Source organism: Mercenaria mercenaria, chromosome 8 (genome assembly GCF_021730395.1).
Source record: "Mercenaria mercenaria strain notata chromosome 8, MADL_Memer_1, whole genome shotgun sequence".
Taxonomy (NCBI): Eukaryota; Metazoa; Mollusca; class Bivalvia; order Venerida; family Veneridae; genus Mercenaria; species Mercenaria mercenaria.
This window is the reverse complement of record NC_069368.1, coordinates 23840164-23984342: the sequence shown is the minus strand read 5'-3', so window position 1 is coordinate 23984342 and position 144179 is coordinate 23840164. Positions and strand designations below refer to the sequence as shown.

Sequence of the window (144179 nt, the reverse complement as noted above, 5' to 3'; positions counted from 1 at the left end):
AAAAAAAGCTCGGGAAACAGCAGGAAAAGAAAAAACGGCACTAGAATGTGGAACAAAAAAGGTGGGAATGGAAGTTTGGAAATTTAGCTGCTAATAAAATTGTTGAAAATTTAAAAAAGAAACTGCTCGGCAGTTGGTGATTTAATTGTTAAGGAATTACAGAAAAATAATAACAGTTAAAATAATAGGAGGAGGATATTATATAAGAATAAATAGAATATTGTCAGGATCGGGGATGCGTAAAACGTATTAATAGATTAATTTATAAAAAATAAATAATATATATATTCTATACATGTTTGAACAAAAAACAATATTGTAAAAGATACGAAAACTAACTCCTATTCAATTAGATACAGCTTTAATCTGTCTTGGGAAATAATATGTTAAGCAACAAAAAAAAACGGATATCACTTTACAATGTAATTGATTGAAGTCATATTTTTGATTGGTTTATGGTTATTTTGAAGTAAGTTTTAAAGTTAATAGCCTGCTGATGGTGCTTTATTTTGATGTGTGGAGATCAAAGTTGCTTTAATTATTAATGCAGCTTCATTAATGATCAGTCTAGTGGTCAAAAAAATGGGAAAATTGTATAATGATTGTAATAATTTTTTAAAGTAATAAATGTAAAAAATTTCGCTGAATTTATCTAATGATTATGTAGAATCAACTGGAACGATTGCAATTATCTATTTAGATACTACTGCTGTTGCTGAAAGTAGGGATGACACAAGATGGTAGAATAAGGTTTTGCTTCTAGAATGTTATCAATCCAGGGTGGTAATGAGGTAAATGCTAAAATTCCATTATATAATTATTCATTTTTTCACGGTTTAGAAACTTAATATTATCTCCAAGTCAAATTCAAATAACACTGCAGTTGAAGATGATGATGATGAATTAATTTTAGAGCTAATGCTGTGATCCAGGTTAGGGTAATTGTAACAAAAATTGATTCTATGGGTTCCACGTTTTAATTTTTAATGAATTTGGGACTTAATTCTAATTTCTGAAAAGATTTACAATAGCAAGATGGTCATTCCTTCGGGAATGGTTGACACAATCAACTGATACTACAACCAAAAATAATATAACCTTTAGTATAAAGCTGGTGTAACAAAACCACAAACATGTATTTGTTATTTACAACGACCTAACAAAAGTTATTCACAAGAACATAACCCACATTTATAGATACCATTTAAAATTAATGCAGCAATATAATTGCAACTTTTGAGCTCTGTCGTCTTGAAGTTGGTACATGGTGGTTTTTATCCAGAAACAGAATACACAAAAGGTTATTTCAAGAATATATGATGATGTAATGTATTTTATTATAAACAAAACATAAGACTACTGGAAGTCTCTTAAATAGATTTTTTCAAAGTGTGTTTGGATTTGTTCATTTTAAATCGGAATATTAAAAAGGAAGTGATAACAGAAGATCCTAAGCATATTACATTAACAGTTAAGGTTTAAATATTCCTACCAGCAGCTAATATTCATTGTTTATGCAAGGGTTTGTATGATGAAAACAGTTAAAGATAAATACTATTGGAACGAAACTTGTTGTTGTTTAAATTAAAATAAAATTAAAATTATAATAAATTAAAGTTATATAATGTCATAAATTATATTGAATTATAAAGTTTAACCTTACAGTGGACAAAAGAAAATTTAGCACACGTTATAATAATAAAAACTCCTATAATTTTAGATTATAAACATGAACAATTACGTGGGAAAACTTCCCTTTACTTTTAAAACAAAAACACAATTAATCAATTTAAAAAAGCTGATGTAAATAAGAAGGGGTTAGAAATTACAATTTCAAAAAAAACAAAATGTCCAGTCTAGGTCAAATGGTGGATTTTTAGGAGCTTTATGCTGGTTTGTTGGGAAAAACAATTCTTCCAATGGCAGCAAAATAGTTCCAAAAATATTACCCCTTGGGCATTGGCCCCTTTCTGGGCTGGCAGTACGGGTGTTAGTAAAATATTTGGAAATGGTATGTTTTTCATAGCAAATGATAAGGAAAATATTATACCATATATTACACCTAATAAAAAAAGGGCAACAAATTAGGCTATGGGGGTGATTAAATTTAACAAAAAAACCAAAAACAAGACGGCGGGTTTTTAGGCATTTTGGGCTGCTAGTTTGGAATACCTTAATACATCTTTGTTAAGTGGTAAGGGTAAGGTCAGGGAATACAGATTGATTCTCAACGGAGACCGTACAGACGAATTCCCGTATTAAAAAAAAAAAAATTATAAACAAACCAATTTCTAACTCTTGAAATAGAACAAGGGTAAAACAATTAAAAATTAAAAACTTTAGGGGTGTATTTAGTAGAATAATTTCCCAAGAGTGAAATCTCGGAGACCGCAGGTTTACTAAATCAAAGTTGAATAATGAATGGGGAAAATTATAAATTTGGACGACTCTGTTGGGCCGGAACACATTGGGTTTGTTATTAAATTACTTTGTATTTCGATCCATTTGGATTTCCTCCGCCGAAGGAGGTAACTGAATATATACCCGAGTTAAGTATAACAACATACAAATCAAGATAAAACAAGTACACTTGTGGATTTTATTGTTTATTTTTCATAAAGATGTTACAAAACAATGTATCATTGTACGACATATTGTATAAGGGTTTTTAAAATTTATTAAGAAGTAAATCAAAACGAACAAACAATTACGAACTATTTTAATAAATAATATAAAAATGTACCTAAAACGACTCCTAACTACTTTTAAATGTGTGGAAGTAGCGTAGTAACTAAATCTAAAAAACAAACGTGAACATTGTACACGGGAAATAATACTTTGGGAATTCTATTAATTCTAAAAATAGACGTGAACATTGTAACGGAAGTGCGTAGTAACTTAATCTAAAAATAAACGTGAACATTGTACACGGAAGTGGTAATTTAAAACATGGAATTCTATTAATTTTAAAAATAGACGTGAACATTGTACACGGAAGTGTGTAGTAACTAAATTTTAAAAATAAACGTGAACATTGTACACGGAAGTGGTAATATCTAAAAATAAACGTGAACATTGTACACGGAAGTGGTAATAATACATGGGAATTCTATTAATTCTAAAAATAGACGTGAACATTGTACACGGGAAGTGCGTAGTAACTAAAACTAAAAATAACGTGAACATTTTACACGGAAGTGATGTAGTAACTAAATCTAAAATAAACGTGAACATTGTACACGGAAGTGACGTAATACATAGAAATTTAAATTAAAAAGTTGTTTTTAAAAAAAATATAATTTATAAAAATTGTTGATTTTAAATTAAAAAGTTGTTTTTAAAAAAAATATATATAACTTTTAAAAAATTGTTGATTTTAAATTAAAAAGTTGTTTTTAAAAAAAAATATAATTTTTAAAAATTGTTGATTTTAAATTAAAAAGTTGTTGTTTAAAAAAAATATACGTTTTAATTAAATAATTTATAAAAATTGTTGATTTCTATAAATTATATGTTTTTTAATTAAATTTAAAAATTGCACCAGAACCATCCTTTTATATACTACTAGTAAAGCGTTGCAAATGTTTCAGAGTAAAACTTAGTAAAAACAACAAATTCTCATTTGTGTCCTTTTTTGTTTTTGGATTAAATGGTCTTTATATAGAATTGAAGTTTGGTCATATTACGAACATTAGAACATTAGAAAATGAGTATTGTTTCTACGCTCTCTTGAAATTTTAAAGTCAAGAAGAAAAGGTGCCTGAGTCGGAAATCGAACCTAGAGAGAGCCACGGCAATAAAAATTTGACGGCCGTTAAATGCTAAGGTAGTTTACCTCGAGTAAAGAAAAAAGCGTTGCAAAAGTCTTTTTAAGTAAAGATTAATAGTAAAACAATAAATTCTCACGTGTTTCCTTAATATATAGTCTATCATTCATTAAGTTTCAAAGCTGTGTTAAGAAATATAGCATTAGTTTTCTGATATCTTATTCTTTTCTTTTTGTTGGACCAGTGTCTTTAAATTGGCTTGGTGCTCCCTTTCGTTGTTATTTTGCTTATTCAAAATGTTGACATATCTGAACAAAAACGCACGTAGTTACGTATCATATAACATGTAATGAATCCTGAATTGAGTTATAATTTACCTGTCACACAAAAAGTTTATCGATCGGGCTAGGTAAAAAGGTATAATAGCATTACATGTATTACCTTATGGAAAGACATAGCGGTCTTCTGATATTGATTTAACACTTGAAGAATGAGTATTTACAGTGCCTCGCAAAACAATGCGCTGTATATGTGTTGCTTTTTTCAATATTTACGATGTTTTGAACTTGATAAGCAGTGCTTTCAGGTGTATATGCGATGCTTTCTGTATACGGGTAGCTATCATCTATATTTATACTAAATCAAACTTTATATGACATGCATCCTGTTGTATACGAGGTACTTGCGACTGTATGTCGACCGGTTTTCATACGGTGGGTTATAGATGCATATGCAGTCATCTCAGCTTAAATGTGGTGGTTTCTGTTGTATATATGTAGAGATGGTACCTCAAAAAATCAAATTCATATTTACCTATTTTTTCAGAGTGAAATGATAGCTAAGTGCACCATTTTTTAAAAATATATTTAGGGTTTTCCTCTTCTCCATGTAAAAATATAATGATTTGATTTTTAAAAAACGACTTTTTTAAAATATCTGAAGCAAAATGGACAACTCTTGTATTGACCGCTTTTCAATAATTTTAGGATTTCCCCAGTTATAGTCTATATCAAAAGTTTCCACAAGTAAATAAATTCAATAGAGTATAATGTAAGTTTAGTCTACTTTCAACACTTTGAAAGAGCCTATGCTGAACTTCCTTTTGTCTTTTAATAAAGTCAAAATCCAAGACTAGCCAAGAGTCTAAAACGCTTGAAAAACTTCTGAGTGAAAGAGAATGACATTCTCTTCAACCTTGCCAAAACCATACCAAAAATTTACCTGAAAGAAGTTAATAAAAATTTTATAATGTAAACAAACCCCTACACCATTTTACCATCCATAATTCCCATTCATAAAATAAATGCACTCAATTCAGGTGATAATTGCAGATATAATTGTAAATGAGGGGCTCTAACAATTCAATTCAATTCGTTTATTTGTCTCAATTCATGATAACATGACATTATGAGGTACAATACAATATTCATAATATATAACTATAACGAGGCATTTGCATTGAATTTGTCAAAACATCAGGTATAATACTAGCACTAAGTTCCATAATAATATTTTTGATGGTATGTTCTTGCGGGAGAGTAAAAATTTTGCAACAGTAAACAATACAAATATCACTTAATTGAGTTAACAAAAACCGTTTTTTTTTTTTCCTTTTTTTTCAAGTTGTGTAAACAGTTTAGGTTATAAATTAATGTTGATATCTGATGTTACTCGCTCATTTTGTTAAAAACAATAAATAAAACACCTTATAGCTTTTTTAAAGTACATGACCTGTTTCAAAATCATCAAATAAAGTAAACTCCATATGCTGTTTCAGCATTTATTCGTTTTTCAAATAAAGCAATGATCGTGATAGTTCCATCCAGAGAATGTTGAATTGCTTAAAATAAATTACATAGAGTCATTATCTATGAGCCACCTTCAAATGTTGTAATTACAACTACTACCTTAAAACATTGTAATTATATTCGACTACAATTAATTTTTGTGTTACATTATTTGAAGCAAAGTACTCCTGAACAGTAAGAGAAAGTCTTCAAAATGACTAAAGCATAAAACACACTTTCAAAATGATTCATTTAAGTGATAAATAGTAATCTAGTTTCTTTGTTACACAAAAGTGATACTAGTTTAACTTTTTTTGTTATTTCGCATTCTTGGATATAGAAATTTTACATTTAAATATATAAATTTTGTGTAAACCAATGTATCACCATTAAGAACAATAAATAACTTTGACTAAAAGATCAGAACTTAATAACGTTTCTTAATTTCGTAAATTTTCTTTAAAGGAATTTATGCATTATTTTACATTATCTTCATGCATTACTAAACTTTCTATCAGGGCCTTACTACAACTTATAAAACAACTGTCAGTGTAAGCCATGAGAAAAGTGTGCACATTGTATATTGAATACAATGAGATTTAAACAGATGTAGGTCATATTTTGTCTGCCTGATCAGTTGTTGGAAAAAGGACCTATCTGATTTTTCTTTCACTTTTATTCAATGTTTTATGTTAGCTTCAGTTTATTGGTCGATTCAGAATTGTTCCCCTTAGATTTACTTGGGTAGGTACCATCTCTAGTATATGTATTTAAAGGTACGTGTAAAGGGTTAAATAATGTGTGTTACAGACAACAGGAAAGGTACGTGCCATTAACTGAAAGACTACAAATGACCATGTTTTAGGTTCTGCTTTTGAGTAAGTTCAGATGAATGCACGACAATCGGTGAAAAATTGCCCTTTAATAATTTTGTTGTAGAAAATGGCATTTTCACTAATCTTTACGTGGGTAGGCCAATTCCATACAAACAACATATATATGTTGCAAAATGTTAAGAAGTTATTTGTTTGGTTTTATATTATAGTAGTTGAATTGGCATTGTACCAATACTATATCAAAATCTGACATAAAATGTTTGTGTCAGAGTCAACGAAATTCAGAAAGAAATAAATGCTGGTTTATTTTCAAAATTTGAACATTACTGAACTACATAGAATTTTTTTTCTCCAGAAAGGAAGTCTGAATTAATAAAGGGGAAAAAAAGTTTTTTTAACAAATTACGTTCATTTCAACTTTTTAATTGACTGAAAACTGTACAGATTTTTTTTCAATGTTTTTGCTATTGGAACGAACTTCCTTGCACCCTTATAATTTGTTTAAAAAGCATCGTCGTAGTGGTTCCCATTTTCATACTCAGTACTTTTAACTTATTTGGGTGATTTCAAGTGGTTCATACTTTATTATGGGAAAAAAAAACAATATGAAGCAAGTTTATTTTAAAAAATAAAAGGCATTGCCGAAAACATCGGCATAAAATTACAAGAGTATTTTTTTATATTTTACACCGGGGGAAAAAAAAGCACAGAGACTGTTTGGTTTTGGGATTGCATGCCTTTTGAATTATAGGGCTAAAAAAATGGCGTTGAAGAGGCAGAATGCCCCCAAATAATATCCATGTCGAGTGTTAACGGCAAACTCGTAAAATACTTTTTGTAAATTTCAAACTCAAAATGCGTTTGCCAAATTTTAAATGCATCACATATAAGTTAAAGCACCGGGTAGACATTACAATGGCCCACTTAAAATCAAAAGCACCCAGTGGTTTAAAATACGCGGAAATTTAAAAAATTCCTACCCCACTTATATGTGAAAGGCCCACAATACATAAAAATTATACGCCATAAATAAATAAAACAATGCAATAGGGGCCCGGTTGTGTTTAAAGGGGTATGGTTGTGATATCTTAACAGAAATTGATTTCCGGTCGATAACTGAAGAAGCTGGGCGTGGGACAAAATTTCCCTTTTAACAACCTGTTTGTTTTGAGTTTGGCTGCCTGAAGGCAGTCCCGCAGTTACTAAAAGGGGATTTTGGGTTTTCCCGATCAATAACTCAAAAAAGCTTCACTAAGATCCCTAAAATATCCAAGAGAATTTCGTGTTTGACAGACGCCCCCCTTCGATTTTAAGGCTGTTTGCTTCGGGGTTCGGGCGAAGTGACCTTGGCGAACTTTGGGTTTTTTCTTTAATAACTGAAAATACTCAGATTTGGTATATGTATTTTGATAGTTTGTGACCGGAAAACTGCGTATTATGGAATAAAAACCTTGTATACTGTTTGTGCGTAACTATTACTTTTTTTGTTTAGGTCCCAAATAAAAGTAAGGTGGGCACATAGACCCATTTAGAGAAAAAAAAAGTACAGACAATGGTAAGGCCGATTTGGATTGGGATATTTAAAAAGAAGGTTTAGCCCCTTTTTGTGACGACATCGCCAAACAACAGCATAAAGACATTTTAGATAACATTAAACAGACAAAAATTTACCGACTGGACATGTGGTCTTGCCTCTAAAAACTCTCAAACCAGACCATGCAAAATGGAAAGAATCAATGCCATTAGGTCAAGCTAATTGTAATGCTGCATACCATGGTAAAATTGCTTGTCCAAAACAACGTATTGGCCCCATCTATGACAAAAATAAAAACAACCATTCGTCCAACCACCACTCCTCCCCTGGAAAAACACCCAAACTCAGCATGGACTGGAGATCCATGAGAAAGAAAATGTTTCATAAAACCCCCCGGGGGAATAACAGAAGACATCAGCCCCCGACACTGACTGCACGGGTTTACTGCATGTATCATCAAACAAATTTTTTCAAACAGTTCAATGTACTTCGTTTGCTGCTAAGTTTTTTCAAAGGAAAGGTGTATTTTTAATTTTACCTAATTTTGTTAGCTTTGTCAGACGGCCGGGTTATCCCTTTAATATTAACATGGTTATAATCTTTTTTCCCCGCAAATACGGCCAATAGGCATGTACAACCCAGTAATGCTGATTGAAAGGAATATGTTCACTTATAACCTTTGTGTAACTGAAAATTGATCTGCTCCAAATCCGGATAACTCTTATCCTTAAAAGAAAATCATTCGAACTTTTTCAAGTTTTGGGGGCCTGCCCTTGAATAAAATGGCATGCTCCGCAGTAATACATTTTGGTTACAACAAAATTTATTTTTTCATCTGTTCACTCGTTAAAGTAAAATTTTTATCAGAGGCGACCTTGTAGTTGAATTTACTTCGCGAATTAAACATTTCAAAAAAGTCAAAATAACCGGGTAAAAGTAATTCTTTGAAAAAAAACTTTCGCTGTGAAATATTTTTTTGTTTTTTTTTTATGCCAAAAAAGGTTACCTAGATATATAATTAAAAAACCCTCAGGCTAAATATGTAATTTTATAGAAATTTTATAAAAATTATGCATTTGTTCCACCACAGGGTTTTTGAAATTTTTAAAAGATCAACGGATATATTAATGTTTTGAAACAAAGTAATGGTCCATTTTAGGAGTATATCGTTAAATTTTTGGATCATTGAGAAAATTTTCTCCCCATTTAGGAATATTTTGAGACATTTGGGTAATTTTAAACCCGTCAAATGAGACATTTTTTCAAATAACAGTTTTAAAAAAAACAAATTTTTTTAGTCGGCTAAAAAGTTTGACGGTCCTTGCTATCGATTTCTTATTTTCATTAAAAGGCCCCAAAACAGCGAATTGATGTAGTTTCCTTAGATTTCTTAATTTTAAAGATTTTATTGATCGGATGAAGTTCAGTTTTTCAATCCATTTTTCATGACCAATATACGATGAAAACTTCAAATTTAGGTGTAATTATTTTCTTTGGGGGAAAACCCCTTAAGCATAAACACGAAAAACGATTCTGCGGGATTTGGTAATACATTTGCGCATAATTAGGTGACTATTTTTTTGCCCTTTTGTCACAGAAAAGCAAAAATGAGTTCACAAATTCAAATAAAAGCTGCAATTAATTTAAAATTTGCCAAATATTTGTTTTCCCCCGTCCCTTTCAAAAATTTTAAACTTTAAAAACATTGCGCAAAAAAAAAAATATTGCGCGTGCATTTCATGAATTTCACACTTACCAAACTTTGGGAAAATCCAGCGAAAAGAAAAATATATTCCAGAACAACAAAAGTATTTTTTCAGTCGGGTACCCCGAAAGCATTGGAATGTCCTTATCAAGAGTTTTTTTCCCCATCAATGAAATTTAAATTTTTGACAGCTTTATTTTAAATGACCCATGAGATTGTGCAAAACGTTAACTAACTCTTCCGGAGACTTCGCGATGAATCCTAAATTCATTTTGGGCATTTTGGCGGACACACGTGATTGTTTATAACAATGCTTCCACAACTTTGCGTTTTAAATACGGACTTGGTTACCGAAAAAATACAAAGAAAATCGACCGGGTCAAAAGATCAAATAGCGAGTGCAAAAAAAAAACGTCCCCACTACAATTTTTTTTCTAAATCGTAACCCTTTGGAATTTTGACTGGTTCGGATAATTTGCTTTCGATTCAGGTCGCAAAAAAAAAAAACCGTCACCCTTCCCGCGTTTTTATGATCACCATGGGGGTTAATTTTGCAGTCATAAGCGGATAAAATTTTGGGAGGGAAAACGCTCTTTGGTTTGTTTTAATTACATGGTTTTAAAATTAATTTTTTTTTCTTATTTTTTCGAGTTTTTGAAAACAAACAAATCGGCGAACATTAAATTGTATTTTCTTGATTCTTTTAACGTCTATTTAGACTGCAAATGTTTAACAATTTTTTTTAATGAAATAATTTAAAAAAGCGGGAAATTTTTACCGTAAACTTCAAGTCAAAACTGCCCCTTGGCTAAACTGTCTTTTTTATCATCCAATTTTAAAACATATTGTTAAACTGGAGATTTTGCGGTAAAAGAAAAATGAATCGTATCCCGGGTAAATTTTGGATGATACGACTGTGTTTTAAAATTTTTAAATTTCAAATAAAAGACAATAGAATTATTGCAACGAAATGATTCAGAATTTATTTTTATAACACATAATAGAATCTATATCAGACTTATATTCATCCCGAGGGATGACCCGAAAAGCTTAAAAATGAAAGGGCGGCTTGTTTTTTGGGTATTTTATACAAAAAAAAATCTAGGTAAATTTTGAAAAAGAAACATTAATTTTTAGTTAGAAAACGCACCAAAGGGTGTATCAATTGTCTAAAATTTCAAAAAATTTTTTGTGAGGTACCCCCAAAACCCTTCTTTCAGGGGGGGTATCCCCCAATATAACGAACTAATATTTCTACAGACAGGTGTAATATAACAAACTAATATTTCTCCAGACATGTGTAATATAAGCAACTAATACTTCTCCAGAGAGGTGTAATATAACAAACTAATTTTCTCCTGATAGGTGTAATATAACCAACTAATATTTCTCCAGACTGGTGTAGTATAACCAACTAATATTTTTCCAGACAAGTGTAACATAACAAATTAATATTTCCCCAGACAGGTGTAATATAAGCAACTAATATTTCTCCGACAGGTGTTATATAAGCAACTAATATTTTTCCAGACAGGTGTAATATAACCTACAAATATTTCTCCAGACATGTGTAGTATAGCCAACTAATATTTCTCCAGACATGTGTAATATAACAAACTAATATTTCTCCAGACAGGTGTAGTATAACCAACTCATATTTCACGAGACAGGTGTAAGATAACAAACTAATATTTCTCCAGAAAGGTGTAATACAACCAACTAATATTTCTCTAGACAGGGGTAGTATAACACCTAAATAATCTCCGACTGTGTAATATAACAAACTCATATTTCCACATAGGTGTATATAAAAACTTATATTTCTCCATGAAGGTGTAATATAAGTTATTAATATTCTCCAGACAGGGTAGTATAACAACTAATATTTCTCAGACAGGTGTAATACAACGAACTAATAATTCTACAGACAGGTGTAATATAACGAACTAATATTTCTCCAGACAGGTGTAATATAAGCAACTAATACTTCTCCAGACAGATGTAATATAACAAATTAATATTTCTCCTGATAGATGTAATATAACCTACTAATATTTCTCCAGTCAGGTGTAGTAAACCAATAATATTTCTCCAGATAGGTGTATATAAAGAAATAATTTCTCCAGAAGTGTATATATAACAACTAATATTTCTTCGAGATAGGTGTAATATAACAAATATATTTCTCAGACAGGGATATATAACAAACTATATTTCTCCTGACAGGTGTAATATAACAACTAATATTTCTCCAGACAGGTGTAATATAAGCAACTAATATTTCTCCAGACTGTGTAATATAACAAACTAATATTTCTCCTGGTGTAGTATAACCAACTAATATTTCTCCAGACAGGTGTAATATAAGCAACTAATATTTCTCGACAGGTGTGATATAACAACTTAATATTTCTCCAGACAGGTGTAATAACAACTACATATTTCCGACAGGTGTAATAAACAAACTAATATTTCTCCAAAGTTGTAATATAACAACTAATTTTTCTCAGACAGTGTAGTATAACAAACTAATATTTCTCCCGACAGATGTAATATAACAAACTAATATTTCTCCAGACAGGTGTAATATACGCAGCTACTCCTTCTCCAGCAAGGTGTAATATAACAAACTAATATTTCTCCAGACAGGTATAATATAAGCAACCAATACTTCTCCAGACAGGTGTATTATAACCAACTAATATTTCTCCAGACTGTGTAATATAACCGGCTAATACTTCTCCAGATGGGTGTAATATAAGGAACTAATTCTTCTCCAGACAGGTGTATCAAAACAAACAAATATTTCTTCAGACAGGTGTAATATAAGCAACTAATATTTCTCCAGACAGGTGTTATATAACAAACTAATATTTCTCCAGACAGGGGTAATATAACCAACTAATATTTCTGCAGACAGGCGTAATATAAGCAACTAATATTCCTCCAGACAGGTGCAGTATAAGAAACTAATATTTACTCCAGACAGGTATAATATAAGCAACTAATAATTCTCAAAACAGGTGTAATATAACCAACTAATATTTCTCCAGACAGGTGTAGTATAACTATCTTATTTTTCTCCAGATAGGTGTAATATAAGCAACTAATACTTCTCCAGAAAGGTAAAATATAACGAACAAATATTTCTCCAGACAGGTGTAGTATAACCAACTAACATTTCTCCAGACAGGTGTAATATAACCAACTAATGTTTCACCTGATAGGTGTAATATAAGCAACTAATATTTCTCCTGACAAGTGTGGTATAACAAACTAATATTTCTCCAGACAGGTGTAATATAAGCAATTAATACTTCTCCAGACAGGTGTAGTATAAGCAACTAATATTTCTCCAGACAGGTGAAGTATAACCAACTGATATTTCTCCAGACAGGTGTAATATAAGCAACTAATATTTCTCCAGACAGGTGTAATATAACAAACTGATATTTCTCCAGAGATGTGTAGTATAGCCAACTAATATTTCTCCAGACAGGGGTAATTTAAGCAACTAATATTTCTCCAGACTGTGTAATATAACAAACTCATATTTCTCCTGATAGGTGTAGTATAACCAATTAATATTTCTCCAGACAGGTGTAATATAAGCAACTAATACTTCTCCAGACAGGTGTAGTATAAGCAACTAATATTTCTCCAGACAGGTGTAATATAAGCAACTAATATTTCTCAAGGCAGGTGCAATATAAGCAACTAATACGTCTCAAGACAGGTGTAATATAACTAACTAATATTTCTTCAGACAGGTGTAATATAAGCAATTAATACTTCTCTAGACAGGTGTAATATAAGCAACTAATATTTCTCCAGACAGGTGTAGTAAAACCAACTAATATTTCTCCAGACAGGTGTAGTATAACCAGCAAATATTTCTCCACATATGTATAATATAAACAACTAATATTTCTCGAGATAGGTGTAATATAACAAACTAGTATTTCTCCTAACAGGTGTAATATAACAAACTAATATTTCTCCTGACAGGTGTAATATAAGCAACTAATATTTCTCCAGACAGGTGTAATATAAGCAACAAAAATTTCACCAGATATTTGTAATATAACCAACTAATATTTCTCCAGACAGGTATAGTATAACCAACTAATATTTCTCCAGAGAGGTATAATATAAGCAACTAATATTTCTTCAGGCAGGTGTAGTATAAGCAACTAATATTTCTCCAGACAGGTGTAATATAATCAACTAATATTTCTCCAGACAGATGAAATAGAACAAACTAATATTTCTCCAGACAGGTGTAATATAAGCAACTAATATTTTTCAAGACAGATGTAGTATAAACAACTAATATTTCTCCAGACAGGTGTAGTATAAGCAACTTATATTTCTGCAGAGAGGTGTAATATAAGCAACTACTATTTCTCCAGATAGGTGTAATATAACAAACTAATATTTCTGAAGTCAGGTGTAATATAAGGAACTAATATTGCTGCAGACAGGTGTAATATAACCAATTAATATTTCTCCAGACAGGTGTAGTATAACCAACTAATATTTCTCCAGACAGGTGTAATATAAGCAACTAATACTTCTCCAGACAGGTGTAATATAACAAACTAATATTTCTCCAGACAGGTGTAATATAACCAACTAATATTTCTCCAGATAGATGTAGTATAAGCAACTCAAACGTCTCCAGACAGGTGTAATATAACAAACTAATATTTCTCCTGATAGGTGTAATATAACCAACTAATATTTCTCTAGATAGGTGTAGTATAACCAACTAATATTTCTCCAGACAGATGTAAAATAACAAACTAATATTTCTCCAGATAGGTGTAATATAATCAACTAATATTTCTCCAGAAAGGTGTAATATAACAAAGTAATATTTCTCCAGACAGGTGTAGTATAGCCAACTAATATTTCTCCAGACAGGTGTAGTATAAGCAACTCAAACGTCTCCAGACAGGTGTAATATAACAAACTAATATTTCTCCTGATAGGTGTAATATAACCAACTAATATTTCTCCAGATAGGGGTAGTATAACCAACTCATGCTTCTCCAGACAGGTGTAATAAAACAAACTAATATTTCTCCTGATAGGTGTAATTTAGCCAACTAATATTTCTCTAGACAGGTGTTGTATAACCAACTAATATTTTTCCACAAAGGTGTATTATAACAAACTAATATTTCTCCAGATAGGTGTAATATAAGTAACTAATATTTCTCCAGAAATGTGTAATATAACAAAGTATTATTTCTCCAGACAGGTGTAGTATAACCAACTAATATTTATCCAGACAGGTGGAATATAACAAAGTAATATTTTTCCAGACAGTTGTAATATATCCAGCTAATATTTCTCCAGACAGGTGTGATATAAGCAACAAATATTTCTTCAGACAGGTGTAATAAAAGCAACTAATACTTCTCCAGACATGTGTAATATAACAAACTAATATTTCTCCTGTCATGTGTAGTATAACCAACTAATATTTCTCCTGATAGGTGAAAAATAACCAAGTAATATTTCTCCAGACAGGTGTAGTATAACCAACTAATTTTTCTCAAGACAAGTGTAATATAACCAACTAAAAGTTGTATAGACAGGTGTAGTATAACCACCTAATATTTCTCCAGACAGGTGTAATATAACAAACTAATATTTCTCCAGATAGGTGTAATATAATCAACTAATATTTCTCCAGAATGGTGTAATATAACAAAGTAATATTTCTGCAGACAGGTGTAGTATAACCAACTAATATTTCTCCAGATAGGTGTAGTTTAACCATCTCATACTTCTCCAGACAGGTGTAATATAACAAACTAATATTTCTCCTGATAGGTGTAATATAACCAACTAATACTTCTCTATACAGGTGTTGTATAACCAACTAATATTTTTCAGACAGGTGTAATATAACAAACTAATATTTCTCCAGATAGGTGTAATATAAGCAACTAATATTTCTCCAGAAAGGTGTAATATAACAAAGTAATATTTCTCCAGACAGGTGTAGTATAACCAACTAATATTTCTCCCTATAGGTGTAGTACAACCAACTAATATTTCTCCTGACAGGTGGAATATAACAAAGTAATATTTTTCCAGACAGTTGTTATATATCCAACTAATATTTCTCCAGACAGTTGTAATATAAGCAACTAATATTTCTCCAGACAGGTGTAATATAAGCAACTAATACTTCTCCAGACAAGTGTAATATAACAAACTAATATTTCTCCGGACATTTGTAGTATAACCAACTAAAATTTCTCCTGACATGTGTAATATATGCTACTAATACTTCTCCAGACAGGTGTAATACAACAAAGTAATATTTCTCCTGATAGGTGTAATATATGCAATTAACATTTCTCCAGACAGGTGTAATATAACAAACTAATATTTCTTCAGACAGGTGTAATATAACGAACTAATATTTCTACAGACAGGTGTAATATAACAATCTAATATTTCTCCAGACAGGTGTAATATAAGCAACTAATACTTCTCCAGACAGGTGTAATATTACAAACTAATATTTTTCCTGATAGGTGTAATATAACCAACTAATATTTCTCCAGACAGGTGTAGTATAACCAACTAATATTTTTCCAGACAGGTGTAATATAATAAATTAATATTTCTCCAGACAGGTGTAATATAAGCAACTAATATTTCTTCAGATAGGTGTAATATAAGCAAGTAATATGTCTCCAGACAGGTGTAGTATAACCAACTAATATTTCTCCAGACAGGTGTAATATAAGCAACTAATACTTCTCCAGAGAGGTGTAATTTAACAAACTAATATTTCTCCAGACATGTGTAGTATAACTAACTAATATTTCTCCAGACAGGTGTAATATAAGCAACTAATATTTCTCCAGACAGGTGTAATATAACCAACTAATATTTCTCCAGATAGGTGTAGTATAACCAACGCATACTTCTCCAGACAGGTGTAATATAACAAACTAATATTTCTCCTGATAGGTGTAATATAACCAACTAATATTTCTCCAGACAGGTGTAATATAACAAAGTAATATTTCTCCAGACAGGTGTAGTATAACCAACTAATATTTCTCCAGACAGGTGTAATATAAGCAACTTATATTTCTCCAGACAGGTGTAGTATAACCAACTAATATTTCTCCAGACAGGTGTAGTACAACCAACTAATATTTTTCCAGACAGGTGTAATAAAAGGAACTAATATTTCTCTAGAGGGGTATAATAAAACAAACTAATATTTCTCCTGACAGGTGTAGTATAACCAACTAAAAGTTCTCCAGACAGGTGTAATATAAGCAACTAATATTTATCCAGCCATGTGTAATATAAGTAACTAATACTTCTCCAGACAAGAGTAATATAACAAACTAATATTTCTCCTGATAGGTGTAATATAACCAACTTATATTTCTCCAGACAGGTGTAGTATTACCAACTAATATTTTTCCAGACAGGTGTAATATAAGGAACTAATATTTCTCCTGACAGGTATAATATAAGCAACGAATATTTCTCCAGACAGGTGTAATATAACAAACTAATATTTCTCCAGAGAGGTGTTATGTAAGCAACTAATATTTCTCAAGACAGGTGTAAGATTACAAACTAATATTTCTCCAGACTGGTGTAATATAACAAGCTAATATTTCTCCAGATAGGTGTAATATAACACACTAATATTTCTCCAGACAGGTGTAATATAACAAACAAATATTTCTCCAGACAGGTGTTGTATAACCAACTGATATTTCTCCAGACAGGTGTAGTATAACCAACTTATATTTCTCCATACATGTGTAGTTTAACTAACTAATGTTTCTCCAGACTGACGTAATATAACCTGTTATTATATGACCCGTTAATTCTGCCTATCTCTGTGGTCAATAACTGGTCACATGGAGGTCCATAGAAAGCGATATTTACCACAAAACGTGATTTCCTTGCAAACAAATTAGAACCAGCAACCATACCTCAAAATAAATTGAAGTGCTATGCTAAGTATAGACCTTCCAAACACAAGTCAGTCATATCAGGTTTCCATAAACGCGCAATCCAGTCAGCAGCCTCGTTTTATTTAGATAAAATTGTATATTGGTTGTAAACATTAATAAAATCTAACTGAGATATTAACCATACTTGCTCTTTTTAAGTGTAGTCATAGAATTAAACGCTGTATGATATCTATGGATTTGACCGAGGTTATGTTCACCACGGCTTACCTGCCACGAAGAATATCACCTTGGTATCAGCCTCAGTGAGTATCACCTTGGTCAGGTTCACAGACTTGGATTTTCGCATCATCATACAATAACTTTATACTTGTGTTTCTGCAGATTGGTGTTACCTAAGCAACTAATATTTTTCCTGGCGGTGATCACATAACGTTACTGCATATTTTGTCAGAATATGGATATAGAAGATGAATATCATTTTATCATAGTGTGTCCATTGTACGAGAATATAAGAAAAAACATATTTCAAATCAAATTATTACAGAAGGCCAAATGTAATGAAATTTATTGAACTTTTCAATAGTGATAAACAAGTTGTTATTAGAAATTCATCTAAATTAATTTATCATGCATTCATACTGAGAACATCTTTATTGTAAATAGTGGTATACTTTAAGCTCTACGTACGCAAATGATACTTCCGTGTATAGTTGTTAAATGTATAAGTCTCATCCTTCATAACAATCTACGTTTCATGAGAAAACAATCATTCATTCAAAAATGCTTACTCTTTATGTTACTGGTATAAAATCACATGGCAATATCTAAATACATATGTTTATATTGTATTTATGGCAATAAACTGTACAGTTTACGTCAATAAAAATTCTGTCTGTCTGCTTGTCTGTCTGTCAGTCTGTCTGCCATAACTTGTCTTTTTTACAGAAAGTTATTGAATGAGTTGAAAACGTCGTTACTAATTATACTTCTCTATTTATTTTAGCAGTATTACTGTCATGTGATTATTAGCAATTTCAATGACTTAAGCCTGCGAACAATTTAATCTAAGTAATCAAATCCTACATGTTACCCTCAATGATTCACCAAGCGTATAAGTAGTAATGTTGGCACAGTTGGGGTGTCTGCCTACGAGGCTGCGAGGCTATCAGGTGACCCTATGACGTCATTAATGACCGCGCACGAACAATGGGGAGGGTATCCTATGACCGCGCGGGAACAATGGGGCGGTATCCTATGACCGCGCACGAACAATAGGAGCCTCGGAGGCGAGGTTATCACGTTACGCGGAAAAACCCATGACGTCACAATCGCGGACAGGTCAATGCCCTAGAACAATGGGGAGCCGAACCCAACATTTCAAAGAACAAAAGAGAGTAGGTGAGTCAATAGGAAATTACCATGACGTCACAGCCGCACCCAACATTCCATAGGAAATTACCATGACGTCATGACCGCACCCAACATTCAAAAATAACAATAGAGACTAGGTGAGTCAATCAGAATTTCCCATGACGTCATGTACCAACCCAACATACCAGACTGTAATGAGGTGAGTCAATCTGAAATTTCCATGACGTCATTCGCCCAACCCTAATATTGAAGAAAAGGAGCAGCCTGATCTTCGGATGACTCATCGGGTCAAGGTCACCTCGGTCAATGCCCTACAACAGAGCCCAACCCAACATTCCTGACTTATTATCATTTTTTAATCTATTTTCTATTGTCCTATCATAATGAAATTCTTAATCGTATACAGTCATACTTTATATAAAACGAAATATGAAATGTAAACAAATATCTAACCCAAAAATTGTTATATCAATACCCGTGGATCAAATAACAAAGTGGTAACGGAATGTTAACGATCTTTAAATATAATAGACTGATACGTCACATTATGTTACAAGCCTTTAAAGGGATAACTTAAGCTATATTTCTTTATTTTAACGTAAGTCATCAGGAGAGCAACATGAACGAGTGGCAGAATGTCATCAAGATTTTTCGAGAAGGGATGTTATGTTAAGGCATCAAAGAAGCAAACATAAATCAATGGCACCGTCACTTATGCGCAGTGGAGCGTATCCGCCGCCGCCGGGCCATACAGACAGGTTCATGAAAAGCTTTGAAAAGGCAACTAAACATCAATACGGCTATCTGTTTGTGGATCTTAAGCCTTTCACAAAAGAAGATGATCGATTGAGACACGATGTTACGTGGCTAGACCGAGTTTCAACAAAACCTGAATTAGCCAATCACGTGTCAGAGTCTTTACAGAAAACTATAAAAGAAGGAAAGGTACACGAATTAAACCATTCTTCATTAGAATCGCCACCCGTGCAGATTGTAAATAATTCGGAAGATATGGCGAATAAAGGACAAGCTTGCGACGATTGCGGACTGCTGTTTGACTCTGTACACGATCTTCAAAATTACGGAAACTGTCGAAAAATACCTCGAGCGAGAATTGGATCTAGAACGTGCCATTCGCCTGGCATTGAAGAGATTTAAACATTATTTTGAAGAATTCTTGGATGAACACCTTATAAACTATAACGAAAGGGCAGATAATAATGATGACGTTGAGAGTGAAATCAGTGAAAACAGTGAAAATGAAACTGACGAAGAAACTGACGACGAAATGGACTGAAATTACACAGTTATCGCAGTTGTCTTTGAAGTACTTTGTAAAGGGTTTTAGTCAATATCTGTCACAGAATTACCTATAAGATTGAGTATAAATACCGTTGAATAGTTGGTTTAGGTCAGTGATTACTTGGTGATCAAAGTGTACACACGTGGTTAGGAAAATATGGACATATACTACGGAATCCTGTTTCCGCCATCGACTTTTCGACTAGATAGATACGCGAAAACGTAAAATTAAGCATCTAATTTCAACTTTTCGTGCTATAAATTTAACGCGAAAAGTTGAAATCTTGAAGTTTTTGACCCGACAATTGTCGTGCAAACATCAACTTTTCGACCTATAATTAAGCGCGAAAAGTAGAAATTAAGAGAGCTAATTTCAACTTCTCGTGCTAAGATATTTCCTCGGAAAGTTGAAAAGTCGAAGTTTGTAACGCGACAATTGTCGTGCAAATGTCAACTTATCGACTGAATTTGTAGGGCGAAAAGTATAAATTTAAGTCTTAACTTCTACTTTTCGTGCCAGTTCTTTGGCCGATAATTTCGCGATATTATCGCTTAAATTTCGACTTTTCGTTCTAGGGTTAGGGTTAGGGTTAGAGTTACTTAGTTTAGGGTTAGGGTTAGGGTTAGTTAGTTAGTCCTAGAACGAAAAGTCGAAATTTAAGCGATAACATCGCGAGAATATCGGCCAAAAAACTGGCACGAAAAGTAGAAGATAGGGCACTTAATTTCAACATTTCGCGCTAGATTATGGGTCGAGAAGTTGATGTTTGCCCGACAATTCTCGGGTCAAAAACTTCAAGATTTCTACATTTCGCGGGACATCTTTGCGCGAGAAGTTGAAGTTTAGGCTTTTAAATTTCTACTTATCGCGCTTGATTCTAGATCGAGAAGTTGACGTTTGCACGACAATTGTCGTGTTAAAAACTTCAAGTTTTCGACTTTTCGCGGTAAATTTTTAGCGCGAAAAGTTGAAATTAGATGCTTAATTTCAAGTTTTCGCGTATCTGTCTAGTCGATGGCGGAAACAGGATTCCGTACATAACGCTTAAATTGTATATTTGATAATCATAATACCTTAAACAGCCGAAGCGAATGGATTGCATTCATTGATTGATTGATAAAGAAGCAGACGACAAAGGGGTTAATATTATACCAGGTATAATTCCTTTTGACGTTATTAAAGCAGATACTATTTTACAGTCTACTGAGCTTGCGGATTAAACATCAATATTATAGAACTTGTCGCGTGTTTTACCTTATAATCAATAGGTGTGAACCACATACTTTGTAATCCTATAAGACTAGTTAATGCATTTATTCTTTTATTTGTACCATTTATTCTTTAAATTGTACCATTTTATAGAACGGTGTCATTTTCTCGAAGGAGTCCCATTGGAAGGAAGTCAACATGATGAGTGACATTTACATCTATCTACAAAGTGACGAAAGCGATGCATATTTTGTAAAGGCTGATCACTACCAAATGGAAAGTAAAGCCCTCTACAGACGGTAGGTTTTTGTTGTACAACACTAATTATCTCAAAGATGTACAATTTTGAAATTGTACATTTTTCACATACAGACAGTATTCCATTCCCATATAAATCACAGAGATTTACCTAGTAAACATAGTGCATCAGGTACTGAAAAGAATGTAACTATTAATAATAAAAATAATATTCACCTTTTTATGTCCCATGAATTTGATTACGCATGACACAAATGAGCAACGCCATGAGAAAACCAACATAGTGGCTTTGCGACCAGTCAAGACTTAAGATTTACGAAATCAAGGAATAGCATCATACACACGATAATATTTGGCTGTACATCTTGAATTTAATTGATGTACAACAAAAACCTACCGTCTGTAGAGGGCTTAAGCCTCCGCAGGTCTAGTCACAAGTAGTCCAAATATAAATAGTACTAATCTTTTTTCCTTTCCTAGTGCATTTTCTCGACAGCAACGTGCTTACTTTTACCCTACCGTGTTTCAGTATGTATCACTCTGCATTCTATTGAAATCGGCATGTTCCTATCGCATGCTGGGTAAAAATGGCGGCGTAAGAATTTAATGTATCGAAAAGAGAAATTGAAAGAAGCGAAAAGGAGTAAATTCAGCGGGTTGTATTTACCGAACTGTAGTTTTCTTATATAAAAGTTAACACTCCCTTTTCTTTTTGTTTTTGTAAAGTAGAGATCTAGTTCTTTATGGGAATATAAGTCTCTGAAAATCTGGTATGCTAGAAAATGTCGAAAAACCGTTATGAAGTAAGCGGATTTTATATGAAATAAAGAAGAGCTGGATTTAGTGGTGTTCAGCCTATAAACAACGATACTAGCCATTTCAAAATACAATTGAATGAGCCTATATACTTAGAAGGTATATGGAAAGTGGCTTTAATGGAGTTTCACGCAGCGGAAAAAGTGAGATCGAAATCTAGTGACGGACTTTACGTGTATTCAGATATTTGTGGCGAAAGTATCGTGAAAGGAAAAGCTAGTCATTTGCTGCGACGACTTGAGAAAAACAAGAAACATGGGTGGGATTACAAACTTGACGCTCCTTACTACCTACCTGTGAGAAGAAAAGAAATTCGGGAATTGGAAATACATATAAAGCAGGAAGATGAAACAAACGCGTCGCATTTAGTGAAACCTGTGCGCCTGACACTTCACTTAAAACGATATCCGTTTTTCTGCTAAACTCGTGAAATTGTAGGCGTGACTTTGATCTAGATCAGCTATTAATATTGACAAAATTGTAAAGACAAAAGGAAATGAAAATAACAAACGCTATTATGTGTAACAGAAAACTTAAAAGTGAATTTTAATGTAAAATATGAAAAAATAAATTAGACAGCATGGAAAGCATTTATATTTGTACCACCGTGTTTTATGAATAGACTGAAACTTTGTCTTTAAATGTTTAAAAATAAAGTAATAAAATACAACAAGGTCGTTGACTTTTTTTCTTTGCTAGTTTATCAAGTTTTTTGATCACTCGATAACATGTTCCGCCATACCGCACACGGTATAATTGAAACCGATTGAATAGTCAATTGTGTAAAGCCTCAAATATTACAATACAACCGTTAAATTACCACTTTGCCAGGATACTAGTCGTATGAGTCGCGTGTCAAAATTGAAATTTACCTATAATTATCTGGTATTTCAGATATAATGAGAAATAAAAGTTACGTTAAACAAATTTAAAAACATTTTCTCAATGAGTTCAACCCGTTTTTTATAATTTATCCTTTTTACACTTCACTTGAAATAATTTTTAACAAGGTACTGCCTTAGTGGAAGCAAAACAAAAACTGAAAATGTGCCCTCATCCAAGCCCTGGTGATGGATGAGGGGCATTATTGGAGTAAAAGCCGGAGGCGACGATAGTTTAGTGAGACGCACTTTAAAAACTAAAACGGAAACGCTAACCACGTGACCGCTCCCTTCACCGGAAGTGTAAACCAGCTGATTGTCATAGTTCAAAGAAATACTTTGTTGACAAACCAAACACTCACAAAACAACAGGGTAGGGAACCCCAAAAGCTGTAGCTAATATAAAAAAGCAAGAGGAGGGTGTATACATGCTTTGCCTCCGGCTTTTACTCCAGTAATGCCCCTCATCCATCACCAGGGCTTGGATGAGGGCACATTATTTTCGTAAAAGCCTTCGGCTTTGCATGTATACTAGGATCTTTAAAGTTTGTCAACAAAGTTAAATAAAGAATGTAAAAACATTATATATAACATTATAAATTCATATTTTATTATTACTTATTTCAAAAACAGCTAACTGCTGTATCATTAACATTATATATTCAAAACACACAGTTCTTAATTTCACATACATTAATTTCCTTTTCAGAAATTCACAGTTCACCGTTCATCCAATAAAACCGCACGTGCAAACGATATATCAGAATTCTGCACTACCGATCTATGATAAAATTTATAAAAATTCTTATCTGATTTCCAGTCAGCTGTATCCAAAATGGACTTAAGTGAGCACTTTCCGTATGCTGCTGAAACTGATGCAGAACGAAAAGAGTGTGCCTTAAATATAGTAGTGTCTATACCCGAGAGCTCTAGTACTGTCTTCAACCATCTAGCGACAGTGCTAGTAGAAACTTTATCATATAAAACATACGATATAAATAGTTGACTAGATTTTCTAATCAACTTAGTAACGTTAATATAATGTAACAATGTATGCATAACGCATAAAGTTTCATCATCAAAATGTTCAAATTTCAGCAAAAAATCATTAGATCTACCTGATCTTGATGTTTTTAACAAACCTGGAAAATAAAAAGTCACCTCTGAATTCCCATAACGAACATTGTCTAAACCCAACGACACAATAGTCTGTGCTCTTGGTGCACAACACAAAGCTATTAAAGCTACCAACTTGAAAGTCAACATTTTCAAAGAAAGTATGCTCAAAGGAAACAAACTTTTCAAGAACTTTAAAACAACAGTAACATCCCAGGTGAACTTATATTTGGATCTAGGGGGGTTACAATGAAAGATACACTTCATAAATTTAGATAACAAAACCGCATTAGAACACCAGGTATTATCAAAAAAGGATAAAGTTTGTAATAACATATTTTTATGAATGTTGAGAACTGAATAAGATTTTTTACCTTTATGCAAGAAAAACAAATTATTCACTACTGAATTTTCAGTGGTACGAAATGGATCTTTACATTGTCTAATACACCAAAAATACCATCGTTTCCAGGCCAACCCATATTGTTTCCTAGTTCCTGGTCTCCATGACTGTAAAATGACTTCAGCAGCTCCTGGTGAAACTTTCCTGAAGTAGAGGGATTTCCGGAGAGCATCACACCAATCATGTTGATTGACTTTACCAAAGGATATGGAGTACCGTCGTGTGCCATCGTCAACAGATCCTTGTGTCGTGGTAACCTAACAGGAAAATCAGCCATATTAGGTAATAATAAAGGGAACCAAGGTTGAGATTTCCAATAAGGTAAAATCACAATAGCCTTTTCCACTTTATCTTCAACAATTTTGTTGATTACCTTACTCAGTAAATTAAATGGTGGAAAAATATAAGGTAGGAAACTTTGCCATGAACAAGAAAAGGCATCATTGAAGAAAGCTCCTGGTTCCGGAAACCAAGAAGCAAATCTGTCTATTTGCTTATTTAATCTTGAAGCAAACAAGTCTATATCTGGCACAAAGAAATATTTGCACAACCTTCGAAAATTTTCTGACTTAAGCATCCACTCTGTGGAATCAGAAAAATTTCTAGAATAGAAATCTGCTGTAACATTCTCTTTTCCCGCTATATGTTTAGCCGAAATAAAGATACCTCTTTTTAAGCACCACTGCCACAATTTAGCAGATAATGTGTCCAAAGACTTTGAAGTCATTCCTCCCATGTCATTTACATACTTTACTGCTGTAATGTTATCACACTGGAACTCTATATGAGTATCTGTACAATTACAATACAGAGATTGAAGAGCAAAATAAACTGCTAATAACGCTAAAAAATTTATGTGATGTTTAGATTCATCGATTGACCAACGTCCATTAGCTGACCTATCAGATACTAAATCTACACAACCCCAGCCTAAAAGGGACGAATCTGTTCTACAATGAAACTGTACTTTTCTAGGTCTAATAGCTTTGCCATTTTTCACAACTATATTGTCACACCACCAAGTCAATTCAAGTCTGTTGGCTTCAGACAACTGAAATTTGTTTTGAAAATTTAAATCAGGACCTAAACCATAAATCTTATCTCTTTCTAGCTGACGATAATGCAATGGGGCCTCCAAAACAGCGTAAAAAGCGTTTATGATTGAACCAATAAAAGAGGCCAAGTCCTTGACAATCACAGTAGACTGTTGTAACAAGTGTCTTGCTTTTGAAAGTATTTTCTGAATTTTTTCTTCAGTAAGAAAATCCATAAAAAGTACAGAGTCCAAAATTAACCCAAAAAATACTATTCTCTGAGTAGGGATACAAACAGATTTCTTTTCATTTATCGTGAAACCTAAAGAACTCAAGGTATTACAAATAAGCTTTGTATTTTGTGCACAGATATTCCTCATTTGGTTCATATTTAATGAATCATCGATATAATAAGCACAACGTACACCTTGATATCTTAGCCAAGCAAAAATTGGCTTCAGAATTTTAGTAAAAATCCTTGGTGCTAAACTAAGCCCAAATGGGAGGACTGAATATTTCCAGAGAGAACCATTCCAATAAAACTTGAGGTACTTTTGAAAGTCAGGATAATAGGAATTGAAAAATATGCATCAGTCAAATCTACTGAAGTAAAAGAATCATTCTGTTGAACAAGGTCTAACACAACTTTGAGATGTTCTTGCTTAAAATGTTCATATACAACAAATTTATTCAATTTTTTGAGATTTATTATTGGCCGAAATTTTCCATTTGGTTTTGGCACAATAAAGATATTTGAAATGAATTCTCCCAGTTCTGGGATCGATAAATCTATTGCCCCTTTTTCATATAACTGTTTTACTTCATTATCCACAACAGCTTTCTGTTCAGGAGAAAAGGGAATTTCAGAAGCAATACTATTTTGGTAAGGAATTTGTTCAAATTCTATTTTATAACCTTTGATGGTTTGTAAAATCCAAGGATCTTTACTAAAATTCTGCCAAACATTTTCAAAATATTGTAATTTCCCTACCTGAACTACTCGTTTGGGGCATTTGCACTGGCAGACGTCACTGTAGACGTTGGACGTCTCCGACCCCTGAACTGCACATGTCCACCTCTGTATGCAGGAGACTGGTAATACATGTTATTGTATTATGGGTTAAACTGTGAGTTACCCTGCTGATTGTAAGGATGTGGTCTACCCCCTTCTGTTAAAGGAATTTCTGTACACAGGTGGTCTTGCCCTGAAAGGTCTAGTGTCATATTTTTGGGAAATGCAAGAGAAATGCCAGTTTCACAATTTTTTATTTCTTCGAAATATCATCCCCAAACAACTGTGATACTTTCTTTTAAGATTTGGGCGTATAATATACCTTCTTCTAAGAGATAGTTGGTATTGTACCTGGCCAAACATAGTTATGACATCTGAAATATATTCTTTGGCTTTTGAGTCATGCCGTCCCCCATAATTTCAGCTAATTTAATAACAGGGACAATGCCTGTAGCAACTAAATTCTGGATTTCGACAAGCATACGGTCATAACTTCTGGACTTTTTGTCTAGAATTTTCCATACTTCTTGCTTTACCATAGGCGGACTTAAATTGTCACAGTTTTGAGGAATATTATATTTCTGCATTATATCCTCTGTACAACAGCTGAAGTACAGGTCATATCTATTAACTTTGCTAATGATGGGGAAATAGAATCTCCTCTTACAACACTTTTCAATTTTGGGGGTGCCCATTCATCTTTTGATTCTGGTAATTTTGATTTACTATTACTATCACTACCAAACATAGCCTGTAACATTCTGTTTGACATATTTTTGTTAACAGAAAAATTCTCGTGTTGTGCTCGAGACAAATCATATTCTGAGTCAGAAATATCATTGCTATCAATTTCAACTCTGAGATTTGGACGGTTATTTGGATCAAAATTTTCGTCTGAAAAATCTTCGTAATCTGGAATAAAATTTGATTCTTCTTCAAGATTCTCGCCCAAAACATTGGGAAAACCAAGCTTACGCTTCAAAATTTCAATATCTTGTTTAGACAAATCATTTATGTCCAACTTAGATTCTTTACTTTTTGAAGCAATACTATTTTGGTAAGGAATTTGTTCAAATTCTATTTTATAACCTTTGATGGTTTGTAAAATCCAAGGATCTTTACTAAAATTCTGCCAAACATTTTCAAAATATTGTAATTTCCCTACCTGAACTACTCGTTTGGGGCATTTGCACTGGCAGACGTCACTGTAGACGTTGGGCGTCTCCGACCCCTGAACTGCACATGTCCACCTCTGTATGCAGGAGACTGGTAATACATGTTATTGTATTATGGGTTAAACTGTGAGTTACCCTGCTGATTGTAAGGATGTGGTCTACCCCTTCTGTTAAAGGAATTTCTGTACACAGGTGGTCTTGCCCTGAAAGGTCTAGTGTCATATTTTGGAAATGCAAGAGAAATGCCAGTTTCACAATTTTTTATTTCTTTCGAAATATCATCCCCAAACAACTGTGATACTTTCTTTTAAGATTTGGGCGTATAATATACCTTCTTCTAAGAGATAGTTGGTATTGTACCTGGCCAAACATAGTTATGGCATCTGAAATATATTCTTTGGCTTTTTGAGTCATGCCGTCCCCCATAATTTCAGCTAATTTAATAACAGGGACAATGCCTGTAGCAACTAAATTCTGGATTTCGACAAGCATACGGTCATAACTTCTGGACTTTTTGTCTAGAATTTTCCATACTTCTTGCTTTACCATAGGCGGACTTAAATTGTCACAGTTTTAAGGAATATTATATTTCTGCATTATATCCTCTGTACAACAGCTGAAGTACAGGTCATATCTATTAACTTTGCTAATGATGGGGAAATAGAATCTCCTCTTACAACACTTTTCAATTTTGGGGGTGCCCATTCATCTTTTGATTCTGGTAATTTTGATTTACTATTACTATCACTACCAAACATAGCCTGTAACATTCTGTTTGACATATTTTTGTTAACAGAAAAATTCTCGTGTTGTGCTCGAGACAAATCATATTCTGAGTCAGAAATATCATTGCTATCAATTTCAACTCTGAGATTTGGACGGTTATTTGGATCAAAATTTTCGTCTGAAAAATCTTCGTAATCTGAATAAAATTTGATTCTTCTTCAAGATTCTCGCCCAAAACATTGGGAAAACCAAGCTTACGCTTCAAAATTTCAATATCTTGTTTAGACAAATCATTTATGTCCAACTTAGATTCTTTACTTTTTGAAGCAATACTATTTTGGTAAGGAATTTGTTTAAAATCTATTTTATAGCCTTTGATGGTTTGTAAAATCCAAGGATCTTTACTAAAATTCTGCCAAACATTTTCAAAATATTGTAATTTCCCTACCTGAACTACTCGTTTGGGGCATTTGCACTGGCAGACGTCACTGTAGACGTTGGGCGTCTCCGACCCCTGAACTGCACATGTCCACCTCTGTATGCAGGAGACTGGTAATACATGTTATTGTATTATGGGTTAAACTGTGAGTTACCCTGCTGATTGTAAGGATGTGGTCTACCCCTTCTGTTAAAGGAATTTCTGTACACAGGTGGTCTTGCCCTGAAAGGTCTAGTGTCATATTTTGGAAATGCAAGAGAAATGCCAGTTTCACAATTTTTTATTTCTTTCGAAATATCATCCCCAAACAACTGTGATACTTTCTTTTAAGATTTGGGCGTATAATATACCTTCTTCTAAGAGATAGTTGGTATTGTACCTGGCCAAACATAGTTATGGCATCTGAAATATATTCTTTGGCTTTTTGAGTCATGCCGTCCCCCATAATTTCAGCTAATTTAATAACAGGGACAATGCCTGTAGCAACTAAATTCTGGATTTCGACAAGCATACGGTCATAACTTCTGGACTTTTTGTCTAGAATTTTCCATACTTCTTGCTTTACCATAGGCGGACTTAAATTGTCACAGTTTTGAGGAATATTATATTTCTGCATTATATCCTCTGTACAACAGCTGAAGTACAGGTCATATCTATTAACTTTGCTAATGATGGGGAAATAGAATCTCCTCTTACAACACTTTTCAATTTTGGGGTGCCCATTCATCTTTTGATTCTGGTAATTTTGATTTACTATTACTATCACTACCAAACATAGCCTGTAACATTCTGTTTGACATATTTTTGTTAACAGAAAAATTCTCGTGTTGTGCTCGAGACAAATCATATTCTGAGTCAGAAATATCATTGCTATCAATTTCAACTCTGAGATTTGGACGGTTATTTGGATCAAAATGTTCGTCTGAAAAATCTTCGTAATCTGAAATAAAATTTGATTCTTCTTCAAGATTCTCGCCCAAAACATTGGGAAAACCAAGCTTACGCTTCAAAATTTCAATATCTTGTTTAGACAAATCATTTATGTCCAACTTAGATTCTTTACTTTTTGAAGTTTTCTTATTTGTACCCTTTTTATTAGCCTTCTGAGAAGCCTTGTTAGTTTTCTTTTCTTTTTGTTTACGAGTATTTTTTACTTTAATTTTTCCGGACTTACCTGTCTCGGAGCTTACATTTTGAGCAACAGATTCGACAACTGAAACTGTTTCATTAGCCCCTACAGCAGGGACATCATTTTCAAACCCCGAAATTTCGCCGTCAGAACTTGCGGGCAAATGTATCAAATCACCCTTTGTGTGGGGTTCTTCGCCCTCACCCGAGCTCATTGTGAAAGAAACATTCTCAAGACTGCGTCTATGAGATAGCTCGACAACTCACAACGGCACTTACCTTATTTAAAAAACTATTTAAAAAATATAAACTTAAAAAAAACAGCACGTTCTGTTTAACGAAAGAATTGTACGTCTTCACCTGTGGTACGCAAAAATCAATATGACAATCAGCTGGTTTACACTTCCGGTGAAGGGAGCGGTCACGTGGTTAGCGTTTCCGTTTTAGTTTTTAAAGTGCGTCTCACTAAACTATCGTCGCATTGTCATGCTAGTATACATGCAAAGCCGAAGGCTTTTGCGAAAATAATAAGAAGGCTGGCGCGTTAATTTAATTAATGTCATTAAAAATCAGAGGGGATAAAATTACGTTGTTAGCATTATATTGCATAAGGTGACGTGTCAGTTTATTATACTATAAGAAAGGGTTGCCGCACCCTAGATGACTAGGCCCTGGGTCATGTTTGAACTTGTTGGCCACACCTTTATCTACATTGAGTCATTATTGAAACGTGTATCTGCATGTATGGGTACTTGTTATGTGATATTAAGGTTCATGTAAAGTGTTTCGAGACCACCCCTCAGGTGAATTTTGATTTTGGAATTTATTCTTCGAATACCGTTTCTATTTATTATAAATACACTGAATTGTTTAGAGGAAGTAGGGAATACATTATACAAAGGTAAGCTTCTTTGAGAGTAAGTATTTTGTCTAAAATTACAGGTACTTCGACCATCACGGTTCTATTTTGTAGAAAATGTCAAACTTTTTTTTCAAAAGTATTTTTTCTTTAAATACGTTTTGTTTGTGTCTGTAACATATTTATTTAGGTACTCCTAGTATTGAAATACAGTTAACGTACATATTTTGTGAAATATAGGAGTATTTTGTCATTTTGACAGCTCTACTTTCACTTTCGTCTTGCAATTTTGGCAACTTTTTGAAATGTAGATTGTAGCAATTTTAACACTAGGAGTACCTGGAGAAATATGTTAGGCACACAATAAGTAAAGACCTAATGTCAAAATATTTTTGAAAAAGAAGTTTGATATTTTTTACAAAACAGAATATGGACAAGCAAAGTACATGTCATATAAGAGAAATATTATTATACCGAACAAAACAACCTCTCTTGAATGACACGTCTACTCTTTCTGAACCGTTTGGTATACAACGTATGAAAATCAAAGGCCTATAAAGGTCTCAAAACATGAAACAAAAATTCACTCGAGGGGCAGTCCCAAACACTTTACATGAACCTTAAATTCAATACCTCGTAATTAAACACTATCAATGTAATATCGCGTTACTGAAATGTATACCACATATGCGTACGAAATCTAATTCTATAATTATTCTTTTTAAGAAAAAGAAAATCATTGTTAGTACTTTTATTATGTAGAAAAAAAATCGTTTGAAATTAAATACATAATCATTCGTGTCCTAAATTGATATAAAATGATTAATTCTAATCATTTATCGGGTGTAAATAATTAAGAGAATTTTGATTGCAATATAGATATTGAGCTTTTTTTACAGGTCTCTTTTATTTACAAACCGTGAAACAGCAAAGTTGACCTGACTTCACAAATTAGTTTATCGTATCTTTGAGCCCTCAATAGCCACATAATAACCGGTGATTGAATAGAACACCAGGGCTCGTATTCATAAAGAATCTTAGAATCAACTCTAAGATATTTCTTATCTTATTTTTTTAGACTTAGCTAAGAGAAATTCTTAAGTTCTTATTCATAAAGCGACTTAGAAAAATATTAGCGAAAAAAGTATAAGAAAATGTTTTTCTTAGTTTCATTTCTATGTCTATATTTAATATGAAATTAGTGCTACCTATGACGCGGAAAGCCCGTCACAAGTTAAATTAAGCTTAATAAAGTCTATACAGTAAAGATGCAATTCATGAAAAGCTGTTAACTGCGGTCATTGGCGTCCATTTCATTTTTACTTTTCTAAGATAATTCTTTAAAGTTAAGATAAGTGGCCACCTGTCTTAAATTTTAAGAGAAAAATCACCTACTTAAGATAATTTCTAAGCCAGATTTCGTTCTTAGAACAATTCTTAGGCAAAAATGTTTCTAAGACACATTTTAAGTCAAAAATGAGAAAAACTTAGAAAATGATGGCTTCTAAGATATATTTCTATCTAAGATTCTTTATGAATACGGGCCCAGGTGTTTGTCAAAATTGAAATTTACCTATAATTATCTAATATTTCAGATATAATGAGAAATAAAAGTTACGTTAAACAAATTTAAAACATTTTCTCAATGAGTTCAATAATATCGTGGTTCTTACCTCTACTAAAATTGTTCAAATCATGACCCCGGGGTCAAAATTAACCCCGCCCCAGGGGTCACTTGATTTTACATAGGAAAATCTTCAAAAAATTTCTAAAAATAAACCAGAAGGCCTAGAGCTTAGATATTTCACATGTAGCATTGCCTAGTAGATCTCTACAACATTTGTTCAAATCATGGCCCCCGGGGTCAAAATTGACCCCGCCCCAAGGGTCACTTGATTTTACATAGGAAAATATTTAAAAAATCTTTTTCTCAAAAACCAGAAGCCCTAGAGCTTAGATATTTGACCTGTAGCATTGCCTAGTAGACCTCTACTAAATTTGTTCAAATTATGACCCGGGGGTCAAAATTGACCCCGCCCTAGGGGTCACTTGACTTTACATAGGAAAATCTTCAAAAGTTTTCTAAAAATAAACCAGAAGGCATAGAGCTTAGATATTTCACATGTAGCATTACCTAGTGGACCTCTACAAAATTTGTTCATATCATGACCCCCTGGGTCAAAATTGACCCCGCCCCAAGGGTCACTTGATTTTACATAGGAAAATATTTAAAACACCTTCTTCTCAAAAACCAGAAGCCCTAGAGCTTAGATATTTGACTTGTAGCATTGCCTAGTAGACCTCTACTAAAGTTGTTCAAATTATGTCCCGGGGGTCAAAATTGACCCCGCCCTAGGGGTCACTTGACTTTACATAGGGAAATCTTCAAAATTTTTCTAAAAATAAACTAGAAGGCCTAGAGACTAGATATTTGACGTGTAGCATTGCCTAGTGGACCTCTACAACATTTGTTCAAACCTTGTCCCCCGGGGTCAAAATTGACTCCGCCCTAGGGGTCACTTGATTTTACATAGGAAAATCTTAAAAAAAATTCTAAAAATAAACCAGAAGGCCTAGATCTTAGATATTTGACATGTAGCATTGCCTATTAGACTTTTACAAAGTTTATTCAAATCATGACCCCTGGGGTCAAATTGACCCTGCCCCATGGGGTTACTTGATTGTACATAGAAAAATCTTCAAAATTTTCTAAAAATAAACCAGAAGAGCTTAGATATTTGACATGTAGCATTGCCTAGTGGACCTCTACAAAAAGTTTTCAAATCTTGTTTTTAAAGTTACTTAAAGAAAATTTCAACTATATTTTCTCATAATTCTTTTGATTGATTTCTATTATGATCTTTTGACCTTGAAGACTTGTCCTTAAGTGCAATGATGACAGGTGAGCGATATAGGGCCATTATGGCCCTCTTGTTTATTTCGAGCTTTTTACTATTGTAACTTAATGTTTATATATTGACTGGTTTTTTATTTCGAGCTTTTTACTATTGTAACTTAATGTTTATATATACTAGAGAGGGCTTGATTTGCCTCATTGCTTACAATGTAATTGACACGGGCTGAAATTTCTTAAAAGGTCAATTACGGAAAAACGATAAGATCGTTAACATTCCGTTACCACTTTGTTATTTGATCCGCGGGTATTGATATAACAATTATTGGGTTAGATATTTGTTTACATTTCAAATTTCGTTTTATATAAAGTATGACTGTATACGATTAAGAATTTCATTATGATAGGACAACAGAAAATAGATTAAAAAATGATAATAAGTCTGGAATGTTGGGTTGGGCTCTGTTGTAGGGCATTGACCGAGGTGACCTTGACCCGATGAGTCATCCGAAGATCAGGCTGCTCCTTTTCTTCAATATTAGGGTTGGGCGAATGACGTCATGGAAATTTCAGATTGACTCACTCATTACAGTCTGGTATGTTGGGTTTGTACATGACGTCATGGGAAATTCTGATTGACTCACCTAGTCTCTATTGTTATTTTTGAATGTTGGGTGCGGTCATGACGTCATGGTAATTTCCTATGGAATGTTGGGTGCGGCTGTGACGCCATGGTAATTTCCTATTGACTCATCTACTCTCTTTTGTTCTTTGAAATGTTGGGCTTGGCTCCCCATTGTTCTAGGGCATTGACCTGTCCGCGATTGTGACGTCATGGGTTTTTCCGCGTAACGTGATAACCTCGCCTCCGAGGCTCCTATTGTTCGTGCGCGGTCATAGGATACCGCCCCATTGTTCCCGCGCGGTCATAGGATACCCTCCCCATTGTTCGTGCGCGGTCATTAATGACGTCATAGGGTCACGTAATAGCCTCGCAGCCTCGCAGGCAGGCACCCCAACTGTGCCAACATTACTACTCGTATATACAGTTGTCAGCGCCTATCTTATACTAAAATAAACCCAGCGCCGTAGCCATACTGAGGCAAACCAACCGAGGCAGTTGCCCCTTGACCCCCTAACATGGCAGGGTTCTCCCTACCGTACATTAACATTTAGACCAAACAATGCATCATAGGCCACCATTTCGTATCTGTATTTCAAAATTTTCAAGGAAGAGAGAGTCCCACTGGCCCCACTTAAATGAGGGGGAACCCATATCTTAAAATTAAGACAAAAATGCACCAGAGGCCACTATCCCATACCTGTATTTAAAATTTTTCCAGGGAGAAAGCTCACTGACCCCCTAAAATGAGGGGGTTCCCCCTACCGTGTTCAATATCAAGATGGATCTGGTTAACAATGGCAATGGTCATTAACTCGGTTTTCTTAAAATATTGTGTTCCTTTATATAAATATTCAGTTGTCAGATATGTTTTACACCAATGACACATCTTATTTAACATGTTTACGCTGTCTGTAATTGATATGATTAAACCACTTGACATGTTAATCTTGACATGCGCAGTGAGACCTCAACGCTTGCGTAAATAGTATCAAGACAAACATGGCCGAAGAGAGGAATAAGCATATAACGCGGTATATTTAGGTGAGTACAAATAACCTTAATTGTCTTATGATACAAATGTTCATGTGATATAAATAGGTATACAAATAACTTATAGAATGTTGAATATTTGACACATAAAACTGCTAAATTAATATTTCGGTATTTTCTGAAACCGAAACAAGGATCCTCCTTAACGGGAAAGGTAATTTTCTTAAATTTCGTCGATAGTGGTCCGATTTAGATAAATCTTTCGGAAGTGAGCGTGATTAGGTAACATGGCCGATACCTGTCAGAGTTATGAAGTTTTAATAAAGAAATACGATTTTTGTTATGGTTAAACACAAGTTCAAACTTTAATGCATAGTGTATGATCAGACATTTTTATTCTTGAACTCAGTTGTCTGTTAAAGTGACTTTGATTATTTTGATTTCATAAGTACTGTTTTATTCAGTTTCACGAACAAAGATCATTATAACATTTCATATACACTTATCCGTTTTAACACTTTGAATGTCACAATAAAGATATATTTCAGTGCACAAGGTATTTGATGGATCGATATTTTTAGCTTATCTTTAAAGGTTGAAATGAATACTTGAAACCAGCGGTAAAGAAATGAAATCTAAAATAGACATTGTCTATGGCGTACCATTTGGGTAAAATTTCCAGAAACCACAGGAAGTAATAAAATTATACCTGCGGGTATAATTTTATACCTGCAGGTATAATTTTTATACCCGCGGGTATATTTATATACCTGCGGGTATAAAATTATACCCGCAGGTACAAAATTATACCCACAAGTATAAAAATTGTACCTGCAGGTATAAAAATTATACCCGCGGGTATAATAATTGTACCTGCGGGTATAATTTTATACCTGCGGGTATAAAAATATACCCGCAGGTACAAATTATACCCACAGGTATACCCGCGGGTATAATAATTGTACCTGCGGGTATAATTTTATACCTGCAGGTATAATTTACACCCGCAGGTATTGTAACGTAACACAACACGAGTCTGAACGTTTTTGATGTTTATTTACACAGTAGAATATTTCGTACATAACTTTCATAATTCATTTTGTAACTTCTTAAGTCTTAAAAAGTGTCATATTTAAAACCTAACTTAATATCTACGAGACCTATTTCCTAGGTCTCACCTGATCTGTTCTAGACCCTTCTCTGAACTCCGAGATATCTAAAACAGCAATATATAGCAATTCTCTAACATGCACTGTCTGACGATTTGACGTATAAAACGTGTGGGTTTGATATAATAAACAATTACAAAAATGCATCATATATCAACTTGACAGGATGTACTTGTTATATGTCCGCTAATGTACTTCTGACCTTATTTGACAAGTTAAACAAATAAAATAATCTTTGATTATTTTACACTCGTAACCCTTAAGAAAAAAAATTGAATTGCAAATTTAATTTTTTCAGACTTGAAGTACTATCTCTCGTCTTACAAGATCACATGTAGAATGATATTTAATATGATCAAGAACATTAGAATACTATCTGAAGGAACGATATTAAAGAAAGAACAGTGTTAAAGAAAAATATCTTAAGTCATTTATGCAATTAATGTAAACAAGAACAAAGGAGAATAGAATTTTAAACTAAACAATTTTCACAATTCATAGAAAGTCTTTTTATTTTATATCGGCCTTTGTAGTGGCACTTCTCCTTTCTTCCTCCAAGACCTTTTCTTTAACCCGTGTTACATCCATATTTCACAAAACCAATAAAATTCTCCAGCTGGACCATCTTCTTCGCCAAACTCCACAGGCTCATAGCTTGTCAGTCCACTTCGCCATTGTCGCTTGGTTTCGTGGTTTCGCCATCCTTCTATACATTTGTCCTTTGCTTTCGGCATTCTTCTACAGCGTAACCGTTCAACGCATCACCATCGATCTCTGTAGCTAAGGATCTCCCGTCATCGGCCATGTTTTGTTATAACGTTGTATTGTACTCTCCCAGTTAATGATGTTCATCAATCTAACTTCATTTGCTAACTTCTGAAATGTAATAATATAATATTACTGTTTCATTAACGTAATTTCTAATATTTCAGATGACCACCGAAAATACTTTATGTTATTATATTGTTCCCATTTGTCATAAATGACAGATAAAATCAAGACTGCATGTTTACAAATTGTTATAATACTAGTACACAAATGCAAATGTCTTCATTTCGTTTTGACAGGTATTCCCAATATGTAACAGTTACATGTAATGAGTCTTCCTTTGGCTATTATATAATGACAGTCCACAATATGACAAGACTTATAAGTTGACTTAGAATACACTTTTTCCCAGGTTAATTTGACAGTTTGTCGGTATTTTATTTCAGACAGTTCGTTTTTCATTTCAAACAGTTCGTACTTTCTTTTCATAAGTGGTATCTGTACTTCGAATAAACCGTTATGTTACCGAGAACATTACTTCTTTGAACTTTTGACAAGCTATGTCCTTCGTTTTATATTATTCGAAGAATAAAGAAATCAGCCAAAATATGTTCCTAACAAAAAACAAAATATGTTCTTAACATAAAAAATGTAAAGATATGATATTTAAGAATACATATGAAAGCTACAAAAACTTTACAAAATAAAGCATTTAGTCATTTCCAAATACAAAAAGACATACATACAAAACCAACACCAATATATAAACAGAATAACTGATAAGGATTTCTTCCATGATTTTTTTTACACAATGTAACCTTTCTAGATGATTCAACAGAAATATTATGTCGTTCGCGAGAAAAATAAATTTTCCGACAAAATTCTCTGCATGAAAATCATGAAGGGTAACATGAAAAAGTAACAGCACGTTCGACTGTTTTTGCAACTCTTTGACAAAAATACTACATCAGGTCTCATAAAACAAAAAGCTGTTGTACTTAAGATATCCGGTACACACACGTACCTCATAATGCAATATATGCATCGATTCCACGCTAAGATAGTAAGACTCCGACTAAAGATTTCGGAAGACAGTATCTGTGTCTGTATAATAGTATACATCTTACAAAACAACTGGGATCTCAACTTCCAGTCTCACAAAGACAATATTAAGTAACTCTTAGTATCTCACAATATATATAAATTCAACCTTACTGGAATCCACATGTTCCAGCGACAATATCAAGTCATTTTTGCATAATAAACATATTCTTGTGCCATATGAGGCTTCAAAATATTTCCAGCACAACAGACCAGACCAGCCTTTTAATTTACTGAGACCTGAATAACCATATTTTAGTACGATAACCATGTACACATTTATTCAGCAATGACACTTTAACCCAACAATGCATTCTCATGCATAAAACATCTTAAACACGAATTCCACGTATTTAACTAGCTACTAGTAACTAGCTTTTTCAGCTGTTTCTTAAACATTCACATATATATTTTTGATAAAATGTTACCCATATACCATAACAGATAATTTACAACTCATTTTGCACATATCTATGACTATACACAAGTTTCATGGGACAATCCATCTTCCTTCATTTAAACAATTTGTCAATGCGGGAATGCTCAGAACTGTTTAAATGTGGCCATAAGGGAAACAAATATCATATGGAACAAGTAAAATAAACATAATATGACAAGTAAAATTTTCGAAAAACAAATCTTTTTACAATTGCATTTCTTAATTCAGTCTTCTAAGTATTTTCCTCAATGCATCGTTCCTTACATTTTTACGTTTTCTTTTTCTATTTATTTTACTCTTTTTTCAAGAGTTTTGTATATTATGAGTTAGGTTTTATCATTTTATAAATTTGAATTTCTTTTCGTGTCTAACAATTGATCAAAATAAATTTACCTTGAAATTTTGTTCAAAAATAGAAACAAAAATTTAATAAAAGACTAGCTTGCAAAATTGCACTAGAAGATAGGTAAAATGGCAACTCACAGTTTCTCTTCTTTCGGCTTGGCAGCGTGTCGTCGTTGGCAGTAGTACTTCGCTTGGTAATGTCGCACAACCCATTTTGATATTCGACATCCTGTCTGCGGCACCAAAAATTTATGAACTTGTGTAACGTAATACAACACGAGTCTGAACGTTTTTGATGTTTATTTACACAGTAGAATATTTCGTACATAACTTTCATAATTCATTTTGTAACTTCTTAAGTCTTAACAAGTGTCACATTTAAATCCTAACTTAATATCTACGAGACCCATTTCCTAGGTCTCACCTGATCTGTTCTAGACCCTTCTCTGAACTCCGAGATATCTAAAACAGCAGTATATAGCAATTCTCTAACATGCACTGTCTGACAATTTGACGTATAAAACGTGTGGGTTTGATATAATAAACAATTACAAAAATGCATCATATATCAACTTGACAGGATGTACTTGTTACATGTCCGCTAATGTACTTCTGACCTTATTTGACAAGTTAAACAAATAAAAATAATCTTTACAGTATAATTTTATACCCGCAGGTATAAAAAATGTTCCCGCGGGTATAATTTTATACCCACAGATATAATTTTACACCAACGGGTATATTTTTATACCCTCGGGTATATTTTTATACCTGTGGGTATAAAATTATACCCGCGGGTATAAAAATATACCCGCTGGTGTAAAATCCGCGGGTGTAAAATTATACCCGCAGGTACAATTTTTATACCTGCGGGTATAATTTTATACCTGCAGGTATAAAATTATACCCGCGGGTATAAAATTATGCCTGCGGGTATAAATTACACCAGCAGGTATAAAATTATACCCGCAGGTATAAAAATATACCCGCTGGTGTAAAATCCGCGGGTGTAAAATTATACCCGCAGGTACAATTTTTATACCTGCGGGTATAAAATTATGCCTGCGGGTATAAATTACACCTGCAGGTATAAAATTATACCCGCAGGTATAAATTATACCCGCAGGTACAATTATTATACCCGCGGGTGTAATTGTTATACCTGCAGGTACAATTTTTATACATATGGGTATAATTTTACCCGCAGTATACCTGCAGGTATAAAATTATATCCGGAGGTACAATTTTTATACCCGCAGGTACAAAATTATAACCGCAGGTACAACTTTTATACCCGCGGGTACATTTTCAATATATACCAACAGGTCTAATTTTATTACTACCTGTGGTATCTGGAAACTTTCGACCCAAATGGTACGCCATAATTGTCGCTTTCAATGAAGTGCCACTGCTCCAGGCTACTGAATTGTGTCATATGTCAAGAATTATACGGAAGTCGTACAAAACAGTATAAAATTCGAAGTTAAAACATACTTAGCACAAGAAATAACGATATTTGTATAAAATAAATTTATTGATCGCGCAAAGTACAAAGGTTTAGTGGCATAATTGCCTTATAAAACGATAAAGCTGTCTTCTCTACTTATCTATGCATTGCTTATGCATATATTTGATGCGCTTAACACTTTATATGTGGTGCTTTCATCAGTATATGTAGTGTTTATAACTTTATATACAGTCCTTTCAGATGTATATGCGATGCTTTCATCTGATTGTGAGGTATATGCTACTTTAATATGCGCTACCGTTAACTGTATGTACTGTGCTTTTACCTTGTAGGTACGGCGTGGTTATATGATATGCATTCTATTGTATAAGCGGTAACTTGCAAAATTAATGTATATGGACTGATTTTCATATGGTGGGCTTTATAGTTGCATATGCAATGATCTCAACTTATATGGGTGTTTTATTTATTGTGTATGCGGTGCATTAAACGGTATATGCGACTGTTTCAACTTCATTTAATAGTTATATTTTCATTGTGGTTCGATTTTCATATTCGGTACTTTCAACTGTATCTGCGGGTTATTTCAACTGTATCTGCAGGTTATTTCAAGTGTATCTGCGGTTATTTCAAGTGTATCTGCGATTCATACATCCTTATGGTTGAACAACAGTATGTACAATTATAAGAGCAACTTTATTTCAAAAGTAATGAGCATTGCCGAACACATGTGACCTAGTTTACAAGGGTGTTTTTCATAAGATAACACTGATAAATATCAGAAATGTGTATATGCATCTTGGAGAAAAATTGTAAAGTTTTTAAAATTTAAAAGAGAAAAAATAGCACAAATAGTGCGCATGTACTGCCATTGTGATCTCTATCTTTGGAATTGGAACAAAAACTTTTCACATTATGTCCTCATTTCCAAACATTCTCACGAAAAGAGACATAATTTCTCAGCCTAATGAAATTCTGTTCGGTTTAAAAATTTCACAGTCCAAGCTTTCAATTTGAAGCAGTTATCATTTGTGACTGGTTTCAATGATAATAATTTATGTAAAATTGCTGATGCAGTACATTTTGATATGAACAACAGAAATTATTCAAAATCGTTTTTCTCTTCCTCTTGGTGCAGATGTAAATCTATACCGAACTTTCTTTTGTTTAGAATATTTGTCGAGTTTTTACATGTCAAGATTTAATCTTAATGCAGTCTAAGGCATAACAAACTTATATTGCATTCAGAAACCATGAATTATCATTCATACAAATAATTGTAATAGATCTATTAGAAAATAAACTTCCTAAAACGGATCCATAATTCCAGATATTTGCAGCCACTGCAACAACACCACTCCTTTATTTTTTTATGGGGCATTGATGATTTTTCAAGGGAGTTCTGTCTTTTAGGTAGCACCTAATTTCATATTAAAGTTAATCGCACAATTACACAGTTGAAAGCACCGGATATATAAATACAAAAATACAACATATGCAATTAAAAGAACCATATAAAGAATAGTGCTCTACTATGTTACAGACATGGGACGTTGTGCCTGGCGCATGTCAAAGACGTAACGTCACTTCCGTTTTCTTGAATACACTGTTAAAAAATTGATTGACACCACACAATTTACGGCAAAGCGACTAGCAGTACAAAAAAGCGTGCATATGCTGCAACAAGTCCACTAATATAACCCAATAAGGTTAGATTCGATGCTGCTAAATATGCACACCCATATTGTACTACATATTCGTACAGTCCCCGTAAAATGACGTGTGAAACTTTTTTCATTTCGTTTTTACCAAACAAGGTTTTGTTTTTACGGAATAGGATTTCGTTTTTACGAATTACATTTCGTTTTTACGACATACATTTCGTTTTTACAAATTACATTTCGTTTTTACGAAAAACATTTCCTTCTAAAAAAATAAGATTTCGTTTTTACGAAGTAACATTTCGTTTTTAGAAAATAACAGTTCGTTTTAACGAATATAATTCGTTTTTTTTATGAAATATATTTCGTTTTCACGAAATAAGATGTCGTTTATACGAAATAAAATGTCGGTTCTACGAAATAAGATTTCGTTTTAACGAAATACATTTAGTTTTAACGAAATAAGGTTTCGTTTTTGTGACATAACATTTCGTTTTCACGAAATAAGATTTCATTTTCACGTAATAAGATTTCGTTTTCACGAAATAAGATTTCGTTTCTACGAAATACATTTCGCTTTTACGAAATAATATTTCGTTTTAATGAAATAACATTTCGTTTTTTACGAAATGAAATTTAGGTTTTATGAAATGACATTTCGTTTTTATGAAATAAAAATTCATTTTTACGAAATGTTATTTCTAAAAATCGAAATAATAAAAAGTCTCTCATGTCACTTTTCGGGCACCGTAGGCACCGTATAGTCGCACTGGTTCCACATTGGTATATATACTCAGATCTCTGTTATCATTTCTCATAAATCAGCAATGACATTTTAGTCTTTATAACTGACTGAGACCAGAAAAGCCATACTCTCTCTCTCTCTCTCTCTCTCTCCGAACGTTAACTAGATCACAAGGATACACTGAATTTATAGAGATAGTTTGCATTAAGGGATATGATAAAATTTAGAACAGTTCACTTTTCCATACGTGACATCCGCGAGGATCCAAGTTCGCACTATCAATTAATATATAAGTAGAGAGAATTTATACGAACTAATCACCACTACGATTTACCAGACAAATTACGACAAAGCACCTAGCAGTACACACAAGCCATAAAAAGCCACTACCCAAATAAGGTTAGTTTCGATGCTTCTTAATATACACAGCCGAATTGTACTACAATATATATTCACTGCATATACAATACAATGCGCCACATACAAAGTCAACAACACCGAATGTGCATTTGATATTACCGCATGCAAATTAAAAAGAAATTCACATACAGTTGCAGGTACTGCACGTATAGGTGCAAGGACACACATATACATTAAATTTATACGCAAAAAGTACGGGTAAAACACCGCATATAAATTTAAAAAGGCCGCAAATGAGGTTAAAAGTACCGCATATATCGTTGAAAGCATCTTTTAAACCATAAAGATGTTTATCACCTGCATGCCCTATATGATTTCAAGTATTTTTGTATGTAAACATTACGAAAGAACATTAGTGCCAGGTGTATGTTATTTATTAACTCGAAATTTCGAGTTACTAAGTCGAACTTTCGAGTTACGTATCTCGAAATTTTGAGTTAATAAGTCGAAATTTTGAGTTAAGTAATTATAAACACGAAATTTTGACTTCGTATCTGGCCCTTTTATCCACAAAATTTGGACGTCTGTCCGTCTGTCAAAGGCCAAAAATATAATGGACGACTTTTAACTCTTCGAAGTGGAATCGTCTATTTACACATCCATATATTGTACACAACATGTAGCGACTTGAACATATACTACCATACATCAATGTATGACCTACCCCATAGCCTCTAGAGCTACTCCAGATTTTAAACTCTATCCAGGATATATACCTTTATTTACACGTATAGTATGTTCAGGTGGTAGGGGCTCGAACTAGGTCAAAAACCTTCCAGATATGTTCAAAATAGAGAAATACCGGTATTCTAAGTTTGAATACTTCCCGTTCACCTGCTATGACCTCTCCTCAAAATCTAGATATATCCAGGTACCCTATCCTGGTCAGACGCATTACTACACATTCATGTAGGGTATGTCTATATTTTCTTGCCACATGAACTCAGACTAGGTCGAAATCCTTCCATGGTTTAAATAGTAATGAGCAAACGCTGCTCGGTCATAATCATATGACCATGTAGGGCTACTCGACTTAATAACTCGAAATTTCGAGATACGTAACTCAAAATTTCGAGTTATTAAATAACATACACATGGCACTAATGCTCTTGCGTAAAACATGCAATAACAAAGAGATCTTTTTAGAGACATGATTCACGGTGGGGAAACCAAGAATGCAACGTCATCAAAAACCAACGCAAATGAGCTGACCTCACACAAATTTACGCCGATTCAGGTAAGAAAGGGCTTGTAACATTTTTATTACTGCAGCTTTCGACTCGAGATAAAGAGCACCGTACCCGGGGTGGAGTATACTGTTCTGCGGTAGTGTTCCATGTTGTACGTATAGCTTGGTTTTTTCCCGAAAACGCGAACAGTTGGCAAAGAGGGCATGCGCTGTACCACACTTTTGTCTAAGAAAGTGAGTTTCAACGGTATTTTCGTGAAATGAGGACAGATTTTAAGCTCATTTAATACCAGTGACTTGCATAATACTCAATCGTTGTTTTATTTTGCTGTTTTCAAGGATATTCAATAATATTTTATTCCAAACAAACAACATTATTAAAATGAGAACATCCACACTGACGACTTTGTTGGAGAACATCCACACTCTTTAATTACCATTTTTGCAGTTATGCTTCCTAAAAGATGTCTCTTAGGCAGTCACTATGTTGTTCAACAAAAATGTCTATACATACAATCAGCAGTTAAAAACTTTTATCGCGAGGCTTGCAGGACCATTTAAAATAGATCTGCCAAATCATGTAGCACATGTCAGGCTAACATTAGACATACGGAGTTCAGATTGACTGCTTTCTTAGGAAAGACAGTATATTAGGATAACAAGATAAATTCGAATAAAAGTCCTGCACACAAATTTTAAAAGCAAATAGTGGATTGATATAGTTATTATACTGTTATTTTGTTTATAACTCTATCCATCGTGCATAAACTACGGTTAGTTAGTTCATTACTTTAACTAAATATTATAACTGTAAGATATTTTAAACCTTATGTCAAAAAAATGGAAGTCTCTTTTGAATATCAAATACAATCTAACCTACAAAAGACATTATTACTTAAGGGTGTTCTGCACATTAGATACACTGGAAGTAAGGCATACAATGTATTATCATTACATAGCCTAAAGCCTTGATTCGAATTCATTTCTTGAATGGCAACCCACATGAGTAAAGTTCTGAGAATGACAACAGTATTATATTTCTAAAGAGAAAACATGATATTAAAATTGTTAGAATGTTAAATAGTTCTAAATAGTGTCTTTAAATCAGCTTGAAATCCACTGATCTAAAAATTAAAAGCAAACATAAAAACACATGGACTTACACATTTGATTTAATCATATGTAAGACCGTAGCTTATATTTCCGACTAAGAAGTTTCATTAAAAGCTGAGTTGGGGACATTTTTTTCCCATAGGCACCTATTACGAAAATTTGCATAAGGTTAAAACATTCTGTCTAGCAGAAAAAGCACATGACATTATCATTTCACATTTGCCGCAATTTACAAGTTTATTCTATAATTTAAAAAAAAAATCGGGGTTAAATCAAATTTCAAATCAGTGAAGAAAAGATGGATCCGAACTTGTAGAACTACCATAAGCATCATACGGGAAAGACATTCTTCTAAGCCTTTTTATGTGATTTCATGCGACGGCTTAAAATTTCGACAGTATTAATTTTATACACCTTTCCACACTCCTCACATTTTTGGTTTTTCTTTCCGCTGTGACTGTCTTAGTTTCTCACAGAGCAGGGTTTCCGGCTAAAGCTACGCCACATATACCGCACTTCAGTCAAATTTTCCTCTCGCGCTTTCTAAGGCGGACACAATCAGTCCCCTGCTTATATTTAGGGTTATGAAAGAAGTTTATAAACCAGTCAGAAACCTGAGATCACAAGACACGCTGTCACTGGTTATGTCAAAAACTAAAACCATGATGTATGGCAATCGAAGCTTTTCATATACAGCTCCAAAGCTTCGGAACTCCCTTTCCGTTAAGATCAGGGAAGCTGACATGCTAGCTGCTTTCAAAAGCCTGCCAAAAACTCACTTCTTTGTATAATATTTTGTTAACTGACCGATACATTGATTTTTTTTCTTCATTAAACAGCGCAGAACAGTATTTTATCGTAGGATCACTTAAATACTATTAAATAATTATGTTTGTATGTTTATCTTGTTTAATCTATACGTTTCATATTCAAGATTTTTGTTAATTTAGAATGCATTATTTTTGTATGCGTATTTGTTTTTTTTTTTTGCAATTTAATCTGTAAAGCACTTTTGAACGTGTACAGGTGTTTGAAAAGAGTGCTATATAAATTTGGTAAAACGATAATAATAATAATAATAATAAGAGTGTGGATGTTCTCCAACAAAGTTGTCAGTGTGGATGTTCTTATTTTAATGATGTTGTTTGTTTAGAATAAATTTTCGTTGGAAATCCTTGAAAACAACAAAATAAAACAATTGTTGAGTATTATGCTAGTCACTGATATTGATGAGCGTCAAATCTGTCTTCATTTCACGAAAATACGGTCAAAACTCACTTTTTAGACAAAAGTGTGGTACAGCTCATACTCTTTGCCAGCTGTTCGCGTTTTCGGGAAAAACCCAAGTTATACGTACAACATGGAACACTACCGCAGAATAGTATACTCCAGGCCGGGTACGGTGCTCTTTATCTCGAGTCGAAAGCTGCAGTAATAAAAAAGTTACAAGACCTTTCTTAACTGAATCGGCGCAAATTTGTGCAATGTTCTATTTATGGATCAAAAGGGGTTCTTGGCATGGCAAAATCCTGTCGAGCGGAATGTATTAAGATTAAGATAATGTTTAATGACCATTTTGTTGTATCTTATTTAATCTAAAACATTTTTGACGCATGGAACGTCGGAGACGCCATCATTACGTCATTTCAGATTGAATATTTTTCCGTATCCTTTGGGAGTTGAATTAGGGATTCGTCATTGCATTAACATGCTGTATTTTAGACTACGAAAATCTTTTATAATATGTCTATATAAATTATTTATTACACGGCTTGTATTTCAAAAGTTAATACGAACATGCAGACACCATATTCGAATTGTATTGTAGATCCTGTATTGTGCAGTTGTATTCGGCCCTCATAGTTTTTGCCAATTCAGTGATTGCGCCCCTTGTGTGATCCGATCTTGCATAACCCACACAAGCCGAATACAGCACCCTAGATCAAGCTACTATTATAAAAACCTAATTGTCTAAATGTTTCAAGTGACGTAACGTGGAACTACAATGTTTACTAAACAAAATAGGTTAGTCAATGTATCAAATATATGGAGCGGATGCACTGGTCCACTGGTGACTACGAAACCAAGGGTCGTGAGTTCGAGCTCTCATTCCTCCAACTACAAAAGTACAATCATTGTGTAATGAGTCCCACGTGTGAATGCTTTACACCTGACATGTTAAAGAATCAGAGACGTTTCTGTATTTTGCACGCTACAAACATCACTAACACTCTTCTGGAGGAGCTGCTAGAGCTAAAAATAGTTAAACATCTATACGTCTTCTTCTCATTAATCACTTGATGGATCTTCATCAAACATGGTCTTAGCTACACTATAAGATCCTCTCCCAATTCTGTTCAAATAGGATGCTTGGCCACTATTAGAGGTCGCTAAGAGCTAAATACAGAAACAAATTTTTAAACGACTTCTTCTCATGTACCACTTGATTGTTCTTCATCAAGCTTGGTCTGTAGCATCATTATTTGTTCAGATAGAGTGTGTAACATCACAATAGATTCCATATGAATAGTTGTGCCAGAAATTGTTTAGCTGAACTCATTGAAGTCACATAAGAGTGTCTGTTGTTTAGTTTAACGTTAGTAATAAGCCAAGAGTGCAAAAACTCGATCTTAAGGAAAGGTTCCCTTTTAGCGGGTAAAGAAAAAACACTAGTCTGAATCAGAACTTTTCCAGTGTTTGGAAACAAATGACTATTTTTTTTGTCATTCACTGGAAAAACGTGGTACTTCTTCACTTATCATGGCACGCACTTCTGTCCATTACATAGGGATAGAAATAGATCTAATATGTCCGATTTGTTATCCCTCGCCGAAGGCCGAGGTTTACAGTTTTGGCGCGTCCGTCCGTCCTTCCGTCCGTCTTTCCATCCGTCCGTCTGTCCGAGCCCTATCTAGAAAGTGCTATGGAATATTTAAATAAAACTTCATATGCATATTCAACACTATAGGGAAATGCGGCCTGTCAAGTTTCAGTCAGATTGCCCAAGCAACACCATAGTTATGGCCCTTAGTAGTTTCTAATGTTAACTATATAGGGTACTATAAATATGGCGATTTCTGATTCTAACTTGTGACATATTTGACCTAGAACTATGAAACTTTAACTGGATTTAGATCAATATCATGTGGTAGCGCACTCTCAATTTCGTCAGGATTTCTTTAGTAACTTCAGAGTTATTGTCCTTTAATCGTTTAAACATCAACATATTTGTACATTACAAACTAACCAATTGGTAGAATTTCATTAATTTTTTTTCATTTTTTCCATGAACATTTATTATCAACATATGAAGTTGTGTATCCAAACCCGGTCACCCCACGGTCCTGGTCACCCCCACTCCCCCTCCGCACTCCCACCCCACCCCCACCCCACATTTTTTTCATTTTTTTTAAAATCGTAAACCTTCCATAAATATTCATCAACATGCAAAATTGTACCCTTCCCCCACCTAGCTCCTCAACCCAGTAACCCCCACCACCCCGATCATGCACCCTACTCGCCAACATTCTGTTTTTTTTTCATTTCTGATTTTCCATCAATATTTATTACAAACAAGTGAAGTTTTGTACCCTCACCCGGTTACCGCCCCTAACCAATCATTTTTCAAACCTTCCATGAATACTTATCAACATGTGAGCTGTAAACCCCCACCCCCAGTCACCACCCACGTTCCAGATTTCTTACTTGATTGTGCTCCCTTAAGGAGAATTCCTATAGTTTTATTTCTTTCATAGAATTTTTTCAAATTCACATTTATGTTAGGAATATTTGTGCTGAAAACAATGAACAAATAAAAACAATGGTCACCAGGCTTGTTTTTGTGAAAAATTGTTTTGAAAACACCCACTGTTGCTAAAACTGATAGCGATATTTCAACATTTTCATGATTTTTTGCTTTTTTTATAAATACCAACAAAAGTATGTATGCATAAAGACAGCACAATAAGGTTTATTCTTTTTACATATTTTATTATAAACGTATTTCATATCATAGTCATATTTGTAATACAATATCATTACAATTATGCGTACAAATAGAAAAAAATCTAGTTTCATATTCACTTTTGTGAAGTTTTTTCAATGGAAAATACTCATAGTAAAGAACATTTAATTAAATTTTGAAAAAAAACTGTTTCTAGATTTTTTTCCTGTTTTCATTGTGAATAAACAATTGTATTGTGAAAATAAAAATGGCAAAAAAGTATGGGTCACCAGGCTAAATTTTATGTGAAGACCACTTGAATGAAACACCGGTTCGGACGAAAAATTGCGCGAACCTGACCAAATTGATTACATGTATATCTGCTGGAAGTTAAAAAAAAGTTTAAAAATTCTTAATTTTCTATAATTGAATAGTAAATAATGTGGAAGGGGATATTGTCTTAACAATACATGTCAGGCATGATTCATGTCAATACAACATAAACCAGTATCAACATTTGATTACTGATAAAAATTATCAAAAAAAAAGTTATTTTATTCAAGAATCCTCATATTAAAGATTGTCTGTCACATGTTTCAACAAATGTTGACTTCACTTCAATTTTCCATAGAAAGTGTCGGCTGCGCAGAAAGATGCGCATAAAAAGCTACCGGAATTCCCTTTAAGGACTTGTTATTTTAAGTTCAAATTATTTGCTTCTTAATAACATCCTTAACCTTTTGCCGGATATATTTCTTTGCCATTCCTCAACACAAACCTATTCGGCGGCGGTTATGTCTCTCCTTTTTTATTTGCTGTGTTTGATTATTCTATGTCACACTAACTTGTGACCTCTACATCTACAATTTCCATTTCCAAGTAAAAAAAAAAGCCTTCAAGTTGGTACGCATCATCAAAATCGAGTGGGTATATGCATATTGCCAAGCATTTCCTGAATGATTTATTTTTCAGCTATACCTGTTTTATGTCTCCGAAGGGCGGCATTTAGAAACTGAACAGTTCGTCAAACTGTCGGTACGTTCCATCGGTTTCTGATTGATAATTGATGAGGACTTTGGTGCAGTAACCTCAAATTTGGTACACAGGTAGGCCGTGACCGGCAAATGATCACAGTCGATTTGGAGGTCGGTTGTGCTCAGAGGTCAAGGTTGCGATGACCTTGAAATGAAAACTGGTTTCCGATCGATAACTATAGAATGCTTCGGCACAGGAATATCAAACTTCCCGGCAATTGACCCATATGAATTTTGAGGTTGGTTGCCGAAGGTCTACACTGCAATTATCTTGAGCAAATATATCTAGGGAAATTGGTTTCCGATCAATTACTCAAGAACGCTTCATCTCAGGAATCTAAAACATCCTAGGTAGGTAGTTGTTCGTGAATGACGGATGACCCCTATCGATTTTGAGCTCGGTTGCTTAAAGGTCAACGTAACAGTAACATTGAGCTGCAAACTGGTTTCCGATCGATAATTGAAAATAGCTTCAGCGCTGGTATATGCATGTACATTAATTAATCGTGACCGGAAAAATACGTATACTTGTATACTGTGCGTGCTGTAATTAGTAAGTAACTATTATCTGTTTTGTTTAGGTTCCTATTCAATATCGGGATGTCACATCAACTTCATTTAGAGAAGGAAAAGTACAGACAATGGGTAAAGGCCGGACTTGGTTTAGGATACTTAAAAGAAGGACTTGCGCCTTTTTGTGACGACGTTGCCAAACAACAGCATAAAGACATTTTAGATAACATTAAACAGACAAAGAATCTGTCGGCTGTGACATGTGGTCAGTGCAATCTGAGAACTCTCAAACCCGACCATGTGAAAATAGGAAAGAATCAATGTCCGTTAGGTCAAGCTAATTGTAACTGCTGCTATACGAGTAGTAAAATTGCTTGTCCAAACAACGTATGTGGCGCCATCTATGACACCATTATAACTAACCATGCGTCCACACCACCAGCTCCTTATTGGAAAAACACCCAAACTCAGCAGTGGACTGGAGATCCGTGGAGTATAGCTAAATGTTTCATCAACGCCCCTGGATATGACCGGACGACATCAGCAGCCGACATCAACTGCACGGGATTACTGCATGTGATTATCAACAACAAGTATTTTCATAATCACATTCAGAATAATTTAGCTGGAGCTAATGTATTTTCAAAGGTATAATTGTACATGTGTACACTTCTGCTTATTCAAATATGATTTCCGTTAGCTTTGTTACACAAGACTGGTAAAAATGTACATGGATTCTGACATGATTTTCTTGCAATCACCAAATATAAAAATGTAAATGGTGTAGGAATTAAAACTTTTTTATACATGCTATGTAATAAACATGATCCCTTATATAACAAATCGTTGTCTCTAGTAACAGTTCTAAGAGGAAAGTCATTCGAACTTCTTTTTAGTTTTGGGCTACTATCTCAATAAAATATTCGTTTTAATAACTGTGCATTAATACATATATTAATATTTCTTCAGTAATTATGTACAAATATTTCCATCTGTTTTAAAATTATGATATTTTACTAGACTTTAGGCGATTCTTGTTACTGAATTTACTGTAATCCACTAACATTCATGATTCGTAAAAAGTGATTCTTTGTATCAATAGTTCCTTCCTTTCATTGTCAGGAATTCTTCATTATGTTTGTCAGTATTAAAACTGTTAAAACCTATAACACATTATTCGGTGTAATCATTGAGTTGCCAGTGATTCTGTGATAGTGATTCCTGATAGTTTATATACGTACCTTAAAAAATATAAAACAGAGATTTTAATGGCAATAAGCAATGCATAACTTAGCGGGAGAAAGTCTATGATATCGAGATAATTAACTGTGATGTTTGATGCTTGCCGATATTATTTGATGAATAGCATCGCTAAGAAGTTTAGATATTTATTCTAATTAACTGTTGTAACTTTTAGTTATACTGTTTATTTGATTAAATTAATGAAACAGGTGAGACAATACAGAAACGAGATATTCCACTCAAGCAGCATGGAATTAGAAGAGGCAGATGCAAATACTTACATTGATGATATGATTGCTGTGCTGCAAGATGGCAAGGAACTGATTCACCGAAAAGATGCCCAAGACGCGGTAAAGAAACTTGAAGAGGTAAATACAATAAATCGTTACTGTTTCAACTTGTTAAAATATATAATGTAGCTTTATATTTAGATAAAATGTATGTCAGTAAACTGTATTCGTATTTATAACAATACGAAACTTAATGGAATCCAGGAATCCTAAAGTGCCGCAATTAAGTTGATGAAACAAATGATTATACAAACTGAATTACTAAATATCTGATATTATTTTAGCATCGATAAATTCTCATTTATAAATGAGAGTATGTGATGCAAAACTAAACTATATTATATTCACAAGACTTGATTGTGAAATATTTGCAATATTATTTTACACAGCGAGCATATATACATTTTTTTTGTAGTATAATTTTAACCCAGGTTTTTCTTAATTGAAAATCTGGTAATTAGATTTGGTAGAAGGCAACAAACACGTCATTTCTGCTCACTAACTTCGCTTTGAAAAACTTAAGGAACCTGGCCCTATAAATCCTTAAAGCAGTCAGTGTTGAAATTAGTACTTTTGTCAGTTACAGCGCAATTTAAACGCTACTCAATGTTGGCAAAATTTCCTTTCTACCTTGCATTTATGTTTTATTAAAAGCTAAAGAATGAAGGTTTCATCGTAACAACTGAAAATATGCAGAAAATGCACGGAGATGTCGGAAAAGAATTTGGGAATTTAAGAATATCAACAGAACGTCTAGCTACTAAGGATGACCGCGACGATCTCAAAAAGAAACTTTCTGCATTGGAATCTCTCCTATCTGAACAAGCGGAGGTATATATCTTATAACTGCTTGCTGTTGTTAATGTCTGAACAAGCGGAGGTATACGCTTTATAACTGCTAGATGTTGTTCATGTCTGAACAAGCGGAAGTATATACTTTATAAATGCTTGATGTTGTTCATGTCTGAACAAGCGGAGGTATACGCTTTATAACAGCTTGATGTTGTTCATGTCTGAACAAACGGAGGTACGCGCTTAATAACTGCTTGATGTTGTTCATGTCTGAACAAGCGGAGGTACACGCTTTATAACAGCTTGATGTTGTTCATGTCTGAACAAGCGGAAGTATATACTTTATAATTGCTTGATGTTGTTCATGTCTGAACAAGCGGAGGTACACGCTTTATAACAGCTTGATGTTGTTCATGTCTGAACAAGCGGAAGTATATACTTTATAATTGCTTGATGTTGTTCATGTCTGAACAAACGGAGGTACACGCTTTATAACTGCTTGCTGTTGTCCATGTCTGAACAAACGGAGGTACACGCTTTATAACTGCTTGCTGTTGTCCATGTCTGAACAAACGGAGGTATACGCTTTATAACTGCTTGATGTTGATCATGTCTGAACAAACGTATGCATACACATAGTGCCATTCCTTACAGGCATCCATGTTGTTCGATTATTTTTGAACGGATTTCGTTCAAATGATGAATATATATAACTTAACACATTAGACTTACTTCTCTGTAATTATTCCTAGTTGATAAATATATATGTCTAAAACTTAACGTGAAAATATAATTGTAAAATCCGAATTCACAAAATGGTATAACGCAGATTCTAACAATGTGAAAAGTAACTGATCACTGGATGTAACTGGACGTATACACTTTATAACTTCTTGATGTTGTTCAGGTCTGAAATAACGGAAGTATACACTTTTCATTATCTTGATGTTTTTCAAGTTTGAGCAAAATGAGGTCTCCACTTAATAATTTCTTGATGTTGTTCATGTTTGAAGAGGCGGATGTATACACGTTTGAACTGCTTCATGTTGTCCATGTCTGAAATAACGGAAGTATACACTTTATAACTGCTTAATGCTGTTCTTGTCTGAAATAACGGAGGTATACACTTTTGTACTTCTTGTTGATATTTGGTATACTATTTATAACTTCTTGATGTAGTTCCTGTCTAAAATTATAACGGAAGTATACACTTCTTATTTTCTCGACGTTGTTCAAGTCTGAACAAAATGAGGTATATGCTTTAGAACTTCTTGATGTTGTTCATGTCTGAACAAACGGAGGTATATATTTTATAACTGCTTGATTTGTTCATGTCTGAACAAACGGAGGTATATATTTTATAACTGCTTGATGTTGTTCATGTACGAAATAATGGAGGTATACACTTTCTTACTGCTTTATGTTGTTCATGTCTGAACAAACGGAAGTATACTATTTATAACTCCTTGATGTTGTTCGTGTCCTAAATAACGGAGGTATACATTTTATAACTTGGAGATATACACTGTCTATTCTATTTTAGGTAATTATATTGGAAACAAATAAATGTATATGCTGTTAGACTTTTTAAATGCCCTGTTGCTCTATATAGGGACTTCAACAGGAAATTTTCTACACGTGAATCTCTCATGTCTAAGCAAACAGAGGTATCAGTTTTCTGACTTTTAAATGCTGTTTTTTAGCTCTGTATGAAGTATAGACTTTTAATGCACAAATGTATCTTTTACATAGTAAGATATGAGGATATTTCGACCTGGAAAAAGTGATATCGACCTCAATATACTAGAATTTTGATACCTTATATATAGGGGATCTCGACCCAGAAAGACTATACTTATGATACTTTTTATATAGGGGATCTTGGCCTAGAGATACAAAATTTTTGATTCTGTATAGGGGATCTTGTCCCAGAGGTACTAGACATTTGATACTTTATATATAGGGGATCTTGGCCTAGAGTTACAAAAAATATACGGATAGAATATAAACCTCCCAATATATTGAAACGTGTAAGTTCATAGTTTTTTAATGTATGTATATAAAACTTGTTCAACAATTAGTTTTCTTTAAAGGAGATGAAAAGACTCAAGACAGACGATTCTGCTCAAAAGAAACAGCCGGAATACGAAAAGTCCAAATTAGGTAAAAGCTTCAGATTGTACCACAAATGATTAAATATCTAAGAAATATAACTGAATATTTGGTTTTCTGTTTTTACATCATATGACAAGGGTCATTATTCGTGCACCAATATTTTATGAAAATTGACACATGTTACTTCAGAATAACAGGCTAAAATCTTGATAAACTTTCACTGTATCACCTATTAATCGATTTTATCTAAATTTAAAGTAGTTGTTCCTTATCATCACTGATATGAATCGGGCACTTGTATTCATAAATTTTAACCCTTTTTACTTAAAGTTCCAGGTTTAAGTTTTTGTAACAATTTCTATATACGGATTTGATTCAAACCTATAATATTTGAAGATTTTACATCGTCTTAGTGGCGAAGTTCCAGATATGACCCTTTGGCTTAAAAGGGAACGTTAAACGAAATTTAATTCACGTATTTGAATTTCTTCACACACGAAATGTTTTGTTTCCTTTGACAATACATTATTGTATCACTCCGCTGATAAATCTAATTTCCTCATTTATACCCTGTTTCACTATCCTGCGCCGAATCGTCGTGGGCGCTGTCTCCTTTGACAGCTGTTGTTGTTACTTTCCAATGTATCGATATGAAAAAAAAATTGTTTTCCTTGAATATTCTAATATCTAACATGTTATTAAAATGATCAAACGTGAGAAATGCTTGATTCTTTTAATATTATTTCATGTTTTGAACATTATTGCAATTTAACATTTAGGACATAAAATGTCATACACACCAGGTATTACAGAAATTTACGTGTATGGTTTCTCGCTGCATGTTAACGATTTACTTGTGTTTTACCAATACAGACTTACAGAGAAGGTTGATAGAGTTTTACAGAGAAGATTTACTACGCATGTCTGCACTGCCGTTTCAACAAGAGGGTAATCTTTGTGACTTTAAAGATATATACGTTAGACCAAGAATGACGATTGAATCAAAAGATAAATTAGATAATAAACCAAAGGTTGCAGATGTTCTATCAATGTCTGATATTTTCACAAAAGACGGTAAACCTATAAAAATCATCTACGTCCTCGGAGACGCGGGGTCCGGTAAAAGTAGTTTCTGTAAAAGTTTGATAAATTACTGGTGTTTGGCACATTCTGAACAAGGGCAAAGTATTGATGATGAGTTCAGTGGAGTCAAGGAAATGAAGAAATTTAATTTTCTATTCTATCTTCCTCTCCGTCATCATACAGATAAGATGAAAATCAAAGAAATGTTGGAGGAAAAGTACGAACATCCTGCTCTTATGAAACTTCTTAAATATGAGTCTCGAACCTGTCTCGTTGTTCTTGATGGTCTTGATGAATGGAATCCTCCAGCGTCAAAGTGTACTCCTGAACGCGGCGCATTGAAGGAATATACAGTTTTAACTACGTCACGACCCTGGAAAATTGCAACGTTAGGAATAACCGATTATGAGATACGACAAAAGATTATCCTTAAAAGGTTTGATGATGATGATGGTGGTGATGAACGAAACAAAACGTTCAAGAAAGACAAATATCCAGGTACTATATACCTCATTATATCTGCGTAGGCAAATGTTGGCGTTTTTTTTTACGGCTTTCATTTGGCGGTGTTAAGATTTGGCGCTATAGCTCTCAACCGCTAAAATAAAACCTTCTGTCAAAAATCGCCAAATTAAGAAACCTACTGCTTTTCCCCAACAGTCATAATGACGATTTTTTGTGTAGGTATGACCTGTCAAAAATGAATCAATGATAATCTCCTGAAAGACAAGTTACGAATGATTGAAATTTAAATCCGTTAAATCCCTCGCAGGGAGGTGGACGTATTTAGTATGTTGCTGCTTTTAGAAGAGAAAAATGCCGGTTGCAGTTCAAAATGGCGTCATTTGTTTACTTTTTGACATAACAGAGGACACATTTTGCAGTGGTAAGTGTGTTTATTATATATGAATTTTTAAACGATAACGCCCAGTTGGTGGCCATAAGATTTATCTTCGTTCGGCTTTGGTTTTACATGTTTATCTTTGTTTGTTCAAAAAGATATTGAAGGTTCAGTACCAGTTTATAGTGATAAAATTTGTATATGTGTCCTCTTTTATGAAAAAAATTAAACAAATGACGGCATTTTGAACTGCAACCAGCATTTTTCTCGCCTAAAAGCGGCAACTTACTAAATACGTCCACCCCCTTGCCTCGGAGCATTGTAGTTTATTAAGCATTTACGATTCAAATTGTCGTTATCGTCATAGTCTGTAACGGTATCTGTCATTATTCAATTATAATTATGTTATATTATATCAATACCGTTCATGATTCTCATAGAAATTTGTGCATTCCATGGCTAAATACTACTGATGAAATGTAAAGGCCAATATATTAAAGGAATCGTAAACACAGTAAGATGTCTTGCATGCAGCATTTAAAAATAAGTTTGACGCTTCACAAAGCAAAATAAAATCATATTACACAGTTTTTATCACCTATTACAATAATCTCATTAACCAATTGTACATCTTTTATCATACGTTTGTTAACGTATTGTTTACGTTTTCACACCGGTCGCGTTTGAGGTATCGAATTGTAATTGACAACTTTAAATAAGAAGCTCCCCATTATGAACATCAATGACAAAATGACAATACGTTCTTATTTTTTTTCTTTAAACTACTATAAAACATTCAACGGATAAGTAAGATATAGCAAGTATTGTGCGTCTCCACCAGTAAACGAACCGATAACGACATGTAGTAATCGCCAACAGAGTATTCAGAGTATGCCAGCTGAACCTGCAGTAGTTATCTCCCTTACGTTGAATTATCGGCGGATGTCATTAAAGAGCGGTGCTTATATTTGGCGATGTTTAGAATTGGTGCATTCGTTGTTGACCGCCAATATAGCCAAAATTAAACCACCGCTAATAAATCTACGTATACAGTAATTGTGAGAAGGCGTTAGCAAAAGAACCATTAGCAAGTCTAAAACATACAGCGACCAGGCTGCAACAGCTGATATGCCTGTGGTTTATCGACAAACTTCGTAGTAGACCTTCGAGTTATGCCCTATACACTGAAATGCTTCGTCTGTTCTTTGACTGGCACAAGATAAATGACCCCCTGGATGGATCCTCTATTCAAAGAAATGACGAAGAAATCAAAACACCTAAAAATATAGAACTTCCTCTGTATTTGATAGATACTGAAATCTGTAAATCATATAGTTATATCATTCATGAAGTATCACGGCTAGCTTATGAAACACTGTTCTATAACAGGAAAGAAACGTCTTTTTTCATTTTACAGTCCTAACTTTGAACGACTGAAAATATCAAATGAAATAAAAGGGTCGATCTTGTCTGAAGATAAATGTTTCAGTCTCGCTGCAAGTGGAAGCCGAAAGTCAGTAATTGTGTCTGTTCACAAGTAATTTCAATAATATTTGGCTGCTGTATATATTGCGATATGTTCCAAAGATTATATCGCGTCGTCGGCTGATTCAGGAAACCCAGATTTGTCTGCTCATTGTGCACAACTTATTATATTTTTTTTCTCTAAGTGCGTGAGTTTTGATGAAATATTAAAACAAGCGAAATGTCTAGAGCCTCAAATCGCTACTACCATTTCAAAGTATACGGAACAGCAAAAGAAACTATTCAGATATAGAACTGGAATATTGTTGATAAAATCCTTAGATTTATAAATCTGACTTAATTTCTTTCATACCACATTGCATTTGAAGAACTTCACGCGTTAAATTTAAAAGATCGATTATCTGTGAAGTCAGTAGTCCCACAATAGCTGTTTTGCACGAAATTCACGTGTGCGTGTAATAAACGATTTTCTTTGTGAAATTTTATTGTCATTGAAAACATTGATGATTGACTCACTCGAAAAAACAACATAAAGTTAAAACAATATTGTTGGTTGCATGGCACCACTGAGTCAAATTCAGCGTGAGCGCGTCATTGGGATGTTACAATGCAACAGACGCGCAGAAGATATAGCCAAAATTTCGTGCAAAACGGCATTGTTGGACTACTGACTTCACGGTTGATCGATGTTTTTAAAATCTAACATGTTTAGTTCTTCAAGTGAAATGTGGTACGAAGAAAACAAGTCAAATATATAAATTTAAGTGTTTTATTTAAAAACAAGGAGCTGCGTGCAATAAACGCTTGATGCCCCCAGTGGCATCCTTGTCGATAGATTTTGCACCCTAGTCCAAAACGAGGTCAATGGCAAACTGAGGTCAGGTGATGTCTGAAGATGAGGAATGGTCATAGTTTACATCTGTATTAGTATCAATTCATTCTTGTAAGGGGTATTAATGCTAGACGAAACGGTCCCATTTGGTTTACCAAGAGATGGCCTATATAAAGCAACCTAAGTCTAAACTGAGGTCAAAGTCAAGGTCAAATTGAGGTCAGGTGATGTCTGAAGATGAGGAATGGTCACAGGTTACATCTGCATTAGTATCAAGTCATTCTAGTAAGGGGTATTGATGCTAGACGAAATGGTCCCATTTGGTTAACCTCGTACGGACGGACGGACGAACGAACGAACGGACGGACGGACGGACGGACAGGACAATCACTATATGTCTCCCGCATCAGTAGTTGCTGTGGGCATAAAAATACCCAAGTTTTACACAACTGTTCTATTGCTCTCTGCGGGTTAGTAACCAAAATGAATACCTATATACCAACGTGCACGTTCACAAGTATCAAACCGTACCTGCGCACGTGCACAGATATCATACCACACCTGAGCACTTGAAAAGAATGTCAGATGAGTTCAAACTGTAAAGTTTATTTAATACCATGTTATTGTCCGTAAGTATTGACCTGGCACTCATGAATATTCCGTATATTTTCCGGTGTCTAAAAGCTATATAATTTTCACAATACATGTGCAAATAGCTGTTCGGACAAAACGTTTAGCTCCAAAATGGTATTTTTGGTTCAACTCCTGCGTAGGACCTTCCCCAACATTTTATCGGTAAACTTAAAAGGTAGACATATTGCCATACTTATCTGATCAAACCTTATGGTCTATTTCTCGAAAGAATAACCGTTATGGAAAATGTTGGATAAAACATCTTAAACAGTATCTTAGATAAAAAGACAAAGTACTTGTCACCAGCATTTCCTACAAGAGAAAATCAGATTTCGTGTTATATGTTACGTACGAGATATGGTAAGAATGAAAGCAACATCAATAACAATATTACATTGAATTAAACAAAATAAAAAAATGGTGTGAGGTGATCTTGAACTCGTGGTATCATGCGTGGCAGTCAGACCACCGTGCCGTTGGTTATTTATAATGGTTATTTTAGGAGCCTGTTATGTCAGAGGGTAACACTTTCTTGTTACAGTACATAAAAGTAACAGAAAGACAAACCAGCAAGTATTAAATATAACAAAATCTTATTCATGAATTTAAGTAAAAATAGAAATACCTTAAAAATGACAAAGAGTCGTAAAATCCAATCTTATATGTAAAAATAGTCCAAATCCTGTCCAGGTCAAATTCAATTCCAGTCAGAATAAATTCCACAATGTTTCACACATTTCAAAAGTAATATCCAAAATTTATAATTCCTGTCTTGAAAGATAAATTTTTAAATTCAGATTTTTTTTTATATAAATCATTCAAATCCTCCAAAATATTAAATATCCAAACTAGTAATAATTTCGTTTTAAGAAATACAGGAAAGTGTCATCAATCAATATCTTCAGTCTGGCTTCTTAGGTTCTGTTTTTAATCTAAAACATCTGACTATATATTGAATCATGGAAGATTCCAGAATTATCATGTAACAATACGAATAAAAAGAACATACATAGATAGACATTCTTCTACGCACATGTCAGTAAACTGTTCTACAAAATGTTGTCTAAATTGTTTAGGACCAGACAAGTATTCATTCATTCAACGGACAATTCAAAGAACTGTAATTGACGACAAAATGAAATGTTTAATAAAATAATGTAATATAGATACAAATATAAACAAACTGAATTATATATAAAAACAAGAGGGTCATGATGACCCTGGATCGCTCACCAGAGTAATATGAGCTACATGTTTCAAATGTCAAAATGATGATTTTTAGATTTTTTTTGGAAGATTTTCCGATGTACAATCAAGTAACCCCTGGGGTGGGGCCAATTTTACCCCGGGGTTATGTTTGAACAAAGTTTGTAGAAGTCTACTAGGCAATGTTACATGTCAAATATCTAAGATCTAGGCCTTCTGGTTTATTTTTAGCAAATTTATGAAGATTTCCCTATGTAAAATCAAGTAACCTCTGGGCATGGGTCAATTTGACGATGGGGGCGGGGGGGGGGGGGGGGGGGGGGGGGTCAAGATTTGAACAAATTTTGTAGAGGTCCACTAGGCAATGCTACATTTGACATATCTAAGCTCTAGGCCTTCTGGTTTATTTTTAGAAAATTTTGAAGATTTTTCTATGTACAATCAAGTAACCCTACTGGGCAGAGTCAGTTGACCCCGAACAAATTTTGTAGAAGTCTACTAGGCAATGCTACATGTCAAATATCTAAGATCTAGCTAGGCCTTCTGGTTTATTTTAAGAAAAATTTTGAAGATTTTCCTATGTAAAATCAAGTGACCCCTGGGGCGGGTCAATTTTGACCCTGGGGGTCGTGATTTGAACAAATCACTAGGCAATGCTACATGTCAAATATCTAAGCTCTAGGCCTTCTAGTTTATTTTTAGAAAATTTTAAAGATTTTTCTATGTACAATCAAGTAACCCCAGGGGGCAGGATCAAGTTGACCCCGGAGGTCATGATCTGAACAAATTTTGTAGAGGTCCACTAAGCAATGCTACATGTCAACTATCTAAACTCTAGACCTTCTGGTTTATTTTTAGAAAAAATTTGAAGATTTTCCTCTGTAAAATCAAGTGACCCCTGGGGCGGAGCCAATTTTACCCTGGGGGTCATGATTTGAACAAATTTGTAGAAGTCTTCTAGGCAATGTTACATACCAAATATCTAAGCTCTGGGCCTTCTGGTTTTCTGGTTTATTTTTAGAAAATTTTAAAGATTTTTCTATGTACAATCAAGTAACCCATGGGGCTGGGTCAATATGACCCTGGCCGGGGAGGGGGCGGGGGGAGGGGGGTCAAGATTTGAACAAATTTTGTAGAGATCCACTAGGCAATGCTACATGTCAAATATCTAAACTCTAGGCCTTCTGGTTTATTTTTAGAAAATTTTGAAGATTTTTCTATGTACAATCAAGTAACCCAAAGAGGCGGGGTCAATTTGACCCCGGGGGTCATGATTTGAACAAATTTTGTAGAAGTCTGCTAGGCAATGCTACATATCAAATAGCTAAGATATAGGCCTTCTGGTTTATTTTAAGAATTTTTTTGAAGATTTTCCTATATAAAATCAAGTGAACCCTGGGGCGGGGGTCAATTTTGACCCCGGGGGTCATGATTTGAATAAATTTTGTAGAAGTCTACTAGGCAATGCTACATGTCAAATATCTAAGATCTAGCTAGGCCTTCTGGTTTATTTTAAGAAAAATTTTGAAGATTTTCCTATGTAAAATCAAGTGACCCCTGGGGCGGGTCAATTTTGACCCTGGGGGTCGTGATTTGAACAAATCACTAGGCAATGCTACAGGTCAAATATCTAAGCTCTAGGCCTTCCGGTTTATTTTTTAAAAAAATTTGAAGATTTTCCTATAGAAATCTATGTAAAATCAAGTGACCCCTGGGGCGGGGTCAATTTTGACCCCGGGGTCATGATTTGAACAACTTTAGTAGAGGTCCATTAGACAATGCTACATGTCAAATATCTAAGGTCTAGGTCCTCTGGTTTTTGGGAAGAAGATTTTTTAAGATTTTCCTACGTAAAATCAAGTGACCCCTGGGGCGGAGTCAATTTTAACTCCAGGATCATGATTTGAATAAATTTGGTAGAGGTCTAATAGGCAATGCTTCACACCAAATATCTAAGCTCTAGGGCTTCTGGTTTTTGAGAAGAAGATTTTTAAAGTTTTTCCTTTCTGTTGCCATGGCAACCAGAGTTCTGCATGGAATTCAATTCTTTGAATATTCTTTGTAGAACTTCACCCAAGGAACATTCCTGTGAAGTTTGGATGAAATTGGCCTAGTGGTTTATGAGGAGATGTCGTTTAAAGTAAAAGTTTACGGACGACGGACGCCGGACAGTGAGTGAACCTAATAGCTCACCCTGAGCCTTTGGCTCTGGTGAGCTAAAAATTCCAAGTCAGAGAACTTACCACTACACCACTGTGCCATTGGTTAACTAATTATTTTTTTTGGATCAATCTAGATACTCTTAGATCAAGTTTCGCGTAAAATAAAGAAAACGCCCGAAAATATTGGTGAAGATTAATGAGTGTCAGGTCAATATTTACGAACAATAACAAAAAAAGCCGTATTAAGCAGAACTTTCATAATATTTTAATATATATTAAAGTCATTAAAATATCATTAAAGTATTTCCCACAGTCATTTTTTTCTGACTAGGGGAAGGAAAGACTTATTGATAAATGAATTAATACAAGCTAACAAATTAAAATGACATTGTGTAAGTCAGTTACTTACCTCTTAGATCGGTGTTCGTGAATTGAAAATACCCGCGGTCGTGCGATCACGATTCGCACGTTCATGAACACCTCTTACTCGGTAAGTAACCTACACATACATCTGGATAGTTTCTTTTGCTGTTCATATATATATCAACACAAACATTATAACATTTTATGGTATTTCATTGCATAATTATTCAGAATTTACAGAAAAACTTCGGTGTGTAAGGTTGCATTAAAACGCAGTCATGAATACAAATGAACGTCAAAGCGGCTGTTTTGTGACAGTGTAATATCCTCTGCTGACGTAAGATCCGTACTATTGTCAGAATACGAGTTGTATAACCTAGGGAAGTGCCTACGCCTTAAGTATTTTGAAGAATGAAATGGGTCCAATCGCTAAGGTGACTACGTCTTAGACTAGCGGACGATCGATGTAGAATGTCATTTGTTAGAACATAAAACTGGTGAGCTCATATATTTCATATATTAAATTTTCCTCTGGCTACATTGTCTATACGTTCCGTGTACCATTGATTTGTAAATCATATCAGTTATGAGCTAGATAATTTCAGTGATCAAGAAAATCAATATTTTAAATAAACGACCTTCAACTAATGTAAATCAGCTCAAATTCCTATAGGCTGGAAATACTATCATTGACTGGTCTTTTGTTTAAGTTCCCGTCAGACAATGTCTTTGAATCAACAAGATACGGGTCCTATTGCATAGATTCTCAGCCTGTGTTTTCTTCATTGAAGCTGCAACTCTATGTTTTCCCTGACGTCTGGATGCTACTGAGCTATCACATGTAGCATTCAACTGCCAAATAAGTATAACCACGATACCTTGGCTGTACTTCGCAAATAACGCTGAACCGTGTCTTTAAGCTGGAACTCTCCTACTATCTCAGTAGATTACCAAACACTATGTCTCTGTCTCACCTTTCCGATACTCAGCATATATTTGCTATCGTCTATAGCATTCAACTACCCTTAAGGTGAAACTCCTATGCACTGGCCCTATAGCTCAGCGCGTTGTTGAAGTTCTGCAACTCTTCTTTATTTATGAACTTCAAACGTCTTTTTTAATAATTTATTTGCCCTGACAGTCTTCTTCCAACTAAGCGGACAAATTATATTTTATGTGAGCGTCTTGCATTGATTATCCCGACGATCATTATTGAATGATCATTTTATATATCATCCGGAATGGCCATCACGCCAAAAAAACAAAAAAAAACAAAGACAAATATCAAACAGGGAATGCCACGTACCAAACACGCAGCCTCCCCAAAACGAAACCCACAGCACGGAAACGTGCACAACACACACACACACATACACACACACACAAAGCCAACACATGAGGACAAAACGAACAAAGCCAACTCACATTTTTGCTGATTTGAACTTTTCATTGTTCAACGCGCATTGTTCAGTTATGCACACTAACAGACAAATATATATATAAAAAAGTTGAATAAAAATGCCTTTATTTTTTACATACTTAATAATTCTAATCCAGTTAATTAATATACAATAATTTAACTCGACCGGTTTCACCCGTTTATGGCATCTTCAATAGTAAAACTGTACTGTTGACGTTGGTAACATCGCTTGGTAACGACGTTGCTTCATTGCATTGTTTTTGTCAAGGGACGTGGGACGTCACTATGTCTTTATTGATGCGTTATAAATTGGCATTATCATAAATGTTTTAACCAGTTCCTTTGAGCATTCTGCGATATATATATTTAATGCGAACTTGTATCCTAGCGGATCTCAAGAATGGGAAAGTCAGCTGTTCTGAATATAATTAAATCCCTTAATGCAAATTATATATATATACAAATACAAATACATGGCATTTATATAGCGCAAAAATTATAAAATATTCTACTGCGCTTTACAATTACATAACAGACATTTAACATATATACATACAAAATATGAACAGGATTCTAGAACTTAGATTTAAAGATTTGGACATATATAAATACTATTTAACACCACTTCTGATATTTTGTATTTTAACAAGACTACACTCATTGTTCATGAAATTGCCTAAATAAATGTGTTTTCAGTTTTGATCTAAAGCTGGCTTCAGACTGAATGTTTTTCAGATAGCTAGGCAGATCGTTCCACCATTTGGGACCAACGACTGCCATAGATCTGTCTGCTAGTTTTGTTCGCCGTCTAGGGATGTTAAAGTTAGTGTCACTTTGTGAGCGAAGTCTGTATCGTTGTCGAGTAGGTACAAACATTTCCCTCAGATATACTGGAGCTGTACCATTGATGACACGGAAGACTATTACTAAAACTTTGAACATGACTCTAGCCTTAACTGGAAGCCAGTGTAATTCTTTCAGAAGTTCGGTACTTGGTTTTTCATAGGAAGCATTCTTGACTACTCTAGCGGCATGATTTTGGACTCGCTGTAGTTTATTGATTTGGTAGGCTGGAATTTCTGTAAATAAACTGTTGCAGAAGTCAATGTGAGAATGAACCAATCCATGCACTAATGATTCAGTTGACTTCTGTGTGAGATGTTTCCGTATAGCCCTAAGGTTTCGTAACTGCACATGAGCTATCTGACACTTTTTCTGAATGTGATGGTCAAAGTTGAGTGTATTGGTCATAGTTACACCTAGGTCTCTGACATGACCGACGCATTTTACGTCACACCCACCAACGTTTACACTTGTGATGTTCAATTTCGCTAACTGTTGTCTTGTTCCATACATAATAATTTCAGTTTTAGACTGATTCATTTTCAGTTTGAAGGTTGTCATCCATTTTATGATTTCATTTAGACAACTGTCGAGTTGTTGAAGAACAGTTGTCTCATTTTGAGAATTTCCCGCTTGAATTTTTAACGCAATCTTGTGGTCGTCCGCGTATCAATAGAGATCAGCTGGATATTTCTGCACCACTCGGTTGAGAGCCGATAAATACAGGGTAAAGATCACAGGTCCGGCACAAGAACACTGCGGGACACCAAACCTTAGTGGCTCCGTGTCAGATGCTGACTGTTCGACTAAAACGTTCATTGTTCTGTTCGTGAGATAAGATTCTATCCATTTCAAGGGAGTGCTATGTATACCAAAGTCATCTTGAAGGATTTGAATCAGTATCGGGATATCGATGGTATCGAACGCTGCACTCAAGTCGATCATGACCACGATTGTTATTTGATTTTCATCTATGGTTTCCAAAAGATCATTATACATTTTGACCATTGCTGTTTCAACCCCATGATATTTTCTATAGGCACTTTGGTAAGCTGGGAGGAGATTGTTAGCTTCAATATGCTTGTTGATTTGATTTAGTGCAGCTTTTTCAAGAATTTTGGAGAGGAATGTTAAATTTGACACTGGGCGATAGTTTTGCAGTCCAAGTGGGAGACCTTTCTTCTTCAACAAAGGTTTTATCACAGCACTTTTCCATTCCTCACAACGGGAGCAAGTTGTGAAAAATGCTCCTTTAATTTCTTAGTTGGTATCACATCAAGTTCACAAGTTGTAGATTTTGATATATATATATGTATAATGCGAACTTGTATCCTAGCGGATCTCACGAATGGGAAAGTCAACTGTTCTGAATATAATTATTATAATTATATATATATTCAATGTATCCTCGAGATCCAGTTAACTTTCAGAGAGGGAAAATATAGCTTCTCTGGTTCCAATCAGTTAAAAAGACTAAAATGTCACTGCTGATTTGTGAAGCATGAAAACAGAGATTTGAGTATATATATATATATATATATATATGCAAATTTTGAACCAGTACGAATGTGTAGTACAATTCGGGCTCGTATATAAAGCAGCACCGAAACTAACCTTATTGGGTTAGTGGACTTGCTGTGGCATGTGCATGTTCGTTTGTGCTGCTAGGCGCTCTGCTGTAATTGGTCTGGTATATTGTGTGGTGATTTAGTTCGTATAAATTCTCTCTACTATAACAAGGACGTGAATACATAATGCTGACATTTAGGGGTTTTTGGACCTTGTGTTTTTCCGGCTACGGGTGTATGTATTGTACTGGGATGTTCAAAACTGCCTTATGAGATTTCGTTGGTACAGTTTCTTTGTAACATTAAATAGAAAATTTAGAAACATAATGTTTCCTTTTTACAGCAAACCTGATTCCAGCTGAAATCATGAGAATGGACAAGGAATCAATCGACCTTTACAAACAACTTTTAAATGAGGGCAAAGAGGCTGTATATAACATTCGGGTAATGGTTGTTGGGCCGTTCGGAGTTGGAAAGACCACACTTACAAAACGGTTGTTAAGGGAAGATGTGGACTTAAACTTACAAGACAGTACGAATGGCATAGATGTACATGTTAGAAGATGCAAAGTGTCTCTTAGCAACGGCCGTTGGAACATTTTAGAAAAAGGTCAGTTACCTTACGTGGGAAGTATATTAGGATGCAAAAGCTACATTCGGGTCGTATGTCGCATGCTTAACGACATTCAAGAATTACTAACTAGTGTATGATTGAAGGTTCCATGTGTACAGCCGTATGAACACATACGTGGATGTTTCTAAATTGTTTTTTTATACTTATAACATGTGTAAATTTTGATTTCTTCCCAACTCGGGGCTAAACGGTATGGACGGTAGCATGCATTTCCACAACCGTCCATGAACAGGCTCAAATATTTCATTTTTGTCGTATTGAGGGACCTTCAGAGTTTCTGTGTATTCTATTTTAAGAGCTAAGACCCTTTAACATTTTACAGTATGCTTAATATTGACCAATATTGTACCATGCCTTGGTTATGACTAATTACCCTTTGATATTACATGCCTGGTTTTGGAGTTATGATCCTTTGACATTACATGGATTGCTGAATATTTAACAATATTTCACCATGCCTGGTTTAGGAGTTACGTGGAATAAATATTACCAGTACCAATATGAGACTTGTCAGAATAACTCCTTCTGTTTAATTACTAATCAATTCAATTAGATGAATTGTAATCATAACTCCCTCCTAGATAGTAATTGCTTTAGCTTCCATTTTTGCACTTAACATTACGTTTTGATAATAACAGAATCTTGTAATGTTTTACACCTTCTTCGTTCATGTCCTAAAAGTACATGTTGTACTTCCTGTGTCCAGGATATAATCTGGGTATATACATCAGTTTACTGATAGCTCTTGTTTATCTCTTGTTTATCCTTATCTCGACCACAATATCTATACATCAGTTTACTGATAGCTCTTGTTTATCCTTATCTCGGCCACAATATCTATACATCAGTTTACTCACAGCTCTTGTTTATCCTTACCTCGGCCACAATATCTATACATCAGTTTACAGATACCTCTTGTTTATCCTTATCTCGGCCACAATATCTATACATCAGTTTACTGACAGCTCTTGTTTATCCTTATCTCGGCCACAATATCTATACATCAGTTTACTGACAGCTCTTGTTTATCCTTATCTCGGCCACAATATCCATACATCAGTTTACAGATAGCTCTTGTTTATCCTTATCTCGGCCACAATATCCATACATCAGTTTACTGACAGCTCTTGTTTATCCTTATCTCGACCACAATATCTATACATAAGTTTACAGATAGCTCTTGTTTATCCTTATCTCGACCACAATATCTGTACATCAGTTTACAGATAGCTCTTGTTTATCCTTATCTCGGCCACAATATCTATACGCCAGTTTACTAATAGCTCTTGTTTATCCTTATTTCGACCACAATATCTATACATCAGTTTACTGATAGCTCTTGTTTATCCTTATCTCGACCACAATATCTATACATCAGTTTACTGATAGCTCTTGTTTATCCTTATCTCGACGTTTATCCTTATCTCGGCCACAATATCTATACATCAGTTTACTGATAGCTCTTGTTTATCCTTACCTCGACCACAATATCTATACATCAGTTTACAGATAGCTCTTGTTTATCCTTATCTCGGCCACAATATCTATACATCAGTTTACAGATAGCTCTTGTTTATCCTTATCTCGGCCACAATATCCATACATCAGTTTACTGATAGCTCTTGTTTATCCTTATCTCGGCCACAATATCCATACATCAGTTTACTTATAGCTCTTGTTTATCCTTACCTCGACCGCAATATCTATACATCAGTTTACAGATAGCTCTTGTTTATACTTATCTCGGCCACAATATCCATACATCAGTTTACTGACAGCTCTTGTTTATCCTTATCTCGACCACAATATCTATACATCAGTTTACTGATAGCTCTTGTTTATCCTTATCTCGACGTTTATCCTTATCTCGACCACAATATCTATACATCAGTTTACTGATAGCTCTTGTTTATCCTTACCTCGACCGCAATATCTATACATCAGTTTACAGATAGCTCTTGTTTATCCTTATCTCGGCCACAATATCTATACATCAGTTTACTGATAGCTTTTGTTTATCTCTTGTTTATTCTTATCTCGGCCACAATATCTATACATCAGTTTACTGATAGCTCTTGTTTATCCTTATCTCGACCACAATATCTATACATCAGTTTACTGATGGCTCTTGTTTATCCTTATCTCGACCACAATATCTATGCATCAGTTTATAGATAGCTCTTGTTTAACCTTATCTCGGCCACAATATCTATACATCAGTTTACTGACAGCTCTTGTTTATCCTTACCTCGACCGCAATATCCATACATCAGTTTACATGTAGTTCTTGTTTATCCTTATCTCGGCCACAATATCTATACATGAGTTTACTGATAGCTCTTGTTTATCCTTATCTCGGCCACAATATCTATACATGAGTTTACTGATAGCTCTTGTTTATCCTTATCTCGGCCACAATATCTATACATCAGTTTACTGATAGCTCTTGTTTATCCTTACCTCGACCACAATATCCATACATCAGTTTACTGATAGCTCTTGTTTATCCTTATCTCGGCCAAAATATCTATACATCAGTTTACTGACAGCTCTTGTTTATCCTTACCTCGACCGCAATATCCATACATCAATATCTATACATCAGTTTGCTGACAGCTCTTGTTTGTCCTTATCTCGACCTATTTATCTATCATCTTGAGTGCTAAACTTTTTATTTCATGCGCACGACACCTTATCTCGAGCGTTCGACTTATTATCTAAAGCATATAACATAGTATTCTGTCGTGTGCTCGACATAACAAAGCGAAAGGCCGATAGATAAAAAGTGCATGTCCTAAACATACCACCGTAGAAAAGTGATGTCCAATACATTTAACGTAGAAAGAAGTATTGTCATTTGAGGTTTACATTTTTCTACACTTACACAAGTTTGCCATACGAACGATGAGATTACAGTGCGCGAACTGAAAATTTCTATTTCAGGCAAGACGTCTGATGATACAGCTGCTCGTTTGGCCAAGTTGTTAAATAAACAAGTCGATGATCAGAAGACAATTGAAAAGAAAGAGACTAAAATGCCTAATGGGGTTGTTTCTACTGACAGTGACAGTGTTGAAACAGAAAGGAAAAATTTGCTCGAAGGTAAAATCTAAAATTGGGAAGAATTATTTTCTTTTATTGTAAGATAACTTGAAACTTTCAGAATAGGTATCACAGATAAACCTTCAATGAAAACAAAATTTAACCATTCATTAACATACCACGAGCAAATGTTTGATTTGTAATTGTAATGTATATGTACATGTAAATGAAATATTTGTAACGAATAAAATTATTATTTTAAGAACAAGAGGAGACACTAGTCGAGGATTCAGTACCTATTGTGTTCCCTATTGAAGAAAGAAGTGACAGCGAAACGAATCTGACTGTGGGATCAAATGATCAGGCTATTCAGACTGTGGGATCAAAAGATCAGGCTATTCAGAATGAATTGGAGGTAATTGGTAGATGTAAATGCTAAGTTTTATAGATTTCGCGTTGTCCATCTTTTCAGCTGCTAATTTGTTCATCAGGCCATCCGCAGCAGTATGTTTGTATTATGGTTAGTTATATTCATTTGATAGTAGATGTTAGTGGTTACATTTACTTAATATCTGCTTCCTAGCAAATAGTTTGGGAAATTATATAGTATCAACTGAAAAAAGATTGCCATCATGTAGCTAACCTTACCATGTTTTGTGATATTGCCATAGTAAAGGTATAGAATAACAAGAGTGCCAACCCGTCACACTTTACAACTATCACAGCTAATAATTTCTGACTTTTAAAATGCTCTACTTATTAAGCAGACTGGATTTCAAATGTCTCACTTTCGACCAATTCAAAGTCCATAACTCCAGAGCGACAAAGACTTCTGGTTGGTTATCGAACTTGGCCAAGATGATATGCACATAAACATTTTGACTAATTTTATTCAAAGGTGGATAAGAATTTCTTAAGTTATTGATTGGACACTTTCAAATTTTGCAATGTTAAAAAATTGAAGTGTTAACGTAATCGGCCCGCCATCGAATGTGTCCGGGATATTATGTGGCCATGTTTGATGGACATGGAGTAACCGTCACTGTCAGTTTTCGCAACCCTTATTAGATAAAGGGAAATACCTCCAGAAAGGCTTAGGAATCCATATATTTATCCAACTTGGGTGCGTTATCATGTTCACAAACAGTATTGGCAAGATGATGAAGTCTTGTTAAGAACCGTTTATGTGTGAGAGCGGACACTGCCAATTTTAACAATATCTGCTAATTCATTGGCCATAACTCCAGCAAGAGTTAGAGGGTCCAGCTGAGATGAAATGAGAACTAATCAAGAGCGTACACTGTCAATATCTAGGAATTAACTAAACAGATACGTCAAAAATCAAGGTAGACAACATTCAATAACAGAATGAAAAAATAGGAACTCACTATTACGTAATCCTGTTGGGGCCATTTATAATGTCGCCGTCGCGTTTGTGGGGCCGGAAAACGACAACGCGAAGTGACATAGCGACACTACGAAGTGACACCCGACATTCTTGCATAAAAACTACTTTTTTCACTGGATCCGCCCATGTATTAACGGGAGAAAAATCGTGTGCAAACAAGGCAATTCACGTGCTGTTAATACCCGATTTTTATTTTTGAAACGCTTTCCCAGGGACGTATATGTAATTCTGCGCAGATTGACATCTGGTATCTGCGTCTTTTTTCTTTCATAAAAACCTCTTCTTGAAGCATTAAAGATGCAATGAAAACCATAGAATGTTTTAGTGTATCAGTAACTAACGTCAAATGCGCTGCCCCCAAAATTGTACGTACTCGTTTCTTCCCTTGTTTACTCCCCTTTTAAAACTGTGTCAATTCAGATTTTGTAGACAACCGTGAATGTTAAAGAATCGCGTGTTTACCTGTGCGATTCTTTGTTTTTAGGTATCATATTTATGATTTTGGTAAGTATCAGTCAGTATGTTTTTATCTAATTTCTCGAAGAATTTATGTAAACAGCTTAGAAACTTGACACTACGTTCGTACTCATCCGTACTCCAACAGCATGTCCGTACTCAATATAACTCGAATGTAAACTTATTATTCTTAAAATTGTGATCGAGTCCACCAAATTGTGAAATGATATGAACAATTATTGGTAATTTTATGTTTTTAATAATGAGAGATAAAAAAAATCGCTTAAAAACCTTCAGGTTGTGCTTTTGATAGTGTTGTTTATTTCCGGGCCCTGGATACGGATATTTAAAACATGTTTACCGTTTCCAAGAACAACTGGAATGGTAAATAAAAAATGTACCGGAATCGTCAAGTCATCACATATGAAAACAATACATAAATCGTCGTGAAATATCTTTTTATGCAAGAATAGCGACAATACACGTTTGTTTTGTGTATTAACGTCTGCAGAAGCCCTTGGGATATGACCTTCGGTCTCGGTCACAAACAATCCCGCGGCTTCTGCAGACGTTAATACACAAAAAAACATGTATTATCCCTACAATCGCAAACGACGGCGACAATCCCGAACGATAATGTCGCGATATCCAACTTGAAATGTCGCCTTTCAAAAGCACGATATATCGCGATATCATTTCGCGTTGTCGAGCGTCGTATCGCATTTTTGCTATGTCACTTCGTAATGTCGCGATGTCACTTCGCGTTGTCGTGTGTCGACCCTACAAACGCGACGGCGACATTATCAAACGACATGCGATAATCACAAACGACGCTCGACAACGTGAAGCGACATTTTCCAAATGCCGCATCGTGTGTCGCGGGTCGCGGGTTTATGTGAGGGTCGACACGCGACAATTCCAAACGATACACGACACGCGAAGTTACACTCGACAATACGAAGCGACATTTTCATAATGTCGTATAGCATGTCGCCCGTCTACCAGTGAAATGGTAAGATAAAAAGCTGTATTTCCGTACGTAAAATGTCCGTGTTTTTCGTTACCTTCAAAAATTGTAGAATGTTCCAAACACAAGATATTTTAATGAAATAACTTTTATAAATTAAATTCAAACATTGTCTAAACGGATATTTAACTTGTATAAGTTAACGCTGACGATTTCGTCGGAGGACCGTCTCAAAATGTATCAGTTTTCGTGAAAATATGCATACTTCTTCATGTATTAAATAGAGGGCTGGTCCTTGTCTGAGTAGCCATATCTTCATAACCTGATGTCCGATTTTAATAAATGATACCTTGTTGCAAAGGTCAAGTCAGTACCTAGAGAAAAAAGCCGCACCTTGTTGTAGAAATAATTTATGATTTATGAATGTAACAAACATCATTTCTCAATATCAACAGAAAGTTAACCATTTTGATCAAGACAATAGCAAACAGAGGCACATTATGATGGCAACTGTTTTGTTTTCAAATTGGACATCTGCCTAACAAAAATTGTATAATGGGCTTTGTGTTATGCAGTAGGCATGTCTCAAGTTTGAAGGTACATTTTGTTAGCCTATTTTTTGTAATATGACATATACAAAAGGTACCCAAATAATTTTATATTGACACACCACTGAAATATATAAAATTAATAGATATGTTTAATTAATTTGTTTTATCGACAGGGACCAGTTGTGCATGTGCCAGTGTACGAACAAAGGCGATAACCCACTAACGTATATACATTTGATAATTTGAGTGTACTTACAAGTACATTTGTGTTATGTGTACTTCACATTGTGTAGCAGTAAAGCATTTTATTGAAGTGTACTTACACGATGCTATTGAACAGATAAATGAATGTTCCATTTTGAAATGTTGCAGGATCTCATGAAGGAAGTTCCACTAGATGCTACAGACACAAACTCTGCGGATCTTTCAATTTGGGACTTCGCTGGACAGTATGTGTTCTATTCCACACACCGGGTATTTTTATCCGAACGGGCTATTTATTTGCTAGTTACAGATATATCCAAAGATATCAACGAAATTGTCAAAGATGACAGCTGTGTTGTGGATTGTAATGACAAAAAGCAATGGACAGTATCAGGTGAGTTGCTAGGGAGAGCAGATTGTGAAATTAAATAGGTGATGATTAGGTTTAAGCTAAAAAAATTACAGCGGCAACAAATTGACACTTGACGTTCAACAAAATTTATGAAGAACCAATGTGTTCCCGTAGAATTCATTTCATAAAAAAGGACTAATCAAATTATTATTTTAAAAAGCAGCCTGATGTTATTTTCTCGAGACCTAATACATGCTATTTTCTTAGCAATATCAGCATAGCTTAAGGTATTCAGTGAAAGTGTCTTTTATTTTGTTTAGGAAAAACGTAAACCTATACATATTTTTTAAATCCCCAAACAAACAAAATAAACATATCATAGCGCTTATGACTATTTTATTACTTTTATTTTTATGAACATATATATTTTTGTAGTTGGAGACAGTATTATTAGTTTTGTTCTATCTCATTTAATCGATTTAAAGACATCTCATTTTACATACTTTCTAAAGTTGATATATCTTAATTTAAAAGATATTAGCAAAATGATTTGATCGAAAGTCTGTAGCTCTTTAAGTGTACAAACTTAGAGTGAATTGTCAAACTGAGATTTTTGATGAAATCCGTGATACATACATAAGAACATTTTTAATATGATGTGATAAATATTTAAAAGTTAAACTAGCCATCTTTTGAAATATTAGTTAGAATAGAAAAAGAATAGTCCATTTTCTAATATTTCAAACCTACCAAATTGCAATATCTGTCAATTAGGGTACGTTCCGTTTCTTAAATACGTGCAGTACGGTGTTATTTAATGTAGAAAAAGAAAACAAACTATTCACCACATAATGGTCTATTTCTGATTGTTGTATCAACATGGTATGAGCGAAACATAAACATTGCCTCGATCTGTATTAATGCAGTCCATTACAGGGAAATGAAGTTCTTTCATCTTTTCTTTCTGTCACTTGTGTCGTTTGTCTGTTATAGGTAGGGGGCCAATAGGGTCTACCATGCATCCCATCCTAGACTTTTTTTCATAGGTACCAAATTGTTCGGCAGGACCAACCCTTTCGAAATAAAAAATGTTCCCATGAAAAAACTTTTTTGAACTATATAAGATTTCACTGTTTCCATGGCAACCGTTCATTTTTGGAAAATACCACCATATAGAGGATAATCAGTCATATCTTGGTCAGGTTTGGTGATAAAACAATAAAAATGGAGTCAAAATGGAACTAAGACATTGGCCTTTAAAAACTAGTATTTTTATGTTAATTAACTAATTTGCATATTCATGAATATTAATGAGAATGCTACAAAATGACAAAATTTTATTAGAAAATAATATTTTTTAAGATTTAAATCAATTTAAATGTACCAAACAGTTTTGATCTGTTCTGAAAGTCTGTCAGTGTTTTCTTAAATAGTATTTTGTAACACTGATGGTAACATTTTTCAATAATCACAACCAACATCTCAGGAAACAAGATACCACTTAAATTTAATAAAATGATACAATTAAATGTTATCTATGAAATAACAATAATGTGAGCTATATTTTTTGCAATGAAGTTTGAACACCTTTCTGAAGAAGGAATCAGTATGTAACATACTTTACACATGCTACGTTACCATTTCAATAACCTTGTTTTGTTACATCAATTGTTTAGAAAATATAGATCAGACGGCTTTGATCTAGTCTTAATGTCTCTCAGTGTTTTGTAGAGTAGTATTTTATTCCTGTGAGGGTAAATAATTTTTTCTACATTAGGTATTTTAGCAAATTTGCTTAAATTAATCTATGCTGAAACAGACATCTCTGAAAACAAGATATAACTAAAACGGAACAACATGATGAACTAAACTGTAATAAATAAACTTGTGTTATTTGAGATGAAACACATGAAAATATAATGTAAATACTTATTTGAAGGAGGAATCTGTTTGTAACATACTTAACACATGTTACGTTACCATTCCAGTAATCTTATTTTATTGTATCGTTATTTTCTCAAAAAATGGTAGAGGAATATTTAGTAATCAAGTTGTTAAATACTTCTACAAAGTAGTATAGCTCCATACTTTCCAAGCAGTGAGATTTTTTCCATAACGGCGCTTTAAAGTACGTTACCACTGTACTTTGCTGTATTTAGAAATATCTATGAAGAAATCTGAACCATTGATTTCAATATTATGATATCGTGGATTTGTTAAAACTTTAAAGTATTAATTTTAACATCCTTTCTTCACTTTTGTCAACAAAGAAATCATCTGAAACATTCATTACACATTCAATGTTCCTTTTTTCATTTTGAATTAATGCATCTATCAGTTTAATTATATTAATATCTGTTTCTTAAATACGTTGTTCTTTTATTTGATGGTTTCAATATTCTTGTCAATACTTACATTTTACATTGATTATATATTTTTAGCTCACCTGTCACATAGTGACAAGGTGAGCTTTTGTGATCACCCGTCGTCCGTCGTCCGTCCGTGCGTGCGTGCGTCCGTGCGTCCGTCAACAATTTCTTGTCTGCACGATAGTGGTTTCATTCATGATTTTATTTTAACCAAACTTGCACACAACTTGTATCACCATAAGATCTCGGTTCCTTTCTTGAACTGACCAGATCCCATTATGGGTTCCAGAGTTATGGCCCCTGAAAGGGCCAAAATCAGCTATTTTGACCTTGTCTGCACATTAGCAGCTTTATTTATGATTTGATTTTACCAAACTGGCACACAATTTGTATCACCATAAGATCTTGGTTCCTTTCTTGAACTGGCCAGGTTCCATTATGGGTTCCAGAGTTATGGCCCCTGAAAGGGCCAGAATTAGCTATTTTGACCTTGTCTGCACAATAGCAGCTTCATTTATGATTTTATTTAAATCAAACTTGCACACAACTTGTATCACTATAAGACCTTCGTTCCTTTCTTGAACTGGCTAGATTCCTTTATAGGTTCCAGAGTTATGGCCCCTGAAAGGGCCAGAATTAGCTATTTTGACCTTGTCTGCACAATAGCAGCTTCATTTATGATTTGAATTTAATCAAACTTGCACAAAACCTGTGTTGCCATAAGATCTCAATTCCTTTGTTGAACCGGCCAGATCCCATAATGGGTTCCAGAGTTATGGCCCCTGAAAGGGCCAAAATTAGCTATTTTGACCTTGTCTGCACAATAGCAACTTCATTTATGATTTGATTTTAACCAAACTTGCACACAACTTGTGTCACCACAAGATCTTGGTTCCTTTCTTGAACTGGCCAGATTCCATCATGGGTTCCAGAGTTATAGCCCCTTAAAGGTCCAAAATTGGCTATTTTGGCTTTGCAGCCATATAGAGACTTCATTTATGGTTTTATTTGATACAAACTTCCAAAATATCTTCAACAACAATAAATCTTGGAATCCATGACAAATCAGATCCAATTGTAGGTTCCAGAGTTATTTTATATCTGATTACCTCCCCTGATTGTAGTCAAAATGGATTTATATCAGTAAGTACTTATAGGACTTGTTTGAAATTTCATTATTGTCATTAGTTGGACTGAGCCAATCAGGTTAGATAACTATGGACTGATTTTATGTCAAATTACCTCCCTTTGTTTCAAATTAAAATGGGTATATCTCCGTAACTAATGAAGATACTGATCTGAAATTTCATTTATGTCAACAGATTTATTTGGCAGATCCTTCTTTTGTACATTTTCTTTTTAATTACTTCCCTTTTACGTTACTATAAATAGCTTATTTTTAGTAACTTTTTTATTATTGGCCGTAGGGAAAAACCGAGACCACTTTTCTGTGGTACAACATGGATGATACCTCCAATTTTTAGGTGTATTTTGACATATCTGTACCTTGTAAGAATTTTTTTTTCTTTTTGGTTAAATTTCTTTCCTTTGTTGTTCCTGTCCTTTGGACTTAGATATTTTTTCTGAGGATCTTCTTGTCCTCAAGTGCAATGATAACAGGTGAGCGATATAGGGCCATCATGGCCCTCTTGTTATGTTTATATTCTGTATAGATTAACAATATATACATCCCTGCTAACATTCATACAATGATAATAGGGTTACAATTTGGGGCTTCCTTTCATGGAATTTGTTTTAATGGAATATCTATCTCGTTTTGTGTTATTGTCAATCGCATCAACGCAGTTACTTACGTGAGAAATAAAGCATTTTGGTTTTTAGTGTCAGAAACACATGAATGTATTGAGATATTCATGGGCTTATTGATGAAATATTCACCGTGGAAAAGCTGCACTGAACAAAAACTAAAAAAATGAAATTTCAGGTACTACAAGTAATCATTAGATTTAAACTTACAGCCTAAAATTGGAAAAAAGCAGTCAAGAATGTGAATGATATTAAGTCTATGAAAACCAAATTGTTAGGAAAACAATCACATAATGCTATTTAAAACTGTAAGAAAGATACTGAGTGCTGTATGAACGAGTTATTGAAAACATTTTGCAATAGACTTTAAGAAGATCCTTTTGAAGCAAAGATCGCAACCAAGCAAATAAATACCAAACTCAGTTGGATCACGGCTGTTTATGAGTGGTAATGAAGTGTGAAAAGCACCTTACGCCCGTTAGCACTGGTTTAAGAGGAATTCTATTTTAGTATGGTCCGAAATGACTAGAAAATCAAACAACACTGAAAGTGAGTACGAGGGGACTTTTTACTTCGAACATATGGCACTTAAAGAGTATTTAAGGGATAGCAAATTGTTTTTAAGCTCATCTTTTTGAAGCATAACAACGCAATCGAGCAAAATAATAGCTGACTTGATTTGATTATTTCTGTTCTTTAGATGTAGTGAAATGTGAAACTGCCATCATACCCCTAGCACTAGCTTAAACTGTGTTCTGTTATAGGGAATTTTCATGGATTACTTAAAATTTGAACTTAAAATCGGATGAAATGTCTAAAAAATATGAAATGCACAAGTTATGAGGCAATAAGGTTACAAGAATCAAATTCTGCACGTCTTGATTAAGATGTTACTTATGATGTTTTCACTTTAATGTTACCTAATGTAGCATATTTGCTCATTTGTTGATTATCTGTTATGAATAATATGTTGCTTTATAGCATATCATTCATAAATTAGAACGCAAATGACAAAAGAAGATCATAGGCTGTCAAAATCACTTTATTTTTATGAATGAAATTTGATTACACTTTAATTCTGAAGTAATTTGTATCATAATCTCAAGTTTCTTGCTACCGTTTGAACTTTTGACAAAGAGAGGTAATGTCTTTGCCATAACCTTTGATATGTAACTTAATTGATAATCAAACCTTTTTTGTTATGATTGATGCATAGTTACTCTTAGTAGTGTTTCTCTTAATGTTACGGTATACAATGTATCAAGGAATATTCCAACACATAATATAATTTAGTCCTTGTCTGTACAATTTAGAATACCAAAAAAATATTTTGTACATTCTGTCTTCTTGTAAATGTTTCAGAATGACTACAATAGTCTTCTTTATTAGCCCACCATCATCAGATGGTGGGCTATTAAAATCACTCTGCGTCCGTGGTCCGTCCGTCCGTCATTCCGTCCGTCCGTCCGTCTGTCCGTTAACAATTTCTCGTTATCGCATCTCCTCAGAAACTACTGGGGGGATTTTGACCAAACTTTGTCAAAATGATGTATTGGTACCCTAGTTGTGTCCCCCTGAAAATCAGACTGGTTTAACAATTTATGAGTGAGTTATGGCCCTTTGTTTATTTCTATAATTTATATAGATTTATATAGGGAAAAACTTTGAAAACCTTCTTGTCCAAAACCACAGAGCCTAGGGCTTTGATATTTGGTATGAAGCATCATCTAGTGGTCCTCTACCAAGATGATTCAAATTATTTCTCTGGGGTCAAATATGGCCGCGCCCTGGGGGTCACATGGTTTATATAGACTTATATAGGGAAAAACTTTGAATAACCTCTTGTCCAAAACCACAGGGCCTAGGGCTTTGATATTTTGTATGTGACATCATCTAGTGGTCTTCAACTAAGATTGTTCAAATTATACCCCTAGGGTCAAATATGGCCCCGCCCTGGGTGTCATATGGTTTACATAGACTTATATAGGGAAAAACTTTGAAAATCTTTTTGTCCAAACCACAAAGCCTAGGGCTTTGATACTTGTAATGTAGCATCATCTAGTAGTTCTCTACCAAGTTTGTTCAAATTATCCTCCTAGGGTTAAATATGGCCTCGCCCCGGGGGTCACATGGTTCATATAGACTTATATAGGGAAAAGCTTTTAAAATGTTCTTGTCAGTAACTACAACATTCAAACTTGGACCACATGTATATTTTTGAGTGGCAAGATGAACCTTGACAGTAGTTGACCTTGATTTTGACCTAGTGACCTACTTTTACATTTCTGTAGCTACAGCCTTCAAATTTGGACCACATGCATAATTTTGTGCACTGGAAAAAACTTTGACCTTTATTTTGACCTAGTGACCTACTTTCACATTTTTGAAGGTACAGGCATCAAATTTGGACCATATGCATAGTTTCGTGTTTCAAAATGAAATTTGACATTGATTTTGACCTCGTGACCTACTTTCACATTTCTCAAGCTACAGCCTTCAAATTTGGACTACATGCATAGTTTTGTGTACCGAAAAAAACTTTGACCTTGACATTGACCTAGTGACCTACTTTCACATTTTTGAAGGTACAGGCTTCAAATTTGGACCACATGCATAGTTTTGTATTCTGAAATAAAATTTGACCTTGATTTTGATCTAGTGACCTACTTTTACATTCCTCAAGCTACAGCCTTCAAATTTGGACCACTTGCATAGTTATGTGTACTGAAATGACCTTTGACCTTTACATTGACCTAGTGACCTACTTTCACATTTTTAAGGTACAGGCTTCAAATTTGGACCACATGCATAGTTTTGTATTCCGAAATAAAATTTGACCTTGATTTTGACCTCGTGACCTACTTTTACATTTCTCAAGCTACAGCCTTCAAATTTGGACCACATGCATAGTTTTGTGTACCAAAACAAACTTTGACATTTACATTGACCTAGTGACCTACTTTCACATTTTTGAAGGTACAGGCTTCAAATTTGGACCACATGCATAGTTTTATATTCCGAAGTAAAATTTGACCTAGATTTTGACCTAGTGACCTACTTTTACATTTCTCAAGCTACAGCCTTCAAATTTGGACCACTTGCATAGTTTTGTGTACCGAAATGAACTTTGACCTTAAGATTGACCTAGTGACCTACTTTCACATTTCTGTAGCTACAGGCTTCAAATTTAGGACCACATGCATAGTTTTGTGTACCGAAACAAACTTTGACCTTGACATTGACCTAGTGACCTACTTTCACATTTTTGAAGGTACAGGCTTCAAATTTGGACCACATGCATAGATTTGTGTTGTGTACAGAAATGAAATTTGACCTTGAGCTAGTCAATAAGTCTTAAAATTTGGAACACTCAAAAATGGCACATTGGTGGGCGCCAAGATCACTCTGTGATCTCTTGTTTCATATGTATTGTTTATTTCTTATAGCTTGATTTGGTATCACTAAAACAATTTGTCCAGCTGGTTTTAGTTTTAAATCTAAAGTGTCTTTAAATACCAGTATATTTTCTTTCGTTTATTAGTTTTGAAGGGTGCAATATATATTTTAGGCTATTTCTGAAATAACAGAAGAAAACCTTTTTAAAACAGCTAACAGTTTAAATAAATCAGTATGCGCCAATTTGGGCTTCAATTTCTTTTTAAATATATTTTTAAAAAGCAATGGTAGTGGTAACGTATTTTAAAGTGTGTTACGGAAAAAATATCACACTCTCTGACAAGTGAAGAAGTATATTGTATTATTACAGTACAAAATATGTAATATTAACCATGTTTACGGAATATTTTCTGAATAATTGAAGCAATGTAACAATGTTATTGAAATGGTAACGTAACATGTGTAATGTATGTTACATTTTTATTCTTCCTTTAATAAAGTGTTAATTCTATGTCTACAAACATTATAGACCACATAAAAATTGGTTTTTCATTGATAACAGTTAATTATATAATTTTATTCAGTTTTAGGGGTTTCAGAATTTTATTCGTTGTTTGTGACACTGGTTCAATTTATGCAAATTAGCTGAGCACATCCAGTTTTGAGTAAACAAATGTGCCACAAAAGTAACAAAATAATATATTACAAAACACTGAGAGACTTTTAGACCAGAACAAAGCTAATTAATACATTTAAATTGATTTGAAACTTAGAAAATGTTATTTTTTAACAAATTTTTTTTTTAACATTCTCATTAATATTCATGAATATGCAAATTAGTTAATTAAAATACAAATGCTGCTTTTCAAAGGCCAATGTCTTAGCTCCATTTTGACATCATTTTCATGGTTTTATCACAAAAACTGACCAAGATATGACTGATTATCATCTATATGGTCGTCCTTTTCAAAATTGAATGGTTGCCATGGAAACAGTGAAATCATATATAGTTTAAAAGAGTTTTTTCATGGGAACATTTTTAATTTTTAAAGAGTTGGTCCTGCCGAACAATTTGGTACCTATGAAAAAAAGTCTAGTGGGGATGCATGGTAGACCTCATTGGCCCCCGTACTATTATGCATGAGAGTAAAATCTATTAACGAATAACACTGTCAACTCATTCTGAAAGTAACTGTAATAAATTGTTTTTTTTTGGTTTTTTTTTTTAGTAAAATCTAAACCTGTCAGTTCAGATCTTGAACAGCTTCGTAATTCAAGTATACCTGTCAGTGATCGTTCATTAGCGGAAACGTTCCGGAGAATATTTAGTAGAATAGAATTTGGCTATTAATCGAGTCCAGGGTGCAAACAAATTGAGAACGTATCGTATATTTAGGACATGTTATTGCAAAATGATTCTTCCATTGAAGAATCGCTTGCAGTAAGTTCAAGTGTGGAGTAGCTTGACTTAGAATTGAAACAGGGCATTTAAAGAAATAAGCGTAAATGACCGAAAATGTTTGTTCTGTGACTGTTTTTAAGATGAAATACATTTTCATTACAATGTTCTATGTACCAACATACCAGGAATTTGCTGATTGAAAAAAGCTTCTAATGATATCTCCTTTTGTAGTATTGCCATTAAACGACAAACTGTGTTTTGTTGTTCTCGCACCCGTTATTGGCACTTATAACTGTGAAATTCTGCTATAATATTTTAAGACTACGGTCATTTTAATTATATAAATAATGCTAACTACTTATTTAATAATATCAAAATGTCAGAACTGTTTTAAAACTTACGGGGAATTGTTTCTCATCGGTTATCTTCTAATCACACTAAAAGGAGTTAATTATCTCTTTTACATTTGGGTTTAGCCAAATGAACTTTGTACTGCTAAGTGCTATTTTATGCAGTTGGATATCGGAAGCTGAAATTTTAGTTAAGCATAATGTCTTCATCTTTAAATTTCCAATTAGCTATAGTTCTCTGGTTTTATTATGTAGATAGTAGAAACACCAATAGATATGTGGTGCATAAATTAGTCTCAAAGTAATTGACCGATAGAATGATCATATATTATGTGCTAATTATATGAATTTTATTATGATATTTGTACTATTCATTGTATATGAAGGAGACTGAAATAAATCTTCAACAAAACTGCTAATTGCAATGAAGGACCTCCTTAAAAAGCACAATAAACTGTAATATTAACACATGAAAAGTGGAACACTACCATGGATTAGAAATAATTGTAAACTGTTTCTTTTTGCCGCACAGGTTTTCAAATATTAGTAATTAAATTTTGTTAAAGATTATTTTGAAGTGGCATCTGGAAAGTGTACGGCAAAAACGTACCTAAGATATAAGATATATATTTTGTTTATTACATTTTCGTCAATTTCAAAAATGTTAATTTTACTATATTGATTGACATGCACAGAGTAAGGAATAAGAACGTGTGGAATAAATATAAGATACCAACAACCTAAGACACATTTATTCAACTTAACTAAGTGATAAATGTGTAGATAAAGAGTTATAGACAGCTTTCGAATACTATGTTATTCCAGATTCATATTGGACCAGATTTATATAACCCCCTTCTCATGATAAACACGTTCAAAGGCGTTATTGATTAGTCCAGACCAACACTTAGCACTATGTTACAATTTAGGTGTTGCTGTCGTGTATTCTGCACTCATAAGAACTGGTAAACACAATGACCGAAAGTCTTGAGGGAACTTTTAAGTTGCAATTGAATCTAATCGTGGCATATATGTTAAAACCTTTTTGTAAAATAGTACAAAATATACCAACGCCAATATTTTGAAAAATGGTGCATTTTTATTATTAAAAATCAATGACAAATATCAAACAGGGAATGCCACGTACCAAAAACGCAGCCTTTCCAAAACGAAACCCACAGCACTCAGACGTGCACACCACAAACACACACATACACGCGCACACACACAAAGCCAACACATGAGGACAAAACGAACAAACAAACACCGCCTTGGAATGGTCAGTGGAAAAAAACACCACTATGGAGCTTAAACCGGTTTATAGTGCGCACCCAACCTCACTCTTACACACGCCATGTTCCAAAGACAAGGGACAGTGTAAATAAAAGTAATCCCCTCCAGGCGAATCTCTAACACACCTAATGGAAACAAAAAGGCATGGCATGTAAAACACAAAAGAGCTCGCGTATAAATATATAAAAAAAGAAACCTTTAGAACCAAAAACGTATGTACTCGATGCCTTTTCAGAAGACGGTGCAACAAGGGAAACAACCTTAAGGACCCGACGAAACAGGCCAGAAGACAGATATCAAAACAGTTCAGTCCTAGTAGGATTTGAAAACTGCTTATCATAGAGTCCTCCCCCTCTTCCGTCGGACACAATCAAAGAGGGAAGCGTAGTGTCTTACTGTAAACGGGTTGAAGACTCATATATAAATATTTGTTTACTTTTTCACTTACTTAAAATATTGACACATAGTATATACATTTGAAAATGACCTCAATACGAACTCCCAAATTTTAAATCAAAAGTAGCTCATTCCGGCTGTTTCTTCTTTTTGTAAATCGAATATATCCAATTTCATTATCCCTTTACTACTGGAGCAAATAAACCCAAACAGTAGAACTAAATGACCTCCCAAGTCTCTAAGTTCTCTATTTTAGCTCATCTGTGCCCGAACAGATCACTGGGGAGCTTCCGAGATCATTATTTCCATCGTTTGTCCGCCCGTCGTCCATAATTGCATTAAAGAACATTTCCTTCTAAACAATAAATCCATTTTCAACCAAAATTCACAGAAATGGTGGTCCTCCATCAAATTTCTTCAATCCAGATCATCCATGCTGAGTTCCGATAGCCACTGCAATTTCAGTAAAGAAATTCACAGCAAATTTCGTTGGCTGATCCCCTACTTTTTTTTTCTAGTCATGTTGAATGGTTGAAAAGTTATGTCCGCCAGTTGACCAAGCAAATTTTCTCTATATGGATATATGAAAAATTTTGATAATTTTCTCCTCAGAAACTGCCTGCCCGATTTTAAAATTGTTTCAAAGCTTTGTTTCTTGGGTGACCCTCTATCATATATATTGTTGATTTCTTAAAACCATGCCCACCAGAAAGCAGGGTTAGTTTTCTCTATATGGCTGTATAGAAACGTTGAAATCTTCTCCTCAGAAACTGCTGTCAAATTTTACCAAAGCTCCTTTATCAACTTCGTTTTTGATTTGTTAGATAAATGGCCGCAATGGTGATGGGTCTGTTTTCTCTATATGGCTACATGACAAAATTAAAAAAATCTTAATCTAAAACCTCTTGGCTGGTTATAAAAATGTTACACAAAATTACATCTTAATGGCCCTCAGCCAAAATTGTTCAGGACAGTGAGGAAGGTTCATCATGGCGAATTTGTGAAATACAGGGAAATAACGCTAGGGTATCATAGTGAGCTTTTAGTTTGCTTTTTTCATTATCCCCGAAAAAATATCAGGGTGGGGGTTGTATAGTCGACCTCTTGTCCATCCGTCCCGAAATTCTTGCCTGTATACCTCCTATTATTGTTGTTGATTAGTTTAGCCCAAACTTACAGAAAAAAAACCTCCATGAAGTGATTTGGTCTAAACGTATAGAAATGAAATAACGTATGTTATCAGGACATGAATTTACATGTAGCATGCTTGATGTAGGAGATATTGAGCTATGGTAATTTAAAATGTTAAAAAATGCTGTACATTGTGCAATACTAATTCAAAGCTTGTCCGAATAACCCCTTACAGTTTCAAGGGATCTGGCCTTAACGTACGGAATATACAACCATGAAAGTGAACTTGTACATACATGTATCATGTCCGGTTTGAAAACTGTTAAAGGAGTTATCTGGATATCAAAATGCATTTCAAATTTCTAAACCAGACATAGAACACTATGTCCTAGTAATAAGCATGCGTTCATTTTATAACTATATGTTTCTGTAAGTTTTGCTTGATCATGTTGATCCTTTGAAAAATCTATCGTCTTTTTAGACTTCACCGAATGTGAACATACTAATAAATGTGTTGTCTGTACAACTAATTTTACAAACTGGCCTAAATATACAGAAATGTATCACTATGCAGTTAACTTTTGCATATATGACCCTTTGATATTTTGTTATGCGGATAGCTCCTGCAACAGTTTTCAATGAAGATGACTCATACTAACAGATATACATACAAAATACACAAGTTAATGAGTGATGTTCCTTACACTTTTTACTAAGATGTTAACAGAAGGTTTTGTTTAGCCATCTTGCCATAATTGAACAAATAGGGATATATTCGGGCAGCATAATATCATATTAGTTTACAGACTTACAGATAACTATTGTTACAGGATGTCTGACCTGGTCAAGTTAATTCTATAAGTATTTAGAATAGGAATGTTAAACCGAGTTTGTATATGGACCCTTTCTAATGTCAAAAACATCGGATTTCAAAACTACGCTTGATTGACATGAACATCGCATTACGTCTGTCAAGACTTAGTACTTAACGATTTAAACAAAATTAAACAGATGACCTTACAATGGACCAGACATTGTTTTCTTTCAGCATCGTCAATATGGAAAAAGCTGTCTTTGTTTAGACATTCAATCCAATTTATAAGTGGATTTTTCTTTTTTTCAAATAACAGCTATGGAGGTACAGTATTATTAAGATGATAATCTGGGACTACAGTTCGGAGATGTCCCGAATCTAATGGATGTTATCATTGGCAGAAAATTATGCCAAGAAAAAAGTGTAAAATCTAATCCAAATAAGTTCTTAACCAATATTTCTTTTTCAGAATTCGTTCACTTTTGGCTAAACTCTATACACGAGTTCTGTAGCTTTCAAGATGACAAGGGTCCACCAGTATTGCTTGTTGGTACATTTACGGATCAATTAGATCAGGTAAAAAATTAAGTAGCTGATGAAATATTGTATCTGAACTCGTTGTCGCCGTGTTAGTCTGAAACGATCCGATAATTGAATGTTTTCAAACATTTCATATATGACACATATATGAACTTATAAAACAGCATTGCTACAAATTCTTTTCTTTTACTTTACATAGTATACCAGTATAACTATGGAGTTACTTGATTTACAAATTTGATTCTATTATAGAAAACAAAAGGAAATATAGTACGGAAATACTTCCATGAATTAAGAGCTTCTGTTCTCGGAAAGGGCACCTTTTGTCATATCGAGGGAAATGAGGATTTTGACATGGATAATTCTATCATAGATGACAAGATTGAACGACTTCGCCACACGATTTTTGATATAGCTTCTAAGCAATCTTACTGGGGAGAACATATTCCTGCAAAATGGATAACACTGGAACGCAAAATAGTCAGCGAGAAAGACCTGGGTAAAAAGGCATGTATAAACAACTAAATTTCAAGAGCATTTTATAATAATATTTCCTTTAACGTCTTCAAAAGATATTTTAATGAAATGAGGTATAGCATCACAAGTTAATGTATGGACATTACAATTCATTCATTTGGATAGCTTCAAGTGTTCATATAGGTTTTATATATATAATAATATTATACAAAATTCGATTGAATACTTGAAACCCATTTAGTCATTTCATTAGAAAGACCACACTACTACAAGTTATAAAGATTTTTTAGACTTCGAGTAAGCCTATAATTTCCGATTAAAATTCCTTGAAAATATTAATTCAGAGCTGTGATTGATAGGAGAAAGTTCCAACTTACAGGCGGAAATAAAGGTAGAACTAATACAGATACTGGCTTATAAAACAAATGTATAATTTATATGTCTTACCTTTAAGTTTTGTTAATACGCTAAAACATTTAGCAAATGATAATTTATAAGAATTGACTTAGGGAAATTCAATAAGCTACGTTTGAAAATGATCGATTCTTTATAGGTTCTTTATAAGAAACAGCTGCGTGATCTGAATGGAGAGTTACTAGTTAGCATTGAAACAGACGAAGAACTAGAACTTTTCCTGAGGTTTCACCACGAATCAGGAAATATACTGTATTTCAGGTATGAATAACTTCTCATATTTCATGTAACATTTGATTTTACAAATTCTATTCACTATACATATTTGTTTTGCTGATCAGATTCAGGATGGGGATGATTTTCGTTACAATTATATAAAATACAGACCATTTCAGTTACAGTCCTCAAATTTCTGGTATAGAGTTAGGTCTTTTGGATTAGCAGTAGAAAGTATCTTTCTGTTTTATTTCGTTTTGTATGCCTGTTTTCTTCCTTGTAGCGAAGCCCAGCTCAGTGACAGTATTGTCCTTGACCCTCAGTGGTTGATTGATGCTTTCAAAAGTATAATAACTGAGAAAACGTTCTACAAAAAAAACGAAACCATCTTTAAGAACTGGCTTGAATTTGAGAAGTCGGCTAAATTGACAGACGTATTTGTTGGTCTGTATTACTATAATAATATGATATTTCGATAAAACATTTCATTTTCTTAAATCATGCGAATATGTACAGGAAATGTAAGATTTTACACCGGTGACGTCATATTATAATATGAAATGTTTGGTAGGCATATTATGTGATTATTGCCTGGAAATCAGCGTTGAACGGAAATAAGCGATATCATTGTGTTTTGAATCCAAAATCAAGAAAAAAGACAATTGTTTGATTGCATAAGGCTAAATAGACTAAATAGATTTATAGACAGTAACACTTTTTCAATGGTACGTAGGATGTTTAATAAAATACTTTAAAGGGCTAATAACCAGCGCTTATTGAGTGGTATTTCAATCGATCAACATTTCACTGTGTATAGAAAGGTCAAGATTTGAACAATGTTGGTAAAGCACCGCTAGACAATGCCACATCTTAATTTGTGCATTGTGGTTCAAGCAGGAAGATTTTTAAAAGTTTTCCTTATACAATTCTATGTTAAACTAAGTTATCCGCAGTGTGGGACCAATTTCAACCCTAACCCAACAATAACCCTAAACCTTAACCCTAGGTCGGAGTGATTCCGAATATTTCGAACGTGAATATAAGAATCATAATTATTCTACAAACCGTTGCTGCTATTTGTTATTTAAAACAGTCCTCCTCAGTTGCTCACACACTCACACAATACAAAGATTATAAAAATAAATACGGGACTAGTTTTTACACGCACAGAATATTTGTGTGATGTGGTCACATAGAAATAGAAGGAAAACTAAAACGACGCTAGGTTGAAACTTGTTAGTAGATTTAGAGCTATAACCAGTTGCTAAAGTACTGGTTAGAAATGGCCAAAGAATATCATAGATGACTCGTGGTTCCGGGCTCAGAATACAATACCGTCTAGTTGCGTATTTAGAATTAAAGAGCTTCTTCATATGATTTGTCGCATTATGGTTCAGTTTGCTATTTCATTAATGCTACAAGAATATTATTATATGAACAGTTTAATTTATGCATAGAAAGATGGAGAAAATACATTAAATGGCGAAACACAGTGAACCATTGAATACCATGATTAGTTTTATTGTTAAACTGGGCCACTTTAGTGGTGGTATTGATGAGAAACGATCAATAAATACAAATGTTCATGTTTTGAATTTCGTTATATAAGTATTCATATTATTTATACTGTTATATAATCTAAGTTCAAACTTTAGCAAACAGGACCACAAATAAAGGGTTTTAAGTACTTTTCCTGGTATTTAACACCCGTCGGATACGTTAAGCCATAAGATATAATGATTACAACACAAGCCACGATTATTGATACAAAATCGGAATGACAGATGAAATTTTAGATGTGATATCTTTCTGCGAGAGGGAACATTTAACACAAACAATTTAACTTGGTACAAAATGTAGTTTGTTTAACGAATGTCATTCATTTATCAGATAGTATCATCCATTATTATATCAGATATAAAGATTTAACCCTTTGGCAGTCACTTGACACAAAGGAGCGACATCAAGAATAGAATCCCTGCCTGAAATTGATACAAAAGATATTAGTTTTGGGTAAAAAGGTTCAGTAAAAATTGGGAGGGGAAAGGAAGTGGCGTTACTGACTTACAATACAACATGCATATATAACGTAAACTCGTTAACAGTTCCAATAACGACAAAATGGTAAATAATAAAGAATTTTTGAATCCATCAATTGTCAAAATGATAAATTTAGACTTTGTGTGGAAGTAATAACTTGATCAAGAAAAGGTAGTTTTGAATATTAATGTCTGTAGAAGTCCTTTGTATATTATCTAATCGGTTCGGTCACTAGATGTGTTAGTGTAAATAAAACATTGACTGGATCATTCAAAACACCTGTCCTACAAGATTAACAAAATGGATCAAAGGCACTGCATCACCGGTTAATTACCTACCATTTTATCGTATCTAGGATTAAAAATATTTGAACTAAATAGAACTGACATTTTTATTAGTGCACTGCTTCTGTCCAGTCATTTTATGTTACTTTGCTTTTTGTGCATATATAAAACCAGTTAAAAAGTAATCCGGCAAAAAATCAGTGAAAATACGGTAATTATGTTTCACTGCAATGAAAAATATTTGTTGCTGTAAAAATACGGAAAATAAAAATATCCATTGTCTTTCATTAGAATTTCTCAATATTTTATTTGAAATTATATAATAAATGCACAGACTAGGTCATAAACCTTGACCTATATGTGTCAATAGTGTCATGATACAGTAATAACTATATTTTCTAGATATGGTCTGGGAGAAGTCGGAGTTTTATGAACATAAAGATCTCTTGCTTAGATATCTTCAGAAACTTGGATTTATCGTAAAACCACGACAGCAGTCAAACAGTGCAAAGGTAATGTGACAAAATATTTAGCATTGATCAGCCTTAACAAAGCAATTGGTTTTTGACAATTAAGAATACAGTATGTTATAACATGCGTTATTCATAAACAAAGAGACTTTAAAGACGCCGCGTAATGCTGACGTACGCTCTTTAATATATACATTTGTATTATTTCTCTATTTGCTTAAAAAGAAACACACTGAAAATATTAGACAAACATATAAGTTACCCGATTTAGTCCAAATAATAAAAAACAATTTGCAAGGAATAAAATTAAAAATTGCCCTTCATTTTCACACTTTTTGTTTTCAAATTTAAACTTAACGTTTCATCAGTAAAGCGCCAATTCCATTTATTTTATTCATTAAGGAGGTAGATTACCTTCATATTTGTATGTGCGCATGTCCAACCGGAAGCTAAAGTGACGATTTACGACGACGTTTACGACAAACTAAATGTGTTTGTATATTCATTCTTCTGAGAACAAATCATGAACCTGTCTTCGAGCTGACGCTTTATGGTTTAATAATGCAGAAATAATGAATAAATTGCCGCAGAAATGCTTCAAAACAATGTTGCCTTAAAATGACGTCATTGACGTCATGACGTTACGTGTCAGTTACCGCACAAAATTAATAGCTTTTATCTTGAAAGTACGTAATTCTGTGCATTTTCTTTATTTTAACTATTTTCAAATAACCATTATATGCTGAAATATTTTTTATGAGTCTTTTGCTCTGAATAATAATCAATATTTTGCTTCTTTTATGTAGTTATATTGAAATGTTATGCGGAACGTAAGAAAATGGATGATGGTAACCAATGTTTTTTGGAATATAGCTGGGTGAAAGGTTACTTGTTACGGCCATTTTCAAATAAAAGATCTAGCAGTTTGATGTGTAATACCTATTTTTCAGGTTCCGTCGAAAATTTGTTACTTATACACTAAAACTAAGATCTAAAATTGTTCAAATTTCAGTAGAAAATTGTGGTTTCTTGAATTGGATTGATGTTACCATGGAAACGAAGCCCGTGACCTATGTATCTAAATGTAAAATTTAAAAGCGTTGACACTGGTCTATTTAAGAAACAAAGCTTCGGCTTTTTATTTTCATTTCAACAATATCCACGAGAATAATAGCAGCATGCTGAATGATTTTTCCATGAAAAATGCTTGACGAGGGGTACTGCTGTAAGTATTCCAAGCTGTGAAATTTGTTTGAATAAATGCAAATAACACGAAAATATAACGTACGTTAAAAATAATATGTTTTAAAGCTACATTATTATAATAACTAGAAAGAGAATCTTATTCAATATCTTTTTTGTAAGAAATTACGACAAAAAGCAAGATATAAGCTATTTCAAACATCTCTGTTGCCATGGTTACTTTAAACTTTAAGAAAAATAGGGTACTATGTAAAGTGCTTGGTATTTTGCTAATAATATTACACAAATATTCCATGTTGGTCATTAATAGAATTACACTGAAGCTGTCGAAAACCCCTATTTTTATACATAGTTGTTTAAAAATGAGAGAAAATGCGTTACCATGGAAACACGAGCCCCGCGACATATACAATTTAATCTTATATTAGAAAGCTAACGTGCATACTAGTAAAAATTTGAAATAAACAGAGCTTGCATTCTGTATGGAAAGTTGCTAGATTGTCGCACAAGTATCTCTCTTATAGACACAGGATCTGCTACAACGAGCGTTGGAATGTTTCCAAAGTAGGAGCCAAGGGCGGTGCCACACTGGTTTATTGCAAAAACGTCATGTTCTAAAATACCTTGTCGGTGAATTGTTGCAAAAGCTCCAATGATAGGCCAAGTCGGTTCACATGTTAAAGCAACATCATAAAAAAACGTTGCCTTTTTCTTTGATGAAGTACACTGAAAACTACGAAGAATAGCAGAAATGTGAAATAACTCCACGCGACAGCGTTAAATTGCAGGAACATATCCATTTTCTTTACTCGCTGTATAATGTCGTATATGTTTATTTATATGATAAGAAGTGCGGAAAAAGTACTTTTATAGGACAGATTTGACATGGGTCGACGAACAAGTTCTTTGAAATGTAGCAAAAAATACACTTATTAATCATACCATTTAAACAAAATGTTATGAACTATATTGTTTTCTTTTTAATATCTAAATTGTTCAAGGTTTTCATATAGAATTATTTCTCCTTCTTTTTATGATAATAATAATTACTATTATTATTAATAATAATATTATTACTATTGCTACTCCTACAACTATTTAACCAGCCCGCTTAGCTCAATGCGGAGAGTGCCAATCTACGGATGGCAGGTCGTGAGTTCGATCCTCGGGCGGGCCGTATGTTCTCCGTGACGATTTGATAAAAGACATTGTGTCTGAAATCATTTGTCATCCATCTCTGAATCATGTGGGGAAGTTGGTAGTTACTTATGGAGAACAGGTTTTTACTGGTACAGAATCCAGGAACACTGGTTAGGTTTACTGCCCGCCGTTACATAACTCACGAACAAACTAACCAACAAACCTAATTCTACTTCATTAGTTAGTACAGTTTAAACAATGTTACATGTATGTTACTATTTTATATATTATAATAATTATTGGTATCTTATTCTCTCTGTCAACTATAAGTCAACACACCTTCCTTATATCTTAAGTGTTTATATTTTATACATGGATAAGTATCAAATCAATAAGTTCTATGGTTTTTTTAAAGTTTTTATTCTATGTACAGATCATATTGCATGAATCGTACGTGCAACGTTTTGTATTAGGTTGGCGTAGTTATACCTATCTTAGAAGGATATGGTCTCAAACTGTAGAATGTTTAAGCCATTTGGATTTTTTTAACATTCCTTTTCAATGGAGTGTGTTTCTTTTTGAACTCGTACAACTTTTCTATAAATGGCCCATATGTCTGCTATAAATGACTCACGTACCTTATATGGCCGTCTTTATTGTTTAGCGCATGTAAGATGTAACTAAAACCAAATTCATATAAACTTACATAATTATTTTGCCAAAGGTAACACCTATTCATAGACAAGATGGAAACCAAAGTTCATAAAAAATAGTTCCCCTACAACTGGACAAATAGATTTGTACATTTTACTAAGTGCATTTTGTATTGATAAGTGCATCATCTAAATGATTAATGAATCATGTGACGGAATACTTTAGAAGTTTTCTTCATGTCATTCCAAATAAAATGTAAACTAAGTACGATTTTCATACTACGTAAAACGATGCATACAGAACTGAATAACTTCCCTGAAAAAAAAAATGAACATGCACTTTTTATACTCTGTTTATAATTTTGTATATTTTATAACAGGTTTATGAGAAATAACTTATGAACTAAATAGTTCCAGGAGAAATGTCTTCAAGTAGCACTTATATAGGGACCGAAACTGACTTTCGACCGCGCTTTAAAAACGCACTTATATGGCACAAGATCACAGTTATATACCCTTGGTTGACCACAATAAGGAAGTCGTCACGTGGAAAATAGTTCCTCTGATAGAGGGTGAATATTGGTGATTTTTTATTGAAAGACCTGCAATAAATGACATGATTTAATAGAGGAGATATGAAATAGTAGATGCATGTACAATTTGACAGACTGAGAAAGTCAAAATATGCATAACATGACTTTTTGATAGGGCCTGTTTTGCCTGTTTGCGGCCATCTGGAGTGTAGTCTTTATACACATACATGTGATTTGGTTCAAAATGGTGAAAAAAGAGCCGGTTAAACCCATGTATATTGTAGCTTGATTTTTTCTCTTGAATAGTTCTGTCGAGTTCATGTACTTTTAGAGGGTAGGAATGTATGCAAAATGGCGATTATGTCCAGTGCCTATAGAACATATAGTAAAAATGTAATTGTGTTCTTATGCCATATATCTTGAACAATCGGTAAACCCCTTGGCGTTGATTATAAATTTACTTCTTAGAATCCCACTCAAATTAAACCACATCACAATTTATCTCGCCTTCTACAAGTTCCTCACATTTCTATTGGTGAATACACGTCACGTTCAGACAGGATATATTCCATATCCCGCTAGTAATTTTCCGATATAAATTTTGATTAAGGTCACACACGCATAAATAGTATTCCCTGCATATTCTATATAAACCTGGCATTTTTTAAAGTGCTACCAAACATAGCTAGACCTATTTCAGAGAACAAATCTTTACCCCATTTTAGTTATGATAAAACTGACATACAAAGAAGTGAAAAGTAGGGGTCATGTACTCATGTACATTTGTATCTCCTAAGAGAGATTTCTCTTGTCACATTTGTTTACTGTAAAACCACATCAAACTCACACTGATGTGACCTGGAAGTTCTACTCTTACTCTCACTTTACCAAATACAGCCTCCTCTTCCATTGTTTACAGAAATTTAAAAAATACATCAACAATGAAATTTAAACAGAAACCAGCTTTTATTTAGACCTCTGTGACCCTGCAAAATGAAAAATTAGTGTTTACAAACATGTCCGCCATTACGCAGATGACTTCCACGCTGGTTCCTTTAGGAATGTTTACATCAAACAGGAAGTGACTACTCAGTTTAACATGTGAAGTAGTCCAAATGTAGTTCCAAGCTGTTAATGAAATCTGGTATAATGAGTCATATGAGGATGTGGTAGTTATATTTTTAACTTAGTTTTATTGATTGATTTAGTGAGAAAAGATTCGAGCCATTTTCATCGTGAGTTTGTAGGTTTGATTTTATTCATAGAGAAATTGTCCACATACGCGTAATTGCTAAACGGTTATTTTCATGGGAGTATTTTCAGAGGGTGATGTTTTTCAGAACAGATTATTTTTGTTATACGTAACATAACATGTCAATATCTTTTTACTTTTGGTAAGAAGACATGAGATCTTGTTTTAAATTAAATCATCGTAAAACAAAGGAATAAACATATTTGTTGCACAGCAGTTTGTTGTAGGATCATTTAATCTACGTGCAAGATAAAGGATTTAATAAGAAACGAGATGAAAGCCGAAAAAAAGGAGATACATATCAAAGAGGAAAAGTCATGTTCCAAAAACGCAGCCTCCCAAAAAAGAAACCCACAGCACGCAGACGTGCACATCACAGACACACGCACGCACACACACACACACACACACATACATGTAAACGCAACCAATCGGGAATTTAAGTTATAAACCTACCAACTGGGAACTTCTTTATTACTGTAGCTACAGTCATCATATTTCTATCAACTCTTATTCTTATCATTTTTAAATTATCCATGGCTTAAGATTAAGGCTATCTTCAATTGTTAAGCAATGAGATTTTTCACATTCAAAACGGGGAATGTTGTGTATAAACCAACTGAGGTAAATGTGTAACAAACCGGGTGCTTGTGTATCGACGAAATGTGGAACTGTGTGTTTCAACAAAACGGGGAATTAGTGTAAAGACTAAATGAGGTACAAGTGTATAACTAAACGGGTGCGTGTGTATAGTTAAAACGAGGAACTAGCTATTAATATGGTGTATGCGGAAGCACCATTACAAATGAGTAAGTCAGTCGAGGGATTTTATGGGTTTAACGCCATTTTTAAACAGTATTTCTGTTATGTCAAGCGGGCAGTTTACCCAACAATTGTTCCTGGAAAGATCCACCACTAGTACCCATCCTCCTTAAGAAACTGTCATCTTCTTACATGAAGTGATACGGTCGGTTGCAGGGATCGATCCCATGCCCCTTAATCAATAAGAGATTACAGTGATTTCAATCAAAAATGTCAGATGTTTACATTAAAACAACTGTTATGAAAAGACATAGAACAATCAAAGAACGAACTAGATGCATGATGCAGAGATATGATATAGCACAAAACAGTATTAAGTATTGTAGTTCCTTCTCTATGTTCTAACTAAAATTTTCCATAAGGCATTCACAAAGCTGTGCTAAGCAGACAATTTTTCCTTCGATTCTGTCTAAATAAAAGAACTGATTTACAGACACAATATTGTAGACATGCTACCATTTGCAGTTGTATTCTACTCGTTCCAAAGACAGCATTAACAGTCCTGTCAAAACATATTAGTGGTTCCTATAAAAATCATTCGGATTAAGGAAATCATGTATATTCGAGTACAACAAAAATAACAGGCAACTTACCACTGAGATTATCTCCCAATCGGGGTAATATTAAACATATTTCTTTTTTCAGTTGTTGTGTTCCTACCTTTGAAATATTGTACTATTATAGAACTGTATATACATGTACATTGTATACATTATATGGATTTAAACTCTAGTGCCGTTTGCTATTTAATCATGATAAGTTTCAAAAAGTAAGGTATTACAAAATGGTAGGATATGAACCCATGACCCCGCTGAGAGTGACGGCAAATTTGTGTTAAAATTAAGACGAAAAGAGTTATCGAGGTAATTAATTTTAATAAGATAGCACATAACCTTAAATCAGGAAGACAAAACATTTATTTTTATCCGTTAACAGGCTAAGGAAAAGTTGATTTTCTTAGAAAAAGACTTTTGCGCATATTTGCAAAGTAAAATTTCAGGTTTGATATGTGGAAACAAGAATCAAATATCGGGAAATCGTTCATTCAACCTCAAATGATACGCAGTCTCTGATATTTGCATGAAAATCGTTATTTCTTGCCTGACAAAATCGCAATTAATATTAACAAAGAATTAAACAAACAGCATTTTTGGTTACCAATATATTTTCGTATAAGAAGGTTTGTTTCTATCTTATTTTTAGAAAACCAGGCTTCACTAGTACGTTTACTTTACACAGTTAATCTTTCAGAATTTGTGAGGGTCATAGGTTCGTATCCCACGCTGAGAAAATCTTTTTCCCAATTTTGTGACGATTTTCCTTTTTGAAACTCAACATGATTTAATTGCAAGCAATACTTACTAGAGTTTCAATCACGAAAACGTATATATAGTATAATTACAAAAGTAGGAGAAAGAAAACTGAAGAAACAGCTGAATTTACCGCAATACAAAGTATATAAGTATTTTCTAACAAATGCAGACGTATATAATACTTTCATGAAGTAATGCTCGTGTAAAAATCATTCTGATCAAGGAAGAGTAAAATGAATCAGTCATAGGTATTTTAAATGCATTTGATATTGTTTTTGTTTCATCTAAACGTTTATGTCCTAAGTATTTTCATGATTTTGATATATCTGTGTTTCCCAGAAAAAAGAAGTATTTCGATGCTATTAATACCAGTAAAGCATATGTATGCCAGTGTCAAAACTAAAATAAATGTACTTGCACTCATAATAAATACAGCGTTAGTGTGTCATCGAATAGGGAAATGTCTTATTTTGTGTTGGTCAGTTACATGAATAAAGTATGAAATCTTATATGTAACAATGAATAATGCTGTTGTGTATTTAAAAGCCTTCTATTCAATAAAAATCCTTTTTTTTGTAACAGCCCCGGCAATAAAATTTCTGTTTTCAAGTTTCCATTAACGATAAGTACATGTGTGATAAGTTATGAAGATATCGAAATTCATTCAACGCATAACATGTTGTATTTTCTGACACCTTGAGAACTCATCTGTAGATTACTGTTATTGTTTCTTTTTCATTAGCACTGTAAGTTCAATCACCAGTCATTTTCGCTCTTCGTTTCCAAAAAATACCACATTAAGTGCTACCGCAATATACAAACGGTATGATATATCATTTAATGATATATTTTTTTACGTTTTATATTTTATATTAAATTAACAAAACTGATCATCAAACAAAATTTCTTAAAATTTCGTTTTCTTAAGGTGGAATAGCACTTTGTAATTTTTTTATAACCCGCATATGATTTTGATATCATATTAAAGTAGAAGTTATCCCCAGCATGAATGTGTAGCTGTTTTCTTGGTTACTAGTGAAACTTTTTAGCTATGACGTCGCAAACATTACCATGCACGTCTGTTTTGGCGCCACGTTAAAACGCGATAAAAAAAAATCGGTTTATTCTCTCTCATTTGTTTATTTTTCTATTTACAGCAATGAAACTTACATCTTTATGTGTGTTACACAAAAGTCTACGGCGCTAGACAGCATTTGTCACTTTTATTTTCAAAATTATGAAAAAAAATGAAGGAAAACGATATTTCCAATTTTTTCAGATTTTTAGAAAAAATGGCACACTTGGTTAATTAACGGAAAAACGGCTCGAAATTTTTTTGCCAATTTTTTATATTTTCAAGATAAACTTATGTTTGATAGTATATTAAAAAATCAAGTACCTTTACCATCCAGTTATTTTTTAATTAATGGTTTATTAAACATATCCCTCAGTAAATTGTGACGTCAAAATATAAACTTTATCTAATTAACGTTGCGTCAATAGAATAATATGGATGAACAGACACAATACATTTTCAATCACGCTTTGTATGTGCATATGACAGAAATCGCAAAGTATCAAGTTTTAAGTATTTTTGCATTATGAATTGTTATTTAAAAATTACTTTATGTAAAATGTATTTTTGCATGTATAACATATTACGTACTTCACCTATGCGGAGGTAATAAAAGAATTCTATTCTGTTTTCTTATTCAGAACATTTTTATAACCGAAAAAAAATAAACCACTGAACATATATAATAAATCAAAAATGGTTATTGAATGAAAAAAAACGCATTAACTCATTTTCATAACAGTTGGAAAAAAATGTGCTATTGCATTTAGCTTAAACATATTTTATCCCCAGTTATACATATACAAATTAAATACATACATCATAGTTTGAACACGATAAGTAGGAAAGGGTAAGAATGAAAGACATAATTTATAGAATTATTGCATTTGATTAAACATTTGATATAGATTGTTCCGCGCAATATCGATGCGATCCCAAACTATTACACGTACCTGCAGTGAACTTCTATGGATGTTAAAAAAAGCTTGCATAACTTTTACAAATAAATTCCACCTTTTTGCCCGCTACACATAGCTAAAAGTACAATTTACCAGATTTATGTTTTACAAGTGCATTTTAAGCGTGTACAATGAAATTGCACAAGCTGTCGTATTCTGAATTTCAACAACTCGGGAGTTTAAAAAATATACGAAATTTAGAAATGAAATGCTACTCGTATATGTGCACTTACAATAGCGCTGAAACGTACATTAAAATTGCACATTGCATTTTCATTTCCTATCAAAATATGATGACAATGAGTTCATTATTTTCGACCAGTTAGTTACACTAACACTTTTTCCGACCTTCTCAGTTGTGGGGGCGGGGGAGGGGTGGGGTAGGAGGGGTGGGGATGTTCAGATAGGCGAAAAACTGAATGTCACAGCGGCTATTTTTATATATTACAATTTATTTTTTAGCAATTTCATTTTTATCATTTTGGAAGCGGGTTACGTTTATAATAGTATAGTAATGAGACTGCGGAAGGCCGGTGCGCCATGCTAATTTTTAAATGCCAAAATGTCGTGCTTTCCAGATAATATTTCTTGCACACGAGATAAGTTGGAGAGAGCACATGATAAGAAGTCGCGAAATAATTTAATCTTCAAAAAAAAATAGATGCATGTCCTAAACATACCACCGTAGTATTAACATCTGCTTGAAAAAGTTTTTAATCACAAATGTACGCCTACGTCTGAATTTTATTCATCAATCATGTAATAATAAGCGTGAACTGAAACTGAAATGATCAAAACTGCGACACCTCTAATCATCAACAAAATAAAGCATGAGCTCCTACTTAAGTTACTAGCAAAGGTAAAATTACATGTATAAAATCTAAACATCTATATACCAACACCTATCACTGCAAAGTATTATAATTTTAAAGGAAAACAAGTAATTGTCAAACACTACTACATTTTAGAAAAAAGATATGTTACCTGCGGAAAAGCCTTCCTGTAAGACATTGTCTTTATCACTACAGTTGATTAAATCTGTTATGTCACATGTTCGTGTGATCTCACTGTAGTCATGAGATTCTTCTTTTGTTTGTTTGTCTTGGTTTTTTCAACAGTATTTCATTTATGCAACGTCGGGCAGTTGACCAATTCAGCTTCCCTGGATTCTGTACCAGTACAAACATGTTCCCCGCTAAGTAACTGCCAACTTCCCCTCATGAATCAGAGGTGGAGGACGAATGATTTCAGACACTGTTTAATCATATCGTCACGGAGAAAGTACGCCTCGCTCTGGGCTCGAGCTCACGAACCCGCGATCCGCAGATCAGCGCTCTCAATACTTAGCGAAGCGGGCGGGCTCGAGATCCTTCTTTATCGTTCTTCAGCTTTTACATTCTTTAGTTATTAAAATTTTCAAACAATTTTCTTTTCGTAAAAAATGAAAAAAAGGTATATTTATAAATGACTTTGATTGCCTACATGACAGCACATTTTTGCCAGATTAAACAAGATCTGGAATAAAATTGTTATAAAATTCATTCATGAAATATTTTTATTATAAAACAAATAAGAATTGAGAAAAATGAAGTATATTTATATATATTTATAGGGGAATAGTCATGCCTTTTTAAGTATACAGAATATTCTTAGGAAACGTTGTATCTAAAAACGCACTTTGACGCCACTTTTTGCTCGTCTGATAGGGGACACAATCAGTGATTGAAAAGAATACTAGATGGTAAAAGTTCTCAATTTTTTGAAATTTTATCAAACATAATTTTATCTTGAATATATAAAATTTTGGCAAAAAAAATTCGAGCCGTTTTCCAGGTAATTTAACGAGTGTGCGATTTTTTCAATAAAACTAAAATTTTGAGAATGTCGTTTTTCTTCATTTTTACCATCGTTTTGAAAACAGAAGTGACAAATGCTATACAGCGCCGTAGACCTTTGTGCAACACACATAAATATGTAAGTTTCAATGCCGTAAATTGAAAAATGAACAAATGATAGAAAATAAACCGACTTTTTATCGCTTGTTAACGTGGCGCCAAAACAGACGTGCATGGTAATGTTTGCGAGGTCATAGCTAAAACGTTTCACTAGTAACCAAGAAAACAGCTACACATTCATGCCGGGGATAACTTCTACTTTAATATGATATCAAAATTATATGCGGGTTGTAAAAAAATTACAAAGTGCTATTTCACCTTAAAGACCTGAAGTTGAAGCAAATATCATGTGTAGATAATTGTATGCCGTATTCATATTTTTAGTTGAAAGGTAGGAATGTCAGTGGCAGGAAAAATTCTCCATTTGGTCAATAAGCATTATGTGTTTTAAAAATTACCCTTGGTATGTGTAGCGCATTGAGACTTTGAGATTTCATACTTTACACATAAACGAGACCGTCAATGATAACACTTGATATATCAATGGCCTCGACAAACAGAAACTTTCGTTTTTGTGTTACACCATGTTTTTTTTGTATAATTCTTAAAGCGATAGTTTACAAAAGTAAGATGCTTATTAAAATACAGCAAATCATAGACTGTTCTGTAGAACTATAAGTATTAAAATAATGTGCTTCAGGTTGCAGGTTCTGGTGAAAATTTTTCTACAGGATATATCTGTCCGTAACGTGAACATCTAATTTTATTAAGTTGTTTTTTTTTTTTTTTTTTTGTTTTTTTTTTTTCATAAGAATATAAGCTAAAATTTTAATAAACAACAGCGTCGCAAATAAAGTCACAAATTGGGCCTTTATATAAGCATGTTATATACCATGTTTGGTGGATAATAATTATGTCCCTCCAAGCTTAAGTTGTTGGTGGAATACTGTTTTTCGTCTATTTCTATTAAATACCTCGATCGGCCCCAAATACAGTCTAAGCCTTTCTACCCTAGTAAGCTTCGTGGTGATATTTCAGTCTTATAGCGGGTTATTGCACTGATATTTTTTTCTGTTTTAAATATTACTATTTCAGTGTTAATATCACACCATGATTATATCATACTGTATTTAAGTCAACTTCATTGAATAACCTTCTTGATTGAATAAGCTTCTGTCCTGTTTTATTCTAAATATTGGCGACCTTGACATTGACTTAGGCGGTCCCACTAGCTTCTACAGAAGCTTGCTAGCTACAGAGTTTGGCGACAATTCGTGTACTTCAGCTATAAACTGGAAACCATCTGTTTTGCTCGACGATCCAATTACTGAATTATTTTTTTCTATTTTTAGTATTATATTTTGACCTTGGCAGTATTTACCCTAATGCCATCAACACTGCTAAAACAAAGTAAAGTTCCGATCGAGATTTTAACCACAAATCTTCAAAATTCCTAAATGTGAAATGTACTCTGGACCAGCGCCTAAGATCGCTGCACACACTGGAGTCTATCAAGTACAACACATTTAGACTGAACCTTCTGGCTGCAAACACAATTCGAGTCTTGGTTTGTCTTGAAGCTACCTGTAGGCAAGGTTTCACTCTAATATAAATTCATTGAAAGGACACATTAAAAAAATGTTTTTAGCAATATTGATCTTGACATTGAATCTAGCGCCCCAAACACTATCCCAAGCTAGGTCTCCAAATACATTTGCTATATACTATTTTTCTTAGAAATTTGCCAGTCTGAAAAGTTGTTGACCAGAACTAACTTACCCAAATGTAGTTATAACCAGGCAATTTCTATATTGGAACTTTTTCTGAATTCTTGTACGACATGCAACTTTACTTTCATAGACGTAGTTTCATTTAAGTGTTTTTTAATGCGTTATTATATAAAAGGGTTTATTAGAATGCAGGAAAGAGGATTAAATCAAAATTGAGATATTTGTACCATTTTATAACTAAGACTATCAGTAATAACGTCACAAGATTTTATAAAAAGTGAATTGTCCATAGAACACATATAGTACTGTTTTCCTAAACTAAACGGATTAGAGCCACAAACACACGCTGAAATTTATGAAATCTTTGGACTTGTTTGCCAAAACGTTATGATTTCTAATAATATTTTGTTAATTATAAGAACGAGGAAGAAACACTTGCCTTATTTATGTAAAGATAAAATGCTCGTCACGAGCCTCGCGTTTTATTATGTTAATTAACTAGTTGAATAAATTCAGTAAAGGAACTCATTTATGTAAGATCATCTATTTATTTCGCCAACATCCGTAAAGTTCACGTATTAAGATTAATAATTCACTCAAATGAATATTTATTAAAATTATGTAAATCTGTATTACGCTGAAAGAATGTATAGAATTTGAAATTTCCACCGTTTCGTTGAAATCAATGTCAACTCGGATGAAAAGTTGATTGCTTAGATGCATTCTTAATAGTTTGAAAAAAAACTTAAATAAATAGAAAATCATTTTAGCAAGATATTTAGTTTCTTTAAAAAAAGGAATGCTGACAAAATGTCAGACCTCCGAAAAATACTCACTATTCGCGAGCGGTGAACTTTACAGATTTTGTTATGTGACAGAGATAACTCTTCCTTCCACTTGGCCATGTAAATAGATTTGTCATTGCGGATTTCTTTCCTTTCTAGTTGTTATGATTATAGCAGCATTCGCTGAGTTATCTTCCCAAATGATTTGACAGGTGTCGCTACGGGCGAATAGGTCCTATCATGCTGTGTACTCTCGGCTTTTATCATAGTGTTAAACTCTTTTTCTTAACCTTTCATGCATTTGATAGCTGAATAAAAAATAATTAAAGCATTTAAAAAAATAATTAAATCAAGTAATTTATCAATATAATCTATTTGGATAGCTGTTTCTTCTGTTTTTAACATACAATTTAAAGCCTTGTAAAATTTTCATTATTTCAAAATGCTGGCTAGTAATATATAACTGAAATTATTATTGTAGCATTAATTTAAGCGAGTCACATTTCCGTATAATTTATAAGCAGAGTGTGGCTAGCTAGTAGCTAGTTGAAAATATTGTTAAATTTTACCCCTGAATGGAAGCTTTGCTTCAAATAGACAATGGTTACTCTGGAAACATTTAGTTTGCATAAAATTTCCTATCCACTGGATGCATACTGATTGTTATCATAAAAATATGCATGCCATGTGTCCTGTTAACTCTAGGGGGTTAAATTCAAGAACATGTCCTTGAAGCAGACTTAACACTTTCTGCTCCCACTTAGGTGTTACATATCGGTCAGATGTTAATGTAATGTGTATAATAAGTTTTCTTAATACATTGCAGTTTGAAATAATGTCTAAAAGGTCTCACATTTGTTTTTATTTATAAAGCTTCACAAATTTGTGGTCTGTGTATTATAATCCTACGGGTGTTTTTATTAAATGTAAAGATTTACATTTCAACTTTATGTGGGCATGTTGACTGAAAATTAAAGAGGCAGCAACATAAAATTAAATTAACACGTGGTATCTTGTCAAAAGAGATCATTTATGCCTCATGGATGATATTTTCATGATATATATGAGAAAGCACCTATAATAAATTAATTGGGCTCATTGCATTAAGCTGTGTATGCAAATCTTTCCGATTAATTTGTAACTTTAGGAATATATACTGTCTAGTATATTGATCCTTATTCTAAGAATATAGTCTGAATACTTGCACAATGATAAAATGATTTTCCAAGGAGGCATTTCAATATTGAAAAATACTTTAAAGCTAAATAAAAGCATTTATTGTCACAATTAACAAACATAACAATGATACAGCCCATATATAAACTGACACACAGAAAATGCACTTTAAAACAGTCCTTACAGCTAGCCTAATATTTTTTAAGGCACAGAGTATCAATAAATATAAATAAAGCTCTTTCCTCAATTGCTCAAGGGATAAAAAGCTGAATTTCGATGACATAATCGGATATTTTCCAAATCTATAGTTTGGAGTGACAGCGACTGAATAATAATGCAAATAATGTAAACAAACTTTTCTAGGACCTATTCGCATGCAGCGCCACCTATATCAGGGGAATTAACTGACCGATATCGCCAATTGTTTTCTTTTTCATTATTATTATTATTTAATAGCCAAAAAACGTTTTTTTTTAGCGTTATACAGTATTTCACATATAAATGACGTCATCAGTGACATCACAATTAGAAACGCTATTAATGTCATTTCCACCATGACGTTAAAATACTTGTTTGTAGACGTACCAGCATTATTTATCCATCTTATTATTTAATTACAGAAAACCATAGTCCATTGAGAGAAATGTACAGCATTCCTAACAATAATCTGCACATTTCGATGGAGAGAAAAAAAATGAAGATACGAAATACTAGTAATTTCTTTTTGCACAAAGCCCTCAATATATCCTTAATATACACGCACGTTCAACAACTTGAACAAGTAATTTACAGTGTTGAGATGACCCCTCAAATTTGACTGAAGTACAGAGTACATGTACGTTTACATTTCCTCGTCCGTTTCCGTGATTAAGGTCTATTAGTCAGCTGATTATATAAGCATCGTATGAGGTAATGCAAATGCAGCCGTTTTGCGAATGCAGGACAGTAATTTGAGAGGTATTAGTATCCACTTTACTTTTGGGCGACCAAAAACTCTGTATTTTATTGCTAAACTGTTGGAGTGAAGTTAGAGGTATGCAACTTATTTCTTTCCCTTAACCAAAAGGAAGCCTTGAGAGACAAGCAAACTTTGGCCTTTTAACAATAATAAGCACCTATGTCGGCTGAAGATTAATAAACCCGAGACCCTAATTTAAACGTTATTAAAAATGCAACAGATGCAATGTAAAAATCAACTTTGTACTCGAAGTAACCGCTTTTTGGCGGAGACAAATATAAGTTTATAAGTTAGTGCGCATATTTACAGAATACATGAATAAAACATAGCTGAAAAATATAATTATTGCATTTCAAAAAAAGTAAGGTACTGGCTTTGTGAATGAACAAGTATTGTTCAGTCAGTAATGTTATATGGCCAAATAAAAGAACTGATTTGGCCGACAATCTTTTTTATCGCCAGAAATTTAGTGTAAAGTTTATTTTTTATCGAAAAATCTTAAAATACTGCTGTACCTATACAGGAAATAATTAAGATTATTCGATAGCTTTTATTGATATGATAAATATCACTCAATTGTTTTATATAGATGAAGGTTTGAAATGTTGAATAATTTAAAAAGAATTGGCTTAATTATTAAATCGCACATAATCCCCAAACAGGGCACTGGAACCGTGTGAATCCCGCTGAAATACCAGTGACTATTCGGGTGTTACCATAAGTAAATTTAAAATGAAGAAATAAATGATATCAATAATTTAGAAGAATTAACGAAATGTAAATAAAAATATATATTATATCAAGAATTTTGAAGAGTTAACGAAATGCAAATAAGGTGGAAAAGTATATTAATTCGAACAAAATTTGTTCAATACGTTCATATTGCTTTTCTTTGTGCTGGTTCAAACGATATTTTTAACAACTATAGACTTTGAAATATAGTTGTAGTGGTGTCATCTGTTAACATTTTGCATTAACCGTTGTGAATTCTTTATAGATCTAATACTGACAGATATTTCCGGAAAAAGCGATGCATATATAAGCGTCGCTTGAACTTGAAAGTTCGTAAAATGAAAATATATTGATAGATCATAAATAAACTGTATATTTTGAGTGATGCTCCTGAATATTACAATATTTTTAATTCAATATTTCTATTATCAAACATTTTATTAACATGGCAATAACAGCAAAATGGTGAAACGATAAGCCGGACAAAATATTCGGAAACATAGATATATAATATCGTCTTGTGAAGGTGAAAACATATATAATTGGTAATTAATTAAAGATTAACGTATTATTTCACCCATGACCTTAAAATGACGAAAACATGTGTTAAATCAGTGATAATGATTTAAACCTTGGTGTGTATGTACTACGGGTTGTAAACAGGTTAACTGGGGAACTGCGAAGGATACACACTCTGGTAAAATTCTAATTGTATGTGAGATATGTGTATGACTAGAACCTGCAAACCGGGGAATAATTTTTTACCACTCAGAATAGGCTCAAATTTCGAGAGATGACTAATTTCAAGGTCAGGATTAACGTGGCATTGATAGATTGAACAGGGGAATTCCCCGGTTCGTGGTGTATCCCCGGTTTGTTGGTGTGTATTCATACGAAATTACCCAGTTCGCTATGTTTACAAACACACACACACACACACACACACACACACACACACACACAGAGCAAACACACGAAGACAAAACTAACAAATAGAGGAACACAGTTGGGCACCGCCTTGGAACTGTCAGTGGCAAAAACACCACATGGGAGCTTAGACCGGTTAATGGTGCGCACCCAACCTCTCTCTTACCCTATTATGTTCCAAAGACACGGGACAGTGTAAACAAAAGTAATCCCAGCCAGATGAATCTCTAACACACGTAATGGAAACAAAATGGCATGGCATGTTAAACACAAAAATGCCCCTGTATTAATAAATAAAAAGCAAACCTTAAGAACCAAAAACGTATGCACTCTATGTCTTTGCAAAAGACAGAGCAACAAGAGAAACAGCCTTAAGGGCCCGACGAAACAGACCAGAAGACAGATACCAAAACACGTTTTAAGACATGTCTAACATCTTGATATCTTATGATTTTCGAAAAGATGGAACATAAAGCTTTTTTGTGTTTCTTATCATAACCAGGTCATAACATGTTTATGTGAGCTTTTGTATTTTGTTATTCAGTCAAAATACAGCTCATTCTGAATTTTATGGCAGGTGTTAATCAACTGCATGTATAAACAGAACGTGATGACAAAACAAATGATTGCAGGATTCCAGTCTGCACTGTAAGAAGCTTTTTTATTATACAACGTTTATATCATTATAGTATGAAAGTAAAGGGTAGCCGGCAAGATAAAGTCGTTACACAGCTTGTTGATGAAAAGTGAAAGAATACATGATATACGCTATCTCGCTTTGCTCTCGCCTGATATGTATTTCCTCGTATCCTGTCAGCAACAAGCAGTGTAACTAATAATACCATCAGCTTTTTGTCAAAAAAAACAACAAAACAATATTACACGAAACTATTTCGGGAATGTGTTCATTTGAACATTTTAGAACATTCTTCGGATGTTACATTTAAATTTAAGTCTTGAATAGTAAATTGTATATCTTTGACATTTAAGTAGCTGTACATATACCTGCTCGAAGTCGTCTTTTAATATAGGCAAAACAGGATTGCATGCGCAACAGATTTGTGCATGCAAAGGTTTTTAATACCGTAATACACTTAGCTAATAACCTAATTGACAGAACAACTGAAAACTCTTGTGTTGTTTTTAACGCCTGGACAGCTCAATTTTTATATTTGTTTTCACTTCTGTTTGACCATATGCTGCTAATTTGGCCGAAACAGGTCATTCTGGGACGATGTAGGATTTGAAATCCCAAGAAGTCTTAACTGTGTCGTTTCTATGGGAAAAGATACCATTAAATGTCCTTTAAACTTGTTTTTCTCCCCTTTTTGTTTCATTTTTTTCTATTCAATTATAAAGAGAATAGAGAACGGCCAAAACGAAGCGTACTGAATAAATTGTAATATCTCAGAGTGAAGAAACAAAAGCAGCAACTGTATTCTACCTAGTGACTTAAAATTTAAAGAAATACCTTGGATGTTCAAAAATACAGATCTCATGAAATATAGTAAAAATATATATTACCACTATGTACTATAACCCGTAGTCCATTTAATTACAGTGAATTATCGAAATATTAGAGTGAAATATATCTGGTATTTTCACAGTGAAAAATATCTCATATATTTTTTGCACTGTTGACAACAAAAAATGAGTAAATTCAATCAAACATTATGTAAAAAGAACATTTATTTGCTGTACATATAGGATCAAAATATCTTTCACTTACAAATACCATACCCTCGTTAGAATATTACATCGGATGTTCACTAGCGGAAGATATTTCAATCTTACATTGATGTATTACATGACGTGACATGAAGCTGGACAGGCCAGAAGTCCAATGGCACAAACTGATACCAAAAGTTACTAAACATTAAACATTAAAAATAATACGAGATGTATAACATGACGTGACATGAAGTTGGACAAGTTAAAAGTCTGACAAGCCAAAAGTCCAGGTTAACATTCCTAAAAATAACGATTTTATATGAATTAAATGAATATGAATTAAATGTATATAAGAATATAAGAAAGCTAAGAAACTGCGAGCCGGCTGCCCCAACCCTAACTATACCCTCATCTTTTAATCTTTTTTTTTTTTTGAGAGAGAGAGAGAGCAAGGTGGAAGGTAGTGGATTTCCACTGCTGCAAACAGAAAGGTGTCCCCACCCCTTAACTTTCTTGGTTTACATTACAATGTACTAAAAATTACTCTGATTGGGATGTTAAATTGAAATGTTCAACGAATAACTTTGCAAAATATTGGAGCAGAAGAACACCAAAATACATATTAATGTGAAGAGGCGACCAAGCAGGTGGATGGTGAGGAAGGACGAGAAAAAGCTAAATTCCTCGGTAAAAACTTCTTTCCTTTGTGAGGGACGCCATGAAATCAAAACGAGGCTGGAATATCAATTAGGTTGGTAGGTCTAAGACTACTGAATTCGCATATAGATAAAGGACTTAAAGCCACCTGCTCGGTACTACCATGAATAATATAATACTGACTTTGCAAATATAAATAACTTTATGTCGTTACACTACATAAATCATTATTCTATATTTGCTCTCTCTCGCCACTGCAGTTCTATTTATGACACGACAAAGAAAGACGACGCATAAGCTGGATTGAACATGTCTGACTCCTGTAGAGCCAGACGATTTATTAAAAGGCACAAATTGATACCAAAAGTTACTAAATATCAAACAGTAAAATTAATACGAGATGTATTACATTACGTGACATGAAGTTGGACAAGCCAGAAGACCAAAATCAGTCCAACCAAAGACGATATGGTCAATATGCGACCAGAAAATAACGGATGAGTAGACTTATAATATTCTTGCAGTAAATTATTAAAGTACGCAACCTTTCCATGCCAAAACACCTGAACTCTATCTGCATCTAAATTTAAATTGGACACACAATAGTCAAAACACCAGGACCGGTAAACGTCTGGTAAAAAGAGTGTCTGACAATAAAAACAATGCAAAGCATGGAGGCGGATTACGTAACGGAGATCGACAACAGTCGAAATATCGGTTAACAAGGTCATTAATAATGTAAAACCCTTGCAAACCTGTCACCGAAATAACAGTAGCGATAAAAAAACAAGTACGAATAAGAAAAAATACGACAAAAAAGCTAAAATCCTCGGTAAAAACTTCTTTCTTTTGCAAGGGACGCCATGACATCAAACGGAGTCTGGAATATCAATTAGGTTGGTAGGTCTAAGACTATTAAATTCGTATATAGATAAAAAGGACTTGAAGCCACCTGCTCGGTACTACCCTGAAGTATATAATACTGACTTAGCAAATATAAATAACTTTATGTCGTTACACTACATACATTATCATTAGCCGTACTGACGCGCTATCGGCCCACGTGTCGTTTTGCCGCCTGAAATGTCATGATATAAGATTCCTTCACTGAGTGTCGGTGTAGATGGGAATATCTCGCTCGAGGATAGCTTTTTCTGGAGGTAGCAAGGCTCTGTAGAGCTACCGCTAAAAATTTACCCGAAAGCTGGATATTTCTGGATATTTCTATCTGTACCTAACGCCAGTGGTTGAATCATTTTCTTGCATGCCATATTCATTAGAAAAAAAAATCTTGCAGTAGCGTATCAACAAAGCTAGGGAACTTAACGTGCGTAAGCAAGAAGTGCGTCATGATTTTACAGACTGAAACAACGTCATTGTCCCGGTTTTGTTTAATTATATGCAGGGATACGTTATATTTTCTTTTCCGTTAAATGACGTTTTTGAATCGAGAAATATGTAATAAGGAACGACAAGGTGTTTGATATTGATCTCGTTTTACGTAAAACATAATTATTACTACACAAGTCTACATTGCAGATGTAGTTCGTTTACAGCACGAAAGTCATTTTGCACACCTGGTGTAAGATTGGGTTACCCAGCATAAGTGAAATCACATGACATTCCAGCCTGGTATGCAAAAATACAAATATATGTACGTGAAATAACATCAACATCTATACATGTTCTTGAGATTCGTGGGAGTCACGTCACACGGAGCACAATTATAGGTTTTATTATATACCTATAAAAATTCTGTAAAAAAATCGGCTTGTATTTCACAATTAAATATGAACAGACAGACAAAAATTCCGTATTTTACTTTTTGAATTCCGTATTGTACCTTCCGTATTTTATGCTGCCGGACTATTTTCATTAATATGCATGACACGACACATTTCTATAAATAGCGCACATAAAACCTTCACTGAGTCCATTTAATATCGATAAACATTGAAGATTTTGTTCAAGAATAAAACAAAAATCAAAATGGTAAAGGTATATAATAAAAGGGTCATTATAACAGAAGCTAGATCTGGGATTTGTGATCGGCTCTCGTGGATTTTGCAAAGTCGGACCACACTCGGCGCTTCCGCGCCTCGTGAGATCCGATCTGGCAAATTCCACTCAAGCCGAATACTGCTTCCCAGATCAAGCTACTGTTATAATAACCCTATTATATGGCGACTATCTGTTATTTTCATGGTGAATGAATACCTAAGAAGCATTCCGGCATTATCTAATCACAGGCGGCCTCCTGAGTAGGGGGCTATATACCAATAAAAGAAATTGTTCTTTGTTTCATATAAAATTCAGCTACTTCAGAACAATTTTGTTCCATTTCTAGATTTTCACTCCGTCGTAGACCTATTTTCCACAAGATATCCATACATTTGCTTCAAGAAAACGAAAAGAAAAAGGGGTGTTGAATAGTATGCAGTGAAATGCAAGTCACCTGAAGTCAGGTACCCTCATATTGCCGCATTTCCGAAAGCGGTCCGCAGAATAAACACCCTACTTTCGTTTTCAAGTAAACAACTCGAAATTAGCGAACATTAGTGTCCTATTTTATGTAAAATTCATTCCACGAGTGAAATAATGCCCATTTGGCCCCCGATTTACGCGCAATTGCGCGAAAAATGGAAAAATTAGGATCTGTTTATTAGGGACTTCTTCCGACTACACCACGGAAGCACCTTTTTGATCGAATTATTGCATTATGACCTAGAACCACTGAATTCCAAAAGCGGCTGGATTACTTCCACCCATGAAAAAATTCTACACTAAAGCGAGGTTTCGAATCCATGACGGTGAGAGATAAGTGATTCAAAGTTTGCGACCTTATCCACTCGACCATGGAGACCTCTCATTCATTTTTGAGTTATGAAAGAAAACTCTGTATTATCTGAGCAACCTTCTCGTGTTAGAAAACTGATCTGTCAGACGTGACTGTAGTTACTTCCCCTGACGGTCTCCGTCCGTAATATCAAACCAAAATGAAATGAACGAGTAGGACTAAAGAGACACTAGGCAGTAAATACTATAGTAAATAGTTTATTTTGCCATTGTTTGGTTCGGAAGCTCAGAGGGGACATGTGAGTTTTATTTTTATATTATCACTTGGCCACGAAAAATAAAAAAATGAAAAAGAGCTATCTCGCGGCCACGAGATATGAAATAGAAAGTTAATTCGTGGCCTTAAGATATGAAAAAGAACAAAGAATTATTTCGTGGCCATGAGATATAAAAAGAAAAAAACAATAGAAAACAAAAAGCTATCTTGTGGCCTAAAAAAACAATGAAAAACAAAAACAAAAAACAAAAACAAAGAAACGGAAAAGTTAATTCGTGGCCAAGAGATACAAAAATAAAATTAAATTAAAACTAAAATGTAGAGATAAAACTCACATGTTCCTCTGAGCTTCCGTAGCTCCGTCATGTAAAGATGTAATCGGTGCAATATTGTTAAAAAAACAAAGCGAAACTTTATTTATATTGTTATTATAATGGTAATGAACATGATTTCAATAATCAAAGCCCTGAGACCGATAATTTATCATTATCACCCTATACTCAAGTCATTCGCTGTTAACTACGCAAAAAGTGTGGGCTAGGTGGGTCATTTTCTTTCATAACATACATATATAATTTAGCAACGTTTGACATGCCATATTCAGACTGCCCAATAATCTTGATATTTTATGTAAATGAAATGCGATTCAGTAACATATCACACTTCCTATTCGAACAAAAAAGGGAAGTGAATGTATTTCCGTTACAATACGCTTACTATCGTGTGACAATTTATTTGCACTTTCTTAATTTTCATTTTACCTTGTTTTGCAGGTACAATATTTGCAATATCACGTACAAATAAATGAAGTTGGAATTATTCATGTTATAAATCACAAAAAAAGAAAACGCTCGTGACATCTGAGCGCTAGTGAACATTTTTTAAAACCACAATGCACATCTTAAATTTACTGCATTGTGCAACGTTTTAGTTGATCGAGAGTAGGTATTTTCAAGTATTCTGACACCGCTTCAATGGAACAGGCAATATTCTTTCCCCGTGTAAGAACATATTTTTTCCACGTACAAGTCGGTCAAGTGCACTTAAATGATATGACGTATTGACGTTTGTGAACAAGCGCTTCTAGTCGAATGGTGGCCTTCTTCAATGAAGTAAAACAAAAGGTTTCTCTTTTGAGCACTTTGATATTATAGTAGCGTATGAGTGTACGCATTTAATCATAAATTGCACACCTGAGTCATCTTGTACCTCGGGGTGTAAGACGAGTTTTTCTTGCAACGGCAAAAACCATGTCAAACTAAAGTCTTCTTTCATCAAGGGACAATACCCTGTATTTACCGTTGATAAGACATATTAGATATGCGAGTTTCTCCCCTTATCTACCCGTAAGGTAACGTATCTTATCACCAATCATTCTGATTCATCAGATGTTCGACATGGTACCCGACACGAACCGGAGAACCATGGTAGAGCTCTGGTATGCGAGAATGCTCACCAATAAACAGTGTTGTCATTATCATCCATAAAAGAATAGAAAGGACGGAATGGGAGTCCGTATATTTAATGCAAGAATTTATTGGATAAAATATTTTCACGATCACCTCAAATATGAACAGAATCAATAACCAACCTCATTAAAACATAGCTATGATGTAAATATAGTCATATAAATTAAAATCATAAAAGTCATTTTCAGCAGTGATATGCGAATGAAATTTTAATTGAAAACATTCAAATTGTGAATTATAGGTATCCAGATAAGATAATTTTGATTCATCAACAGCTTTTAAAACTCGATTTGTAACATTTAGTGTTACAATAACGTTTTGCTTCTAGGCTTTCTTTCGATGCGGAGATGCCTGGTTATTAAATGAAAGTTTATTTTTGAGTACAAGCTACGAAATGAACTAAGGCAGTCTGACATTGTGGAAAGTTTTACTTGCAGCAATTAAAAACACATGTATTTACAATATGTAACAGTACAGAAAGAAATGACAATTTAAGACACCAGTCTAATAATTAAGTACTAAATCTTTAGGTTAATCTGACCGCTATCTCATTTGCATTTGCTTAGTTAATTAAGTATAATATGTTGCGCAACAGAACATCTGGTTGTATATCAGTATGGATAGCTCACACGGCATGCAGTTATGTAAATTCGCATTTCTGTGATCAAAAATATTCATAAAAAATTCCGAAAAAGTCAACGTTATAGGATAGATTTTTAGTATAGAAATATGATGATTTATTTAAAAATCTAGTTAATTTTTTTTCATTTCTTTTCATCATAAAATTTTTCTTTTTATAACTGACCTTATACAGGCGCGGATACCTGCTGTGTTTACAGAAGTTTTATGGTATGATCATGCTGACAGCTACTATACTTAACACTTTGCTATTAATCAGAAACACATTACACGCTTAGTGAATACTAAGCAAAAAGCCAAACCTGCTATATGCTTTTTTATTTTAAAAGCAATATTACTGTAATACTAAAATCCATTTTAAATTAAAAGATATCAAGTTAAAAGATATATCATATCAGTCCATCGTTCTCATTTAGACTTAGAATAGTTTAGACAATTATTTGTTCAACTGTAAGCTTCGTAAACCTGATAATAAAATTAAGTACTCGAATCTATGTGTCAGTAGCATATTTTATATACTTCCAGGAGTGCTAAATTTATCTATCAGTCAATTATATCATATAGCAGTCTTGTCATACATATACTAGTAATAACAATAAAAATAATACAGTCTTATGTTCATATAGCTGTGATTTATTCTATTATGCATTAATCTGATTCTGATGAATAACTATGGAAGCGAAAACTCTGTAAAGGCCGATAAGAATTCTGATTTTTTTTATATTTTCTAAACTGAATCTCAAAAGTTATACTATTTTTATTTCGCAGGCACTAATATCTCATTTATTTCACTTTTACAAAGTGCAACCGATAATTCTGTCAGTCACAGTGTAGCGCGGATGTAAAATTTACAAAACTATAAAACTGTGATTATTGACATTTCACATGTAACAATCTGTTACATTCTAAGACCCCGAATATTTTAATGACACGTGGTTGCGACAATTTACAATTTTGACCGCATTGAGTACTAGGGAGTTTAGCGTCAGCACTATAAATGAAGTAGACAAAGTGTCACACTGGGTAGTGTATCTAGCCGTATTGAAAGTTCCTGAAAGTAAATAGAGAGATTGGTAAAACATGCATATGTATACACAGGTACAGTTAATTAATAAAATAACAGATTAATTAATGAATTATCAATGTGAAATAGCAATCATCTTCTAACGCAGCATTTAAGGTTTCCGATCTACAAAAATGCAAGTTCTATATTACAGTACTATTAAAATATATCAAATATTGATGCCTGGTAAACTCCTATATTTTTGGTATCATTTGAAAGTGTATTGTCTACTGACAATGAAAATATACATTACCTTACAAAAATATATTATATTTTTTTACTTTAAAGTTTTCAGTGATATTACAACAGAAACCCAGTTATTACAGTGTAAGATTTGTCATTTCGCAGTCAAAAACATGCCTACGATTCGTGCATAACAATTCTGGTCATCTTTTTTACTAATTTTTGTTCAGCAGACACAAAAGATACGAAAAAGGACATAGTGTCACCAGACATCAAAATGTTACGTATTCGTGGATTGGATATCTTAAAGTAGTTTGTCTGAATATTTGAAATTATAGATAACACTAGTTTGAAATAAAGACACATTTAGAACATAATATGTTGCAAATGCCACTAAAATCTGTTTTTAACAAGTAAGCAAAATACACATATTAAGAAAATGAATTCCATTTGATTTAATATACGGAACAAATATTTAATTTTGTACAAAAATGTACTCAAATGTCATAGACAAAACTACGACTCAAGTTTGACTAAAGTAATTCGCTATTTCGTTCCTGCAAAGATTGTCTTTCTATTACACGACATTCGCTCTATTTTTATAATAAATACTATAAATTAAGTTGTATTAGTTGAATTGAGACTGCAAAGTTTGAATAAGTAAAAATTTCGAACTGTCAGTAAAAACGTTTTCCTGTATGTATGACAAACATTTAAAGTAAACCTTTTTTTTTAAAAAAAAAGATACTAGATAATATCGCCCCCTTAGAGCAAAAAGGTACCATGTGCTGATAATTAAAGAAGGTTAAGGCACCTTTTTTGCATTAAGGGGGCGATATTGCAAATTATATACACAAATAATTAAACATACTTGGATCTTTTTCTGACGTTGATTCAGCTGACGTTGCAATCTCCGGGCTCAAAGAGGTGGGGGTGGATTTGTATCTAGACTGAAAGATACAAACCAACATTACCAATATGGTCTGAAGATTTCTATATAATAACACTTTGTTTTATTCAAGCGAACACGAAACAAAATATGGATTTTATTTTTACTAAATTTAAAACTGCTAAAAGATACATTTAAGATCCATGTAATTGTTTTCTCAAGTTCATTTTCATTTCAGAATATATATCACATCTTCCTAGATCATTGCACCTCATTCTGTATAATGCAAATTATTTAGAGCAAGTAGGAAATACTTTTGCAGATGCTGGTGTGTTCTGAAAAATGCATTTTGCCCAGAAGAAACTGTTATTTAGGTTGTGTTTCGAAGACACAACACTACAAAAACATTATTTTCGCATATTTCTAAAGGTAAACGTGTGCCCTTGTCTCCGTATCCTACACAATTCATTTTTGCTTGAATTACTGCATGAAAGTCACATGATTACTTTTTAAAACCATTAATTTATTTATCTTCATTAAAATGTAACTATATCCTTTATTTGAAGCAAATAACCTAACCCTGAAGGCATATCTATATAATTCGTCATCATGTGTTCAAATATAAAATTGATATTTAAGAAACAATATATCCCATAATTTGTCGTTGAATGAAATCATTGGACATCAGATGCGAAAGAATTATATCACGATAACACGCATCTGATCGGCAAACAATTTTTTTCCATTCAGGAAAAAATCACTGTTTGATATGTGTAGTTTCAATTCTAACACGATATTGCATGTGTGACGAAATCCATCAAAATTAATAGTGGGTTTATTTTCAAGTGCGTCACTATGATGTTTGATGCCATGACCTAATATCTGTGACGTATAAAAAGTTGCACAGTAACATATGTTCAGCTCTCTCTTTCTATAGGAAAGTTGGCTCGTGTTAGAAATTTCGTTAAAAGCATGCCTTGCTATGTGTCAATGACGCCAACCAACCGATTACACAAAATAAAAAAGCATGCTTATTTTTATTGTTGCTGAGTCAGACTTTGTCACAGATTCCAGATGCACTTTTCCGCTAATAAACATTTTTAATTATTCGTAGTAGACTTCGCGATAAATCAACATATAACAAGAGTGGAAGCATCATCAATTTATTGACCTACCTGCACATGGTTTGACGTATTCGGATGTTGGAAACCATCTGAAGCACAGAAATACATGTATTGACAGTGTTTATAGAACATTGTACAGCAAAATTGGAAAGATTTCATTTTGTACTGTATATACGTGCTTAAAACTACAATGGCTCAAACATAAAACAGCTCAGAAGCTGTTGGAATGAGTGATGTTATGACAAACAATTGTCTGTTTATGATATCAGTTTTACAGAATTGTGGAATATAGAATACCATCAAAAGAATCACCTACAACAGTATACCTCTTTAAACCAATAAATGACTCTACATGTTATTTTGGATCGTCTCGGCGGGTCGGTTATATTACGATAGGATTTTAGTTTGAAAACAACGACAAAAACCGAGGCTATCGAGTACCACGGAGTTATTTTCAACTTACTGTCCACAGAATAACCAACTGACAAGCTGGGAACCAGCTTACCTTTCCTACCTAGTCCAAAGAGACTTTTGATAGTATTATACTATATGTTTTATACTATTTGTTCCGAGAACGAAATAAATCTAAATAGCAAAATACAAGTAAAATGCCTGTTGATAAATATTATCTGAACCAAAACAAAGACTTCTGTCAGAAGATGGTATTTATCGAGTTGGCCCAATACTTCAATTACTTTATGACTCTCTATGTGCCATCTTCCTAACTCTCTTTTCCTTTTGAAGTGCCTTGGGATACTGTTCAAAATCAAGTCCTATCGACAGAGTAGCATAATGAACAGGCCCCAAGCTAGCTACCCTTCATAATTATGCAATTAATGTAACATACTGGTACTTAGAGCATTTGTTGGTATTGATACAGCTGGCGTTGCAGTGTCGGGGCCCACAGAGTCGCCGAGATAGCTACACTGAAAGATATAAAGATTTTTCATGAAACTATGCTCTACAAAGCTACACGTCTTATCAACTACTAAGTAACTATGAGACATTATTAGGTTTTGGTATTGCTGTTACATGTACCTTTAGAGCAGCGATATAATTTAGAGAGATATTAGAACTGTATTTACTGTGTACTGTGATACATATCATAACTCATGGTTATGATATTTTTGACAAATACTTTGCGTTGAGGTGGAACTATACAGTCATGATATTTATCTCAGAATTAGGAATTTAGGGCAACATTAAAGTTGTTCCCTTACTTCCTACATACTACTGATACCACAAGCAGATAATTCTCCGTATCTCACTGACGTTTCATTGTTCATACATACTTTTATACCGTTCCTATAGTTGACATGACGAATTAGACGGCATGAAGTGATTCAGCTTTTGCGATGAGTGCAGACCAAGATCAGTCGTGCAGGCTGATCATGATCTGCACTGTTCGCTATTCAGTCAGTAATAATTATTTTTCAGTGAATATCTCTTCGAATGATAAATGGTACTGCCTAAATTGAATGATGGACCAATCCATTTTAGAAACTTAGCAGGGTAAAGTATAATCTGTACTAGTCAACAGCATGAACGACTTACACAGAATTCATAAATCAGATAAATAGAAAAAATCACTGTTCCTCAGACAGATTGTCACGGGAATTGAACAGTTGCTAACCTTTGCAAAGTACTTAATCCGACCAAATACCAGAACCCTCCCTGCATCAGTTGTATACTGCATTTCAACCTTCGAGAAGTTCTCTGCTGTGTTTGGATTGATAACAGAAGAATTGAAATGAAATTCCATCTCGATCATTATCTGGTCATTTGTATTTTCCTCATCTGTGTCTGTAACGTTTTCAAAAGCCAACACAATGTCTGTTGCGTGCCTTACTGCAAGCTGTAACCAGAGTATTCATGATAAATTTAATATATAGTCTGAACCATAATCAATGTATGTTGCGTGTCTTATCGTGTCTTATTGCAAGCTACAGTCAGTGTATCACATTCAAAGTAGTATATGATATAGTTTGGGCATGGCCAAAAACATTTGAGCCGCGCCATGAGAAAACCATCATAGTGGCTTGTTAAGTTTCTTCCAGGCACATTATTTACATCTATAATGTAACATGGTTGCGTAGTGCTTACTGTTGTTAATTATGTATGCCAAAGATAACAGTCAGCCAAATCTAAAGTCGTTATACAGACCTGATAACAGCAACCTTGCATACATAATATTCTAAGCGGCAACAATTCCATAACATTCGGTACAGTAAAATGTAACAAGTCTACACTCTATAGGTAACATTGATTTGAGATAACAAACTGGGAAAAGCCTTTGTTCCAAACCTATACTACAAACGTTCCTAAAATATGCATGAAAATGCAAACAACGATTTATAAAAGGGATGTCAAATGATCTAAAATAAATCTACGAAAAAATATCAAACAGAAAAATGGCAAATAGTTCTGCAACAACATATCACAGCTTACATTTCCCTTAAGTTTATTCAAAACTTAACAAGCAATTTATACATATAAGACAAGATTTCTTTGATGGTTAAATAGAGAGACAGACGAATAATTAAAACATATACCTTGTCCGAAAGGAATGTGATATGTCAATAAAGTAGCCCTTAGTTAAAACCCGTGGTATAATAATGAATGAAAATCATATATGTACATATATAATATTACATTTGCATTGAATGCCTCTAACTGTGTCATTTAAACTTCAAGATTTTCATTACTTAGTATTAGTTGTATATTTTTTTTATAAAAGTTATATCAGTTCTCTCGAAATAATGTTAAGTTGATCATAAGACACCAATAATTTGTGAAGTAAATGCTTACAGTCAAACCTGTCTATAAAGACCACCCTTGGGAGAGCCAAAATGTGGTCTTTATTGGGATGTGGTCTCTATTCACAGGTTGAAAGACACTGTAATCATTAAATTGGGAAACAAAACATGTGGTCTTTAGAGACAGGTGGTCTCTGTTCAGACGTGGTCTTTAACAGGTTTAAATGTATGCACAGAATTATAGACACACCTGTATAATGGTCTTACATGTTAGAGGTGTCACCTCCCTCCCCCTTTTTACGCCCATGATGTTTTGACACCCACTTAAACCTCCGTACCCTTCCCGCTGTTTATATACACATAGTTTTTCATAATACAAAATGTATTTAAAAATGTATCTTGTTGGTGGGTTTGAAGCATTCTGTCAGTAATATCTTTCCACTACAGTTTCTGTTTATGGATGACATGCGTTGCAATGTGTGGCTCTGGCAGTGTTGACTGTTTCCAATAGCACTAGCACTGAATTCTTGCAAAGATTTTTCCTTTTATATCAGAAAAAAGCTAATAAAAATTCCAGTCTTCTATTAAAGGTGGATAATCAGATTTTGGCCATGTAACAGATTTGTTCGAAACTTTAGTATCTGATCATTTACACTAATTTATGTTCACTTAACACTTAATACAAATTAGATTTTCACTGGAGGTATTTTTAAAATTTCATTTTCCTATCCTGGTTGCCCAACCAAGATAGAGTTATTTTATCATAAGTATAAATTTGATAAACATACTTTGCTTAAGGAAATGTATAAATATTAGACATATTGTAATATATTTGTAAAATATTTGCATTAAAAATTATGTATTTAGATGGAATTCATTAGAAACGCAAGTTTGAAAAATTGTTATTACCTCCCTTTGCCTATCTTGGTTGCGCAACCAAGATAGATTGGAAATAAATGAATTCAGAAGCTACACACAGCTTTAAAACTTGCATTTTGGTTCAGATTGTTCAATAGTTGATATGTCTATCAAATGCAAATGTAAAACTAGACATTGTATCGAAATAAAAAGAAATACCCAGCTTTTTATATAATTTCATATTAAAGGGGAGTAATTACAAAATTTTATAAAAATAATAAAATATACATTTCAAATAGGAATCTAACTCTATGTAATCGGTCTTTTTGTTCCTTAAATAATTCTCTACCAGAATATACAAAAAGTAAAAAATGTCATTAAATGTTGATTAAATGTGATTGACCACCTTTAAAAGCGAATAGTATTTCAAATCCGTCTTTTATTTTTATTACGAAGCTTTGCAAAATTTGATATTTACATTACAAGTGAAGCTTTTGAGTTGAAACGCCTTTTTAATAACAGCGAACTTTTTCTTAAGGTTAGCAGTATATCACAAAACAACATATTTTTTTAGCAAATGAACAGCATCTTGACACACAACTTATCTGTTCAGTAAGTTCTGTCCCACGGAGTTGGATACTTAAAATATTCTAAATGAGTTGTCCCCCTTTAAATAAGAATGCCATTTGTAAAGAAATAAATGTAAACAATTGTAAAAACGATGTTTTACCTAGTTATGTAAAGTTTAAACACTCGCACGATGTTGCAAATGCATCAAAACGAAGACACGAAACATCTTTTTAAAAATGGTGAGTTTTTAAAGGCGCTGGACTGTCCAGAAGTGTGGCCCCTTTATGTAGCCCCTTTCCAGAATTCAGTATATATATGAATAAATTGACAACGGTTTTGTACAATAATATAAATGTTTTGTATGCTGTTATATTTTCATGTAAAACAATGCTTTCTTTCTATGATTTGATGACGTTCAAATTTTTTTTCTCCGAAACATGGACCTATACCTTAACCAACAGGGAGGACAACTACGATGCGACTAAATACTGGCATCGTAAAAACGGAGTTATCCTAAATGTAATGCCTTCCCTATTGCGGTTCATACACTTTTTCAATGGAATAAATTGAGGAAACTGATAAATCAATGGCACACAATACAAAACGATTTCAGTCCGATGCATAACCGAACTTGATTGACATTTGATAGATTCAAATTCTCTGTAAAAGTGTTAAGTACTGATGTCGATGTAGATATGTAAGTGTTAGAAATCATCGTAATCGTATAAAGCATTTTGAAAAAATGAGGTATGGCTCTTATACGGTGTTCCGTTTGGACAATCGTGACTTTTAATTAATACTAAACCGCGATGCACGATGCTACGATGACGATAACCCGATGGCACGATGATGAAACAACGATGGTACGATGGTGAAAACGCGATGGCACGATGAGGAAATCGCGGTGGTGCGACGGTACGATGGTGAAATGTCGATGTAATATCGCGTTTTCACCATCGTACCATAGTGCCATCGCGTTTTCATCATCGTACCATCGCGTTTTCGCCATCGTACTATTGCGTTTTCACCATCGTGCCATCGCGTTATCACCATCGTACCATCGCGTTTTCACCATCGTGCCATCGCGTTATCACCATCGTACCATCGCGTTTTCACCATTGTACCATCGCGTTTTCACCATCGTGCCATCGCGTTTTCGTCATCGTAACATCGTGCATGGCGGTTTAGAATTCAATAAAAAGTCACGATTTTCCAAACGGAACACCGTACTCTTAACTAAACTTCTATGAGTTCCTGCGGCCTTACCAGTCCGTATACTATATATTAATATGATTGAGATTGATGAAGAAATCAGGCGCTAGATTGTTAAACAACGTTAGATATTATGATAGCATTTTATGCCTAGTGAAATGCAGTAACTCATAAGATATACACTCTTAAATTTATATTGTTTCAAAACATGGATGTTAGAGTGTTACAATTGTTGAAGATCGGAAACAAAGGAAATAAAGTAAGCATTATACCTCATCTAAAACTGTACACTGACGTAGGTTTCAAAACATTGGTCAGTACCAAATTGTCAAGAATTATCTGTTACAGTTTGCGAAACATAACATAACATAACATAACATAACATAACCGACTTTCCCGACGTCCGCTGGAAAAAGAAATCCTGATGGAAACGACAGTACGGTGTAAATCGTTCTTTTTTTATTTAATTTTTATTGGCATGAAACATATTTCAGCTCATTATTGTTGAAAAATGGTCACCACTTACATGTACACTTACAACTTCCTGTCTGAAACTGCTTGTTAGAAATCTCTTTTATGAACCAGTTGTGAAAGCTCAACAGACAAGCCTTTTGGGAGTATTTGTTTGAATTTTCCAGAGTCTAAGTTTATTCTAAAAACATATTAGCCGTTATGGCTGATCACCAATTAATCCGGTTGTTCTTTGTTTCACACAAAATCTACTTACATAATGACGTTATCTCGATATTTTCTAGAATTTCAGAGATTTAAATTCCAATAAGGAAGTAAGAAAGTGTCTTAACGATACACCGCCATTTTATCTAGCATGCGATAAAATATATCAATTTTGATAAAAAGCCAAACACAGTAGGGTAACACGATGCTATTGAAAAAGGGCACGAAGAAAGGAAGAAAGGTATTGACTATTTTTACTTTAGGCTTACATTTGGTAGTGATTAGCCTTTAATAAGTCTTGCTTGAAGAATATACGCCGGTTGTATTTGCGATGGACTGTCGCCAAAGTCGTGTGTTGGCTATTAAGAATATGCGCGTATAAAAGTTTAAAAATAATTTTTAAATTGATTTAGCAAGTTCATTCAATTCTTTTATTAGATAATTAACAAACATTTCGCATTATTAGATTATAGCCTTCATAACTTGACTCAATTGATATCAAATAATGAACGCTTTCAAACAAGAAATTTTAAATGTAAGCGCTGACCATTTCCAAACATCACTGTCAAGTTATTTTTTTAAGAATTTGTTATCCCACATGGTTTAGGGAATGTCGGTTATCCAGTGTGTTTTTACCGACGAGTTCGTGTATTCCGGTCCCAATATTACTTCCATGAAGTAGTAGTAATTTGTGCTGGTGACTTGAAACATCTTTCCATCACATTCTTTCTGGACTGTGAGGTCTGATCCGATATCGACTAAAGGGTTGGCTCCAAGTGCAAATACTGGCTGTTTTGTTGTTTTTATTTTGATTACTACATCTAAATATAAAACAGAAAAAAAACACAACAAAACGAAACAAAAATAAGTGGCCATTGTCTGACCCATACGTCCGTATATAAGTAGTATTTTCTCTTCATAGAAATAACTTTCTCCTCAAACATTGAAAACTACAAACTCGATGACGTGTGACTCAGAGATCATCATCGAAATACAAACACTCGTTGACTTAATGCCAGACATTGAAATATCCATACACATTCCCGTAAAACTTGAAACACGGAAATTTGACGTCACGTCGACCCATACAGACGCCGATAAAGAGTATTGCCGCTTTTAGATAAAAGACGTTTTAGAATTATCATTTCAATAAAATTCGTACACACTGTTCAGATTATAAGTGGTGTAGTATATCTCATTACAAGTCTTCGCACTCCTAAGTTATTCCGCCGGACGTGTCACTTCCCGTGTTTTAACATTTTTCAAACACGTTTACGCGATGACGTCACGTCTACCTACTATATTTGGCACAATTCATGCGCCATTAAATAGAGGATATTTGTTTGTTTTAGGCTGAAACAAATTTTCTATTTATTTTATATTTTGTCAATAGTTTTAGCAAAGTTATATCCAGTTTGTCCACGCAACGTCAGGTGCGTCACATCATGACGTCATATTTATGATCCTGGCTTATATTTTTATACATAGATCTATATCTTTATTGGCGTATATTTTGCAAGGAATTTTCTATTATTTATAATTCATATTCTTTCGCATTCGTATACTATAGTTCCGTACCAGTGAAAAATAAAATTGATGTTTTTACTGTTTGAAACAGTGAAAATATCAATTTTATTTCACTGGTAAATTTGAGTGTTTCACTGCAAAGCATGAAATAAATAGTGTTTTCCTATTTCGTCATATTAGACTCGAAATAATGTAACAGAACAATGTTTTAACATATTTCATCGATACGAATTGGTTATACGCCGCGTGTATAACTCACGTGTGTCGAAGCAACGAGTAAGACATAACAACATGTATTCGTGCAAGAGACGAAGTATTTCCAATTCACCGTGAATGTCACTTTATTCCACGCTAATTAATATATATGACAAATACCTTACTAGTGTGATTATGCAATATAAACTAGCCGATTTTGCTACTGAACTTGCCGTAAACATACTTGAGAAGAGAACTAAAGGAAGAAAACTGATACAATATGAGAATGAGTCATACCTACCTTCCACATAGCTATATTTCTTAAGGAAGCTTCAAAACTTAGTTACTTAGTTACTGGCTGATTATATTCTGAAAAGCGTTTGTACCTAGGAACCGGATGTAAACTGCCTTAATTATAAAACTTTTTATTATTCAACTAAACAATATTACACACTGTATAAGATCAATTACACACATGCTATGAAACAGGTAGAGCTAATACAAATCATATCTGAGCAATTATGAGAAAAGTAGTGCCAATATGAGAAAACAGGGCCAAAACGGACTTCAAGCATTTTGACTGGTTCAAAAGAGAGGGCCAGTACTGAGAAGTCTCTTCCGTTACATGTTAAACTGACGTCATTTGGTTTTGCATCAAAATAAAATATTACAACAGATTTCAGATTTTTGACAAAAATATCCATCTAACATATTCATGTAATATAATAACCAAGTATGACTGTGCGGACGTACTATGTCGATGTACGTCTTTGTAGATCATAACGATACTTTCGACTTATTCGGTATTGTATACAAACAAGTGTTCCTGTCAGATATCCTGACAATTTTCAGATGTTGAGAAAATTTGCGAAACTCAGATTAATCAAAACGATGAGACTTATCTTAAACAGACATACTGAGAGTGTTGATAATTTGTGCAATAGTAATAGCGACTGGATGTTGCGAACACGAATGTCAGTTGTAAACTGTAAACAATTTCGGATAAGAATAAAACGAGGCATGGGGTGTATAATATGTGCTTGGGTCGTTGCATTATCTTGATCAACACATATGTGTACAATTTTTGTCTCGTTGCCTGCAGCATACAAAGAAAAAACATTTAAAGCAGTTTCTATCACAGTTCAAATGATAAGATACTCACTAGAGTAGAGAAAATAAATAAGGTGAGTTCCAGTTACTGCTGATTATGTCGAGGCATCACAATAGGCTATATTTCGTAATTATTCTCACGCACCTACATACAACCGATTCTGTTTTTTGGCGAAAGTGACTATGCTTTATTAAATAAGTCAAACTTTTTTTTTTATCTGAACGTGCATAGCTGCCATAAGGTAACTCAACGAGCTGCCAATATTAAAAATTGAATTATAAAATTGTCATTAATCAAGTGATTTCTTGTTGGCTTTGTTATTTGTCTTCGGGTAATCGTATTGACTTCCGGCCTATGGCCTTGGGCCAATACCACAACCCTTGGACAAAAAAAACAAGGCCAATACATATGAAATCACTTGATTAATTACATAATAGCATTTAGAGAGCGTTAAGTACGTTCTCCTCCATGACGTATTGTTCAAGAACGCAGGAAAAGTTTTATTTACGCAGTGGCCCGGGTTCGATTCCCTACTTGGGTATGTTTTTTTTCATGTTTTGGCATTTTGGAGACAGTATAGAAACAAAAGCTCATGTTCTAATATTCATAATATGGCCTAACTTTAATTTTGAAGAAAAAAAAAAAAAAAAAAAAAAAAAAAAAAAAAAAAAAAAACAACATTTGTTGCGAAAATCTGTGTGGTTTTAGAATATGTGATATTTTAAATGTATATAATGTGTATTATTTCCGTAAAACTAGGACCGCTTTGCAAACTATCTTGAAACACACAAAGAGCAATCCTTTGAAGTTAGAAAAGAAAGCAAAGTGCTTTAGCAATATCTATTACAATGAATAATATACAATGTATAACAAGTTCCGCATGACACTTGCGAATGTATTTTAAAGTCCCATAAAGCTTTTAATTTTATGTTAAAAACTGATAAAGGTGCTGTCAAAATTGAGTTTATGAATAATAACATGAAAATCACTACATTTAATATCACGCATGGCCTTATACGATCGGCGAAACTAAGGGAGGTACTAAAAAAACAAAAGATTAAATAACAATTCCTACTTTTTGAACCTAATATTCAAACTTTTGAAAATGTATGGGAAAATAATTATCGGAAGTAAATTTTAACAAAATAAAGTGGCGGTTTAACTTTTTAGACCACGATAATCCGTAAATAGCCAATCGCAAAGCAGACTTGTACCCGTCTATATTTCATATACAACAGTAGCGTTGTATATATATCGGGGGAAACTTGGGCAAAAAACGCGTGAATTTCGTGACAATTTACCATCTAACAATACAGGCTAACGCCGGAGTTAAATGACCTTGCAATATTCTCACCAGTTATCAATGGGATAAAAAATAAGACTGTCTTGGAGGTAAATTCAGTTGACAACGTCTAAATATTAATATTGTAAAAATGACCCCATGTTTGTAGATATCAATAAAAATGAATTACAATAAACTACATATTTGTAGCGTAGAACCAACTGGGTAAAAACGTAATTTACACATTCACTGAAACGTTTCCAACAGTTGTAAATTTTTATGTTCACTTGTTATAAAAAGACATGTCACCACGATCCTTACATTTGCAATCAACTGGATCCAGTTGTTCGAAACTTTAACAGGCGATTGAGTTAACGGTCGATTGACTTTAGCAGTAGATTTCGACAGTTTAGAAAACTTAGAAAATCAAATGACCTTGTTAAGGATTATAAACACTATACCATCTTTACAGTAAAATTAAAACATCATACTAGTGTTTCCCACCCACCAAGACTAGTATCATAAATAGAAATTTAACAGGCGGTTAGTTTAACAGCTTAATGCAGTGGTCGTGGGTTCGAGCATCATTGGGGTCACGACCATGACTTCTCATATGACCCCAGTACTAGTTTTCATAGGAAACGGACTCGAGAGTGGTTACAATAAGCTTAAACAGTTAAAGCTTTCATCACAATCGAGCTAAAACAAATTAGTATCAACTAAACTAAACTAAATTACAGTCCGTTAAAGTTTCGAACAACTTGGCCCAGTTAGAAAGTAAAACAACTACATCATTCTTACAAGAAGGGCACGATATAGTAAAAGGTATTCGTAGTCCTACGAGCATCTACGCACTATACTATATCCTGATAAACAAAGTAAACAAATAAAAAAATAACTAAGTTAATAAATAAATAAATAAATAAATAAAATGGCTATCTTCTTGAATCAACGAATCAACGTATCTGTCATCGTGTTTCGCCAACATGCAAACTCCTCACAAAAACTAATTGTTCAGCATGCAGTCCAATTTTGAGTATTTTTGAGAAATCCATATTTAACTGTTAACTGTTTAACATTAATTTTGTGATTGCAAATGACTCAAAGTGTTAATGAACGTTAAATCTTAGTAAATCCGGTATTTGAGTACAACTGAATTTATACAAATAACCTGCATTCTTTCATATGCACTCGTTGTCTATCCTATACATAAACAAAGTCATTACAAGCCTTTAAAGCATTCATTGTTTGTTCTTGTTCTGCATCATACTAAGTTAAAGAACCCAAACTAGGACATATACATGTACACTAGCGCTAAAAATCAAATGAATCATAAAGAAATACATTAAACGTTATGCCTGGTGCTACTATTAATTTTCCCACAGGCTTCGTTTATAAGAGATACTAAAAAAGTCTTTACATAAAATACAATACCACACACTGAAAATACTAACTTTATAAATATCCATTAAATGCTTTAATTGATCCACTTTTTTACATTTTTTCTCCAAACGCATCTACTCTCTTTCTTTAATAGCATTTAGAGACTAAATTCCAACTGACACCAACTATTAATATGTTATGCACTCAGACATTTGTAAAATATTCAAAATTTCACAAAAACATTGCATTGCTTGAGTTTGACACTTTAAAGATTGTGGATATTATTTTTTTATCCAGTCGGGAAAGGTTTCATCTTATTCAATATGTGGAACACCTGCACCTCCGCCCTCAACTACTACGCGCCAGTGTAACATGTTTTTCATCATCATTGTATATTCCAACGCAGACCACTTTTCTAAGCTAGTTTTAAAAATAAGCCATCTTTCAATACATTGCTTAAATACATACAAGATATAAAACCCACGTGGTAAAAATACACGTCTTCCTCCATTAAAAACTAGAAAGGACGCCATATGGCATAAAATCATGTTAGTGTTACTCTGAACCTAGCAAAAAATCAATTATGCTACACTTTGCTACAGTATGAGAATGAGTCATACCTACCTTCCACAGTTTCATTTTCAAAGGTAAAGTAGCTTTCGCTCCAAAGTCGATTTCGCTACTATCCTCAAAACACAAACTGTTATCAAGTAAAACATTGACAGCAGGCATCAACAAAACCGACCCTGAAATAACAACAATGACTTTCGTGTTGCTTTTCCTAATTTCTCATAGATGTCATTTAGTCGAAATTCGTCTGCTTGAACTTGGAAAATTCGAACATCACGCTTCGCTCGAACATCGTAAAATGCATAAAAATCCTGTAAAATGTATATTGCTCGAATTACCGATATCTTGAACTAATTTTGTCTACCCCGTTGAGATGGAGCAACCGTTAAAGTGCACTATTATTTCATGTTGTAAACGTCGTATATATTTCGATAAAAATGTTGATCCTGAAAAATAGCAAGATGTCTTATGCTCACGTAGGTCGTCCTGGTGTTTCACGCCAGAAACTTTCATTACGGGATGACTATATAACGTTGGGGAGTCATTAGAAATATGAGTATTTTTCATTAATTCTCTACTATTATGAAAAGTATGCAAATGATCTTTGTCTATCTTTTAGACTAACCTTACCTTATTTGCTAGAACGCAATAAAATTTATGAAAACAGTCACTGAATTAGTTTTTGTAGACGATCATAAAATTCAAAAGACAAAATGTAACTTAAAAACCTGAAACTTATGACTTATCTCCATACATTTTCAGATTGATTTACATAAACATAGTTAATAATGTGAATAGATGGACTTAATTAAGTTAATATTTCAGATTTGTCGATTTGTTTCATGAACTAACACGCGTACTGCATATCAAATTGACTTAATCAAATTAATATATTTCAAATTTGTTGATTTTTTTTATGAACTAATACATGTAATGCATTAATCGACTTAATCAAATTAATATATTTCAGACTTGTCGTGTGTTTTTATGAACTAATACATGTAATGCATTAATCAAGTTAATATATATCAGATTTGTCGAGTGGTTTCATGAACTAATCCATGTAATGCATTAATCGACTTAATCAAGTTAATATATTTCAGATTTGTAGAGTGTTTTCATAAGCTAGTACATATACTGTAGAAACGTATTTAATTGAGTTAATATATTTTAGACTTGTTGAGTGGTTTCATAAACAAAAAGAGAGGTGTTGCACATTTTTTACCTCTAATGATCAGACTCAATCAAACCGAGTCTGCTATTATTCATTTTTTGGTTGCATTCTATGCTTCCAAGGGATCTTTTTACTGATTTTATCAACTATGACAAAAGCAATCTTTAAGTGCCGTGTGGCGGCTGTAAAAAGTCTCCCCGTACTTGGATTCAGTGTTGTTATATTTTCTGGTCCTTACGGATCATGGAGTCCATTCAATGGATGTGTAATAGAGTTCCGCTTAAGCCAGTGCTAAAGGCGTGAGAGGTGTAGCACATTTTATTACCTCTCATGAACAGACTCAATCAAACCGAGTCTGCTATCATTCTTTTTTGAACTGCTTTTTTGGTTGCATTATATGCTTCCAAGGGATCCTTTTACAGATGTTTTACAATATATAGACAAAATGATATGTGTAATTATTATTAAAAAGCAAGCAAATCACAGTACTTTCTCGCGATGGCCTCTGTCATTCTATGAAGTGTTAACAATATCCCTTCGCTGGGTTTGGAATTATACTCCAGACAAAAGCGTTTGTGAATGAATTATAAATGAGAGATTATCTGTGAGGAAAGTAATGGTTTTTGTATACAGCACTTGTCATTCTGTGAAGTTTTAACAAAACAGTAGGTTCAATAGATTTGGAGTTATACTCCCGAAAACAGCGTTATGAAACACTAAAAAGAAAATAAAATAAGTAAGCAATGTACCGGTAGTGCTATTGAACACTATACTTTCAATGGTCCCCTGTCACTGTGTAAAGATTTAACAATATATCTTCAATAGTTTTGGAGTTTCTTTAGAACAGAAGGCTATGATTAAATGGTGGAAGTTGACAATTAAAAAAGTAAGCAATACAAAGTTATGATTCTAGCACATTGAACTTTCTGTTATTGGCTATGTAATTGTGTGAAGTATTAAACAATTTTTCCAACACATGGCCAGACAGACGAGCAGACGAAGACCAGTCCTATATCCCTTTCGTTTTCGGCGCGGTGATAAAATACCATTACTATTTCTTCTACTAAACTTTTTTTCCAGTCTTGCAATGATTTTACAGAATCGTTCCTTTTGTGACCATCTACCAAGGGTGTTTATATTATTTTAGTTGATAAAAAACAATTCCGGCACTACTGATCTAATTTTGAAATAACTTTACAGAAATATCCCTCTGGTGATCATCTACCAAGATTGGTAAATGTCTGCTTCATTTATCAAAAATGAAATTTACTGCATCGGGCGGGACAATTTTTCCGTATTTTAATCCAAGGAAAATATCTTCTTTTATAATTCTACAGCTAGGTTTCAAAAGACATATTCTAGAAAAGTTTTTTATGTATGTTTGAGCTGTGAGAATCTGGTGAGCTTGTTTACAAGAAATAGTAAACTTGAAAAATAAGTTTTTAAATAACGACAGAAGTGAGATAAATCCCGATTATGTCCCTTAACAGTATTAAAGCTCCTAAAAATGATCACCATTACAATATGTTTAAGCCTTAAAGGACAGGAAATTATTTTTCATAAACTAACTATTTGACCTTAAAAATTCATGAACATTTATCATAATCAAATTTCAAAATGACTTACCATATGTAAGAATAATTGTCATCCAGAAAATCGTACTCATTTTTTTCTGTTTCAGAAATCCTTCTTCCTGAAAATTTCCATTGTCTTGAGATAAATGTGAAACAGGTAGCTTTTACAACCTCAGATGTAGTGACATGATACTTGTACTGAAACAGGTATCGGATACAGCGGTAGCTTTGACAACTTCAGATACAGTGACCTGATACTTGTTATATTCGCTGTCTGAAGAAATTGCTTGAATATTAAATATCAAAATCTTTAAAGTTCTTGGAAGTATAGAATACACACAAACAAAATGATAGAAGACGCATGTTAGCTGAGCCAGCTCATTAGAGGATATATTTCTTTTCATAGAGATACAATATAATGTTTTTAAGATTTTATTTCAAAATAGAAAGAAATTAAATAAAATCTAGAAATTGATTTCTAAGTGTTTCAAATAACCAAAATTGATTTTACAAAATTGAAATTTATGATATTTTTGTTTATATCTGATTCAAGAACTGAAGTTTTAATATTGAATTCAAAGCTGTGACCACAAAGGGTGACAATTCTTGCCTTAGTCAAATACATTAAAGCACAGATATGTATTAGTGTACTCCCCTTGCAATTACACAGTTAAATGGAAAATGGAAATGATTTTAGACATTATTGTTTTAACAACAAAGACAATTTGTGTTTGATTTACCCTTAACCTTTCAAGGGGCAGGACGGAAAGTGGTTGCACACTTGGTTAAAGCGAGCGAAATGATTGCAAACTTACAAAATGGCGGATATTTTCTGAAATCATCGAGTGTTCGCTTGTTTTTTTTATCAGGTAAGTGGATTTCTATGGTATTTTGAACTCTATGGATATGTACATGCATCAGTTCTATGTCTACGTCACACTCGGCTTTGTGTTTCAGCATTGTAGATTTCGAATTCTCGAAGTTATTGGAGTTATAAAATTGTCATGTCCATGTTTTGATATTTGTATTGCGTCGTTTCTTGCCGTTTTTAACATTCTTACGATCAAACTAGCCTGTTTTTGGGCTCTTAAAAGAGAAAAAATAACTAATTGTGAAGAATTATATAAACGTTTGGCTCTGCATGTTTTCGGGATAGTGCTTTACCCAAATAAATCTTGTTCAAGCTAGTTTTTGTTGCAAAATCGTACTTCAAGCAATTTCTGTTGCAAACATTTTCTGGAAAAATAGTGTCCAACTCTCAGAGAATGTTTATTGTGCAACTGGTTGAAAAGGCAAATCATGAATTTCCTCAAACAGCAGATAGCGCGAAAGTTCATAATTCTATTTCTAATCACGAATAACGACGTTTGGGCACAAAACAGGACTTATTTTTAGCTTTTTGTGATTTTGGAAGATCAGTGAAATAATATGGTCGATGTTTTGCTATGGTGTGCACTAGCCTTGTGTATATCTTGCCCAAGAAATTACTTAATGCAAACCGTGTAATCTGACAAGTTCTCGTCTCAATTCTTAGTCCACATTCTATGTTCCCATCTCCATTGACCTGTATTTATAATTGACAGAATTTTTTTTAAAGATATTTTACATAAAAGCAATATTATAATCGAACTAATATATAGCAAACTTTTGTTTTAATTTCAGTCGATCTGAAATCTACAGTATTGTATTTCCTTGTTTAATTTATTTTTCAGGCAAAAACGTAAGACTGAGACAGCGATGGGAATTCTCCTCTGGAATGTGGTATTTTCGAAAAGAAATTCCGTTCACGATTTGTGCTTCAACGTCATTTGTCGTCACATGAAACAACAAACTGCCAGGATACATTATTTATTCATAAAAACTGTTTTTCGTAAAATATTAGTACATGTAGTTTTGATAGAAAATAAAACACATTTATATACAACATTTATATACGTTATGTTTCATTTCTAGATTAAATGTAGAAAAATATATGCCAGTTTTAAGATATGATTATGATGTAAAATGTTTTGAACTCATTAGAAGTTATAGTAGTTGTTTATCCACCTGCGCAATCTTGTGTCGATATCAAATGACCATAATACGAAACAAGGCTATTGAGTGTTGGTGATAAGACCATGTAAAATACCCCTTTACGGACACGCGGCATAATTGTTCAACTAATGAAGATTCATAATCATGCTCTCGGGTCATAATATCGTCTGATGTTCATAGAAAAAAAACAAAAACAACTGCATGTTAAAGTCGTTGTCTGTACAGTGTGTAAAGCTGGACAAGATCCAAAAGACAAAATATACCTGTAGACAATGTCTCGGAAAGTTTAGTTTTATTTCTGCTTGCAATCTGGACAGCTGAATCTATAAACAGAGAAGATGTTAAAATTATGTAGGAACACTAACCCTAATCCTACCAGGTTTCATGAAAACATGATAAGGTTTTTCTATCAACAGTTATATTTAAATATCAAAGGGCCATTTGATGGTATAAAAATGTACGACCCTAAACAGAAAAGAAATGTACACGAGTTGCACAATAAACATTCTCTGATAGTTGGACACTATTTTTTTCAGAAAATGTTTGCAACAGAAATATATATTTATTTGCGTAAAGCACTATCCCTTAAACATGCAGAGCCAAACGCTTATATAATTCTGCACAATTAGTTGTTTTGTCTCGTTTAAGGGCCCCAAAACAGGCTAGTTTGATCATTAGAATGTAAAAAACCCGGCAAGAAACGACGCAGTTCAAATATCAAAACATGAACATGACCATTTTATAACTTCAATAACTTCGAGAATTCGAAATCTACAACGCTGAAACACAAAACCTAGTGTGACGTAGACATAGAACTGATGCATGCACATATCTATAGAGTCCAAAATACCATAGAAAAGCCGCTTACTGACAAAAAAACAAGCAAACACGCGTTCATTTCAGAAAATATCCGCCATTTTGTAAGTTAGCAACCATTTCGCCCGCTTGAACCAAGTGTGCAACAACTTCACATCCTGCCCCTTGCTTTAGCCTGCTGCCGGAAAGTGGTTTTGCCTTTGCGATCAGTGCTGGCTAATAAATGTCTGCACTGTTCACTATTCAGTCATTAGATTTCAGTGAACGCCCCTTCTGATAATAAATGGTACTGTCCAAACTGAATGATAGACCAGTTCATTTTAGAAATTTAGCAGGCTAAAGGTTAGAGAAATGCTTCAAAGGTTTTATCGGCTTATTTATGGTAAAAATTAACTTTTAACAAGCCGATAATTAAATGAAATATGACTTAGATCTACAATTGTTGTGTGAAGGTAATATAGTTTTGCTTGTATCAAAATATCACATTTTTGAACAGGTGTTGCAGTACCTTACTGGTAGGATTAGTAAGGATGCAATTACATTGATCTCTATTTCCTATTTCTACCTTTCATGCCTCATTGCATCGGCGTATGCGAAAATATATCATACATAAATATAGAATAGACTGCATAGTCCTAATGGAGAAGAAAATATAACAACACTGAGTGTTATAGCTTTGATTGTCGTATGTACAAATTTAAACGAAAAAGATTTTATTCTTAAGCACCATTACGTTCAGAGAACGACTATCCAGGGCTTTCACGACAGCATAGTATTTTCAGTCATTATTTAACAAAAACGTTTTTGAATAAATGCTCATGTCTTTTAGTTACCATTAAAAAAATCTGTTCCTTATTAATCATAATTTGAATTTCACGTTACGGTCTTTCGAGTCTTTGAATAGAATTCTCCATATATAATTCATTATTATTATTATTATTATTATACCAGATTTAAATAGCTCCCTTTTCATGATAAACACATTTATAATGGAATTCTCTAGAAAGATATGGTATGTTTTAGTCCGCTGCAATAATTATCATTATGGTAAAAACATATCACGCGTTCTAACTAAAATCAGCCACAGTGACAGTTCAAAATAAAGAATCACATACAGTATACGTACATTGAACAACGTGCCGGGATAATAACACGCAAACTTGCTCTAGGGGGTTATCAGAATGAGAATAAAAATACATGTTTGCTCCTTGATTACAAAAATATAGATAAGTATGTATAAAATATGTATAATAAGGAAGAAAATGCAAGTAACTGTTGGGTTAGCAGAACTTAAAGAAAGAAAGCGTAAGTGAGCTAATGGGTTAGCAGACTATAATCTTCTAAGTAAGAAATGAAAGGCAAGTTGGCCAAATATCAAGTTTAATAGTTGTTTTGTTCAGTGTATATTGCAATGCCCAAGATCGACTATCAAATGAACGTACAAGTTGTTTTATCCTACAGTTTAGCCTCTTACATGTAAACTATTCGCGGTGTCTTAAAATAGTGTAAAGTTTAATTTCATCTTAAAGTAAATTTGACAAGACAGTGTTATATACACACGTTTAAGATCATATGCTACATGTAACCACGGTGATACATTGTACAACGGATATAGCTAGTTATTGAACTGCAAATAATGGTGTGTTTTGAAAACCGGTATTATTACTGGTAAGAATTTACATAATTTCAACATCTTTCAGATAAGAAATAATGTAAGCGACGAATGTTATCAAAAATGGAATAATTTCTTTGCCCGAAAATGCATCCATATAGCTAGTAACGTGCACAAAGGAGTTTATACATGAACTGATGTTCTATTTGCTCACTGACAAACCTTTAATTTTATGCATATTTTAGTAAAGTAGATATGAGACGGTTCGCAGGTGGAAAAAAAGAAATTTGATTGTGGTGTAAAGTCTGTTGAAAATGACCCAAAATCAGGTTGGCCAAAGGCAGCAACGTGTGACCAAAATGTTTTGAAAACTACAGAAATTCTTCAAAACGATGCTCGATATACTGTGCGCGATATTGCACGCATTGTTGGCATTTCACTTTCAATAGTTCATTTTATTTTAAAGAAAATCTTGAAAGTTAAAAAAGATTTCTGCAAGGTGGATACCCAATCTTTTGACTGACGACCAAAAAAGGCTACATGTTAAAATGCCAAAAGATTACTAAAAATGTTCCCAAAATATGACAAAAAGGTTTTTGCAAATATTGTTACAAGAGATGACCCTTTGGTGCATTACTTTGAATCTGACAGAAAGGTTGGGAACAAAATATGGGCCACCAAACACGGCCAATAATTGCAAAACGCACTTTGAGTGCAAAGAAAGTTTTGTATACCGTATTCTTCCCCAGCGAAGGTATAGCAGTACAGATTACAGTAAAAAAGGGTAGAAGTGTGACTGGTAGGTACTACCGTGACGTTATCTTAAAAAATAAAAATGTGCTACAAGAATCGTCGCCCAGTCACAGGTTTCAAACATGTTCGACTGTTGCATGACAATGCTCCAGCGCACATCTCTAGTACAGTAACACAGTTTTTAATGACAGAGAGAGTTACTGTGCTACCACATTCACCTTATTCCCCAGATCTAAAGCGCCATGCCACTTCCTTCTGTTTCCAAAACTGAAAAAAAACCGACTTCCTGTCTGTTCCTCAGATTTCGATCGCGACCAGCTCGCGGTTCTGCTGTCCATCTGTATCTCCGTAGTATTCCAAAATCAGCCTACTGTGACGCATTCCGGTAATGAGTCCATAGACTAAAATTATGCATTTCTCATCACAGGGAATATTTTTAGGGTATGAAATGACAGCATGCAAGTTTCAATCAGGTTTCAGACCAGAATACACAATACTTTTCGAACACTCCTCGTATCTGCAGAAGTTCGAATGTAAACGTATTTTATGAAAAAAAAAAAAACAACAAAAAAACAAAACAACAAACCCCACCCCCCAAAATAAAAAACAACCCCATAAAATATGGATTCAAAAGCTTCATTACCACGACATTTTTATATATTTTGGCTCATTTGACCAGCTTTATCCGCAGAACGATGTATCACCGTGGTAACAGATTAAAGGAGATAAAAGCTGATCGGGTAAAAAGGTAATGACGTTTATCCAAATATCAAGCAATACGATAATTTTTGTAAAATTTGGAATATTTAAAAAATCTCTGTCTGAATGCATGACTTTTAAGTTGTTTGAATATCAATGTCATGTAACAAAGGCAGTAGGTGTGTTTGGGGAAAAACTGTATAAAATTGATTGTTTAGGGCTCTATAGAACTGCTTATTTTGTGTATCTCGCATGCTATATGTTATCATATCGAAAGAATAAAATTTAAATGATCGAATCTCAAGTTTGGGGTATGTGACATGACAATTTCTTATAATGACAGTCAAATTGAAAATTCAGTAACAGGGCCTGGCCTAAAGAGAGTATTATTTTGATTGTAACGAATCTTAAAAACAGATATAAATAAATATTTTGAACATGCTTTTTGTTTTAGCAGTAACAACTCTTCCATGTTGCAATCATCAAAGGAACTTAAACCAAGGTAAGTGCCTGGGAACTCTTAGTCATTTTAAGCATAATTTGTGCACATACCTTCCAGAATGGATTTTTCAAACAGGCAATAGAACGTTTTCAATTTCTGAAATCTGAATTGAAAACAGAAATAATATTGAATGGCTGTTTTGTTTATTTATTTTCAATAAATCTTTAATTTAGGTATAATGACATGATTGGCCGGTTAGTGTTCCCTAAAGATTTTAGACAAGACTGTGGGAAAACCATGTTCTGACAGTGCAAGTGAGGTTATTGACGAAGAACAGTAGAGGTATGCCAATAAATGTATATATTGTAAGACACACATATCTTCCTACAACACTGTACATTGTACATTGTATATAGAAAAGTTTTCACCTTTCCTTGAAACAATGAACTACTGCTTGGCGCTCAAAATTTCTTACTTTGAAAGCATTATAGCTTTAATTGAAATGATTACAGCTTTATGCATGCATATTCAAAGGTTACAGTTTCTTAAAGTCAAATGCTGTTACTGAATTATAGCTTTGCATTTGCTTAAAAATCGAGTAGGAAAACCCATATGATATAACGAGACATAAGATGACTGGATACAAAGGTGATGTCTACAATAATAAAACTTGTGTCAAAACCAATCAATACGATGTTTTCTTTGATATATTGAATATTTAACAAGTGACTGGCTGACTTTTTAATTGTAACTTTTAGATTTTAGATGCAAGTGGATATATGGCCTCTATATGCTATTCAAAAAGGAGATAGGTATGTTAGAAGAAAAATTGTAAAACTCTTGGATGTGTTAAGCTCATATAGAATTATTATTTGTGTGTGCCTGACATGTTATCTTACTTAAAGAATCACATTTTCATTGTCAGCTCTCTATTATGGGGTAGATAACTGGGCCATTTCTTAGAACTGAAGCTTATGGAAACTCAATAGCAATCCAAACAGAATGCTGAAAGCTTGAGGGGTGTTGCACTTCCCATAACCTCTTATGAACAGACTCAATTAAACCTAGCTTTTTATTATTTTGCTTGGTTGCTTTCTGTTTTTCCAAAAACGTTCTTACATATTTTATGAGTTTGATTTTATGTGTGAATATACTGAATTAACTATTTGTTATTTTGTAATGTCTAGCAGAATCAACTTGCAATTTTTAGTGTTTGTTTAGTTGGAACGGGTAGGAAATTTAGAGGCTGATATGTTCGTTTTAAATAAATATTTCATCCAGGTCTCAGGACATGCTTCATCGGTTACGATTCCATGAAGAAGTTTTATCAAGATTGTGGATCAGTGCCAGGATGGTTTTTGATGAAACATGGTAGAGGTAAAAAAACTACAAATAGATAATTCAATATGGACATAAGCTGAATTTTCTATTAGAATCATTTACAAAGTATACTTTTCT

The 144179-nt window shown here is 33.7% G+C and overlaps 2 protein-coding genes across 2 annotated transcripts; one reads left to right on the top strand and one right to left on the bottom strand.

Annotated features, from left to right (window-relative positions):
* Positions 1 to 35779: 35779 nt before the first annotated feature.
* LOC123522859 (uncharacterized) lies at positions 35780 to 93623 on the top strand. The gene is made up of 15 exons (XM_053549076.1): positions 35780 to 35852; positions 51778 to 52357; positions 53161 to 53319; positions 53896 to 54072; positions 56127 to 56196; positions 57022 to 57729; positions 68928 to 69194; positions 72162 to 72320; positions 72524 to 72675; positions 76015 to 76240; positions 89586 to 89692; positions 89909 to 90163; positions 90687 to 90808; positions 91047 to 91207; positions 93490 to 93623. The coding sequence occupies exons 2-15, from the start codon at positions 51797 to 51799 to the stop codon at positions 93606 to 93608; spliced, it is 3243 nt and encodes a 1080-aa protein (XP_053405051.1). The 5' UTR covers positions 35780 to 35852; positions 51778 to 51796; the 3' UTR covers positions 93609 to 93623.
* Positions 93624 to 118775: 25152 nt separating this feature from the next.
* Positions 118776 to 133817, bottom strand: LOC123522868 (uncharacterized). Its single transcript, XM_053549074.1, has 8 exons — positions 133668 to 133817; positions 128186 to 128370; positions 123112 to 123333; positions 122326 to 122404; positions 121530 to 121567; positions 120337 to 120415; positions 119170 to 119270; positions 118776 to 118802 (listed from the first exon to the last, which is right to left on the bottom strand). Exons 1-8 carry the CDS (start codon positions 133777 to 133779, stop codon positions 118776 to 118778), a joined length of 843 nt encoding a protein of 280 aa, XP_053405049.1. The 5' UTR covers positions 133780 to 133817.
* Positions 133818 to 144179: the final 10362 nt, after the last annotated feature.

Coding starts and splice junctions, on each gene's coding strand:
- LOC123522859 (XM_053549076.1), top strand. CDS start 51,797: ATGTCACATCAACTTCATTTAGAGAAGGAAAAGTACAGACAATGGGTA. Junction 72,321..72,523: donor AAGGAAAAATTTGCTCGAAG/GTAAAATCTAAA, acceptor TATTATTTTAAG/AACAAGAGGAGACACTAGTC. Junction 72,676..76,014: donor CTATTCAGAATGAATTGGAG/GTAATTGGTAGA, acceptor GAAATGTTGCAG/GATCTCATGAAGGAAGTTCC.
- LOC123522868 (XM_053549074.1), bottom strand. CDS start 133,779: ATGCCTGCTGTCAATGTTTTACTTGATAACAGTTTGTGTTTTGAGGAT. Junction 128,371..133,667: donor AATGAAACTGTGGAAGGTAG/GTATGACTCATT, acceptor TTTTATATTTAG/ATGTAGTAATCAAAATAAAA. Junction 118,803..119,169: donor TACTCAATGCGGTCAAAATT/GTAAATTGTCGC, acceptor TGTTATTACTAG/TATATGTATGACAAGACTGC.